At 40.0% G+C, this 144,179-nt stretch overlaps 2 protein-coding genes across 3 annotated transcripts; one reads left to right on the top strand and one right to left on the bottom strand.

Annotated features, from left to right (window-relative positions):
* Positions 1 to 72,301: 72,301 nt before the first annotated feature.
* Positions 72,302 to 117,934, top strand: DAPP1 (dual adaptor of phosphotyrosine and 3-phosphoinositides 1). The gene is made up of 9 exons (XM_055342356.1): positions 72,302 to 72,509; positions 91,550 to 91,672; positions 95,550 to 95,683; positions 107,449 to 107,579; positions 109,884 to 109,931; positions 111,214 to 111,276; positions 112,266 to 112,351; positions 114,612 to 114,699; positions 116,388 to 117,934. Exons 1-9 carry the CDS (start codon positions 72,409 to 72,411, stop codon positions 116,454 to 116,456), a joined length of 843 nt encoding a protein of 280 aa, XP_055198331.1. The 5' UTR covers positions 72,302 to 72,408; the 3' UTR covers positions 116,457 to 117,934.
* Positions 117,935 to 124,666: 6,732 nt separating this feature from the next.
* Positions 124,667 to 138,483, bottom strand: LAMTOR3 (late endosomal/lysosomal adaptor, MAPK and MTOR activator 3). Of its 2 annotated transcripts, none has more exons than XM_055342354.1 (7): positions 138,369 to 138,483; positions 138,033 to 138,078; positions 135,436 to 135,470; positions 130,767 to 130,825; positions 128,570 to 128,703; positions 127,425 to 127,488; positions 124,667 to 125,243 (listed from the first exon to the last, which is right to left on the bottom strand). In XM_055342354.1, the coding sequence occupies exons 2-7, from the start codon at positions 138,039 to 138,041 to the stop codon at positions 125,170 to 125,172; spliced, it is 375 nt and encodes a 124-aa protein (XP_055198329.1). In that variant the 5' UTR covers positions 138,042 to 138,078; positions 138,369 to 138,483; the 3' UTR covers positions 124,667 to 125,169. The 2 variants fall into 2 exon arrangements, with proteins under 2 accessions (XP_055198329.1, XP_055198330.1); XM_055342355.1 differs by having other exon boundaries at positions 138,033 to 138,132; positions 138,369 to 138,481.
* Positions 138,484 to 144,179: the final 5,696 nt, after the last annotated feature.

The raw sequence follows: 144,179 nt of genomic DNA, 5'->3' as shown, positions 1-144,179 counted from the left end.
ATCAATACTCTTTCCTCCCCAAAATCAAATTCCTGTCCCTCTCTACTTCCTTAGAAATTTTAATCAGGGTAACAATGTGCCTGGCTAAAAATCTCAAGCTTCCTAGACTGTTATAATTGGGTGCAGCGAAGCAATACATTGCAGACAATAAAATATAAGCTGAAGGTTTTCAGGAAATCAACCTTATAATTTTAAGTTATTTGGGGGACATTTCTCTGTTTCTTGCAGCTGAATAAATTTCTGACAATACAGCAAGGCAAACCCAAGTACTGTTGAAGTGTGACACTTAACTGCCAGAGGAATGATAGGGCTTAAAAGTTGACGTCTCATATCCTGAGTCTTTTATTTCTAGACTAATCTGAAATCTTCTCAGTGGGTGGATGAATGAGAAGAATTGAGGAAATACACCTTCCTCTGTTTTAGGGAAGGAAGTGGATTATGGACCCATATTATTACCATTAGGCCCGAGATACAGTGTGGGTGTTTGTTGTAAGGCAGCATCACGCTAATGAATCCAGTTGGCATTTGTGTTCTGTGGACAGGTAAAGAAGTAAACTTATAAGTAAAGGATCAGTTCCCACAGTGCTATGACCCTCCTCTGGGCCACAATCTGGCCCTTCCAGGGGAAGGAACAGGATCTTTATAGGAGAACTCAAAGGCATTTTCTCTTCTTCTAAATCCAGATTTCCTTACCGACACTGCCACTGTACACCCTTGAAAAGAAGGCAGTCCAGGGCAAGAATTTCCTTATTAGCAAGCAAATTATGGCTGGAAGCCAAAACAACCAGCAGAGGAGTAAGTGTCTGGTTTGGGGGGAGAGGGAGCGATGCTAAATGAATTGAAATAGAGATATATTATTGCATTTCCTGCCTCTCTTTTGAGGTCACTTTGGTCCTTAGATCATCCTTTGTAATAATCACTCACCTCTGACTGGAAAAGCAAAGTCACTCCCACTGGCGGGTAAATATAGTAAGACACTTGCAGTGCAATGCCTTTGAGGAGCCAGCATCCTCTCTATAGGGAGCAACCTCATCTCAATAACAAAGAGATAGTGAGGGACCTCCAGCTGGCCTGCTGGGTGTTCTGGGCCTCAAACAGCTGCTTCCGGATGTGTCATTCCCACCTTTCACAGCCTTTCACCGGAAATATTTACTGGCTCACACATAGAATAGAAAATCTTTTCAATTGGGCAAGTTGGTGCAAAGGCCCAAGGTGGGAGCTGTCAGAGTTCTTGGAGGAACCCACCTGGAACAGCAGCCGGAGTCCCAGCGGAGGACAAGGAGGTTCCAGGCATGTCAGATGCCTTTGGTCACGGACATGGGGCTGGGTGCCTAGGATGGGGTCCTTCTCATTTTTTCCTTATAATCCCATTGCTGCTGTTGAAGTTTTTAATTTTTCCAAGTCGCCATCACAAATATAGTGCCCCCTCCCTGCAACTGTGTGTGTGTGTGTGTACGCATGCATGCACACACGTGCACGTAACACCCATATGTTTGTAGAGAAAGGAAAGTAGATGGGAAGAAAGAGCCTCCTGCACACTGGAAACGTATTTGCAATTACTCAAGACATTTGTAAATAACTATACTTATAGCTCTGTCGGAGTAGCTAAAATATAACAAACATAGAAAAGAAGTGAATGGACTAAAACAAAAAGTGAGTCTCAGGAAAGGGCCTTGCTGCTTGGTTTACAGAGCAGTTTTTTTTTCTCCCTCTATCACCTGCCTACCAGGTCCCCGCCAGCTTGTCTTGCCAAGGCCAGTGACTCAGCAGAGCGTGCCTCCAGCAGCTACTGAATGACACCCTGGGAGCAGTTACTGTGGGTCTCTATACTCAAGAGCAGCATAAGGACTGATGAGGCATTGTATCTTTGTTCCTGAGGTTTGCATCTCAAAATGCATGCCCATTGCAGTGTGCATTTTCTGCACGCCTCTACCTTGCCTCAGTGCCATGGAGTGATGCAATAAGAAGCCACAAGAGAGGCCTCCTGCAGTCTTCAGTCTCAAGCCTGTGATTTTCTCATCTGACTTGGCATTTAGAACAGCTGAGTGGCTCCAGCCCTGGCCAGATGTTGCTCAGAGCTGTGAGCGGGGGTATCTTGCTTTGTGACATGATTAAGTGAAAGCATACGCTTTCTCTTCCCTTGACTTTCTCAGTGCCCAGAATTGAAATCAATCCAATCGGTAAAATCCTGATGCAGCAAACGATAAACGTCAAGGCTTACTACCCTTACTGAAAAAGCACCAGACTCAGCTCCCTCTGACACAGCTCCACAGCTGGGGGAGGTTTGCCTTTACCTGGAGACCAGGCATTTCCCTCCCTGTTGAAAAGCAGGAAATTGCCATTAGATGGAGCTCCATGAAAGAAAAAAATAGAGGATGGGCTTTTTCTGGGCTAGGAAGAGGTTTTTCCTAGGAAATCTACTGGAATTGTTAAAGGAACAAGCTTCATTCTGGTATGTGATTTTACAGAGTAAAACTCCATAAGAACTCAGCAGACATCTCTCTGACATTAACGGTACCAGTGCAAACCCCTCCGCGTTAACATCCAAGAGGAACCTGGCAAATGGGAAATATGCAGGCCTTGGAAATGACATCAAAATCACCAAGAACAATCTAGTTCATGTCATGGGGGGGTTAGAGTATACCAGTGAACTCAGATCTCTTTGTAATTTGTAAAGTGGGCTCTAAACTAGTTCATTTACATCTCTCTGCTTCTTGATCATCCAGGCCACCAGGAGACTTTTGTGTGTTCAGACATGGAGCAAGCTAAAGTCAAAGAGATGGATGGTCTGGGAAGAGAAAGGCAACTTAGTGTATAGAGTCAGAACGAAGCTTCTAGGCTGGCTCCATGTGATGGTGTGCACGATGCTGGAACCAACTACTCCAGCCAAGCAAGATTGTTCTCCTTTGCTTTATGGATAGGGTCAACTCAGAATGTGCATGATCCTGCGAATATGTATGCGTCATGGGAAAAACACAATCCTTCTGAGTATCACAGAAGAAAAAAACTGTAGTTTTTTTTTTTGTTGTTGTTGTTAACAGCCAGCTACTAGTATTATTTAACTGAATCATAATTATGGATATTCCATGTCGGAAATTTGTGAAGCATGTTTCATTTCAGACCTTCTGTATGCCGAGGTCTCAGATACTACCATAGAGCTCAAAACAGCAAGAGAAAGAAAATAAAAATAAACCATTTCACTGAGTTTCTTTATACCCACATGAAACTATAGTACAAGATTTATATGCTATAAGCAGTGAAGAAATGATGGATTTAAAAAGTGAAAATGGTTCTATGAACTGATCTGCACCAATTTTTGATTGTTTTGTTTGTTTGTTTTAAGATTTTATTTATTTATTTATTTGAGAGCGAGAGAGAGAAAGAGAGAGAGTACGAGTGCAGGGAGAGGGGTAGATGAAGAGGGAAAAGCAGACTCCCCACTGAGCAGGGAGTCCAGTGACACAAGACTCAATCCCAGGACCCTGGGATCACGAGGCAGATGCTTAACCGACTGAGCGCTCTGTTGTACCAATCAATTCTTGAAAGAAGTTGTTTTTCTTCTGTTTTCTAATTGTGCCTATATAATTCTTCCATCAATGCAGACATTGTCCATTTGTCCTTTTATTTTTATCCCATATACATCACTTGACATGTCAGAAGAGATGTGCCTTTAAAGCATTTGTTTGTGAATCAAAATCTATTCTAATTTTTTTAAAACTGGTGGTTGCCAGAGGGAGATGGGTAGGGGATGGGTGAAATGGATAAAGAGGATTAAGAGGTACAAGCTTCCAATTATAAACTAAATTAGTCATGGAGATGAAAAGTACAACATAGAGAATATAGTCAATAATATTGTATTAACGTTGTGTGGTGACCGAGGGTGACTACACTTATAGTGAGCATTGATTAATGTATAGAATTGTTGAATCACTATTTTGTACACCTGAACTAATATAAAACTATGTTATTTTTATTTCAATTAAAAATATATTTTAATCACACTGGGAGAGTCTTTATTACACTATTAAGAATAATTTCACAGATAAAACAGTTTTTAGAGAGTGAATAATTAAACTACAGTAAATCTTTTACATACATAGGAGTTCATATACTGAGTGTGCATAGTACAAAAAACTCTACACAAAGTAGCACATTGTGGTACCCTTTACATATATGGTAGGTGTTCTCAGTTCGGTCAGTTAGCTCGTGCCTTCCAAAAAGATGTCCCAGAGATCCTCAAACATTCCGAAGATCTGAGCTCCTTCACTAGACCTCAAATGATGCTCTCCCACACTTTCACTTACGTCCTGATTCTCACCCTGAACTCAACTATCCACCTGGTCTTAAGTCTGCTCACACCCAAAAAAGAAATGATAGCCTTGTTACTGAGTCTCCCAGAAGAATAAGGGAAGAAATTTCAAGGGCTAGGAGGGCGAGATGGAAGAAAAGGAAGAGGGCAACAGAGCATAATCAAACAGTGCTGAACCATTTGTCTGTGATTCGACGTTAACTTCATCAGCGAGTGCCTGGATGGAGCATTCATTTGGGTTTCTATTCTTACACTTACGCTCCTGTCCCCCAACAAAGAAAAAAAAAAAACTAGATTCCCCAGGACTCACTGACTGATTGGGGAATGAGAAAAGAAAAGGATCAAGGGAAAAAAAGAAAGAAAGAAAAGATCAAGGAGGATGTGGTATTCCTGACTTGGATTACCAGTAGATGATGATGTTGTTCGCTGAGGTCAGGGTGGACACTTCTACAACATGTCTATCTGAATTTGGTAAAAGAGTGTGGTAAAGAATTGTTGTACTACTATTGCTTTATATCTATTTCATACTTTATAGTTCTCAAAGTTTTTTCAAAAACACTATCTCTTTTGATATAACAGCCCAATAAAATATGTAGGTTAGTCATCAATAGCCTTGTTTTCAAGATAATAAATCTGAGGCCCCAAATGGTTAAATGATTGTCCAAAGATCACAGAAGAAAGAAGTGGCAAGGTGGGGCTTGAACTTCGGTCTTCTGTTTCTGAATCCTTAGAGCACTGAGTTTAGTATTTATTTATGCTTTGTAACTTCATAAATGTTAGTTAAGTCGCCCTTACAAAAGTATATAGTCTCCAGAAAAGACAATAATAATAATGGTCTATGTTTAGTCTATGATTTTCTCTGTCTTAGCACTATTGACCTTTCGGGCCAGGGGTTGTCCTTTGCACTGAATGGCTTCTAGAGCAATCCTGGCCTCTACCGATTTAATGCCAATAGCACATTGCAAGTTGTGACAAGTAAATACGCTTTTAGTCTTTGCTAAACATTCTCCGAAGGGCAAATCGCCCTTGGTTGAAAGTCACTGATTTAGTATGTTACAATCCTGGGCACATAGGAGAAGCCCAATAATTTCCTGGTGATTGAAAGCTAATATGCATCCTGGCATGTTTTTAATAGAAACTGATCAAACAACCAAGTTAAATTGGAGTGTAAAGTCAAGGACGTGGTCTTTTTAGCACTTGGAACTGTGCCTACCAAACTGGGGAGGATCATGACGGGGACTGCCCTTGCCCTGGTTAGCAGAATCAACACAATTCTATAGGGCTCAATTTAGGAAGAGAAGAGGGACCTGGTTTCTTTCAAAAGTAGGTATGTCCTACACACATCATGTACATATGTGTACATGTCATGCACAGTCTCGGCTTCCCTCCGCACTGCAGCAGTGGCCTGGAGTAGAGGGCACACTTGTGTGTGTTCAGAAATCCCAGCACAGGGAAGAGCTCCTCGAAACGCTGTGAGTGGAAGGAGCCCGGGACTTGAGCACCTTGGGAGCAGAGTCTATTTCTATCTCTGCTACTAACCGAGTAGTAAGACCTTTGGCAGGTCACTGCACTTCTCTGGACTCAGCGTCCTCATTCATAAAACGAGGAGGTTGGAATATATTATGTCCTAGGTACCTTCCAACTCGAACATTTCTTTATGATTCCATGACACAGGTCCCCAGCGCCCTGTGTGAAAACCTGCAGATTGCTTGTGCTACTGAGTTCAAGCTTTTCACATTCTTTCAAAGATAATAAAGTGCCTATATTATTCTTTAAACAACATTTCCAATGAGGCCTGAAGCAACCCCCCTTAATAAAATACATTAATATTTTTGCAGTAAAATGTATGGCTGTTCCGACTCAGTGAAATACATAAAGATGATTAACAACAAGGCACTGGTTCAGGTTCAATTTTATTTTTTATTTTTTAATTTTTTTGGCCACAAAGGCAAACAAACAGAAGAAACCCTCCTTGGTTTTCATACCACTTTAAACTTCAGAATTGTGGCTAGGCAATCCTCTATGTGTACTTAATTTTGATTATTGATAATTCATTAGTAAATCTTGTTATAAGGAAGTAAAGCCTGCTAAAAAGGCCTAGGGTGTACTTTAAAATTTTTTTTGGATGTAAGAGTTATATTTAAAAAAAAACAATAGAAAAAAAATAGGTCTTTCCTCAATATTTATTCTCTTGGTATCCAATTTCAAAGCTAGCACAGTGGCATTCCCTCAGGTCTTGATTTTTCTTCTACTCTTGTTATCATGCCAAAAAATGATGATCCCAGGTAATATCATGTGATGGGAAAAATATGAACACCAAAATGAACATTAAATGAATTCCTTCTTTATCTTAATAAAAAAGTGAATAATCAATTTCATGAAAATGGTAACTAAATGAAAAGTTACCGAAATGTGTTTAACTCAAAAAATTTAACAAATACAATACGACTGTTTGTTTTATGTTATATTAATTGAGATCATGTTAGCAGGCAGTACAACAAAATGAAAAAGGAAGAAAATTCAGTAAATGATGTTTACAGCGCGATGCTGCTGGAAAGCTCTGATATTTTCTGACTGGCACAGATTTTAGGTTCTACGGTTGGACGTGAGTCTGACTTTCCTGCAGGTGTCCGTTTTCCAAATCTCTATTAATAGCGCTGCCACACATGGCACTTTCCTTCACTCACTCAACACTTTGTCACACATTAGCAATACTCCTCAACAGAAAAACACCACTGAGCTAACCGTGTTCAAAAGCCTTTTACCAAACAGAAAATGCATGCTCCCTCTACTTAAAGAGAAACTAGGGCAGGTAGGGAGCCCACGGTTAAAGTCATACAATCTTTGAGTCAGAAGCGAAAAGCAGAATATAATTGCTTTGCACTTTCTGGAAGCAGCAAGGTAGAAAGCCAAGACTTGACATATTTCAAGCCATAGAGAAATCGAGAGACGGAGTGGAGGGTAGGGGGAAGGACAGAGGGAGGAGGGAAAAGAAGGAGGGAAGAGTTTGTGAAATGGTGTTGATTATGGAAATTTGCCATGAAATATCCAGCTGTTCACTTGTCTGTTTTGTCTCATTCACTGTTCTAATAATGAAGAGGATGATGACAAATGTCAATCATAGTGCTAGGTGTTGGGAATACTAGGGCAAGGAAGACACTTGAAAGCTAGGGCTTAGTGATATGAACAAATAAACAAAAAAGAAAAGAATTTATTTTCAAGCAATGATAAATGCTGCAAAGGAAAGCAACCACACACTCAAAGGAATTGTCGGGAAAAGCCTTTCTGGGATGTGGGAGTTAGACTCAAAACCTGAAGGAGGACAGTAAGGCAGCCACGGGACACACTCCCACTGCCAAAGCCCCACATAGGAAGGGGCTGGGGTAACTGCAGAAGAGAAAGGAGGTGGGCAGGGGGCAGGTGGTGGTTGGAGAAGTGGCAGGACCTGGGCTACAGGGCCAGAGCCACAGTAAGGAGGCTGTGTTCCTGCAAGGATCAATGAGAGGGCCCAAAGGGCATAGCAAAGGAGAGACGATCGGTTTTATATTTTTAAAATGAGCATGCCAGCTGCCTTATGGAGAATGGGTTGGGAAGACATGAGAGAAGGTGAGAGTCCTCATTAGAAGGCTGATTTAGATGGGGCGATTGCAAGAATTTAAGAATGCTCAAATACACTAAGGTTAAGGCTGGTCAAGGAGAGGAAGGGCTATTATATTTACAGGGTCAGGTCCCCCAAAGCCTGTGATTTCTAAGCTTTAACATGTATCTGTTTATATTTTCAACCTTCAACTTCTGTACGATTCAAAAGAATATGTTGATTTCCTGGTGTGGATAGTTGTTTTTATAATCCAAATATAGACAAGACCGCCACAAAGCCCATATTGCTACACACCTAAGCATTCACCCTGACCTCAGATGAACAATTCTTCTTTACCTTCTCCATGTCCTGTAGGATATTAAAAATTGAAATTATATTTCCTCTCAAGCTTTATCTTCCTAGGCTGAAAAACACCTGTCTCAAAAAAAGCTGCCCCTTTGGTAGCATATCTATTTTAGATCCTCCCACCACTCCTTTTTCTAAGTTGACCAGTGGATCTTCTTAAGATGTAGAGTTAGGGGCAGCCCTGGTGGCCCAGTGGTTTAGCACCGCCTTTGGCCTGGGGTGTGATCCTGGAGACCAGGGATTGAGTCCCACGTCAGGATCCCTGCATGGAGCCTGCTTCTCCCTCTGCCTGTGTCTCTGCCTCTTTTTCTCTCTGTGTCTGTCATGAATAAATAAATAAATAAAATCTTAAAAAAAAAAAAAAACAGATGTAGAGTTAGCACTCCATCCAAAAAACCAAACACGGATACTATGCTTTATTTAGTTTCCTTGTTCTTTTTTCTTAAAATTTTATTGATTCATTTGAGAGAGAAAGTTTGAGCGAGCATGAGAGGGGGAGCGGTAGAGGGAGAAGCAGAGTTCCTGCTGAGCCCAAGGGGAGCCTCCACATGGGCATCCACCGGGCCTTGATCCCGGTACCTTAGATCATGACCTGAGCTGAAATCAGAGGCTTAACTGACTCAGTCTCCCAGGCACCCTCTAGGTAAAGGGTTTATTTATCGTGTGTATTATGCTTAAATGGGTGAGCAGTTTGTTTCAGCTAGGAACCATGGGAAGTGAGGGAGACACCTGCTGGTGTGTGTGTGTGTATGTGTATGTGTACACACATACACATGTACACACGTTGGCCTTAATTACCATATTTTCACACTTTGAGTCAGATTTTTACACGTCTTTTCAACTTTTGTCATCCTGTTAAGATTTATGCTTTCATAGTGGGCTGAGTGTTCTCACTGGTGAAACAAGGTTGAATGAAGAATTTAATGAGTTACATATGGCTGTGTAACAAATTTTCAAACCAGAAACTTATAACAAGAAATGTTTACCATCTCACAGCTTCTACAGCATAAGAATTCAGGAGAAACTTAACTGGTTCTGCCTCAACGTCTCTTACGAAGTTGCATTCATGATGTTTGCCAAGTCTACGGCCATCTGAATGCTTGAATGGAGTAAAGATCTTCCAGAATGGCTCACCTACATGTTGAAAACTGAAGGTGGCCCTTGGCAGGAGGCCTCAGTTCCTTTCTAGGAATGCTTGAGTGTCCTCATGACATGGCAGCTGGCTTCTCTCAGAGCTAAGAATCCAAGAGACAATGAGGCAGAAACCCATATCTTTTATGACCTAGCCTCTAAAGTCATGATTTATCCTTTCTGTGGAATGTAGGGGCCAAGCAAGGTATTACAAGGGAGTAGATCAGGCGTGAGAACATGGCACTGATTCATGCCAGAGCAAAAGGTGTTCTGATTCATATAGGCACTTAGCTAGTACTTGAAAAAACATTTATGATTCACAATAATTCATTAATTATTATAATAGTAAATAATATTATTACTGTTTATTTTTCAACAACTACTGTGTACTGTGGACTAAGAATACAGTAGGAAGGGACACCTGGGGGGCTCAGTCAGTTAAGTGTCTGCCTTCAGGTCAGGTCACAATCCCAGGGTCCTGGGATCAAGTCCTGCTTTGGGCTCCCTGATCAACAGAGAGCTGGCTTCTCCCTCTCCCTCTGCTGCTTCCCCTGCTTGTGCTTTCTCTCTGTGTCTGTCAAATAAATAGATAAAATCTTTAAATAATACAGTGGGAAGATGGGCTCCCTGTCATCATGAAGCTTAGAATCTAGGAGGGACTATGTGCAAATAAAAAGGCAATGTCGTTATAATGTGATGAACTCTGTGACAGGAGAGGTACAGGATGGTGGAATTTCAAAGGAAAAACATTTGATCAAGAATTGAGATGTTGAGGTGCCTGAGTGTCTCAGATGGTTAAGCATCTGCTTTTGGCATAGGCCATGATCCCAGGGACCTGGGGGTCTGCTTCTCCCTTTCCCTCTCCTTCTCATGCTCTCTCTCTCTGTCTCTTTCTGTCTCCCTCTGTCTCAAATAAATAAATAAAAGAATTGAATTGAGATGTCAATGGGAGGTAAAGGAGGACGTGATAATTGAACCAAAGCTTTAAAAAAGGAGTTAGCAGCTGAAAGGGAAACAGAGAGTATTCTAGACCAAGAGAATAGCACACGGAACAAGAATAACCCTGTAGCAAGAAAGAACAGGTCCCTCTATAGCAACTAAAAGTGTGTCTGGAGCTAAACATGCAACCCTGAGGATGGCAAGAAGTGAGAATGAAGTGGTAATCCAGTGGCGGGATTTCAGTTGGGATGAAGGGGTAGGACCTAAACCCTAGAAGAGAGAGAGGACTCAAAGGGAGGAAAGCAAAGCCTAGCCCTGGCAACACAGGGATTCTTGGGGGTTCTCCAAACAGAAACTGTGAGGTTGGGACAGACATCTGGTGGGAGGTTTTGCCAATTCAAGTGATATCTAAGATGGGACATCTCTTATGATGATTCATATTGAAAGTGGTCACACTTACACATGTGCTAGGACAGGGAGGTGTGGGGGTTCACCAGAGAGGGCAGCTGAGATGCCACATGGCTCATGAACTCAAAGGAGAGGCCAGCAGATGCAAACGAGAGTCCTCAGATAATAATGTCAAGAGAATACCGTGGGCATGGAGGTAGAGGGTGAATAGGGCTCAGGAACCAAACCCACGAACCCTGGATAAATGTCTCTTCATGCAAAGCCTTGAGCTTCTAGCCAGGGGCAGAGTAGTTCCTTAGACAGCCACCCCAGACCAGACTGCGTGAGTAAAGGGAACACATCTGTTAGAAATTAATGTCTGAAGAACAAAGAAGAAAAGTAGATGGCCTTGGAATTTAAAGATAGAGGCATCCTGGGTAGTCAGTCTGGATGCTGTTGCCTCAATTAAATACGAGATCTTCAGGATTGCATTTGGAGAGTGTATGGGCTGAGCTTTCAAAAAAGGCTTAATGGTGGGCCCGGTAGTGCAAGAAAATAGGCGGGATCTAGAATCCAACGGTTCCTGACCCATCGAAAATCCAAGGCTGTTTTGTATGGTGGTTCCTAAACTTTAGTCTGCATTAGAAGAATGCAAAATCCTTGCTTAAGTTCAGATTTCTAGGGCCCATACCCTGGCACTCTGATTCAACAGGTCAGGAGTTGAACTCAGTAATCCATATTGTAAGAAGACTTGCCAGTGACTCTGAGGCTAAGAAGCTGGCAAACAACACTTTGCAAACAACTATTTGGAACTTAAAGTTAGGCATAGTGGTGAAGAGTGTGGGTCCTGCAGCCAGGCTGCATAGATATTAGTGCCTCGCTCAGTCACTCACCTTCATCTCTAGGAAGGTGAGTCTATGCCTCAGTTTGCTTAGATGTGAAAGAGAGTCATAGTACACACCTAACTGGTTGTTATGAAATTAGGCAAGTTAATAAATGTGAAGTCCAGAGCCTGGCACAGTTTAAATATTTGACTTATGTAAATAATTATTATGAACTCCAAACATACGAATATTGCTTGAAAAAAAAGTTTAGCAAAATTTACATGTGAAATTCCAAACCTCATGCATTTTTGTGGTGCTACAGATTTATGGTACAACAAAAAAAAGACAAATTTATATCAACATTCATTTCTGTCTCAACTGATCTTTCAAATACTTCAACATTACCTTCTGCCTACTCTGAAACTCTTAAACTCAATATGATTATTTGAAAAGGTTAAAGTTAGAAATGAGGAAGTTAGAAATGATATTGGCAATGCTGATTAGATGGTAGTAAAGCTGATGATTGTCATTTGTGTTGCAAGTATTTGCCTGTTGGCATTTGGAGGGCAATGTACACAATGACCCATCCACCCACTCAACCACCCATCATGACAGGCAGTGGGCAATGCTGCATACATTTGCACTGGCAGGTAGATGCAATAATGTGGCCCTCACCCCTGAGTTGCTACAGGGAACACAAGGATGATGGCAACTTCCACCTCTGTAATCCTGGGCCATTTACTCTGGAGGGCTATAAGGCAGGTCATACTGTCCTACATTTTTATGAATGTAGGAAGCTGGAAACCCAAAAGTTTAAGTGGCTAATAAAAAAAGAATATCAGGATTCAAATCCAGGTCTTCAAAGATCGTTTAGATTGTTGTTCTATCTCGTTTTAACCTACTATATAGTGTCTTTCTACCCAATAAAAGAAGAGGCTATTAAAAATGACTTTCTAGCTCAACTTTGGAGGCCTCAGAGAAAAAGAAAAACAGAAGGAAAGCAACACACTAATTTCATGCACATAATGAATGCTAGTGACATTTAATGCTAGTGAGTTTAAATGTTTGGGTACCCACATTTGGGGGATATTTGTGTGACATGATTGACACAAATACATAAAAACCCTACACATATAAAATGATTTGATGCCATGTAGGTATAAATTAAACTTTATGACAGGGGTTGAATTTGACAAAATAACGTGATATAAGTGGGGTTATCTGATAGTTGTAAGGAGACACTGACAAAGGATATTTTCATACCTACTTTGGAGAACATGAAGGATACTGTACTCAGTACTATTTACTGAGCACCTACTCTGTACTAGGAACCTTAAAGTGGTTACCTCAAATACCTCTAAAAATAACCAGGAGAGGTGGGCATTGACTTGAACATCAACAGAAGAGAAATTGAGAACCAGTGTAGTCTGTCCAGTGGCACAGGACTTGTTAGTGATGGGAAGAGTTGCTGTTTGAACCTAGGTCTGTCTTACTCCAGGCATATGGTCTTGCTTCTTTCTACACTAGATGCTGCAAGTCATTGGAACCAAAAGAATTCTTGGTTCTTTCTCTCCTAATTCCTTAATGCTGAGTTTCCTAAAACCTATTCTTGTTAACTGACGTTTCTCCCAAATCTGCCTCTCGTCATGTGTTTTCTCTCTGTGACTCCCTTGGCAATCATCCCAATCAGCCGGGCTTGACGCCTTTTTTCCATTCATCCTACCCATCCAATCTGTTTGCAAGTGCTGGCAATTCTAATTCTATCTTCATTTTCACACCGTTCCCTTATCTCGCCTGACAGGAACCACCTACTGCAATGCCTCACGACTTCTAGCCTACTAGGTTGAAATAACCTTTAAAATGGTCCCCAATAAATCCCACCTACTGGTATTTATACCTTGAGTAACTCCCTTCCCTTGCATGTTGACTGGGGTTGACAATTTGCTTTGAATTAGTAGAATAAGGCACAGTGAATAGAATATGGCACATGTGATGGCATATCACTTCTGAGATTGGGTTACAAAGAGACTCTGGTTTCCATCTTGCTTATCTGTTTTTTTTTTTTCTCCTTACCCTCTCCTCCCCTCTCCTCTCTTTCCCCTTCCCTTCTCTTTCCTTACCTTCTCTTCCCTTCCATTCCTTTCCCTCCCTGCATTCTGGTTTAGAACAAAAAAAAATTATTGCCTTACTGTTCTGGAGGTCAGAAGTTCAAGATCAAGGTATTAGCAGGGCCATAGTCTCTCTGAGGCACTAGAGAGTGCCTTCTTCTCTTCCAGCTTGTAGATGCATTACTACGATCCTGAGTTCATCTTCATATAGCCATCTCCACATCCTCTATGTGTGTCTCTTCTTGCTCTTTTTTTTTGCTCTCTCACTTGCAGGCTCTGATGGAAGCTGGCTGACATGTAATGAGCTACCTTATGGACAGATTCACTTGGCAAGAAATTGACGGGGGTCTCTGGCCAATGACCTTGGAGGAACTGGGGTTCCCAGTCTAATGGCCAGTGATGAGTTGAATCCTGCTATGTCTACACCCAGATTTCTGATCTACAGAAACTAAGTTAATGAATGCTTGTTGTTTTAAGCTGTAAATTTTGTGATGCTTTATTAAGCATCAACAGGTAATCAATATACTTTCAATGGGATTCCCAAATCTAGGAATAGCATTATTAATTTTGGGGCTGCCAAATTAAACTTGTAGTAATATAATTCTGATTGTGTCATTCCCCTGTTAAAAACCTTCAGTGACTACTCATTTGCCTTTAGAAAATATCAGCTTCTCAGCTTAGCAATGAGATGTTTTATCATCAAGTTCCAGAATAATGGTTAATAATTAAGGATTTTTTCATAGTTGAAGGCAATAATATGTAATTCAGGTATCATTTGAATTCACTCTGTCCTTTAAAGCCTAAATACGATAGGCTTCAACCACCACTACACATTCTGTGGAAAACCCAACACCCTTCCCAATATTTATATCAGTTCCTGGTGGGTTTATGTTCTCATAATCACCTCTGGCTTCATTTTTCCCCTGATGAATTAATTCAGTGTATGGATTCTCTCTCCATCCTACACAGTATTGTTCCACATCATGTTAGCCCAGATAAGAAACTCAAATCCTGTTCCGTGATACACAGAGAACCACACATATAAACAAGACTGTTATGGGGGCACCTAGATAGTTCAGTGGGTTAAGCATCTGAATCCTGATTTCAGCTCTGATCATGATCTCATTGGTCAGAAGATCAAGCCCCCTTCAGGCTCCACATTCAACAAGGAGTCTGTTTGAAGATTCTCTCCCTCTGCTCCTTCTCCCACTCATGCTCACTTGCTTTCTCTTTCTCTCTCTCTCCCTCTCTAAAATAAAGAAATCTTTAAAAAAAAAGTGTTGTGTGAGGCAGATTTTGCTAAATTTTGAAGATTTGCATCATATCTCAAATAATTTCAAGTGAGTATTAGACACTGCCATTAAAATATTTTTGGAAGTTAGAAAATTAAAACATAAATTAAGGTTGCTTTGTATTGGAAACACTGGAAAGATACCCTAGAAACTAAAAAAGAAACTTCCTGGAAGTGAGAGAGAGTGGAATGGGGTAGATAAGGACAAAAGTTGGACTAAGTAAGACATTTCATTGAATATATTTTGATTTATGAACCATATAAATGTATTTTTCTAGATGACTAAAATTTCAAAGAATTTAATTTAATTTACAAAATCATTTAACACCCTCTACTGGGAATTTCTCAGTGATCACATCACCCTGCTGGTTTCTGAATCCCCCTCTCATTTCTCCTCTTTAAATACTCCTTCACGGCAGTCTGGGTGGCTCAGCGGTTTAGTCCAGGGAATGATCCTGGAGACCCAGTATCAAGTCCCATGTCAGTCTTCCTGCGTGGAGCCTATTTCTCCTTCTGCCTGTGTCTCTGGCTCTCTCTCTCTCTTTGTCTCTGTGTCTCTCATGAATAAATAAATTTAAAAAAATCTTTAAATACTCCTTCAAGGGCTAAATCCTTTCCTGCTCCAATGGATTTTTCTCACAATTCAATTAAACTCTCTTTTGTCCTCACTCTCAAACTCAGCTCTTTTCAAGGCTACTTTTGCACGTTAAAAACTCATGAAAGTATTGATATACACAAAGTACAAAGGGAGACCTAAGAGTGGTACTTTCCAATGCACTCTCCCATCCAGGATATAGAATAAGGTTGCAGAAATGGGGAAGAGGTGTCAGTGGGGCTATGTTACCACAGAGAAGTTGGAAGGGGGGAAACCCAATAGAGGAGGTGAAAGGATAGCAAAGGCAAGTTGTGCTTATTAAACAACTTGGCTTGGGACCAACCGGACTGCACTCTCTAGCTTCTTGTACCATCTTTGTTGGGCATGTGTGTCCTGGATACGCTAATAAAACTTAAATTGCCTTTAATGACTTACGTTGTTGAAGTGACTTTGAATTCTGTAGTGTAACTTTTAAGCATCATATTTTTTTAATTAAGCAAAAATTTGAACTGACATTTCACCAAAAAAAGGATATACGAATAGCTAATAAACATACAAAAAGGTGCTCAAGTTCATGAGGTGCAAACCAAATACATGAGATATACTACAGGCTTATCAGAAAGGCTAACATGTAACAGACAATCCAAAGTGTTGGTAAGGTTGTACAAAACTGCTGGTGGAAGTGTAAATTGGTACAACCACCTTGGTAAACTGGCAGCATTGACTAAAGCTCAACTTCTGCATCATATAAATATCCTTTGACTCAGCCATTTCACTCTTAGGTATACTCCAGATATGTGTACATATGCCATGGTGAGGATATTTTAAAATTTTATCTTATGTTAAATTTAACTACATTTCTGAATATAGTCTGGGGTATTTAAAATTCACAATTCTACTGCTTATTTTATTTTGTTCCTTAGCTATCTATGTGACCTTGGGCAGGCCACTTTACCTCTCTGGGCCTCATTTTCCTCAGATATTGAATGAGGAATTTAATGAGCAATCCCAAATTGAAGATCCCCATAATGTCGATATTCTATGTATCCATGATTTAGCTTCCATACCCTCCTAACTGCATCTCTCCCACATCCCCCCATCTCTTATGTTAATCAAAAACAATAGCTAGCAGTTCCCAGGATAACTTTGCCCATTCTCCCCCACCTGCATAGCTTTGCCTTTATCTCAGCAGGTCCATACCTGCTTGGAATATCTTGTACTCCAGAAAATTCTTCTTGATTTCACTCTATTAAATATCATCTGACTTTTCTCTGAAATACTATGATACTTATAATACTTAATTAATAATACTTAACTTATAATACTTAAAATAATTTATGCATTTATTTATGCATTTCTTGTGTCAACATCATTCTCTATCTTGTATTTCAGTTATTTGTTTACATTTTATCTCTTATTTCAGACTCTGACATCTTTTGAGAGAAAGATATTTGCATTGTTTGGCCTATCATAGAAATTTATCAAGAATGCGTTGACCAAGTGGAGACTTAGGTTGTTCTTGACTTTGTTCTCCATCACAAGAAGAACAACCAACAACTATTCAAGATTAAGATGCCACTGAAAGAATCCTAGAACATGGTGATGAGGCTCAAGCCCTCCCTGAACCACAGAGACCAAGACAGACTGCATTAGAAAGGTAAGAGAAGTGTCTACACAGAGACTGCATTGCCTCTACCCTGGACAAGTGCAGCACCATGCACAGAGATCTCCCTTAAACTTCTCATTCCTCCAGCAGGAAAAGAGGATCCAGTGGGAACAATCAGCCCCACTCCAGCATTGTGGTTCACTTTTTAGGAGCCCTACTCTGATCTCACACCACAGGGATTGCAGAGGAATCTGCAGGGCTCAATCACTGAGAATCTGACTGTAGTGAAGGAGGAGGGAGGGACTTGCAACAGCCACCATATGGGTCTTGGCAGACTGAGTTCATACTTGCAGTGCCCAAGTAGTAATCCTAATAATTGTTTTTGCCCATATACAGAACCAAGTCAGGGGTGCACTCTCACCTAGAGCTTGGTAGGGAACAGATGTGTCTGGTTGGGATTCTCAAATGAGGAGTTTTGCCAGCCCTACGGCCTAGTGGACCCACACCCTGGCAAGGAGCTGAATCACAGCTCCACCCACTGTGGAGAACGTCTTCTAGCCCCATATGACCAGAAGGACTGGTGAAAACTTCTGGAAGCAGTATGGCATAGCCCTGCTCAAGTTGAGGTGGTGGGCAAAGCTGATTGTTCCCAGAGCAAAGCCAGTACCAGGGGTAGAGTTTCTGTGGTATGCACAAGCAAGGGGTTTAATTCATATCCAAGGGTGAAGGTAGTTCCTGGCCCCTGCCAACTGGAGAACCTCCTTGGGAAATTGAGAGTAACCCAGAGTGTCCTCTCCTCCTCTTGCCCAGGGAAGGGAGCTAAGAAATAGCTCCCACCACTGTGGAGAGTGTCTTCCTGCCCCACTCAATCAGAAGGGTTGGAGACATCTCCAGGAAGCAGTGCAACCCAGTAGCCCTGGAGCTAAGAGGGGGGTAGGTGAAGCTGATACATTGCAGAGCAAAGCCAGGACCTTCTACTCAGGGCACTTGGAATATGGGTTGGCTTAAGACAACAACAATGAACTTTACCAGCTTTAGAGTTATTTCTCCTAATGCGCCTGAACAGAAAATCTAATTCATATCCCCATTCATCATTGAATACAGCCTTCAGCCTGTCCAATCAAGGTCTCTAATTATAGCACACAGGAAGCTGTATAGCCCATTCAATAGCCCTATGCATGGTGGCAATTAAACACAGAGCACAGCCCAGGGCTTCCCCATCTGCAGAGCAAAACTAGTGACCTCATCTGACCAAGGGATTCAGTACACACTCTGGCCAGATTTAAGTCCCCAAACAATGAGTTGCACAGATCCTGAACACTAGCTGCTCTCTCAGGGAAAGAAAGCTAATTTATAGCCCCATCTATAACTGAATATAGTACTCAGTCTCAACCATCTAAGCCTGAACAGAGAATCCAGACAACTGCTGAGTCTATCCTACAGACTCACATGGGGAGGGAATCAAGCCAGTAGTCCTATCCAACTATTCTCAGCCAGTGGCAGATATCCCCATCTCCATCCTCAGAGCTCAGATAGTTGCCTCACCCCAAAATAGACCATAATAGTAGCTCTCAAAGGCATTATCAGCACATACCCCCAGAAACCCAAACTGTGTTGACTAAGGAAGAACTTTCTCTGGAAGAAGTGCCTAGTTACCCAAATACAGTGATACCAACATAAAGAATCAAGGATCACAAAAAAATCAGGTACATATGACACCATGAAGGGAAACTTACAAAGTTCTAATAACTCACTTTAAAGAAATGGAGATCTACAAACCACCCCAGACACAGAATTCAGAACAATCCTTTCAAGGAATTTTAGTGAACTACAAGAAAACACAAATGACTACACAAAATTAGGAAAACAATGCATGAACATAATGAGAAGTTTTACAGGGAAAGAGCAACCACCAAAAAACAAACAAACAAATAAAATTTTCCACGGAAATCCTGGGGTTGAATAATTCAACAATTGAACTAAAGATTTTAATAGAGAATGTCAAAAGTACAATCAGTGACCTGGAATATAGGACATGGGAAATTACCCAGAGGAACAAAAAGAAAAAAGAACTTTTTAAAAAGTAAAGAAAGCCTATGGGACAAAATGAAAAGAAACAATATTTGCACTATGAGAATTTCAGAAGAAGAGAACTAAAAAGGAAACCTTCCTGAACTTGGGAAGAAAAATGAACATCCAGATTCACTATACTTATTATAATTAAATTGTCAAAAGTTAAAGATAAAAAGTTTTAAGAGCAGAAAGAGAAGAGAGAGAAGTTACATACAAGGGAATCCCCATAGCCACAAATTTCTCAACAGAAACTTTTCAGGGCAGGAAAGAAGGGGATGACATATTTAAAATATTGAAAGAAATTAATTGTCAACCAAGAAGTCTGTACTTGGGAAAGTTGTCCTTCAAAAATGAAGGAGGGATAAAAATTTGTTCAAATATAAGCTGAGGGAGTTCATTACCACAGAGCTGCTTTGCAGAAAATACTAAAGGAAGCTCTTTGAGGGGAAGTAAAAGAATGCTAATTAACACCAAAAAAGCATAAAGAGTAGTGTAAATATTAGTGGTAATGGTAAAAATATAGTCATTGTAGAATTCAGCAATATGGCAACAGTGGTGCATAATTCACTTATTACTATAGTTTAAAAGTTAAAAAATGAATGTAGTATAAATAACCACAACTACAATAATCTACCATTAGTATCACAATATAAAAAATGTAAATTTATGACAACAATAATCTAAAATGTAAGGGGAAGAAGTAAAAATGTGAAGTATACTAATTCTATTGAAGTTAACTGCAATCAGTTTAAAGTAGGGTGTTATAAGTTTAAGATATTTTATTTAAGACTCATAGTGACCACAAAGGAAAATTCTGTAGTAATTATACAAAAGAACACAATAAAGAAGTCAAAGCAGGCTTATACCAAAAAACATCAAAACACACAAGAAAAGACCGCAGGATAAGAAACAAGGAACAATGGATCTACAAAACAACCAAAAAACAATTAACAAAATGGCAATAGTAAGTCCTTACCTATCAATAATTACTTTAAACATAAAAGGATTAAAGTCTCTAATAGAAAGTGTCTAAAAGACATAGAATGGCTGAATGGATTTAAAAAAAAATAAAGACACAATATGCTGTTTATAAGATACTCATTTTAGCCTGAAAGACACGTATAGACACATATAGAGAGAGAAGGGATGGAAAGACATTTTGAACAAATGGCAACCCCTAAAAAGCTATACTTATTTCAGACAAAGTAGACTTTAAACTGAAAAGGGTAAAAGGAGACAAAGAAAATCATTATGTAATAAATAAAGGATCAGAGGATATAATAATTATAAATATATATGCACCCAATATTGGAGTACCTACATATATAAAGCAATAATGAATGAAAGTAAAAGGAGATAAATAGCAATAGAGCAATTGTGGACGATTTTACTACTTAACTTTTTACAGTGGGTAGATCATCCAGAGAAACAATAATGAAACAGTGAATTTAAGCAGCACTGTGGACCAAATGAATCCAACAGACCTATATAGGATATTTTATCCAATAACAGCAGAATACACATTCTTCTCAAATGCACATGAAATCTTTTCTAGGATAGATCATATGTTAAGCCATAAAACAAGTGAGTAAATTCAAGAAGGCTGAAATCATACCGAGTATCTTCTCTGACCACAATGGCATAAAACTAGAAATAACAGCAAGAAGAAAACTGGAAAATTTGTGAACACATGGAAATTAAACAGTAGTCTTCTGAACAACCAATGGAGCAAAGAAATTCGAGGGGAATCTTGAGATAAGTGAAAATGGAAACAAAACATACCAGAATTGTGGGATGTAACAAAAGCAGTTCTAGGTGGGAAGTTCATAGCAATAAACACCTACATTAGAAGCAAGAAGGATCCCAAATAAACAATGTAACTCTATACCTTAAGAAATTAGAAAAATGAAAACAAACTAAGCTTGAAGTTAGCAGAAGAAAATAATAAAAATTAAATCAGAAATAAAGTACCGAAAGGAAATACAATAGAAAAGATTAATCAAACTACATTGTTTCTTTTAAAATATAAATAAAATTGATGACCCTTAGATAGACTAACCAAGGGAAAAAGAGAAAGAATCCAAATCAACAAAACAAATGAAAAAGGAAACATTACATCTGATGACAAAGAAATTCAAAGGACCATAAGAGGCTATAGTGAACAACTATATTCGAGCAAACTAAACTTAAAAAAAGTTTGAAAAATTCTTAGAAATATACAACTTAACAAGACTTAATAAGAAAAAATAGAAAATCTGAATAGTCCAATTGCTAGTTGGGAGATCGAATCAGTAATCGAATATCTCCAAATGAAGAAAAGCCCAGGACCAGAGAGCTTCTTGGTGAATTTTAGTAAATATTTAAAGAAGAATTAGGAGTTGGGGGGATGGGGCCAGATAGTGGAGGATTAGGGTCCCCAATTCACCTGGCTCCACCAACTTACCTAGATAACTTTCAAATCATCCTGAAAACCTAGGAATTTGACCTGAGATTTAAAGAGAGAACAGCTGGAACGCTACAGGGAGAAGAGTTTGTGCTTCTAATAAGGTAGGAAGGTGGAAAAAAATAAAAAAGAATCCAGTGGGGGAGGGGCCCGCGAGGAGACGGGTTAAGGCCGCAGCGAGAGCCTCCAGGACAGGAAGGCCCAGCCCCGGAGAAGCGGGGACTTCATTTTTTTTTTTTAAGATTTTATTTATTTATTCATGAGAGACACACAGACAGAGAAAGAGAGAGAGGCAGAGACACAGGCAGAGGGAGAAGTAGGCTCCATGCAGGGAGCCCGACGTGGGACTCGATCCCGTGTCTACCAGACCACGCACTGGACTGAAGGCGGCGCTAAGCCGCTGACCCACCCGGGCGGCCCAGAAGCGGGAACTTTAAAAATCTGCACCGGATTCTTCCCCGACCCAAAGGCGCTCAGCGGGGAACTCGGGCAGGACCGCAGGAGGGGCGGTGGGGCCTCCCGGCTCCCGGGGTCACTAACAGAGGAGGTGCGCCCAGGGGAGAGCGCCCCACACCCCGCGGCCGATCTCAGTAAAGGGCTGGAGCGCCCGGCGGGGCCTCGGGGAGAAGCCGGGGGTCAGGCGGGGGCTCCGGGCAGAGGGGGCTGCACCCTGCTGCCTTTGGGAGCCGCGGGTCCCCGGGAGTGTGGTTCCAGCAGGGTAGGCCCTGGGCCCCAGGGTGCCGGGGGACACAGCTGGGATCCTGTGCTCCCCCCGGGACAGGTGGAGGTGGGGAGGGTACAGGACAGCGAGGACTCTCCTGCCGCTGGGCGCCCGGAGCTGTGCAGATCAGCGCCCCCGCCCCCAGAGCATCTAGGGCAGTCCAGACTGGGAGACTGGGTAGTTACTGGGGGAGCTGACTCCAGGGCTGGAGAGCTGGCCGCTGCCAGTGGGGTTGTTCCTCCTGGTGTCACCCTGTGCCTGGATGGAGCGGGGCGCCAGGGAACAGAGGCCTCACGGGGTCAACAGCTCCCACTGAGCCGTGTACCTGACAGGGGGCGGGGCAGCTCCCCCGCGTGCACACACCTGAGAATCAGCACAGGAGGCCCCTCCCCCAGAAGACCAGGTGGAAAGACCGGGGAAGAGCAAGTTCTTGACCATGCAGTGCTGGAAAGTTCCAGAGGAAGTCGAGGGATTTAGAGTATATAGAACCAGAGGATACCCCTCCTTTTTTTCCCTTCCTTTTTCCAGTACAACTCATTTTTATATCAGACTGTAAATTTCCAGTTTTTTTTCTCTTTTCCCACCTTAACTACAATATTTTACCACCTCTTCATTTTTAAGATTCTTCCTTTTTGACTTTCATATTTCTACAATTACAGGTCCCAGATATATTTTCCACTTCTAGATTCCCTTCAACATACTCAATTTGGAGATATACAAGATATGTTTGTTTTGTTTTGTTTTGTGCTTTTTGTTTTCTCTGCCTCATTTTGTTCTACAATGGCAGAAGTTAATACCTTCTAAAACATGACCACTATACACCCAGAACCAAGTGGTATACCGTGCTGGTTCATTCTATGAGATTCCTCATTCCCATTCTGCCCTCCTCTTTTATCTCATTTATGTTTGGTGATCAATGTTGGGGCTCTCTACAAGTATTTCTGGTTTATATAAATTTGGGACTGAGCATTTCTAATATACAGGACTTAATATACTCAGAAACAACAGGATCAACCTCTAGAACCCCTCAGGTAGACTATATTCTCCCTCCACTACAACTTCTTCACCACCACCACCATCTCCCAGTCCCCCCCCCTTTTTTTCTTCTCTTTTTTTAATTTTTCCTTTTTCGTTTTCTTCTCTTTTTTTCTTTAGGATTCCTGGCCTTTTATTTTTTACTACTTTGTTTTAAAATTTGTTTTTACTTTAGTGGTCCTTTTGTTTTATTTTGTTCTGATCTTTGTTTTCAATTTCTGGTCTCTGACCTCAGCAGAATAATCTAGGGTGAAATTTACTTAGGTTGTGGTTTATATTCTTGATGGAGCCTGCTCATACAGCCACTCTGCACTGAGCAAAATGACTAGAAAGAAGAACTCACCACAAAAGAAATAATCAGAAACAGTACTCTCTCCCACAGAGTTACAGAATTTAGATTGCAATTCAGTGTCAGAAAGCCAATTCAGAAGCACAATTATAAAGCTACTGGTGGCTCTGGAAAAAAGCATAAAGGATTCAAGAGACTTCATGACTGCACAATTTAGATCTAATCAGGCCGAAATTAAAGATCAATTAAATGAAATGCAATTCAAACTGGAGGTCCAAACAATGAGGATTAATGAAGTAGAAGAAAGAGTGAGTGACATAGAAGACAAGTTGATGGCAAGGAAGGAAGCTGAGGAAAAAAGAGAAAAACAAAAGACCATGAAGAAAGGTTAAGGGAAATAAATGACAGCCTCAGAAGGAAAAATCTATGTATAATTGGGGATCCAGAGGATGCTGAGAGGGACAGAGGACCAGAAAGCACATTTGAACAAATCATAACTGAGAACTTCCCTAATTTGGGGAGGGAAACAGGCATTCAGATCCAGGAGATAGAGAGGTCCCCCCCCAAAAAAAAGTCAATAAACACCATTCAACACCTTGACATTTAATAGTGAAACTTGGAAATTCCAAAGAAAAAGAGAAAATCCTTAAAGCAGCAAGAGACAAGACATGCCTAAATTATATGGGAAGAAGTATTAGATTAACAGCAGACCTCTCCACAGAGACCTGGCAGGCCAGAAAGGGCTGGCAGGATATATTCAGAGTCCTAAATGAGAAGAACCTGCAGCCAAGAATACTTTATCCAGCAAGGCTCTCATTCAGAATAGAAGGAGAGATAAATAGCTTCCAAGATAGGCAGAACCTGAAAGAATATGAGACCACCAAACCAGCTCTGCAAGAAATATTAAGGGGGACTCTGTAAAAGAAAGAGGAAATCCAAAGAAATAGTCCAGAAAAACAGACACTGAATAGATATTATGATAACACAAATTCATATCTTTCAATAGTAACTCTGAACATGAATGGACTAAATGATCCCATCAAAAGATGCAGGGTTTCACACTGGGAGCTTTTCCCTAAGATCAGGAATGGGACAGGGATGTCCACTCTCGCCACTGCTATTCAACATAATACTAGAAGTCCTAGCCTCAGCAATCAGGCAACAAAAAGAAATAAAAGGCATTCAAATTGGCAAAGAAGAAGTCAAACTCTCCCTCTTCGCAGATGACATGATACTCTACATAGAAAACCCAAAAGACTCCACCCCAAGATTGCTAGAACTCATACAGCAATTTGGTAGTGTGGCAGGATACAAAATCAATGCCCAGAAATCAATGGCATTTCTATACACTAACAATGAGACTGAAGAAAGAGAAATTAAGGAGTCAATACCATTTACAATTGCACCCAAAAGCATAAGATACCTAGGAATAAACCTAACCAAAGAGGTAAAGGATCTATACCCTGAAAACTACAGAACACTTCTGAAAGAAATTGAGGAAGACACAAAGAGATGGAAAAATATTCCATGCTCATGGATTGGAAGAATTAATATTGTGAAAATATCTATGCTACCCATAACAATTTACACATTCAATGCAATCCCTATCAAAATACCATGGACTTTCTTCAGAGAGTTGGAACAAATAATCTTAAGATTTGTGTGGAATCAGAAAAGACCCCAAATAGCCAAGGGAATATTGAAAAAGAAAACCATAGCTGGGGGCATCACAATGCCAGATTTCAGGTTGTACTACAAAGCTGTGGTCATCAAGACAGTGTGGTACTGGCTCAAAGACACATAGATCAATGGAACAGAATAGAGAATCCAGAAGTGGACCCTCAACTTTATGGTCAACTAATATTTGACAAAGGAGGAAAGACTACCCACTGGAAAAAGACAGTCTCTTCAATAAATGGTGCTGGGAAAATTGGACATCCACATGCAGAAGAATGAAACTAGACCACTCCCTTGCACCATACACAAAGATAAACTCAAAATGGATGAAAGATCTAAATGTGAGTCAAGATTCCATCAAAATCCTAGAGGAGAACCCAGGCAACACACTTTTTGAACTTGGCCACAGCAACTTCTTGCAAGATACATCTCTGAAGGCAAAGGAAACAAAAGCAAAAATGAACTATTGGTACTTAATCAGGATATAAAGCTTCTGCACAGCAAAAGAAACAGTCAACAAAACTAAAAGACAACCTACAGAATGGGAGAAGATATTTGCAAATGACATATCAGATAAAGGGCTAGTATCCAAGATCTATAAAAAACTTATTAAACTCAACACCGAAGAAACAAACAATCCAATCATGAAATGAGCAAAAGACATGAACAGAAATTTCACAGAGGAAGACATAGACATGGCCAACATGCACATGAGAAAATGCTCTGCATCACTTGCCATCAGGGAAATACAAATCAAAACCACAATGAGCTACCACCTCACACCAGTGAGAACGGGGGAAATTAACAAGGCAGGAAACCACAAATGTTGAAGAGGATGTGGAGAAAGGGGAACCCTCTTGCACTGTTGGTGGGAATGTGAACTGGTGCAGCCACTCTGGAAAACTGTGTGGAGGTTCCTCAAAGAGTTAAAAATAGATCTGCCCGCCGACCCAGCAATTGCACTGCTGGGGATTTACCCCAAAGATGCAGATGCAGTGAAACACCGGAACACCTGCACCCCCATGTTTCTAGCAGCAATGTCCACAATAGCCAAACTGTGGAAGGAGCCTCGTTGTCCATCGAAAGATGAATGGATAAAGAAGATGTGGTCTATCTACAATGGAATATTACTCAGCCATTAGAAACAACAAATACCCACCTTTTGCTTTGACGTGGATGGACCTGGAGGGTATGATGCTGAGTGATGTAAGTCAATCAGAGAAGGACAAACATTATATGGTCTCATTCATTTGGGGAATGTAAAAATTAGTGAAAGGGAATGAAGGGAAAGGGGAGAAAATGAGTGAAAATATCAGTGAGGGTGACAAAACATGAGAGACTCCTAACTCTGGGAAACAAACAAGGGGTAGTGGAGAGGGAGATGGGTGGCGGTATGGGGTGACTGGGTGATGGGCACTGAGGGGGGCACTTGATGGGATGAGCACTGGGTATTAAGCTATATGTTGGCAAATCGAACTCCAATAAAAAAATGCAAAAATAAAGAAAGAAAGGACAATTAACCCCAGTTCTTCTCAAAAGCTTACAATTAATCAAAGAGGAGGGAGCACTCCCAAATTCATTGTACAAAGTGAGCATTATTCTGATATCAAAATCAGAACAGCACACTAGATAACAAAACTATAGGACAATATCCTCAATGAACATAGTTCTCAATACAATACTGCAAACTGAATTTAACAGCACATTAAAAGGATTATATACCATGATCAAGTGAGATTTATCCCTGCGAGCAAGCCTAGTTCAACATATGCAAATAAATTATTCTAACACATCACATTAGTAAAATGAAAGAAAAGAATCATATGATCATCTCAATACACACAGAAAAAGCATTTGACAAAATTCCACATCCATTCACGAAAAAATTTCTTAACAAATGAGGCATGGAAAAAACATATCTCCACATAATAAAGGCCATATATGATAAGCCCATGGTTAACATCATACTTAATGGTGAAAAATTGAAAGTTTTTCCTCTAAGATCAGGAACAAGGCAAGGGTGCCCACTCTCACCACTCCTGTTTGACATAGTACTATAAGTTCTAGCTAGAGCAATCAGGTAAGATAGAGAAATGAAAGGCATCAGGATTTGAAATGAAGATTAAATTTGTCTCTATTTGCAGATGACGTGATTTTATATAGAGAAAATCTTAGAGACTCCACCAGAAAACTTAGATCTAGCTAATAAATTCAGTGAAGCTTCAGGATACAAAATTAACATACAAAAATCAGGAGTGTTTCTATACTCTAACAATAGATTTTCTGAAAAAGAAATAAAGAAGTTAATCCCATTTACAGTACCATCAAAAACAATAAAATACTTAGGAATAAATTTAACTAAAGAAGTGAAAGATCTCTACCCTGAAAACTATGAGACATTGATGAAATAAACTGAGGTCACAAATAAGTGGACTAAAAAATCAATATTGTTAAAACATCAATACTACCAAAGCCATCTATATAGATTCAGTGTAATTTCTATTAGAATTGCAATGGATTTTTTTTACAGAAGTAGACAAACAATACTAAAATGTACATGGAACCACAAAAGATCCTGAATACAAAGCAACCCTGAGAAAGAAGACCCAAAATTGGGCACCAGGGTGGCTCAGTCAAACACCTGCCTTCAGCTCAGGTCCTGATCCCAAGGTCCCGGAATTGAGCCTCGCATCAGGCTGCCTGTTCAGTGGGGACTTTGCTTCTCCCTCTGCCCCTCCCCACCACTCATGCTCTTTCTCTCTCTTTCTCAGATAAATGAAATCTTAAAAAAAAAAAATAGAGGCACAAGGCATCATCTTCTGATTTCAAGCTATACTATAAAACCACAGTCATCAAAATAGTATGGTACTGGCATAAAAACAGACAAATAAGCCACCGGAACAGAACTGAGAGCCAGAAAGAAACTCAAGCATATATGGTCAACTAACATTTGATGAGGAAGCCAAGATTACTTGATGGAGAAAAGTCTTTTCAATAAATGGTTCAGAGATAATTGCATATTTCCATGTAAATGAATGAAACTGGACCCATATCTTTTACCAATCACAAGAACTAACTGAAAATGGATTAAAGACTTAAATGTAAGACCTCAAACCATGAAATTCCTAGAGGAAAACATAGAAATATAGCTCCTTGACATGGGTCTTGTAATGATTTTTTGATACAACACCTAAAGCACAAGCAACAAAATTAAATTAAACACCTGGGACTACATCAAGTTAAAAAGCTCCTACAGGTATCCCTGGGTGTCGCAGCGGTTTGGCGCCTGCCTTTGGCCCAGGGAACGATCCTGGAGATCCAGGATCGAATCCCACATCGGGCTCCCGGTGCATGGAGCCTGCTTCTCCCTCTGCCTGTGTCTCTGCCTCTCTCTCTCTCTCTCTCTCTGTGACTATAATAATAATAATAAAAAAAGCTCCTACATAGCAAAAGAAGCCATTAACAAAATGAGAAGACAACTTACAGAGTGTGAAAAAATATTTGCAAGCTATATATCTGCTAAGGGGTTAATATTCAAAACATATATAGAACTCATACAACTCAATAGCAAAAAAAAAAAAAAAAAAGTAACTCAATTTAAAAATGGACTGGGGCACCTGGGACTGTGACTCTTGATTCCAGCTCAGGTCATGACTCAGGGTCGTGAGATTAAGCCCTGCATCAGGCTTCATGCTGGGGCATGGAGCCTGTTTAAGATTCTCTCTCTCTCTCACTCTCTCTCTCTCTTCCTCTGCCCCTTCCCCTCTCTCTCTCTTCCTAAATAAATGAATAAACAAATAATAAAATTAATAAAATAATAAAAAATAAAAAGGGGCAAAGGACCTGAATAGACATTTCAGGTCTCCTATATATAAGAAGATATACAATAGGCCAACAAGTATATGAAAAGATGCTCAACATCACCAATCATTAGGGAAATGCAAATTAAAACCATAAAGAGATATCACCTCACACTTAAAAAAGCTATCATCAAAAAAAAAAAAAAAAAAGAAAGAAAGAAAGCAATAACAAACCCTGGAATGGATGTGGAGGAAAGGAAACCCTTGTGCACTATTGGTAGGACTGTAAATTGGTATAGCAACTATAGAAAACAGTATGAAGTTGCCTCAAAAAATTAAAAATAGAACTATCATATGATCCAGCAATTCCACTTCTGGGAATATATCCAAAGAAAATGAAAACACTAACTTGAAAAGCTATCTGCAACCCCGTGTTCATAGCAGCACCATTTACGATAGCCAAGACATGGAAACAACCTAATTGTCCATCAATGGGTGAATGGATAAAGAAGTTGGGATTTATTTATGCAGTGGAATATTACTCAGCTATAAAAAAAAACAAGGAAAACCCACCACTTGCAAAAACCTTGAAGGTATTACACTTAAGGGAAATAAATCAGAGAAAAAACAAATACTATGTGATCTCACTTAAATATAGAATAATTTTTAAAAACTGGTAGAAAGAGAAATTAGACCTGTGGTTGATTTCCAGAGGTGGGAAGTAGGGAGTGCAGAAGGTAGTCTAAAGGTACAAACTTCTGGGTGTAAGAAGGGGTTGTAAGAGGGGTAAGTGCTACAGATGGAATGCACCGCATGATGACTGTAGCTGCATGACATATAGGAGAGTTGTTGAGACAGTAAATCTTATGAGTTCTCATCACAAAAAGAATTGTTTTTCCTTTTTTTCTTTTTTATTGTATCTATATAAAAGATGGATGTTAGCTGAGTCTACAGTGGTAATCATTTCCCAATATCTGTAAATCAAACTATCATGCTGTATACTTTAAACTTATACAATGATGTATGCCAATTATTTCTCCAAAAAATGGAGATAAAAAGAACTCATTGAAGTAATTAATTCTTTTAAGAATGTCAATAATATCAAGCCACTCCTACTGCAAAAGAAATCTAATATAGAAATTTCTTTAAAACATCTGAATCCAATGACCAAGATATCATCGTCATTTTATAGCTTAGTGCGTTCCCACATTAGGGTTTGTCATAAGACAACTAAAGCAATTGAATCTGGTAATTACTGTACCATGGGGCTCTCATCTAGAAAGAATGACCATGTACAGCTGAGAAAGTGTGTGTGTTAGTTTCTGAGGCTGAACTGAACTCCTTTCCTAAGTAGGGCAGCAGGAATGAGGCAGAAGAGCTGACTATATGTCTCGTGTTGGTCGTCTTTCCTTCTCTGGCCTCCTGGGTGTAACAGATGCGAAAGAAAGGCTTTGCACAGTTACATCTAAGCCAGGAGAACCATCCCCAGGGAGGGTTCAGTTAACCTTCATTAGTCCCTAACTATCTTTTGCAGGTTGTTTCTAAATTAAGTTCTGTAGATTAGTGGCTTTCAGTCTTCCCATGCATGAAGCCGACTGCTCTTGCTCCTGTGAGTAATCCCTAAGGAAGTCATAGCCATGATGATCCATGCGGGGGTGAAAACTAAACTCAAGACCGGAGGGGTTTTTAGAGTAATAGTTTTTTTTTTCTTTTTCATTTTCAGATAGTAAAGTAACATAATGATGTAGAATGCTAGTCAATTAAAATGCAGTTATCTTTCAAACAAGAGGCTTTACAAAATGATTTTCAAAAAAAAAAAAAAGACAGATGTGATAGTTGCGTCTGACATTTGGCCATCAACCACAAAGACTATGGGGGTAAACTGAGAACCTCCCTCCCTCTTCTCCCAGATTTCACTCTACCTGAAAATGTAAATGTCAGATCTGTTGTTCCAGGTGGAGTTACTTTAATTCACAGCAAATGTTATCTTGCTGTGAATTGTAGTTACATTGTCAAGATGAGGAAGGATATGTGGTTGGACATATTCTTGCTGATTTGTTAAAAGGCACCTTAATTTTGAGTTCAGCCTTACTGGAAAGCTATCTGGAAATATGTATTCAAAGTTTTAAAACCTTTCCTTTAACCAAGAAATTGCGCTTTTGGAAATTTAATCTAAAGAAACAATTAAGAATTTTTTGTCCCAGATATGTACCTCTAAGAATATTTGCATGAGAACTATTTGTAGTAATGAGAAATCAGAAATAATCTAAATTTCCAACAATACAAGATTGATTAAATCAACTTTGGCCTGGTCATATCCTTGAGTACTATTCAACTCTTTAGACTGATGTTATAGAAAAATTATGTATTGATATAAAAAGATATCCAGTATATATTCTTACTTTAAAAAATATATCTTATGCCCATTTTTTAAAAAAACAAATAAACATATAAAATGTGTTGAATATTTACTATGCACTGACATTCATATACATCTTCATATTTAATCCTAAAGCAATTCTATGAAGTAGATATTAATATTACTATTACCTTCACTTTACAAATGATGATTATTCTCAAGGCCCTAGGAGTAGTAAATGGCAGAACCACGAGAAAGAAAGAGAGAGTAAGGATAGAGAAAGATCGGGAGGTATGGATTACTGAGTTACATCTTAAAGGATCTGCTGCAAGATGTTAAAAGCTATCATCTATAAATAGGATTGTGAGTATTGTTTCCTTCTTTTTGTGCCTACATTTTTTTTTCTATAATGAGATTGAGTTGGTTTCATCATTAGAATTGCTTAGTCTCTCAAACATCTTTTCTTTTCCTTGATCCTTTTCAGGATGGCCTCATATATACCTGAGAACTCTGGCTCATGTGACCTCTCGGTTACAGGACTGGTGGAGAAGGCATGAATTCATGCAGAGTCCTCTAGATCTTGCCAAGCTCTGTCACAGAGTGGCTAGTCAACTGCTCCTTGTACTGGTGACTAATGAGTTGAAATGAATCCTAGTTGACTTGTTGGATAAATACTTCCACTACTAATGACCACATGGTCTTTGGTCATTGATCTCCCCACTCTCAGAGGCCTCCTCTTTCCAATACAAGGCTCTACAGACCAAAGATGCCCTAAGAAACACTGTGTTCCTCTCAGTCAGCACCTGGGCACGTTCGTTCCCCATGAATGCTCTGTGTAAACTGAGGGGTTACCTCTTTTTCTTATTGTGTTAAGAACAGATAATATAAGACTTACCCTCTTAGCAAATTTTTAAGAGTATAATACAACATTGCTAACTATAAATACTGCTATACAGCAGATCTCTGGAACTTATTCATCTTGTGTAACTGTAACTTTGTATCTCTTGGACAGCAACTCCCCATTCCCCCTCTCCCTAAGCACTGAAAAAAATCATTCTACCTTGTGCTTCTATGAGTTTGACTATGTCAGATAAAAGGTATAACCTCTTAAACTCACTCCTGCTGGTGCCTTTCCACCATCTCTCTGAATCTTACTGGAAGTGGTTACAAGTCTGGCTTCCCTTAGCTCCTTGTACACTTTTTCCAGCATGCTCAGGCAACTAGGATTCCTCTGCGTGTTTCCTCCCCTGTCACCATCTGCATCTACCTCCTTCTCTCATAGCCCATCCCCAGTAGAAGAAGGAAGTCTTTCTTTTTTTCTTATTTCTATCAGATCAGGACTTGCCTTAATGAAATCTTTATGAACAGGCACACCAGGCCTGATTTTGGGTATGCTAAAAGTGAGGATAGAGGAATTTCCTCTCTCCACAATGACTACTTTTCAGAATTGTTATTGAAAATTATGTTTTAGATGCCAGAGGAGGAATAGTAGCTCTTTATTTCTCTTGATATACACGCAGCAACAATTTGAAAACTTCCTTAACAAAGCAGTCAGAAGTATCAAATGAATTTCTTCAGAAGATATAGGGGAAGTCAGTTCAAGAAAATTCAAAGACATGGGGCACCTGGATGGCTCAGTCAGCTAAGCATCTGTCTGACTCTTGGTTTCAGCTCAGGTCATATCTCAGTGTCATGGATTGAGTCCCACATTGGGCTCTGCACTCAGGGCAGAGTTTGCTGGAATCCTCTCTCTCTCTCTCTCTCTCTCTCTCGTTCTACTTCTCTCCCTGTGCTCACTCCCTCTCTCTCTCTAAAATAAATACATGAAATCTTTAAAAAAGGACAATTCAAAGACACAATATTTACATTTCCCTAATACATTATTATAGAAAAGATTGAAATTTGGCATAAAGATTATATACTTAGGGAACAGGACAAATTACATAGGCTTTCAGAAAAATGGAAAACATCTCAATTAGTGAAAGTTTGAGAAAAATGATCACATGCTATTTCTTTCTATAAAGCTCTGAAAAAATATTGAGAACATTCTCTAAGAATGCTAGGGTAGTGGCATGCCATATATGAGAGTTAGAATAGAAAGGCAAATTTGGAAATAGCCATAAAAGGTACTAAATGAAATACGTAGGATACTTTGAAAGAGAAACCAACTCAGGAGTAAGAGGAACTAAAAAAGGACAGTGGAGAACTACTAACAACCACTTACAACAAAAGTACATGGAGCTTATCTTTGAGGTCAAACAGAACAGAAATCAAATGCAACTTTGCTAGTTACTGACTATATGACAACTGGAAGTGACCAAAGCTCACTTTCACCAACCATTTATTCATTTAAAAGATGGAGATGATAATACCTAACACAATGACTTATACAGACAATAAAAATCGGATAATATGTAAATGAGAGTAAATGACATATGTAAATTTCTCAAAGTACTGTGGAGTATATAATAGATGTTCAGTAAACAGTGGCTAAACACGTCACAACACTATAATACTCCATCATCTCACTATCACTATTATTAGAAAAGGCACATAACATATGAAAAACAACTAGAAAAAAGGTTATGGTTCAGGCCTAGAAGAAGCTATTAGAGATCATTGCCAGAATGATGAATGAGAATCATAAAAGGAGATATGAGGTAAATCAGACACTCTTTAGGAAACTTCACATGAAGACAAAGGAAAAATGGGGATATATATGAATTCCTCATGGATATAGAACCAGATGTGGTAGTAAATTCAGACTCTTTACAACAGAGTTTAGAAAGGTCAACTTGCTTCCTCCACTGAGCCACACAACTCTGAAACAAGAAGGCAAGACGAGGAAGAAGCGGAAAAAAAGAGCATGCACTATATTCAGATTTCACACTGATCATGATAAGAGCCTTCAAGTCCTGTATACATCCCCACACATGTAGCTTCCATATCCAGAGCATGAAGCCCTCCTTGAGCACAGGATGTGTTGCAACCTGAATGTTCTCCTGGAGCTTCTGCATCCAGGCCTCTTTCTCCCTTCCCGGTCTTCATTTCCCTATCGTCCTATGCAAGAGAATTTTAAGTATGCAAAAACCTTTACTATTCGCTGCACCTGGTGCTATGCTTACGGACACAGATCTTGACACAGGAGCAAGATGGCTTAATGCTTGGGATTGGCATTTCAAGAAAAGAGAAGGATGCCACAATGAAGTCTTATCTGTGAGAGCCCCCTATCAGACACAGTATTTGGAGAGGTGTTCAATATTTGCCCCTTGCTTAAGCCTGCTATTTTTTGTTGTTTCACTACAGTTCTTCAAATTTGTGGAGCTGTCACTTGTTTCTAGCCACAGTATGGCAGGCCCCGGCCCTCACAATGAACATGCTGATGAATTATTGCCTTTTTCTAGGGCTCTCCTCTAGGAGTTCCACATAATTATGTGACCAATTAGCAGAAGTGTCTGCTGGCTGGTTTGTTGCCTACTTCTCCACCAGGCAGGAGAGCTTTATTTGGGAACATTCTATCCTGACATGAATAAGTTTGTTTACTTCTGCCAACAGCCCCATATATATGTCTGTTCCCACACTGCATAGAGTTCCACAGCTGAGTTGCTATAATTGCAATTGTGAGTTATTTTTTATCTAAACTAATATTACTATCTGCCCACAGTCTTCTTGGTATGTTTTTGTTTGTTTGTTGTGTTTTGTTTTTTTAGGAGAGAGGGGCTAAAATATCTCATCTTCATCAATGCAAACTGGCATATAGAGAGGAGATTCAGAAAAAAGCAATTTGCACATTCAGGGACCTGGGAAATGAAAGTTTGCATTATTCATACTATAAAAATGCTTTTCTCCCACAATAGAACTCCAGAAGTCCTTTACTCAAATCATTTACTCTGATATAAATATTGTGGCTAAAAGTCCTGACCTTTGGCTTATTCTATCATTCAGTTCTCAAAGTTACCTGTTCATTTAATTAATGCTTCATGCCTCGAACACATTTTTTAGCATATGAAAACACTAGGTAGGCTCAAATCCCCAGAGACTTCTGAAACTCAATTATGAAATCCAAAATCAGTTTAATTTATTAGTGATCAATTTTTGCTAAAAACTTGCTAGCTTTGTTCCATTCCATTCAGTTCAACAAATGGAATGTGCCATGCCGGGCAGAGGGGAGACAAAGATGCTCTCAAAGATCTGAAGGTCTCCTGGGGAACACTGGAACACAAACAGATCGTTTCAACCCAATGCGTAAGTGCTTTCTCAGGCCTTTGCACAGGTTGCTATGGGAACACAGAGAGGCAACCTCTTACCTGTTGGCAATTTGGAGGAATTGGAAGATCTGGAGGAAATGGTCACCAGGACTAGGATGTGAGATTTGTGTATGAATTGATCAGGCCAGTGAGGAAGATGGGCATGTGCATTCCAGCAAAGGAATTCACACTTACGTGTGAAGTGTGAGTAGGTCAGAGTTTGAGGTGAATCATAACACATTGCTATGTCAATCATTTTAACCTACAGAAATGGTGGTTTCATGTGGTTCCACCTCATCAGTGGTGGTCAGTTACAGACGACTTTGTATTAATTTCAGGTTGAACAACGTGTGCTTTCTCTTACGTGGGGTAGAAACAAATGAAGAATTTTAAGTAGGTGAGTTTCTTACTCAGATCTGTACTTTAGACACATTTGTCACAGGTAGAGAGTGGCCAAAACCAGTTGGCTCCCCACCTTCTTTCTGCCTCTCATTTTCTCTCATTGGATGATAGCCCCGGTGAGAGCTAGTGCAGGTCCGAAGTAAGATCCAGATACTAAAGCAGAGGTAATTACAAGATAAAATCTGTCAGACTAGTTACTGATTTCCAGTGGAGAAAAGGAGAGAAGTCTCCGGTTTCTGGTTTGTGACACCAGAGGGAATTTGGAGCCATTAACTCAAATGAAGTCTGGTTTGGGATGAAAATAATGAGTTATGTTTTGAATGTATTGATTATGGGCTTCCTGTGGAACATTCCAACAGAGACAGTTATCCAGAAGGAAAGTGAATATGGGCATCTAATCCAGGGAGGCCTCTGAACTAGAATGAGAAATCTGGGGACCATCAGGTCTTCAGAGGGCAGGGTGGGAACAGCCAGTACAAAGCATGAGAGTGACTGACACTACTAAGAACCATGCAATTTTCAAGGGAACTTTATAGAGCTGATGTTTTCTTTACTTGCTTTTTAACTGAAGATGCTTTAAAAATAATCTTATTTGTAAATGTGAAAAAGAGCTTCCCTGATGAAATGGAGGTGAGAGCCACAGAACCCCACTTGCCCAGGCTCCCTACTCCTTTTTTTCCTTCAGAGAAGAAGCCCCAGAAATCTCCAAGGAACACTTGGGAAATGAGAGATCTGGATCAGGGGTCAGAAAACTGAAACCCACGGGCCACATCCAGCCCACTGCCTGCTTTTGTAAATAAAGTTATATTGGAACACAGCTACATGCATTCTTTTTCTTATTCTGTGTTCATGCTATAGCAACAGAGTTGAGCTGTGTAGACTGCAGAGCCTAAAATAATTACCGTCTGGCCCTTTACAGAAAAAAGTCCCTGACCTTTGGTCTAGACTAAACCCTTGATTTCAGGAATGAGAAGACTGAGGCCCAGAGAATTTAAATAACATCTGAAAAACTGCTCAGGCTAGAATACAGCTTGGGATCCAGCTCCCACTCTCCTTCTCTTTAAAAAAAAAGTAGAATTAGTGATTAATTTGCAAAAGAATGAACTGGTTGCTTTACCCACCCACAATAATTCTCATAAGAGCAGTAAACTAAAAGCTCTTTTCACTGAATTTCCTTTCACTTTGGAGCAAAATACAGTCCTTAGTATTCCATTGTTCCTATTATCTTAGAAATAAACTCCCTTTATCTATACTGCCAATTATTCTATGACAAATTACTCCTGCCTAATTCGATGAACTCAATTCTTCCCTAGTTGAACATTTTCTGTAAAAATGTGAAGTATCCTCTTTCCTACACTAAGTAAGGCATATTGGAATATTAGTTCTCCGGAGTGGAGTCAGTAGTCGGTATGGTGGTTCACAGAGGTTCACTGTGTTGCAGGCACAGGTCCTCATTACCCACCCACCCTGGCCCCCTGTGTGGCTCCTTCCCCTTCCCTAACTTGCCCCTTTCCTGCATCGCTCCTGTAGCCAGACACTGTGTAAGAACTGGGGCCAGGGGCCAGCAGGAGTTAGCACAGAAGAGTGCTGGAACTTCAGAGGTGGAGAGGTGAACGTGAGGAGCAGGGGGCTGGGAGGAAAGCCCAGGGACCCCGCGTTCCAGCAGGTGCAGGCACTGTAGGCCTGCTTTGGGTTCTCCCCTCGCTTCAGTCCTGCTCTCACATTTGGACAGAGAAGAAACACAAGGCAGGAGGCACACATTGCAGAGTTCTAAATGTAGTTCAGACAGCACCAACTGGGAAGGGGAAAATTTCCCACGGCTACCAGCAGGATTGTAATGTAGTCAGAGGTCTGGCGATGAAGAGACGTGAATTTGGTCTTGGTTCATCTGCTGATGACAAAGCATTGTTGTATGGCCTCCATTTTCTTCAATCTGTATCCCATTTGTCTAGAGCAATAGAATGAATATAGAGACAGTAATAGCAAACACTTATTTGTCATGTTTCTTTTAAGAATGGAAAGGGAGAAGTGATCCACCACTAAGAAAAGGGAAGAGGTTTTTTTTTTTTTTTTTTTTAAAAGATTTTATTTATTTATTCTTGAGAGACAGAGAGAGAGAGAGAGGCAGGCAGAGGGAGAAGCAGGTTCCATGCAGGGAGCCTGACGTGGGACTCGATCCTGGGACTCCAGGATCACGCCCTGGGCTGAAGGCAGGCGCTCAATTGCTAAGCCACCAGGGCTGCCCGGAAGAGGTTGTTTTATTTATTTATTTTTATTTATTTATTTTTTAAAAGATTTTATTTATTTATTCATGACAGACACACACAGAGAGAGAGAGAGAGAGAGACAGGCAGAGGGAGAAGCAGGGCCCACGCAGGAAGCCCGATGGAGGACTCTATCCTGGGACTCCAGTATCATACCCAGGCCCAAGGTGGCGCCAAACCGGTGGGCCATCGGTGCTGCCCAAGAGGTTGTTTTTATAGATAAACAAGAGCAAAATAATAATAATAATAATAATAATATATAAAAAAATAAAACAAGAGCTATGGTGTTTAAGAATATCAGAATAAAATTTCCATTGTGTTTAGCTAGGACTTTTTCTGGACACATGAGGTAAGGGAGAGAAGTGGGATGGAGGAGCATAGAATAAAGAAGATCTTTATAAGAAAATGAGACAGTTAACTCTCATAAGCTTACCAATCCTCTTGATATACTTCTCTCCACTTGTTTTGTAAACCATCAGCTCCACTTCATACAGTTAGCCATGTTATTTCAAGTATAATGAAGAAAAGCATATGTAGGGCTAAATTTGTACCTGAAGGGTAAATATTTTAGTATTATGCATTTATTTATCAAATATTTATATAGCTGCTTAACTATTGCCAAGAACTATTGTAATAGCTTCATAAATATTAACTCCTTCTTAAATAGTTATGGACTACATCAGAGAAAGAACTGAATACTAAGTTAGAAAAGTTGGTACAGAAAAAAAAAGAGGAAAACATTATTAGAAGCAAGATCAGGAGGGGAGAATGCAAACAATATAGCGACAACTGGTATTTTATTTTACTCTATGTTGCTTCTACAGAACAACTCCTGTCCTGAACATTTTGTTGCTTCACTTAGAGTATTTCTGTGAGAATCCCATGCTAGCTCAGCTAGCAAGGACACTTTATCTCCCCCAGGGGACATTCACATCAATGATCAATTTTCCTCCCTGCTGGGATTTAAATTTTTTTTTATTTATTTACTTATGATAGTCACAGAGAGAGAGAGAGAGGCAGAGACACAGGCAGAGGGAGAAGCAGGCTCCATGCACCGGGAGCCCGACGTGGGACTCGACCCCGGGTCTCCAGGATCGTACCCTGGGCCAAAGTCAGGCGCCAAACCGCTGCGCCACCCAGGGATCCCCTCCCTGCTGGGATTTAAAAGAAAAAATTGCTTAAATTTATATCTTGCTTTTGAAGTTATTCTAGGTACACCTTTTACAGATTTGTATTTAAATATGTAAACTGCAATACCAATACCAAAAAATTATTTAACTACAATATTTGTATACTTCCAATTACCAAAAACCTTCCTTAAGTATCAGACAGCCATTTCCTATAACTGCAGTATCCTCACATTTTCACTATTTTCCTTTCACCTATTAGAATCTTCTCTTTCTTTTTTTTTTTAAGATTTTATTTATTTATTCATGAGAGACACACACAGAGAGAGAGAGAGAAAGAGAGAGATAGAGAGAGAGAGAGAGAGGCAGAGACACAGGCAGAGGGAGAAACAGGCTCCCCACAGGGAGCCGGATGCGGGACTCAATCCTAGGACCCTGGGATCATGCCCTGAGCCAAAGGCTGACGCTCAACCACTGAGCCACCCAGGAGCCCCTAGAATCTTTTTTTTCAAGAATGTGTCCTATCCTTCTAATTAGCTCTTCTAGATCTTTACATGTCACTGACTTACACATCTCTGCTGGCTCAATAACCTCATTCACACAAATGTGGTTGTGTATGTTTCCTTTCATCCTTCAATTCACGAAGTTTTATTCAAAGAATTCAGAGACCCCATATAATTGTCTTCCTTCCTGCCTCCTCAGTCTTTGGTCAGAAGTTTGCTATCGGCCCTTAGTGCTTCACTGCCTATGGCCAGCAGGGGGCTATGTGGGTTTATAATGTGTCACCACTGCTGTCTGAGTCCATCTATTCCCTGAGCTCATGCTTCATCCTCAAGTCCACTCCTTTCTAAAGATCTTCTTTATTTCTTTATATTATATGAACAGGTGTGTCGATTTCCTTTCATCTATTCATCTGGCAAACACCATGTGTTTTGAATTTCTAGTATGCGCCAGACACAGTGTGTTACCTCTACATGTCCAATGATGAACAAAACAGACATCATCCTGGTTCTCATGAAATAAGAGGGAAGTAAACAAATATTACTTTGATTGTGCTAGATGCCAGAAAGGAAATAATCAAGGATCAGTGAGGAAAATAAAAGAGCAAGGACCTGTTTAGAGTGGTCAAGAAAGGCTTCTTTAGTGACATGTCATTTTAGCTGTGATCCTAAAGACCTTTTAATGATATATTTCCCTAATTTTCTCTTTTGAAACTTTTACCCTTGTCTTTCAGCCATCTCCTAGCATCCTTTTACAGAGGTCCTTTTCTCCGTTAGCAAAACTAGATTAACACACACTTCCTGCACCTTTTTTGAGACTCATCCAATTTATTGGTAATTGATTCTGGTATGTGTGGTCCTGAAAGTCTTGTGTTACTTTGGTGGGCCCTGTGGCCTGGCCTGTGTGTACCATTTACAGTGTTTCCCTATGCGGACTGTGGCTGACTCAGGCCATCTTTGGATGTCAACTATTATGACACTGGCTGCTTCATTTTTGACCAGTAATTAAACTCCTACCTGCATTGTTTTCCTTCTCTCCTCACTTTTCCTGTTTCCAAAGTAGTTCCTTAAAGAACTCTACCTTCAAAAATCTAGCTACGCAAAACACTACATACACACAAAAGCATGAATGAGCATGTAAACACATACTAGTGGTTATCCCTGGAGAGTACATGTAGTGGTTTTCTGTGGCTGTTGTAACAAATCATCACATACACACAGTGACTCAAAACAACACTAATCCATCATCTCACAGTTCTGTAGTTCAGAAGTCCAAAAGGAGTCTCATTGAGCTGAAATCAAGATGATATTTAGAAAAAAGAATCAGTATTTTCTCCATTGACCTTGCCTCATATAATAATAAGAGTTTAGATTTGTGTGGTACTTATTATGTTCCAGACACTGTTCTGAACACTTTACATATATTAAGCTAACTCATTTACTATACACTTTTTAATGAGATAGCTAGTATCCTTATAACCATTTTAAAGATTGAAATAGGCGTAGAGGAAGAAACTGAGACCTAGGAGAGTTAAGTAACTTACCAAAGGCCACATAGCTAACAAGAGACGGGGCTGAAATTCAAACTCCAGAATCCAGAATCCATCTTCTGGTATATTCTTATATTGTCAGTCTTATTTTTCTATCTTCTTGTTCCAAAATTTTTTCTTAATTTGCCATATTTTTTTCATCTCTTATTCCTTTTGCCCAAACCTCTTTTTTTTTATTTTTATTTTTTTTGAGAATCTAATTTCTTCTATTAGCGTAGCAGGATCAGAAAAAGGAAGTACAGCATCTCTCATAACCTCTATTCTTCCAGGTACATAAGAGCCGGGAATACTACTGATGATTACTCTTTTTTGGATTATTACCGACTGTTCACTGCTGTGTTCTTCAATCCTCTATTTATGCAAGTTGATTCTAAGTATTTGGTTTCCTTTCACTTTTTTTTTATTATTTCTGATGGTGTTTGAATGCTTTCTGCAACATAGTTAGATCCTGTTCCATCACAATCAAGACAAATGTTATACTCTAAAATCAAATTCTCTTTTACATTTATTTTAGAAAAGAAGAAGGGAAACTAATGTATATTGATTGGCTCTTAAGCCAGGAAAGAGGAAATGCTTTTTCAAATGTTTATTTAACGTTCACAATAGAGCTGTGAGGCATGTGGTACCGCACTATTTTACAACTGAGAAATGAAACGTTAGAGAATAATTGTTATCTATAAATCATTGATGGCTTGCTTTGATCCACCATCTGTTTTCATGCATTATCTTATTCAATCCTCAGAACCAAACAAGGTCATATTTTTTATCTCATCTATAGATGAGGAAACTGAGGCCTAAGGGGGTTAAATAAATTCCCGCAAATCATCAGGAAAACATGGTTTATCTGACTTTTAGGGCTATTATCTTTTCTCATTACCACACTCAGATCTTGGCTCCAGCTTCTGTTGGAGAATCTGTTATTCTTATGTTTTTCAGTCTTACTCTTTAGGAATTTCTATAAAGTGAGGTAAATTCAAATGCCCACAGAACCCAAACAGGTAACAAGAAGGAGCAAGACAAACCATGTGTCAGGAATGCAATGATGTGAGCTAAATGGAAACAGTAACTGATCCTAGACCCTAATATCCCCAGGGGCACATGGACAGAACTGATTATGAGGCTGCATCCATGCACAAAATAAAGACTGGGAAGTCCCACACCCAAGAGTGATTGAGACCAACTGGCTGTGGGCTCAGGGGCTTGGAGCCTTGGTATAACATTTTCACGTGGGAATGCCATCCCATGTTCCAGACCTCTAGATTTTTTAAAGACAAGATAGAAAGTTATACTTTTAAATTATAGTCCCTAGTTTTTCAATGATGGCAATTAATTTAGCTTTTTGTTCTTGGGCCTCCAGTTTGGGACCTCTGATCTAAGGTGGTGTCTTGTGCCTTCTTGTCTACTTGATCTTTACTTTTCTCTACCTTTTCCATAATATCATGGAATTTCTTTTCCTTATATCCTATGTCACTTTTTTAAAAAGATTTTTTATTTATTTATTCATGAGATACAGAGCGTGAAAGAGAGGCAGAGACATAGGCCAAGGGAAAAGCAGGCTCCCTGCAAGCAGCCCGACGCTGGACTCGATCCTGGATCCTGGGATCCCCAGGACATCTTTATTACATAACTGGAAGTTTATACCTCTTAATCCCCTTTACCTATTTTACCCACCCCCTCCATCTTCTCTCCTCCAGCTGCTACTTGTTTGTACAATGCATTTATTAGTCTGTTTCTGTTTCATTTTGTTTGTTCATTTGTTTTTTTTAGATTCCACAGATAAGTGAAATAATATTGTATTTGTCTCTTTCTTTCCTATTTATTTCACTTAACAATAGCCTTTACACCCATCCTTGTTTTCCTAAACAGTAAGATTTTTATGGTTGAGTACTACCATTGTGCGTCTGTACACATACATACATAACGTCTTCTTTATTCATTTACCTATCAATGGAAACAGGTTGTTTCCATATGTTGGCTATTGTAAGTAGTGCAAGAAACATAGGGGTGCATTTATCTTCTTGAATTAATGTTTTTATTTTCTTCAGGTAAATATTCACAAGTGGAATTGTGGATCATATGGTATTTCTATTTTTAATTTTTTGGGGGAAATTCCATACTATTTTTCACAGTGGCTGCTCCAACTTACATTCCCACCAAAAGTGCACAAGAGTTTCCTTTTTTCCACATGTTCACCAACATTTTTTTGTTTTTTTGTCTTTTTGACACTAGCCATTCTGACTGGGGTGAGGTGATATCTCATTGTGGGTTTGACTTGCATTTCCTTGGTGATTACTGATGTTGATCATTCCATGTGTCTGTTGTCCATCCATGTGTCTTTTTTGGAAAAATGTTCAGGTCCTCTCCTCATTTTGTAGTTGGATATTTGCTTTTTGGTGTTGAGTTGAATGCATTCTTTATACATTGTGGATATTAATCCCTTATCAGATATATCATTGGAAATTTTCTTCCATTCAGTATATTGCCTTTTAGTTTTATTGGCCATGCAAAAACTTTTCAGTTTGAGGTAGTCTCAATTGTTTGTTTTTTGTTTTTATTTTTGTTGCCCTTGCTTGAGGAAACAGATCCAAAAACATATTACTAAGATGTCCAAGAGTTCACTGACTGTTTCCTTTTAGGAGTTTAATAATTTCAGGCCTTACATGTCAGTCTTTAATCCATTTTGAGTTGGTTTTTGTATATGGGATAAGAAATAGTTTAGTTTTATTCTTTTGCTTATAGCTGCCCAGTTTTCCCAGCACCATTATTGAAGAGACTGCCTTTTCCCCATTGTATATTCTTGCCCTTTTTGTTGTAGATTAATTGACCATATATGCATGGGCCTATTTCTGAGCTCTCTATCCTGTTCCATCAATTTATGTGTCTTTTTGTGTCAGTACATAGTGTTTTATTGTATATCCTGAAATCTGTGAGTATGATACCTCCATACCTCTGTTCTTTTTTCTCAAGATTGCTTTGGCTGTTCAAGGTCTTTTGCAGTTCTATAAGAATTTTAAGATTATTTGTTCTAGTTTTATTTATTTTTTTAATGCCATTTGGTTGCACTGAACTTGTAGATTGTTTTGGCAGTGTGGACATTTTAACAATATTAATCCTTCTAATCCATGAGCCAGCATACCTCGCCATTTATGCATGTCTTCTTCAATTTCTTTCATCAGTGTCTCATGATTTTCAGAGTACAGGTCTCTCGTCTCATTGGTTAGATATATTCCTAGGTATTTTATTCTTTTTGATGCAATTACAAGTGGGATTATTTTTTTCTTAATTTCTTTTTCTGATGGTTTGTTATTAGTGTATTGAAACCCAACACATTTCTGTATATTAATTTGTAACCTATAACTTTACTGAATTTATTTATTAGTTTCAATAATTTTTTGGTAGACTTTTTAGGATTTTCCTTATTTGTTTCATGTCGTCTGCAACTAGCAACAGTTTTAATTCTTTCTTACCAATTTGGATGCCTTTTGTTTATTTTTCTTGTCTGATTAGTATGGCTAGAACTTCCAGTACTATGGTAAATAAAAGTGGCAAAAGTGGACATACTTGTCATACTTGTCTTGTTCCTGATCTTAGAGGGAAAGCTTTTAGCTTTTCATCATGGAGTATAATGTTAACTGTGAGTTTGTCATATATGGCCTTTACTATGTCAAGGTGTGTTTCTCCTACATCCACTTTAAGAGTTTTTATCATAAATGGATACTGAATTTTGTCCATTACTTTACCTGTATCTCTTGAGATGATCATATAGTCTTTTCTATTTTTTAATATTAATTAACATTTGTTTAATTACCTTTAATAATTTAATTACCTTTATTAATAGGTAATATGACCTTTAGTATACAGGGAGAAGACAGCCAAGAGGGGTTTGAAACAATTCTTTCCTCAGGACCCTCAGAAGAAACCAAACCTGCTGTCATCTTAATTTCAGACCTCTAGCTTCCAGAACTGTGAGAAAATAAGTTTCTGTTATGTAGGCCTCTCAGCATGTGGCACTTTGTCATGGCAACCAAGAGAGAGTATGAAATCCTCCTTCATTCTATGTTCAACCCAGCAGCCAGAGTGACCCTGTTAAGACCTAAGTCAAATCACACCTCTTCTCTGTGAAGACTCCCTAAAGCCAAAGTCCTTCCACCACCATGCAGTGACCTATTCTCCTCTTCTGCCTTCCCAACACCCTCTCCCACAAAGCTGCCCTCACTCTTTCTGCTTTGGCCACTGCAGCCTTTTTCTGTCCCCCAATCACAAGGCCCTGGCTCTACCTCAGGGTCTTTTCACTGCTGGCCTTCTGCCAAATGTTCTTCCCAGGATTCTTCCCAGCACTGGTTCCCTCTCCTCACTTCTTTCAGGCTTTTCCTCAGGTAGAATTTTTTGAGTGAGGCCTTTTCTGTCCATTTAATCTGAAATTGCAATCCCTCCTACACACACACACACACACACACACACACACACACACACACATACTCCACTATACCCTTGCCTGAAATCTTCTTCTCCTTAGTCCCCATTACTATCTAACATAGGGTATATTTCATTTCTCTTTTAATATTGTCTATCACCCTACTCAAATGCAAATTCCACAGGGGCAAGGATTTTTGACTGTTTTATTCATTCCTTTGTGTATTGGGCCTGACACATAATTGATACCCAATAAATAGTTCTTGAATGAATGATTCAATAAGGAATTAGTGAATAAGAAATCCTTTATACCAATTGGAAGTCTTCCTTTTTCCTAACTGAAAAGCCTTGGTGATGTTATCAACTTCATCCTTCCCTTTTACAACACACTATAATGCAAAACTTTGGTGGTTTTACTGGTGCTATTAACTTACACACCACATGTAACCATGGCATAATGTGGTTTAAAATCCCTAATAGGGCAGCCCTGGTGGCTCAGAGGTTTAGTGCCGCCTTCAGCCCAGGGCCTGATCCTGGAGACCCAGGATCGAGTCCCATGTCGGGCTCCCTGCATGGAGCCTGCTTCTCCCTCTGCCTGTGTCTCTGCCTCTCTCTCTCTCTCATTAATAAATAAATAAAATCTTTAAAAAAAATAAAATAAAATCCCTAATAAGTTTTGAATGAGAATGAGAAGCCTTTTTTAGTCATAACTCCAATGACTCTTTTCACCATCCTTTTTCCCCTGATAAAATAAATCTAATAAATCTAAAATAAAGCTAATTTCATTCCTGTTCCAAAGTTCCTCTCACACCAATTTGCAAGGTATCCTTTCTACTATTCCAAACATCCTTCTTACTTCATAGAATTTGAATTGCTACAATCATATCCCTCCATTTTCTCTCTATGAAATTAATAATCAAAATTCTCAGTGCCTTTTTGCAGTAAATGTACAATATCTGCTTTCCTAGCAAAGCTATAGATTTCTGCTTTCTACATGAAAAACAGATTCTGAGCAATACTAAAACCATTCTAGCCATAATAGGATGCTAAACAATAATAGATTTCTTAATTTTCAGAGATTGAACCATATTCTAAACCTGACAAAAGAAAGACTTATAAACCCTGTGTTTTTCAAAATATGGCCTGGAAAAGTTTGGGAGTGATTTTAAGCATCCAATGGGGCAAACTGTAGCTTCCAACTTCTCTGTCTCCAGTAAGCCCCTGAGCTATTAATCTTGTCCTTCTTTTGAACAGGACTGCTGCTTTCCTGTCCGCCATGTGACTTACAAGATTAGAGGCAAGATTACATGCCTTCCTTAAAGTCCCTTCCATCAGGATTCTATGAATGTTGCTCATGCTGGGTAAGGAGCTGACCACAAAATACTTCAACTGTCATTGGTGTAAGATTCTTGGTTGGAATATTTTTGGAGTTAAAAGACCTATATTTTTAAGCAGCAATTCAGTCTGCTTTTTAGTTTCTAAAAGATTTCTAGGAATCAAGGTTATAAAGAGACTGCCCTAACAGTTGAAGCTTCAATTACATTTTATTCTTTGACTTGATTTCAATGGCTTCCAAAAAGTATTTGCCAAGTGAGGTCATGGTGGGAGGCAAAAGAGATGCATAATGTCAGTCCTAAAAATGCTTGCCTTCTGGCAGAGAAGATCAAATTAACTTCTTTAAAACAGTGAGAAACCAAAAAATGCAAATTGGGTAGTACTAATCAGAAGTGCAGGAGTAGTTCAGAGAAAGGAGAAGAGAAGGAAAAGTCTCAGGAATGAGGCAGGATATCAGATCAAAATTTAGGGGAGAATAGGATAAGGGTTGAAAGAATAGGCAAGGGTATACTGTATCAAGAGAAATAGCATAAGCGAAAGCATGGATATCTTTCCTGAGGAATTCTAAGTGGAGGATAAAAATCTTCAGCCTCCAGGCTTTTCCTCCTTTCCTCCAAAATGCACAATCACCTGGCTACTATGGGGTTTTAAAAGCACCCATGACTGAAGCCCATGTGTATCAGGTGAGAAAGCATGTGGAAGTCTATTCTTGGAATAATAAGTGAGTCGTCTCTTAGTTTCTCCACTACATTTTGAAGAATATAAGTGAGCAAATGTCAGATTCAAATAGTTCTCTCAAGAAGGATAATTTTAGTTGACTGTTTGGGACTGGAAGCCTGTCTGGGCACGTACAAGCACAGATATCAGTTACCTTTAGTTACTGAGGAGAGGAGCAGGTGTCTAAACAAAGCTGCTGCTAGCCAAACTGATTTAAAATGACACTGTGCTCCTCCACAGCCTCAGGGATTAGTGAGCATGCAGCAGGCCCAAGATCACCTTTTACAGATGGCTTTTGAGGACACCTGCACTTAATTAACTGTCACAGTCAATAGCTACATATGAACCTGGCATTTTGTCCTGAAAGAGTTGTGAAGTTATAACAGCATAATACTCTCAGGATTAAACCTGGAGAAAGTGACTCTAGGCTGTTTGACCCAGGTTCAGTGTCTTCTGGAATGTTCCTGAGTCTCTTTGAGTTCCCATTTAACTTTAAGTAAGTTAGGTGAAGATGGGGATCCCTGGGTGGCGCAGCGGTTTGGCGCCTGCCTTTGGCCCAGGGCGCGATCCTGGAGACCTGGGATTGAATCCCACGTCGGGCTCCCAGTGCATGGAGCCTGCTTCTCCCTCTGCCTGTGTCTCTGCCTCTGTCTCTCTCTCTCTCACTGTGTGCCTATCATAAATTAAAAAAATAAAAATAAAAAAAAGTTAGGTGAAGATGTAACTTATTATTCTTTCTTATTTCTGTGCTACCACTTTTCCTATTTGCCAGAACATGTTTACTTTCTGTGTGCAAGGCTCTCTGCCAAATGTTTGAGCAAAGAAGGGAAACACAGAGATGATGAAGATAAAAAATAAATACATAAAAGATAAAAGATGATGAATTTTCTAATTCATGTCTTCCAACAGTGTGAAACCTCTTTTGGTAGCTCAGTGGGGTAGAGTAAGTCTGAAGCCATAAGAACATGGTACAGAATATTCCAAGGGGAGGGAGGGCAGGGAGTGATTAATTTGGGGGGAAAGTTTCTACAATGACTCCTCAGAGTTAGTTTTTGATTTGTGTTTTGCAGAATAGACCATATCCTAATTGGGGTAATTGCATGATAATAGGAATGTAAACAGAAGCACAAAATATGAAAATGCATGATGTATTTGAAAAATACATCTGGAGCCTAGTGTTGTTAGAGGGGATATAATGAAAACTATGTGTTATTTTAAATTTATTTATTTATTTATTTATTTATTTATTTATTTATTTATTTATTTAGAGAGCCCATGTTTGGTGGGGGGCGGGGGCGGAGGGAGAGAGAGAGAGAATCTTAAGCTGGCTCCAGGCTGGTCATGGGGGGTTTGGTATCATGACCTGAGACAAAATCAAGAGTCAGGCTTTAAACTGACTGAGACACCCAAACACCCTCAAAAATATGTTTTAAAAGGTTGGTTGAAGCCAGATGATGGGGAAGTTGAATGCCAGGCTAAGAAAATACAATTTTTTTCTATATACAAATGACAATTACTGAAAGTTTTGAGCAAGAAGATATAGCACGACCGTATGTAAATATTAGTATGTGAAGGATGGAAGAATATGCCACTCCAAAATATACTGTTTTGGCATAAGGATTATTATGAGTGGAAGACAACTGAGAAGAAGCAAGGATAAGAATAGCTCCCTGCCTCCCCATATTTATCTAAAAGCAGAACATAAATTTGTAAAGGTGTCCCCTGCCCCTCTCTACCAGAAAGGACAGAAGTTAATCACCAGAGACAACTCTAGCCTTTCACTGGCCCAGAGGAATCTACATAACAAACCTTGCTAAAACTAGCCCTCAGGTACCATTACTTTCCCCATATATTTGCCTTCCCACAATTTGCCACTCCTAGAGACTCAAAGTCTTTTTCCTCTGTCTTGTCACTTCTCCAAAAAATTATCCTTTTGTAAAGCTTTATAAGCCCAAGTTCTAACCATCATTTTGAGTTACCACTGGATGCTCCCATGTGCATGCACAATGCATTTGTTAATAGACTTCTGTTTGCTTTTCTTTTATTGATCTGCTTTTTTGTCAGCCCAATTTATGAGGCTCCAGCCAAAAAACTTAAGATGGGTAGAAAGAAAATAATTTTCCCCTCCCCTGCCTGTGCTACCAGGGACATGATGGATGGATTCAAGATAAAAAAGGCCAGTAAGGACCAGTCATCACCATATTTCTAAAACGAGATGACAGAGGCCTGACCTGGTCCAGAGACAGTGAGAATGGCCACAAGGGACAGATTCAGGACACAGGCTGAGGTACAGGGAAGAATAGAGGTTGGCTCCAAATATAGCCTTAGTTGGTGTTCGTATGTCATCTTCTACCACACTTTCTCTGAATATCCATCTCATGGACTAGGACATCAACCTATTTCTATTCACAAAGAAACTTTAACTTATGGACCTTCTAGGTCTTCTAGATCTTCCCAGATCAAAATTAACCACAAGTGGACTAAGGCTGGGAAAGGATCTAACTTCAAATCCTAGCTGGGAGGATAGAGATACTTTCAAACTGGAAAGAGAAAACAGCAAGAACCAGTTTGTGAAGAAGGAGACCAGGGACACGTTTGATTTCAGCTGCCTGGTGGCCATTATTATAGAGATGGCCCCATGGAAATTAGGAATGCTCACTTGGTGTTCTCTCATAGCATTTGACAGAGGTGATGACTGCTGTCTCAGGTATTTGTGAACATTCAGGGTAATCTTTTGTTTGTTTCTCTTCATTTGTTTCTTTGGAAATTAACTCTTGCAGGAACATTCTAATGAATCTTCCACATTGAAGACAAGATGGAAAATACTCTCAGAGACTGAATCTTTCTAGAAAACTTCATCAGTGTTGAGATTAACACTACGGGAAATCTTGTAAGAGTTATAAAGGCCACATCTTGTCTTTTAAGAGGGATAACAGGCTTTGACCTGATGGCACAGGATGAAGATAATTTATTTTACTTTTACATACATAAAATTGCTTATTTATATGAACAATTGCTTTTGATCTATTACAACAGCTTATGCCTTCCTGAATCCAATCCTAGGACATCCTCTTTCCCAAAGATTCTGAAGAGGGGGGAATTCCCACAAGGGCACACCTTTGCACTGGGCAGCCTGCACGCCTTGCCTCAGGAACAGAAGGGACAGCCCCCTCTTTGTCCAAAATGCTTATTCAGGAGTAACTGGATATTAAACAGTTAGATGGAAAATGTGTTGCAGAGTTTCCAATTCCTCTGAAAGTAAACCTAATGCCCATATTAAAGCCTTCATTAGTTGAAAACTTTAAAAATATTCAGATCATTGGAATTGATATGTTTAACTGTTCTTGCCTAACATCTAGATCATCTTGAACAATTTAGGTTATAACACTTGCTTTTACTGCCTCTTAAACACTTGTGAAACATAATTTTTTAAAAGATATTGTTTGTTTGTTTGTTTATTTATTTTTTATTTATTTAAGAGAGATTAGAGATAGAGAGAGAGCACACCAGTGGGAGGGGCAAAGGGAGAGGGAGAGTTCCAAGCAGACTCGGCACTGAGTACGGAACCTGACATGGGGCTTGACACACAGCCCAATCTCACAACCCTGAGCCAAAACCAAGAGCTGGATGCCTAACTGATGGCACCACCCAGGTACTGTTGAAACATAATTTTGAAAAATACATTCTTGAATGACAAAAACAAAAATATAAAACAAATTTGATACCCCAGACGTGGGAATTTTGATGTGTTCATTCATAGTTATAATTCAGCTGTGTTTTGACCCAGATGACATTTTCTGATACTTGTTACCTGCCAAAGAGCATTCGTAGCCTAGGATTCTTGAGCAATTTTGAGTGTGTGTGTTTGACGTTTGCCTCTACTTACAGAAGAAAGCTTGCATAAATTTGCTACGTAGGAGACAATTCTATTTTTTACCCAAATGTACCATCACTTTACACAATATATCATCACCTCACAGTTTGAGGAAGAGGAAAACATCATCTAGAAAAAAATATGTGTAGGAAATTCACTATGACTCTCTTTGATTTAGAGGTGGTTTCCACAAAGCTGATATGTTTGTGTGTGTGTGTGTGTTTCTCCCCCAAAAGAAATAAACAAATATATAACAAAGAAGATGTTTTAACAAGACTGAGTTTTACTTCTGTGTTTGGTCCTAAAGCCAAATATTTTCAAGATAAAAAAAATTTCCAAAAAAAAACTTTCCAAGCTAGGAGAAACAAGCATTCTTTGTAAAAATGCCTTCTTGCCACTAATCAGAATCATTTCAGGTCATTATAGTTGGCCATGATGCAAATTCTCATGATGCAAGGTCAGTATGGCACTAGGAATAGAAAGAGCCTTTCTCAGAGCCTTGGACACCACCTCGAGTTAAGTCCTCTGCTGCAGGGCTCCTTCTGGCTCATTTCCAACCCGTGGCCTCTTGTGCTAAACCTTGTCTACATCTGATAGCTCCACCAGGCCCTACACTCAGTGGAAAAATACCATCTGCACATGTTATTCCCCATCCTTCGTGGCTGGAAGACATTGATGACAGGTAGTACTCCAGACCTCCAGAGTTGTTTCCAGGAATGAACTCTTGTTCATGGCAGGTGTCCACAAATCATTCCACTCTATAGATGGTCAGGCTGAGTCTCGAGGATTGAATGACTTGCTCTCTGAAAATACCTACAGAGAAATGACAGAGCCATATTCATAAGGTAGGGAGTGCCTCCAAAGACATGGGTCATCCCACATGTAAACTCAGGAAATGAAAACGTGGCCTTGAGCTAAACTGCAAGAGAGAACATTTAGGAGGGTTAAGTATAGTCACCTCAACTGGAAGACGGCCAGTGTTCAGGGTGCCAGGCCTATGAGCTTACACAAAATCACCCTAGGATCCTTAACTGCCATAGGTGGGTTGCTTTGTTCTTTTTTTTTTTTTTTAAGATTTATTTATTTGAGAGACAGAGAGAGAGAGAGAGAGAGAGAGAGAGAGTATGAGCAGGGGGGAGGAGCAGGAAGGAGAGGGAAAAGCAGGCTCCCTGCTGAGCAAGGAGCCTGATGTGGGGCTCAATCCCAGGACCCTGAGATCATAACCTGAGCCAAAGGTAGATGCTTAACCAACTAAGCCACCCAGGTACCCTGCATACTTTTTAAAAATCTCTCCTCAAAATAAATTTTTCATGAGTCTAGCTCCAAGTGTTAACTATACAATCATTTTTAAATTAAGGATGAAAGAGTTAGTGGGTAAGGAGGAGAAAGAATAGGTGTTGATTCTTGGGAAATCAGAGGTACAGTCCAGTACAGCTCAGAGTGATTTCTTCTTTAAAAAAAACTCTTATTTGATTTCTTCTTTACAGTATTCTATTTGTTTTGTGAAAGCCTGAGAAGTGTATCTCTCAAGGTGTGACTCCTTGCTGCCCAGGTGTGGGGATAGGGCTACTGCTCCATCTGCCCACCTTCAGAGTTGTCTTGAGTGCAGCCCTGAGGTGCTAACCCCATGGTGGGTGATGTGAGCCCAACAAGTGGGCCAGTAAGGTCTCTTCTTCACTCTCTGGGGAGCCCCAGCCTCCCTGCTTGCAGTGGGGGTGGTAAAACAGAGTGTGTGCGGGCAAGGGTTTTGGAGCCTGATAGACCTATGAGTTGAACCAACGTTTCACTTCTTGCTGCCATGCCATGCGCAGACCTCGTTATTTGTTTTTACCTCAGAAATAATAATACCCGGCCCTCTATTAGAGGCTGTGAGAAGAGATGACAGGATGACGCAGAGTAGTCATCAAAGGACATGACAAGGGATATCAGCAGTACATCTTTAGGGGATCTTGCTTCTCATTGAAATAATAATCTTGAACAATTTAGGTAATCACAGTTGCTTTTACTACATCTAAAACACCTTAGTCAGGGCACCTGGCTGACTCAATTGGTAAAGCATGTGACTCTCAATCTCCAGGTTGTAAAATGGGTATAGAGATTACTTAAAAATATAATCTTTAAAAAATAAATAAATAAGACACTTCTGTAAAGTGTGATTGGGTATTGGATATAGAGTATTGGAGACAGGGTTAGTTAGCAAATGACGGTGGTTTCACGGAAAACTCACAGAAAATAGCCTATTGCATCACTGTTGGAAATAGAAAAGGAGAGCCTGGGTGGCTCAGTGGTTGAGCGTCTGCCTCCTCAACAAACAAGCAGGGGTTTAGGTTGTTTTGGGTTGGGTTTTTTGTTTGTTGTTTTTGTTTTTTGCCACTATCTAGCTCTTTTTCTGTGTAACTGTGTTTGTTTTGTGTTTTCTTCCTACAAACTATTCTTTTTTTTTTAAATTAATTTATTTATGATAGTCACAGAGAGAGAGAGAGAGAGAGAGAGAGAGAGGCAGAGACACAGCCAGAGAGAGAAGCAGGCTCCATGCACCGGGAGCCCGATGTGGGATTCGATCCCGGGTCTCCAGGATCGCGCCCTGGGCCAAAGGCAGGCGCCAAACCGCTGTGCCACCCAGGGATCCCCTACAAACTATTCTTAATAAAAAAAAAAAATTAAAAAAAAAAAGCTTTTCTCTGAGACTTTTAGCTTCCCTGAGGCTGGGCAGGTAAACTTATGTGGCCTGAATTTTATGTGCTTTGAAAATTCTAATTATAACTTTTTTGGGAGTTGCTGTGCAAAGTGCTGTATACAAGAAGAGCTGGATGGTGGACAGACAGCCTAGCAGGGATTAAACTTGCGTGGCACTTTGGGGTTGGTGCAGCTGCCACCACTAAGGCCCCAACACATACCCCTGGGGACAAAGGTTTACTGTGACACATTGTTGTATTTTACTGGGCTCTTAGAAAGGGGCGTGGGTAAAGGACGGGAATGTAGTGCTGTTAAAGGGGGCAAGGCTGGCTGCCCCTCGAAGCTCATTTAGGGGCACCAAGGAATCGCCCCAAAATAGTGCACGCCTTTCATTCTACAGCTGAAAGGTAGAATCTGAAAGATGAAATCTAAAAATCCCTGCTAAGGTCATAGTGTGCCACTTCATAAGAGAGAGTCACTGACTAGTTAGAGAGTGGCAATGAGGGGGACAGCATGGGGCCACTCCCCTTAGAAGGAGGGGCTTCAGAGTAGGGAGCTTATTTACACATTTTGTTCCTGGGGTGGTCCGATGAGGATAAAATAAATTTTCGTGTTAAGAATATCCACTTGAGGAGTCTCAGGATAGCTACTTCCTCCTCCTCCCACCACCCTGCTTTATCCAGCTCACAGTCCACCACAGCCAGCCTTGTGGGGTGAGAGATGATTGTCCTCTCCCCCTTCCAAGTGCCTCATTTTTGTCATTATATGCAAATGCTAGGCCACAGTGAAGGTCAATGGACACATCAGGTTGCTTACATCTTTGCTTTTCAACGTGTGGCCCATGCGCCAGCTGCATCAACATCACCTACTGACATCTGACTTGTTATAAATGAAGACTCCTGCCCCCACCCCAGACCTTCTGAATCAGAATCGGTACTCCACCAAGATCCCCAGATGATGTATGTGCAGATGAATGTCTAAGAAGCACTGACTCTGATCTTAATGTGGTTTTATTCGATTTTGGTTGTCATGTTAGAAAATGGATCATTTCTGGATGTTGAAAGAGGATATGAGGACACAAGAAGCTGTACCCCATTCCACTCCTTGATAGATGTCCTTGACTGTCTTGAGAGCCCATCATCCTGTCAGGCTGAGGCAAAGTCATTTCACTAGTTTGTCCCTTCCTGGATCAATATCTTCCACCTGTCAGTGACCAGGTCACAGGCATTTCCCTTCCGGAGTCCATCTAAGGGTTTCCAGAAGGGAAAAGGACTAGCTCACGTAGGGTCACGTCTCCACCTGCAGCTCTACTTCCCCTCTGCTCTAGCTGTTACCCTATTCTTGGGCAGCCACTGCTTCAGATTTTTAGATGCAGATGTAATCTCCAATCATCCCCAGAAAAAGAAGGTACATATGAGAGTTCCAAGGCCCACAGCTGCTGTTACCTGGAACTCTTTGCTGGGTTCTCATATTCACCTCTGTTTCAGGTAAGAACATTTACTTCCAAGTGGCCACCTCTTTTCTGGAGAGAGGGCCAGGAAGTGACAACATTGGGAGAAGAAAGGCACCCACCCATGCAAGATGGCCAGAACTAGTGGCCAGAGGGCAAAGTTGAGATCCCCAGGTAACACTCTGTGGAGATGTGGAAGAAGAAATTCAGCCCAGAGAGTGTGCTATTCCAAACCATGAGGTTTCTTGCTGAGCTGTGCTATAATAAGAGCTTCCCTCCATTTCTCAGGCAAGGCTTTAGCAAAGTCTGTTGTCTCCAACTCCTTGGCAGGAGAGCTGACGTTCGGAGACCATGTCTGGCCTACGGTCACCCTAGATTTGGGTGGAAGCGAGAAGTTGAGAACTGTAACTATGAAAGTATAAGCCCCTTAAATTCACAGAAATCTCAGGGAAAACACTATATTTGCCAGGAATATGGGATAGGGGAGCCTGGACCAATTACTTTTTTTTTTTTTTAAATTAAATGAATGAGTGCCCCCAGAAGGGACTTGGATCACCTGGGAGACAGTTATACCACTGAGTGTAACTGTGCCCTTTCCTGCCAGGACACAAGGCTTCTGGAGGGTAAGAGGGATTGGGTCAGGAAAAGCCATCACAGCCTGCTGCATCGAGTCCTGAGGGTTCCCCTGGTCACTCTCTGAAATCCAGCTGCCACTCCTTTCCCCTCTGCCCCTTCTCTGTCAGACACATAGCTGTCTGAACCCAAAGTTCTCATTCCTTCCCATGGGACCCCAGAATCATCAATGATATCGAGTAACCCATACCCCTAAGAAGATTTTTGTCTGTGGAACACACTTGGAGGATCTCCATGGGAGCCTCTGACTCCTGATAGCTGCTTATCTGAATCTCAGCTGAGCTGTAGAGACACAGGGCAAGAGCACTTGACTGTACTCAGCTGCCACCATGCAAGCATGAAAAAATCCCTGCCTTTCCTGTTTCTGGAAGTTCTTGCTCTACCTACCCAGCCCATGCCTGCCAACACACACCAGATGCGTCAAAGGAATGACTGAGCCTTCTTTTGTGAGGAAGTGTCGACTGGTGCAAACAAGTACAACTGGTTAGGTCATGAGATGCTTGGTTTTCTTCAATCAGGCTTACGATACTCATGTCCCTAGAAACCTGAAAATCTATCACCATGGCACTCATGGTCTGTGGGCTCTTCCACAGTCTCCAATGGACCTCAACCTTTGGAGACCATGAGAATCAACTGGAGTGACTGTCAGAGATGCAGATTCCTGAGCCCTGAGCCCAGTTGGGCCCACTGGGAGAAGCCCTGCTCCAGAGCTTGGCCTTTGGTCTTCTAGGGTGCTTACTTCATCTCCCCACCCTCTAGAGTCATTCATGTCTGCTCCTCCATAGCTTGCAGATTCTTAAACTCCCCTTGGGGCTGGGTTCATCCTTTTTGTTTTTGGCATATTCTTGCTTTAAGAGCCACCCACCTCCCCAGTGTAGTCAGGTTCCTCTTTTTCAGTTTCTCTGACTCCTTCTCAATGTATCTCCCTAAAACACTATCCCAGTTCCTTATAATTCTGCCCTTCCTCCTGCCTCCTTTCTCCACTTAACCTTCTGGAAATAATTCACCTTGGTAATAGTCCCTTTCATACAGACCACAAAACAAGATGAAACAAACACATTTACGTTTTAAGGAAAACTTCTCTTTTCTCTCATTAACATATTTGAAATACCAAAGACTCCATCTTTGTATGTTTCCAGACCTGTGGGTGTGGAAGGAGCAGTGACAAACTCGACCTACCTCAAAATTGTTGCTGTGGCCAAATACGTTCCCTATGAACAAGGGGCTGCCCTCCAGCTGCTTCCACCATGAGACCCAGTACCTAAACAGGTCTCACCATTCCCAGTCAGCATGACAATGAAGGGGTGCTACTTTAGCAGTTTAATAATATCTACAGCCCTGATTTTAAATGAAAAATAAAATGCTTTGAAGATTTATATTTACTGAATGAGTGGGAAAAGTAAGTGCTGAAAATATAATTGCAGGAACAAAGGAATCTTGATGAGACAGAAAAAGAATTACATCTAAACCATTTAATAGTTTGGTTTTTAATGTATCTTCTATAAATATGGTGTCGGGTAATACTCCATTCTTTTAATAAAGAGCTAAACTTTTGTAGATAGGAGGAAAAAAAGCAGTGGATCTAATCTGCTCTGCAGATGAAAGAGTGCTCAAACCAGTGTGGTATGACTGCCACCTAGTGGCAGGATATCCTCATCGCAGAAGTCCTGCTCCGTGGAAGCAGAGGAGGGGGCTACAGCAGGTGCTTAGACTGCGGGGCTAATTTACAAATGCAAACCACCAGGTGACTACAGTCAAGTTATATTTTCTATCATGTCAACACTTACAGCTCCTAGAGCTACTTTAAGGTAGATATTTGTTGATATAGTTTCAAAGAAAGCTATGTAGGGACTTGTAAATCCTGGTCCTCTCTCTCAAATGGTAGTCTATTTCACTCAGGCTCCAAATGGACAAATGATATATATTTGAGGTTCAAGTTTCCTCTCAATTTCATTCTATCTCAGAAAACACTTAGTGGTTTAAAAATAAAAAGCACTAAGTTTTGCTGATTTTTGTATCATTGGAATCAGTAAGAAAGGACGGTGGGCTAAGTCAGATTCACTCAGCACCATTGCTGACCCACTGTGGGACCTTAGGCAAGTATTTCTGTTACTGGTCAACCCACTTGCCCAACTTGTTAAACAGAGGAATTGAAATTGATTCTATCTAAGACGCTCTCCACAAAAAGTTCCAAGACTTCTGTTTCTTAATCTCCACCCTACGGTGGACCAAAACATTTTGAAGCTTAGCAAAGCTGCTCCATTCACTCTGCACCATCCTTCCCCTCCAAGCATGAACATTATTAGGGGTTATTTCAAGGCTGACCCATTTTCATAACCTGATTCGATCACTTCAGTGTCTCAGAAATATCTCGGATGGCTAGTTGGTCAAGTAATCCTTGACGTTTGTCATTTGCACCAATGGGTTTACTACAGCAGTCTTTTCTTTTTTTTTTTTTATAAATTAATTTTTATTGGTGTTCAATTTACCAACATACAGAATAACACCCAGTGCTCATCCCGTCAAGTGTCCCCCTCCGTGCCCGTCATCCATTCACCCCCACCCCCCGCCCTCCTCCCCTTCCACCACCCCTAGTCCATTTCCCAGAGTTAGAAGTCTTTATGTTCTGTGCCCCTTTCTGATATCCCCCACACATTTCTTCTCCCTTCCTTTATATTCCCCTTCACTATTATTCATATTCCCCAAATGAATGAGAACATACACTGTTTGTCCTTCTCCGATTGACTTACTTCACTCAGCATAATACCCTCCAGTTCCATCCACGTTGAAGCAAATGGTGGGTATTTGTCATTTCTAATGGCTGAGGAATATTCCATTGTATACATAAACCACATCTTCTTTATCCATTCATCTTTCGATGGGCACCGAGGCTCCTTCCACAGTTTGGCTATTGTGGACATGGCTGCTAGAAACATCGGGGTGCAGGTGTCCCGGCGTTTCATTGCATCTGAATCTTTGGGGTAAATCCCTAACAGTGCAATTGCTGGGTCGTAGGGCAGGTCTATTTTTAATTCTTTGAGGAACCTCCACACAGTTTTCCAAAGTGGCTGCACCAGTTCACATTCCCACCAACAGTGTAAGAGGGTTCCCTTTTCTCCGCATCCTCTCCAACATTTGTTGTTTCCTGCCTTGTTAAGTCTCCCCATTCTCACTGGTGTGAGGTGGTATCTCATTGTGGTTTTGATTTGTATTTCCCTGATGGCAAGTGATGCAGAGCATTTTCTCATGTGCATGTTGGCCATGTCTATGTCTTCCTCTGTGAGATTTCTCTTCATGTCTTTTGCCCATTTCATGATTGGATTGTTTGTTTCTTTGGTGTTGAGTTTAAGAAGTTCTTTATAGATTTTGGAAACTAGCCCTTTATCTGATATGTTATTTGCAAATATCTTCTCCCATTCTGTAGGTTGTCTTTGAGTTTTGTTGACTGTATCCTTTGCTGTGCAAAAGCTTCTTATCTTGATGAAGTCCCAATAGTTCATTTTTGCTTTTGTTTCTTTTGCTTTCGTGGATGTATCTTGCAAGAAGTTACTGTGGCCAAGTTCAAAAAGGGTGTTGCCTGTGTTCTCCTCTAGGATTTTGATGGAGTCTTGTCTCACATTTAAATCTTTCATCCATTTTGAGTTTATCTTTGTGTATGGTGCAAGAGAGTGGTCTAGTTTCATTCTTCTGCATGTGGATGACCAATTTTCCCAGCACCATTTATTGAAGAGACTGTCTTTCTTCCAGTGGATCGTCTTTCCTCCTTTGTCGAATATTAGTTGACCATAAAGTTCAGGGTCCATTTCTGGGTTCTCTATTCTGTTCCATTGGTCTATGTGTCTGTTTTTGTGCCAGTACCACACTGTCTTGATGACCACAGCTTTGTAGTACAACCTGAAATCTGGCATTGTGATGCCCCCAGCTATGGTTTTCTTTTTTAAAATTCCCCTGGCTATTCGGGGTCTTTTCTGATTCCACACAAATCTTAAAATAATTTGTTCTAAGTCTCTGAAGAAAGTCCATGGTATTTTGATAGGGATTGCATTGAACGTGTAAATTGCCCTGGGTAACATTGACATTTTCACAATATTAATTCTGCCAATCCATGAGCATGGAATATTTTTCCATCTCTTTGTGTCTTCCTCAATTTCTTTCAGAAGTGTTCTATGGTTTTTAGGGTATAGATCCTTTACCTCTTTGGTTAGGTTTACTCCTAGGTATCTTATGCTTTTGGGTGCAATTGTAAATGGGATTGACTCCTTAATTTCTCTTTCTTCAGTCTCATTGTTAGTGTATAGGAATGCCATTGATTTCTGGGCATTGATTTTGTATCCTGCCACGCTACCAAATTGCTGTATGAGTTCTAGCAATCTTGGGGTGGAGGCTTTTGGGTTTTCTATGTAGAGTATCATGTCATCGGCGAAGAGGGAGAGTTTGACTTCTTCTTTGCCAATTCGAATGCCTTTAATGTCTTTTTGTTGTCTGATTGCTGAGGCTAGGACTTCCAATACTATGTTGAATAGCAGTGGTGAGAGTGGACATCCCTGTCTGGTTCCTGATCTTAGGGGAAAGGCTCCCAGTGCTTCCCCATTGAGAATGATATTTGCTGTGGGCTTTTCGTAGATGGCTTTTAAGATATCGAGGAAAGTTCCCTCTATCCCTACACTCTGAAGAGTTTTGATCAGGAATGGATGCTGTATTTTGTCAAATGCTTTCTCTGCATCTAATGAGAGGATCATATGGTTCTTGGTTTTTCTCTTGCTGATATGATGAATCACATTACAGCAGTCTTTTCAAGTGAATTTCACCAAAAAGACAGAAAGGATTTAAATAAAGCCCACAAGATTAAAAAATGGGTAACCTGATAGTTTCATTTTGTTGAGTTAGCTACTTTTGCAAACTTAAAAACAAAAGCTGGTGCGTTAGAGGTTTCATTTCAGTACACACTTTCATTATTCAGAAATCAGTGCCAAGACGATTAGGCATGACCTTTCCATACAGATGGTGCCTCCCTTCGCTGGCGCAAACAGCACCTGTCACAAGAACCCTCAAATGCAGATGTTTGCATATTTTTAAGACACAGTGTCTTAAAATGGTAAAATGAGTGCTGAAGTAAAGGCTCTGCGGAAAAGAGCGTAATATCACGTAATCTGTTTGAATGACCTGATAAGAAAGCCACGCTGCAGTGCTAGGAAATAGGAGAGAGATCAAACAAAGTAATCCTCTTAAAACATAAACATGTGCTTTCTTAAAATTATTAGAATAACATATAAACCTTACTCTATCTGAAGGCAGTAGATTCACTGTGGTAAGAGGTATATTATTAAATGAGCATGATCCCCAGCCTCAACACAAAGTATGGTGCGTACTTGGCATGTGTGGGATAGTTTCCAGAATCCTGTATGATTGTTTCCCCAAAGTCCTAATATCTCAAAATTAAAAGGGATTTTTAAAGTGATTTCCCCCAAATATGAGAATCCCTTCAGTAGTAGCTACAAAGTAAGGGGAAAGGAAGGTTTAGGGAGCAATTTAACTCCAAGGATAGCCAATAAGATTGAGCAACAAGAATGAATCCAGTGAAAAGTCAGTCTGTTTTTATTTATCACCAGTGACCCTCAATTCCAAACAACATCAACTATAAGATGCTCATCCAGGCAGGGGCAGACCACCTTCACTTCCCTACCCTTTCCAGCCTGGCTGACTCCCAGGCTTTCTATACACTCTAGCCTCTCTGACTTAAAATTACATGACTAAGAACATACTCCTTTTTTTTTTTTTTAGATTTTCTAATAGGTTAGAATAGATTTTCTACTTTATATCTACTAATTATTAAAATGATATTTTATAACTAAAAGGTATAAAAACAACATAAATAAGCACTTAAAAATTTGTCCATAATTCCACTATCCAGAGATGCTTCCAGCCTAGGAGAGGCATATTTCCTGCATGTTCTCCTCCTATCAATTTTTCTTTACATGATTGAGGTCATTTGTGTATCTATACTAAAGGCCCTTAATAAATCACATTTTTAAAGGCTGCATAATAATCCACTCTATTGGGCTGTGGTAAACATTTTTTAACTATTCTGTTAATGTTATGCATTTAAGTTGTTTCTAGCCTGTCACTCTTACAAGATAATGTAATGATGAAGATGACTATAATATTATTGTATTTGTCGGAGTATTTTGGTTAATTCCTAGAACCAGAATTACCAGATCAAAGATTAAGCATTTCTTATGAAAGCCTTAGCAATTATACTGCTAAATGGATAGTTTACATACCTACAGCAGTGCAGGAAAATGCTGATCACATCAGAACTCACTGACTCGGAGTATTACTATCAGGCAGTTAGGTAAGAGGGAGAGAGCATTGTTTGTTTCTTTTCATTTTTGCTAATTCCATAAGCAAAAACAGGATCCCATTACTAACACAATTTATATTTCTTTGATACCAGTGGGATTTTGCATTTTCTCATTTATGAATTCTCTTCAAGTCCTTTGTTCATATAGATAGCCACTCTTTGGAACATAATTTTTTTACTAAGAAAATGCATAAGGAAGCACAATTTTTTAATAAGTTTGCCTGCCTGGGCAAGTCTTATACTGAAAGTCTTTCTCTTCTGCCATGTAACCTTGACCCTGCCAACCAAGTGCTGCCTCCTGGGGACACAAAGACTAAGTAGTCATCCTTTCCTTTCCATGGCTCCTTGACCCTTACAGATAACCATCACAGGCCCCTCAGTGCTTCTCTTCTCACACTGATCCACAGTTCCATCATCCTATTCGGTCACATTTTAGTTTGTTGGAGTCCACTGGAGTGGTGGATGGAGAACAAAAGTCAAGCTATGGTCTCACCAGGAAGATGGGGCAGGACTTTGACCTCTACTGGCTTTGGTGCCGTTTGTCCTTGTTAATGTTGCCTAAAGTCCTTGACCCTTTATCTATCATCTACCTTCCTATCTATCATCTATCTATCTGCTGTACTATCTCATGGATGTTTCACAAGTAATAAAGCTACCAAAACTCCAAATCTCTTTCAAATGACTTTTATCAGGCCAGATCTCTTTATTCTGTGCTCAAAGGATTGATTTGAAGGCTTTAAAAGCAGATCTTTACATTCACGGGAGATGTGGCAGACATTACTAGTAATGCAAAAAAAAAAAGAAAAGAAAAGAAAAGAAAAATCCATTCTCCTCTTATTTTGGTACACAGCTAGATTTCATTTCTTTTTTTTTTTCAAGATTTTATTTATTTATTCATGAGAGACACAGAGAGAGAGAGAGAGAGGCAGAGACACAGGCAGAGGGAGAACCAGGCTCCACACAGGGAGCCCGATGTGGGACCCAATCCCAGGACTCCAGGACCATGCCCTGGGCCGAAGGCAGGCGCTAAACTGCTGAGCCACCCAGGGATCCCTAGATTTCATTTCTAAACTCTAGGTTGCAGTTGGGTAGAGCCACAGGATAAGTTGTGTTCAGTGGAATTGGGGCAGTTATATGTGTCTCTTGTTGGTCTAGCCCATAAAAATCTCCCTTAACTGCTCCTCCATGCTGACTGGATTTATGAAACTGAGAACAATTTTGAAATCCTTGTGTTAAAGATGGTGTGACCACTGAAGGCCTGGGTGTAAATGACTATGAGGTAGAGGTTGCCCCCACTGACTTCAATACGCTCGCTGGATAATTAGATGCATAAGAATTAAACTTCCTTCATGTTAAAGGATTAAATGTTGAGTCTACCTGAAGCAGTAATTTGGCATACCCTAACTAACACAGGAGAAAGTGAGGTATAGTGGAAATAACCTAGAATGAAAATATATGTTGCAGGTCCATTCCTGACCCCTATTTTCCTTATATGACAGAGGGCTGGAAGCCCACCAACTACATTTTGTTGGTTCCCTTGCCAACTGTCTTCTAGAAAGAGTCTGTCAATTGGGAAACTGGAGAAAGAAAGAAATCTTTTTTTTTTTTTTTTTTTTTTCTTTCTGCTTTAGGCAGTACCTCCAGCAGCAATCGTGGCTTCTGCAAGCTGGAGAAGCATTAGTGCCAGTTTTCAGCTGCATCTACAGAAGTGTGTCTTCCCAGGTCCCCCAGACCAGCAGTGGCAATGTCTCCCTCAGTACATCAGCAATGAGGACTTGTGTGCCTGGATCAAAGGAAGTCACAGCTTCCCAATCTCTTAGTTCTCTTGTTCTTCTGACATCTTTGTAGCCAATTCCCTACATTATATCCCTCCCTGATTGAAGTATCTAGAATGGTTTCTACTTTCTAACCTGGACACTGACTGATGATACACACAAATTCTGTTCTTGGAGCTGCTAATTACTAATATATCCCTTACCATTTCTGAGCCCCAATTTTCTTGTCATTTAAAAAATAACCAGAATTGCACCTAGGTGGGTCAGTCAGTTAAAAGTCTGACTCGATCTCAGCTCAGGTCTTCAATCCTCTCATTCGGCTCCACATTTGGGGGAGGGAGGAGCCTACTTAAACAAACAAACAAACCAAGAATAATGAAAACTGCTCTGCCTAATTAACATAACATTCATGATATCCAAAGGAAAGTGGCTACGGAAACTCATTGCAGTTTATACATACATTACTATCTTTTTTTTTTTTTAATTTTTTTTTCTTTTTTTTTTCTTTTTTATTTATTTATGAGAGAGAGAGAGAGAGAGAGAGAGAGAGGCAGAGACATAGGCAGAGGGAGAAGCAGGCTCCATGCACCGGGAGCCCGATGTGGGATTCGATCCCGGGTCTCCAGGATCGCGCCCTGGGCCAAAGGCACGCGCCAAACCGCTGCGCCACCCAGGGATCCCATTACTATCTTTTTTTATGGAAGTTAAGTTACCTCATGTTGGTCACATCTCCCTCTTTCTAGAATTTTAGGAACCTCTTGAATATTTCTAAATCCTCATCCAGTTAAATATATTATCATCGTCCTCTGAAAAAAGACTAATACAATCTGCTGCCAACAGGGAAAACTGTTATTCTAAAACCACTGAGGGCAAAGCTTCAGTCCTTTCACATTACCTGATTAGCAAAGATCACCCATGAACCAATGAGCCTGGCTTCCTATAACTATGCAGAACTGACTGAATGCCAAAGATGGCCTTGGGCACAGAATACATGGTAGACTTCAAAGGAAGATAGCTTCAGTATCCCAGGTGAATGCTCCTTGACTTCTACTTGCATACACTTAGGCCTCTCTTAGGACCTCAGCCCTTTATCCCTCAAATCCTCCCCAATTATTTCTGGGAGTTCCCTGAAACATCGCCTCACATGTGCTGAAGACCAGGTCCCCCTCCTGATTTTTGCTCTATCCTTTGTACCAAAAGTCCTATGAAGACCATTTAGCCATGCTGTCCATGAGTGCACAGGACTCCACCCTACCTTCCGGGCTCTGTGGACAGCGTAAAGTAGACAGAAGCAGGACAGGACTGGCTTTTAATCCCACTACAGTTCTCTCCTCAGGTAGGTGACTTTACATAACTGCCTTTAGTGGATTTGTGATATCATCATTTTTATGATGTTCTTAGAGTGATAAAAAATTGTGCTGAGATAGACCAGACTGGCCTTTCTGATGTTTTAAGACTAGGCAATGCTTTGCGGTTAGATGTTATGTATGCCTAGGATATTTGGCAGCACGATATACCAGATGCCAGTAGGTGCCTCAGGTGAAACCAAAAATGTCTCCAGACACTACCAAATGTCCCCTGGAGGACAAAATTGCTCCCAGTTGAGAACTACTATCTTAGGGTCTATGGATATGCTGTATTAAGATTCCCCGGAGAGGGGCACCTGGTTGGCTTCGTCAGTGGAGTGTGCAACTCTTGATCTTGAGGTTGTGAGTTCAAGGTGTATGTTGGGTATAGAATTTACTTAAAAATAATAAAATCTTAGAAGAAAAAAAAAGATTCTCCAGAGAAACAGAACCAAAAGGATATATATAAATAGAAATGAGATTTATTATAAGGATTTGGCTCGCATGATTATGGAGGCTGGCAAGTACAAAATCTGCAGGGTTGGCTGGCAGGCTAGAAACCCAGGAGAGTTGATGTTCTTTTGAGGCCACAGGCCGTCTGCTGTAAAATCAGGAAGACAGATGCTACAGATGAAGTCTAAAGGCATTCTGCTGGAGAATTCTCTTACTCAGGAAAGGCTGGTCTTTTTTGTTCTATTCAGGCCTTCAACTGATTGAAGAAAGTCCCCTCAATGATGAATAGCAATTCGCTTTACTCAGAATCCATCAATTTAGATGTTAATGTAATTCAAAAAAGCCCTCACTAAAATGCCCAGAATACTGTTTGACGAAATAGCTGGGCACCCTGTGGCCCGGTTAAGTTGATACATAAAATTTGCAGTATGTGGATACATAGCTATCAAGACAAGATAACTGCTACTTGAAGCTCACTCACATTCCAAGCAGTGTCCCAAGAGATAAACAAGTGTTTCTGGTTTCTAGCACTGGGAAAGAGACCATTCCAAACTTTGCGGCAAAGAATAGCAACCATTTTATTATGTACATGTATTTTTTTAGATCCAAAATTCAAACAAGGCAGAGAAGGGATGGCTTGTCTCTGCTCTTCAGAGCCTGAGCCTTCAGTTGGCAAGACTCAAACCACTGGGAATCATATAAATGGCTGGAGGCTGGAATCATCTAGAGACTTCTTCAGTAGTGTGTCTGGAACCTGGATTGAGATGATTCGAGCTGGGCTCATCTGTAACTGTCACCCAGAGTACACACATTCCAGAGTAAAACATTCCATGTGACTTGGGCTTCTCTTGACATCACAGCTAGCTTCTAAAAGGGAGCACCTTAGACAGAATGTCTGGAGAGTGAGTATTCCAAGACATCAAGCAGAAACTGCAAGGCTTCTTACAACCTAGCCCCGAAAGTCATGCAGTGTCACTTCCACCATGTTCTATTGGTCACAGGTGATCACCAAGAATAGGCCAAATTCAAAGGAGGGGAATTAGGTACCGCCTCTTGATGGAAGAGCAACAAGTTCACACTGTGGAAGATCATTTGGGTTGAGAAATAAAGATAGATATAGAATATATCACTTTATATATTATATAATTTACTTGCCACAACAAGTAAGCAAAAACCCTATATAATTAATTCAGGTAGAGTTAAACAGAAGAGGTATCCAAAATATTGAGATTGCAAGTGAATACAGGGAATCTTTAGGGTGATGAAAACATTCTAAAATTGAATTGTGGTGATGGCTGCACATTCTGTAAATTTACTAAAAATCATTGTATTGTATACTTTCAGGACACTATGGTACATAAATTATACTACAGTACATCTGTTACATATACAGTTAGCATGCCACAAGTATTGAAGAATCAGAATAAACATGGGTGCTGACTCTAATGCTAGAACAGAGTCCCAGAGATCCCTCTTCATTTACTGGGTAGTGGAAACGTCTCAGATGTCTGGGAATAGGGATGGCCAGGATGACTGGGGGACACTCAGGGGTTCAGAGCAGTAGCTATTTAAAAACTTAGATGAAAATATTTTAACAACCAACATCGAGTGCTTTGACAAGCAGTAAGGTAGAGTAAGGGAACTCAAAGAATAGGCTAGGGGCAGGAGGAGAAGCATTTTAATACGGTAGCGGTAGCAAAGGAAGCTCCTTCCTGAGAAGGTGACCTTTGAACAAAACACCTGAGTGAAGTGAGAGAGGAAACCACAGGAGATCTAGAGGGAGAGAAAACCAGGAAAAAGTAAAAGCAATATATGGCCCTGAGGCAAAAATGAACCAAGTTCAAGGAGGAGCAAGGAGGATGGAAAAACTAGTTGAAGAGAGTGAGGAGAATGCCAAATGTGTATGTCCTATAATCTAGAAGATACCCTACCTATCTCTGCTTCAATAACACAGCAGCTGAAAATACTGATAGGAACGGAGATAAAGTTCCCAATGCCCATAAACTTGATCCTTGGCACGCCCTTCCTGTGGCCCTGATGGAGCCTGGGACTTTGCTCTACTCTGGATTACAGCAGGTGTGGGGCACATATGGCCCCTGAGAAGTTCTGACAGAACGGAGCTTTCTTGGGTGGCCTACCACAGTGTGATTCCTAGGGAGTCTCAGTGCGAGACAGGGATTTCCCACTGCTGCAGGGGACTTTAGATTCTCCACCTTCCCTGATGGGTGCTCTGCATTGCTGTGCTATGCTACTTCTATAGAACTCTCAAACACTGCAAGATGATATGAGGGAATTAAATCGCACCACTGGTTTAGCGAAAGGAACCAATAGTTCCCATTAGATTAAGAAGGCGAGGAATGGAGCTCAGGATTGACTATTGAAAATGAAAAGTGAGAAAACAATAGAGAAAGGAGGAAATAAGAAAGAGGAACAAGGAAGGGTTCAGAAGGCTGGTGAGCTTTAGCCATATCCAAGCAGCCTGTTCAACAAAGAAGCTACGACCACTTGTAGAGATGAGAAGAAAATAAAATAGGGTCTCAGTTAATTCAAGACAACCCAATTGCCTTAGCCTTTGAAACTGGGTTAAAGATCACATAATTGTGGCAGAGAACACAGAGGTGGTGGCTTCAAGCAAAACTAAATTGATCTATTTTTATAAGCAGTATGGCAGCTCTGAGCCTGCCACAGAATTAAGAGAAGCGATGGAAGCCCTCCTGTTGGAGAGCTGTCCTGCAGCTGGAAAATGTGGTCAGTCCTTTCTTTCTCCTCTGTTTCTGTGCTCTAATTTAATATTAAATGGTAATTTATTTATTTTTCTTTTTCATGGATCGGGAGAACAGAAAGTGGGAAACAGAGTAAGGCTGCCTCAACACTAAGCTATGGTAACCTTGGTCCATGGTAATCCCAAGCCATGGTTTCCCTTACAGAATGTATCCTATATTTCCCACCAACATAAATGATGAAGAAAGAGAGAGCGTGCTTATTTTATAACAAACAGTTAACCAAGGAAGCTGAAAGACCATTCCTGCTGTGAAGAGAATGAGTAAAATTGCCATTGCCAGGTAACCAGGTAAAAAGCAGACATTGTGATATTTAGGCCTTCTGTAGAGAGAAATAAATTAGGGTAAGATCGAAAAGGATCTTCAACTATAGTCATTCTTTTTAAGTTCTCCTTAGAGGAGTCTCAAGTCCTAGAAACCCATTCTTCTAATAAAGAAATTCAAATCTAGACACAATAACTCTCCCCAAATTTCTCTTTATAAGAAAATTGATGGTTTGGATGTGATAGTCATTCTGATAAAGGCCCAAGATTTCTTGATAAATAAAAATGTTTCCAACAAAGCATAAGATGTTCCAGAATTGTTAAAACAGCTTGGTTGTTTGTATCCATTTCTATGTTCAAAACCCACATGGAAAGAATTTAGTGCTAGGAAACACTACTATTGAAAAGAATATTGAAGTAAGTTAAATAATATTTATATTTATACTTTATATATTATATTTATAATATAATATATAAATTATATAAATATATATATACCTCCTATTTGTTTGGAAGCAAAAGTTGCAGTTTCTTGAAGTATATATATATACATATGTAAATATGCTTATGCTTATGTGTGTATAATATCTAAACAATCTATTGTTAAATATATTATTCAGTATTTTGATGACTACCCAGCATTTTGTTGAATCCAAGTGGTAATGCTGCAGCAACTGGTACTGCTCCAATGCTAAATGTGTAGTTAGTGGAGCAGGGGGCTAGTAGGGAAAGGAGACTGCCTGGGGGAAATGGGGTAAGTGACAGAAAGAATGACATTAGAGGAGAGGGTCACCAATGGAGTAGCAAAATGAGAACAGGAGGAAGGTGGGAAGACTGAAATGGGAAGAGGGTGATATTAGTAAGCTTTGCTTCTTTCCTGAAAAAAAAAAGAGAGAGAGAGAGAGAGGAGAGGTTAAGTAAAAGAAAAACCAGAATCTGCTAAAATGGGAACAAGATAGATACTGAAACACTGAACAAAAAGCTCTAGAAAGAGAACAGGAAATCTCTGCCCAGATGCCCCAATCTCTACCAAATGTACATTCAGCACCTCCCAGGCCGGGGCTGGCGTCTGTTGCAAGAGGACCCTGTGCTCCTCTCCGTACACGCTGTAGCAAAGAGAATTGTAAATGTTCACGTACAATCAGTTACAAGAGTGTTATCAGAGCTTAGTCTCTCCCCCAGGCTGTGTTTAGACATCAGGAATTTCTCCCACACAAAGTAAGCCAGGGTCTCCCAAATCACTGACAAACAGGAACACAAGGGAAGAACTTTTTTTTTTATTTCAAAGATTTTCTTTTCTTTCTTTTTTCTTTTTTTTTCTTTTCTTTTCTTTTCTTTTCTTTTTTTCTTTTCTTTTCTTTTCTTTTCTTTTCTTTCTTCTTCTTTTTTTTTTTTTTTGGAGTTCAATTTGCCAACATATAGTATATCACCCAGAGCTCATCCCGTCAAGTGCCCCCCTCAATGCCTGTCACCCAGTCACCCCAACCACCCCCCACCTCCCTTGTACGTTTCCCAAGGGAAGAACCTTAAGGAAAGGCAGAATGGTGCCAGATGCAGATCCTCTGCTTTAGGAACAGCTCCTCTGTCCTGGCATCCTGCAACACAGTCTCCTCAAACTTGAACGGGCACGGGAGTCACCTTGGGGATCTTGTTTAAATGCAGATGCTGGTCCGGACGGGTTGGGACAGAAGCTCTGCATTGTGACAAGCCCCTAGTCATGCCAATGCTGCTGGTCTTGGGTTACAGAGCACCCCGGTGACCCCTGAGTGCGTTAGGGTAAGAGAGATAGAGAGAAGGGAAAGAATCCAGAAGCACATTCTCTCCTGCATGTAAATAGAGAGAGAAGGCGGGAAGCCACACATGTTCTTTGTTCATTTACTACCTCACTTCGTCCGACTCCCAAACACCCAGCGTTGCTGCAGTTTCCCTGGAGCACTTGCAGGCAGACGGGCTGCTCTGCTGCACCGATACCAGCGGTGAGTAAGCCCAGTGAAGGAGGGGGGGCTCCCAGGCTCCCCGCACCAGGCTGGTCCCTCCAACTTTTCCTGCCATCTCACCCCATCCTTCCTCCTCAGAGAAAACAGCAGTTGTCTCTGAATCTTGCCAGTCTGAATGGCACGGGCATATTGAAAAGCTTGGGTAATCAAGGCAGAAGTATCGAGAAGGCACTAAAAACCAGACTTGAGGATCGAGGCTAATGGTTTGACTCTGATTTCTACACCTGCCGTAAAGATGTCCCTGATACAGAAGCTTCCTCGGAGCCCCTTGCGTTGGCGCATGAGATGGAAGATGGGGGTGCCTGCACCCTCTTCTCCCAGGGCTGATAATAGCACCTGGGAGAAACTATGTTCGGCCTTGCCAAAGGAGTCTGAATGGATGGATAGTCCGAGCCCAGCTGGGGTGACTTCATCTTACTTTCCTTTGACAGAAACTGCATGTTGCATGATGCAGTGTGGGTGCCCTCAGAGGTAGCTGCCTACGTTTGCATACTTCCTGGCTGACAGAAGACTCCTGCCCGTGCCTCAGGGCCAGGGTGGTGAGTGTCAGTGGGAGGAGTAACCCAAGTTTCACTTCCTTGCTGGTTGGAGCCCAGCCACAGCAGGCTTCTCTCTCAGAGGAGGAGAGCGCCAGGAGCAGTAGAGCCCATCTCTCTCTCTCTCTCTGCCTCTTCCCATAGCAACTGGCAGGGGCTCGGGGACGTGAGGAGCGCGAATGGGCAGAGCAGAGTCTCTCGAAGGGAAGATGAGCACCCAGGATCCTTCAGATCTGTGGAGCAGATCAGATGGAGATGCTGAGCTGCTTCAGGAATTGGGGTAAGAAGCAAGTCTTTTCAAAGTACTTCTTGGGTGACCATTGACTCCCAACTCCCTCCCAGATGTTCACTTCGGTTGACTATCTTCAGCACCCTGCCGTCTCAGTCCTCTTGGCTTTCCACTTCACCCCTTTGTGTCTGTTAGGCATCTTTCTGCTTGGGGCCAATCACATTTTAAAGGCATATAGTATTTTCCCAAGTGTGAAAACATGTAAGCAGAAAAAAATGGGACAAAAATCAAATGTTGGGCATTCTTTGAGACTAGGAACAGGATCGAGATGTATGAGTCGATGCTACTTGGTTTCCTTGGTGCAGATCTGGTTTATGAATAAAAGTGCTGTTCAGAAGTTTGGAGCTCTAAGCTATTGACAGTAAGAGGGCTGCATTGCCAGTAAGATAAACAGAAAGCCTAGCCTATTGCATCGGAGAGGGACTTTTTCAAAAGAGAAAGAATGAGGAAGTGTCTGCACTGTCTCATCTGTGTTTCTCTCTCCTGACACTGCATTTGTCTTGTATGTATGTGTGTCTTGTAGGTGCAACTTTGAGCCTTTTAAATACTAACAAGTCAGGAAGAGGATAAAATTCCGGCCTCAAACAGGTTATAAGTTTAGGTAAGGTGGCTTCATCCTAGTCCTGTCTTTAAGAAGGGACCAGATGAGACAACCCATCAGGGTATTTAATAAAAGAAGCAAGTATTACACAAGAGAGGTGTAGGGGGTTTCCTGGAAAAACTGGACCTTTACCCTAAAGCACCAGAAATATCCTAATGAGGCTGATTTTGACACCTGTGCTTCACAAGAGGCAAGACCAGCACCTCTTCATAAATAGCACTGTCTCCACAGCAACCCAGTGACATAGAGCCTATTATCTCCAACTTACAAAGGAAGAAAATGGCACCCAAGGGGTTGAAGAACTCTCCTACATCACACATCAACAAATGGCAAAACTGGGATTTCAACCTGCAAAAGCCTGTGTTCTTTGCCAGAGAAAAACTGAAACAGGGATAAAATCTCTGCATTAAGTCAGGAGAGATTATATCTTTTGTGTGGTATTATTGTAAAAGTTCTCCATAAGTCCAGCCTTCAGATTTTAAAATGGAGGTCTCAGAATTGAACTCTACCCTCACTAGATAAATCAGATATAACAGTGAGAATTTTCCAGAGTCAACTCCCCTTACTGGGAATTCGGAGTACTCAGATACCACTGTTCTTCTAGGATGAATCTCCAAAGTGAAAGGGTAAAATACCCCTGAGCATCCAAACAGGTGTCACAAAGTCCAGGCACTAAAGCTAGACCCTTGAGCTCTCACTTACAGCCTTATGAAATTATTAAAGTATAATTTGTTACATGCTTCATTATCAATATCCCCAGCCTATGATCAGCAGGAAGCTCCAAAAGAGAAGAGAGACAAAGGAGGTACTCAATTCTGGTTCTATGAGCCCACATTCAATGCTTGAGTGACGCTGTAACCTCCTTGGATGACAGAGATGAGCTAAATGATGTCTCTTCTCTCTACCATATGCCCGCAGCAGGAAGTGACTGTGGGCAAAACCCACAAGGAAAACAGAATTGTGCCTTCCCTCTGTTGTCAAAGAATGGACATTTAATACAACCCAGAAACACCCAAACCAGGTACATTTATACCAAGACTTCTGTATTTCAGAAGGCCTGGAAATTTACTAAATATTTGATGATGGTTTCCATAAAAGGCAAACGGCAGTTAATCTGGGAAAATTGCTCTCTGGTTCAGGTTTTCAACCTTAGCTGTACACTGGTGTCACACAAAAAGTTTTTTAAATTTTCTGTCCATGGGATCCCTGGGTGGCGCAGCAGTTTAGTGCCTGCCTTTGGCCCAGGGCGCGATCCTGGAGACCCGGGATCGAATCCCACATCGGGCTCCCAGTGCATGGAGCCTGCTTCTCCCTCTGCCTGTGTCTCTGCCTCTCTCTCTCTCTCTGTGACTTATCATAAATAAATAAAAATAAATATATTTAAAAAAAATTTCTGTCCAGGCCAAGTGCCAGACAAATGACATTAGGTTCTTGGGAGTGAGCGTTTTCTTTTTAAACTCCCCAAGTGACTCCAGAGAGAGACCAAGGTTGGGAGTCACTGCATAGAGTATTAATCCATCAGAAGTGCTGAGAAAAGTATGATTTTATTTTTCACTTATTGGGAATGTAGCTGAATCTTAAAGGCATTAATAAATGTTGACATTTTGTTTGTTGGTTTGGAAGCAGTTTGCTTAACAATTTTATTGAGGTGTACTTTACAGATAACACACCCTCATTTCAAGTATACAAATCCACAATTTTTAGTGACTTTAAAGAGTGGTTCAAACATCACCATAAATCAATTTTAGAACATTTTCATTTCCCCAATAAGAACATTTAGTAGTATGGTTTATTTAAATACGATCAATAGCATGCTGATAAACCACTTGGACAAGGGATGATTTCTAGAGTCTGCCTATACTTCTACCACAGGCGATTTCAAGCTGCCAAAGGTACAACAACCCACTTGTAAAATTCCTGGAAATTTAATAATGGACTTGAGCAAGTTCTTGTCCCTTCAGGACATCTCTGATATACCTTTAGCAGGTGTTAATATGTCGGAAAACCCGAAAACGAACTGTTACCCCTTGCAGAATTCTGAATATAAGTGAGACTCTTCCTTTGAGACTTTAAGTCACTGGTTAGGTGTGATCTGTACCAAAACTTTGGATTAATTCAGTTTTTAAAAGGCTCCATTAAAACAATATGACTTAATGTAATTGATAAATAATCAGTGGCTGGTTTTAGTGACTTAATTTTTAAATTATTTTAAATATATTACTTGAGTTGTTAGGTAGATTTGTATGTTCGTATTTTCCTCTTTTTTTTTTTAAGATTTTATTTATTTATTCATGAGAGACACAAGCAGAGGGAGAAGCAGGCTCCATGTAGGGAACCCAATGTGGGACTTGATTCCTAGACTCCAGAATCACACCCTGAGCCAAAGGCAGATGCTCAACTGCTGAGCCACCCAGGCGTCCCAATATTCTTATTTTTCATAGATATAAACAGATAATGCGATGGTTAGAGTTCATATATCCTTGTTCTTGGTCCCTATTTTTATTCGGGCTCTGGAATATGTAAACTCCAAAAATTAAACCCTGAACTGCAGCAAATCAATCCATCACTTGCCTTTCTAGGGCACACTTGGCTTACTCAGTACACTGGTTTATTCTTTTCTAAAGTACCCAGATCATGGAACTCTGAGGCATTGCTGAGTCTCATCTATAGAGGGTCAATCTAAAAACATTTATTTTCTTTAATTAGAAATGTATGAATGTGTCCAAAACAAAGGGGAAATAAAACCATCTGTGATTGTTGCTCAGCTTCATTTACACTTTGGAGGGATGGGATTAGGGAAGGAGGTGGACTGTGGGGAGGAAGGAATGGATAAGGGGTGGCCAGAATGGTCAGTGATAAGGAAGAGGTGGGCTGAGAACAGCCGAGCTGTTTGTTGCTTTCAAAATGAAGCAATGGGGAAATGAAACAAGTAGTGACTACTAGAGAGGTCACCTAAATAACTAACTAGATATAAAACTGCTAGTTAGCCAATAATTTAAAGTTCCAGACATTCTTTGATTATAACAATGTTTCCTACAAAGACAATGTATTAAATCAATCAATCAGTCAATCAATCTCTAATTTTTCTACCCCTGAACATATAAGAGGAGGTTAGAATAGATCAGGGGTCAGCAAGTTTTTTTTTGTAAAAAACCAGATAACAAATTTTCCAGGCTTTGCAGGCTTTATGATTTTGGCCACAAGTACTCACATCTGCCACTGTCATGCAAAAACAGCCATAGATAATACAGAAACAAATGACCGTGACAGTGTTCAAACAAAATGTTATTTATGGATAGTGAAATTTGAATTTCATATTATTTTCATGAGTCATAAAATATTCTTCTATGGTTTTCCCCAACCATTTAAAAATATAAAATAATTCCTGTCTCTTAATCTATACAAAAACTTGTACCCTGGCAGGATTTAGCCCTCGAGTGGTGGGTGGTTTGCTGACTCAGGGAACAGATGATGATAATCAAAATGAGTCCTCATTATGAGGCAGACAGTTTTGCATACACTAGCTCTTGTCTTCAGAAGGTACTGGCATTTCAACTTTACATACAAGAAGACTCACTAGTAGAAAAGTCAAGTTCCAGAGAATCTGTTGTGATAGTCATTATTTACTGACCACATACTATGTACCAGCATCATGCCATAATGTCCATTATGTCACTAAGTGTTATGTCCAGTAACACTTTCAATGTGGTATAATTAGGCCCATTTCATAGAGACAGAGAGTGAGTTCAGATAAGTTTGGTGAACCATCCAGGTCACAGACCTCATAGAGGTGCAGGTGAGGGACATGTGTGAGAGCTTACCCCAAAGCGGATGCTCTTTCCACTGATCGAAGAAGCTCTGTGTTCTAATAATGGCAACTGGTAATCATTGGATGTCACTATGTGCCAGCCACTATTTTAAGCTCTTTGCATGTGTGATTTATTAAATTCACACATCACTGTGATAGATACTATCACAAATATCATTTCCATTTACAAATGAGAAAAGTGAAGGACAGAGCTTTTATCACATGTCCAAGTTTACATGCTCAAAAACCTTTAAATCCTAAAGTTTTGTTCCAGGGCTCACATGACTGTGCACTAAAGCAATTTGCTAATTTTCATGAAACTTGTCTCTTCTTATGATAGTAGCTCTATTTGTTAGTACTACTATGAACTGAGAGACACAAAGCAAGTTCTGTGATTACTACTACAAATATTATTACTAAAAGATACTATTCTTAAAAAATAAAAAGATAAAACATACAGAAAAAATAAAATAAAAGACATTTTTCTTTCAAGTTCTTCACATCATATGCATTCTCATGCACACAAAGCTAGGCCAATACCCTAATTAATCAAAACTTTATTGAATTTTGTGTAGATTCCATTTTTCAGAGCTAGACAAACAGAATAGGCTAAGTATAGTAAAGTCAAAGTTTTGCCCTTGTTTTTGTCTTTGTAGAGAGAGTGAGCAGATGCGGATGGGCAGAGGGAGAGAGAGAGAGAAAGAGAATCCTCAGCAGGCTCCATGCCCAGCACAGAGCCTGATGTAGGGTTCTATCTCACAACCCTGAGATCTCGAACCAGGCCAAAGTCAAGATCAGAGGCTCAACCAACTGAGCCACCCAGCTTCCCCTAAAGTCAAAGTTTTAAAGGAATCTGTTTACAAAGCTCTGATACCAAGTAGAGCTATAGAGCTTGTTCCTTTTCTGTGCACAACTCTGTAATCTTGGATTCTAAAAATGGAAGGTAATTCTCTCATGGCTGTAGGGGAATATGTAACTAGTGTACAGTTCAGTCTCCCCTTGACTCAAATTAATTTCCTCTTCAGTTGTGTTTTCTGTTCCTCTGTGAGTAGTGGTGACTTCCTTCTACCTACATGTGGAAATCTGTCCACAAAGCTTCTTCAGACTGAGTGGGGTCACTTTGTTCATTCATTCACACTCACATCCATTCATAGATCCAGCTGTTGAATGATGACATTATGCAAGGTAGTGTGGGGACATTGAAATTAAGAAGAAGAAATGGCTGTCCCTTCAAAGGGTTTACAGCACAGAGGACAGAGACTGTACACACCCATGTACTTAGAATGCAGGGGAGAGGGGCTGAGGGTCATGACTGTGTCTAGATAAAGCACACAGCACACGGCAAGAAGGAAGGAGCTCACTGGTTGTGGACAATATGGCTTTGGACCTGATAGGTATTTGTCAGTTGATGTCAGAAAAGATGACATTTGCTAATGAGAAAATGGCATGAGTAAAGGGGTAAAAGTGGCAAAACACGGGAGTATTCAAAAAGTAAAAGAAATCCACACAATTCTGGGCCTCTCATCCCTGGGACCCAGCACCTAATGAGCTCTCATTCAGTTGGTTCTGGGCTCTACCTCTCAGAGTCCCCATGGGAAGCCTCATTCTTTGTGGAACATCCACCTGCCTTTCCTCTTCTAGTTTCTATTGTCAGCCATAGCCATAGCCCTTTTTTTTTAAAGCCTGCATTAATTTCTTTTTCTTCCCAACTCCCCTAGAGGATAAATTCCTATTCTGAGCCCACACGTTTCTGGCTCCTACTCCCTGTTATGGACCTGTCTAAAACCAGTACAGATCACCTAGTGGACTCTCTTTTTTTTTTTTTTTTTTTTTTACCTCGTGGACTCTTAACCATGTTGCTTGTTTCACCTCCAGATTCTCTATGGTCATATGTTCTCCCTGCCACCTGCCCACTAGAGTCTTCCCCCATTATCCGTTTTTGTTTAAAAATATTTATAACTTTAGGGGCATCTGAGTGGCCTGATCGGTTAAACATCCAACTCTTGATTTTGGCTCCCAATCATGATCTCAGGGTCATGGGATCAAGCCCCACATTGGGTGCTCATCGAGGAGTCTGCTAAACCCTCCCCTTCTGCTTCTCTCCCACTCCCTGTACTCTCTCTCCCTCTCAAATAAATAAATAAAATATTTTATTTTTTTAATTAATTAATTTATTTATTTATTCATGATAGACATAGAGAGAGAGAGAGAGAGAGGCAGAGACACAGGAGGAGGGAGAAGCAGGCTCCATGCCGGGAGCCCAACGTGGGACTTGATCCTGGGACTCCAGGATCACACCCTGGGCCAAAGGCAGGCGCTAAACCACTGAGCCACCCAGGGATCCCCAATAAAATCTTTTAAAAAATGTTTATTGCTTTTATTTTATTTATTTATTTATTTATTTATTTATTTATTTATTTATTTATTGTTTATAGCTTTTAAAAAGCATAAAAGCAATGTTATTTGTTTTGAAAAAAAATATGGTTAGGAAAGAGAATGTTACTTTTTAGAAACCCACGCTAGACTACTTAAAGTGTCATTATATCTAAAATCAACTTTTAAATTGTTCATCCAAAAATATATAAAGAATATATGGCCAAAGTTTGAAAATTATGCTACTTAAAATATGGGTATTATTTAAGTATGCATATTATTTTTTCTATTATATATGCTATTTTTCGACTTACTGAAGTTACTCATAATAAACAGTTAAAATAATAATCATATGTATTAATTATTGAAAATTTGGGATATAAAGGCTCCCAAAAAGTCAGTCATGTACAACCATTCAGAATGACATATTGTTCAACCTGTCTTCAGTCTTTTAAAAGTATTTTTCTGTAAATACACCCCTCACACACACACAGATAAAATTGTGGCCATAACACATATATTTTTTTTTCTCTTGCTTTCTGGTAGGATATTTTTCCATCATCTATTTTTAGTCTGTGTCAAAGCAAGTTCTGGGTCTGGTTTTTCCCCGGATCAACCTGTTTCCATCTATTAAAGTCTGGATATTTAGGTTGGTCCAAATTCCAGAAGGCTTTATATAGATTAAGAGTTTGGACTTTGGTCAAACTCCATTTGACTATCTGGACTTACTGAATGCTTTTAGGAATGTGGAATTACGTGGTCGTCATGTTTTGTTTTTAGATTAATCTGGTAAATTAATCTGGTAGTTGAGCTCATGATAGGTAGCAATGGGTCCAGAGCCAAGAAAACTAATTAATGAGGGACTTTACAGATTGGTGAATAAGGAACTAGAATGGTGACCTGGGAACAGCAAGAGAGGAAAGGAGGTAGAAGCCAGTAATTCCACTTAGCTAAGCACGGTGAGTGATTGACATTCAAGTAAGAATGAGTTCTGCATTTGTATAGTTTTTCAAAATAATGTCAAAGGTATTTTGAAAACCTTAATGTCACAAGTGTCTTTGAATTCATTCTTTGTTTTCTTTACCACTACCTATTTCTAACGTTGTCTGCAGTTGTAGAATTCTGACTTAACACCAGTAGATACTATGTCTTGGATTTGATTCTCTAGATTCTACACTTCACAAATGTCAATCCTAAAGCACTGAGAGGTTTGTCCACCTGCTCTAAGCTGAACACAGTAAACTCCTTTACATGGTGAACTCCCAGGGAGCAGGACTGTAGCTGATTCATCCTTGTCTGCTCCACGCCAGCCCACCACTTGGCAAAGAGCAGATGTCTGAAGATTTGAATTCCCCCAAGTTGAGTCAAAATCAAGACCAGAATTTAAAGTCCTTGACTTTAGCCCTCTTCCACACCAACCCTGATGATACATTTGCATTTGTTACCCTCAGACTCATTCTGTCCACTTGTACCTGAAAGTTTTTACACATGGTGAGAGGCATCATCTGAACCATGCAACACAGAGGAGATAACTAATAACAAAGATCTGTCTGTATTTTTTTCATCCTACAAAGTTTGGGGCTCTCTCCGGTAGCTGTAGCTTGCTAAAAGTGGCCCTCTCTGTCTTCTGTAGCCACCTGCAATAGCAGCTTGCCAGTAGTAACTCCAGTCCAAAGACAATGACCTGGAAGCAGTATTTTATGCAGAACAGATTACAAGAATAATGAGAATGAGCACAGAGTCAAATTTGATTCCACTTGCTGATGAGCGCTCCTGAGAAAATTTCTGGCGTGGGTCTCTACCCAGACATTCCAGGCCTCTGCAAGTTCTTATCCATGAAATATTTTTACCAGTCTCTGAGGTTTGGCTCCCAGTCCAAATCAAACTGTTGCTAATCCCCAATCCCTGGGGGACCAGTAATGCTCTTTTAGTCTTGTGACCATTCCCGCACTGTGCTGGCTGACCTGGGGATGGCCGGAAGGACCTGGGCTGGAATGAGATACAAACTGCCACCCATCCTCCCACACTGGGCTCCATCCTGCCCCCCTGGTCCCTGCAAGTCCTTGAGTTCCCTGGTGTGGCGACCCATCTATGAGTGAGGCTCTGCGGATCTCTATGGGTCTGTGTCCTTCTCTCTCTTTGGTTTCTCTGCCTCTGTCCCCTGAATACTCTGTGTCCCTCTGTTTTGTGTTTCCCAAGCCACTGCCCTGTGTGCTTCTGCTGTATGTGGGAGCCACTGTGCCATTCTCTGGCTCTGAATCTCTGTGCCACTCTCTGACTATCTGAGTCTTTGTTTCTGCCTCTGACTCTGTTTCCATCCTCAGAACTGCTTTCCTCATTCCTTGGACTCCTTCAAGAACAGGTTTGCCCTGATCTCCGACTCCTGGGAAAATTCTCTCTTTCCCTTCAGTCCTGTTTTGCTTTAGAGAGTTTTGACACCTACAAAACAAAACAAAACAAAACAAAACAAAAAAAGCCCAAAACAACAACAACAAAAAAAAAACCCCACACACCAAAAACAAAAACAAAAAACCCAAAGTTTCGGACCTACCTTCAGTTCCTCATTTGACCAGCTAGCCAGAGCCCTGCTTCTATCATCACTCAGGTATGTCTCCTAATGCCCGGGGCAGCTGGCCTCAGCATTTAGCTCTGCTATTAGCACATGTAAATGTGGGCATTCAGAATGGCAATATGAAAAGCCACAGACAAGCAGGTTGTATGACAGAAACTGCCTTATTAGAAGGACTTTGGTGAGCTTATCTTCAGCCTAACCTCTGCATAACACTTAGGCCTCTCTTAAGCTTCATTAATATCTAAAAACTTTGCAAGGCCTGTTTGGTTCTCTCCACTTGGACAGGGTCTGTTGCTATGATCAATGGAAAAATAAGCTCACATTTGTGAATATGGGATATAACGTATTTATATGGACAACACTGTCTTATCCTAGATATTGGCACGACCTTAGTATAATATGCATTGCAGTGCTGATAGTTGAGCTGACAAGGTTTTTTCTTATCCTAAACCCACAATTTCTGATGGCGTAAAGGGCCAAGAACTTTATTTCTCACAAAGTCATGGTGTTTAGAACCAATCACATGACCAAATGAACGTGAAGGAAATCAGCAGCCAAGCAATCCTGTAGAACAATTCAAGTGCTAAGGCCGGGTTAACCCAAGTTAAGATTGCTTGGAGTAGGATTGCTCAATAGTTTTATCTTATGTTCTGTCAACTGTGTGTTGAGAAGGATTCTGAGGCCAAGTATAACCTTAGCCAGAAAGAAAACAGATAAATTAGTTATATCATCCATGGCCTTTAAAGAGAGGAGGGACATCAGACATTATACATTTGCTGCCTTTGGGCTAGAGGGTACAAAGAGTGTGTCTGTATCATTCAAAAGTGAGAATAATTTTGAAAAAGAAGGAAAAAGAACATTCTCTAAAGAGTGTTTTTATTGACTGCTCAACTCCAAGGACTTTTAGCTACAGTCACACAATCGGGAGTCTCTGTTCTTGCTTTAGATTGAAATATATATTTTATTTATAACTTTGATGGGACTGAATGTAGATTTTGTGTCACTTCTCTTTGCCCGGAAGGGGAAGAATAAATCAATAAATATGTAAATAATCTGTAGATGTGGGTTACTAAGAAATTTTCTCGCCAAGAAATATATAATCCAAATGATTGAGTGGCTCAAGTTTTAACATGAAAGACCATTTCCTATGCCCGCCTGTTCTTCCAATGTTATTTGGCATTACTGCTCAATATAAAGCCTCTGTTCCAACTAGACATTCTGTTTCCTATAAATGCCATGCATGTGTCAACCACAGTGCCTTTGCTTAGGCCATTTCTCCTGTTGCAATACCCTTTTTCTCTCATTATTTAAACCTATATTTATTCTTAAAAAGTGTCAATTCATGGTCTTCCTCCTCCATGAAGCCTTCCCTGATATGCCAGTCCCCTGTGAGCTCCCCCTCTTATATCATTTACTGTCCATATCACTAGGAGTGCAGCTATTTGGGAAATTTCTGTGTGCAAATCCTCCTCTTTTCCTACCCATTAGACCTTTAAGATCACCTAGTACTTTCTGTGCTCTCTGTGTACTCCTCTTTAGGTGAGAAACACCGTGAACTCAAACCATTGAAGTTACTGAAACAAATTAAAGTTTTTAGGATCAAGAGTCCTAGACCTCTGTTTCTCAAACTCCAAACTTCATTATAGATCATATAAGACTCTTGATAAATACAGATTATAGTTCAACAAGTGTAGGGGGGCCTGAGAATGTACGTATCTAACAAGATGGCAGGGCACTGAGTAGCAAGGCTTTGTGTTGTTTTTCAAACATGAGGCACAATGTTTTAGTGTCCATAAAGTCAATGTAGTGGGTCACAATCATGTTTGTCAAAAATAAATGGAAGAGAAATGAAAATGATATATAGTAAATATCCTATGGAAATACAGTGTTGTTTCCTATAATACTTTCTGTTTTTTGTGTGTGCCTACAATATGTGTGTGTGTGTGAGAGAGAGAGAGAGAGAGAGAGAGAAATGAAATATTAATTTTGTATCAGTGACTTAAGACAATAAAACACAATGGAATAAAAACTATGAAGGCACCAATATGCTGGGGCAATTTCCCTGAAGGCGCTAGTACAAAGGGGCACTGCACTGGAATGGGAGAAGGGGCTGGCTTGAGGACCAGCTGCTGGATCTAGCTGATCTGCCTTTCTCTGTGGTTGAGCTGGCTTCCTGTACCTAACTGAGAGGCTGCTATGAAAATTCTTTAGTGGGTGTGTGTTTCCTACTTTGTTACTATATCATGGAAGGGGTAACACCACTGTTTCCTTCAAGGTCAACTGCTGGTTTGGGTAATCTCATAAACCCAGTGCAAATATTCTTTAGAAGCTTGAGGAGTCTCTGCTCTGTTACCTCCATTAGCCTTGAAACATATTTATAGCAATGTGTGGGCCTTGGGGGAAAAAAAGAATATAACATTACTTGAATGTATGTTATAAATAGTTTCTTGCTCTTTTTTACTTCTTCAGAAAAAATGAGACCAAAAGAATTTTTTTTTTAATTTTTTGTTTCAGGAAAGATTGAACCTTATTCCAAACTATTCCCATGCCTAGCACAATGTCTAGCATATCATATCTAGCATACGATACAAGACTTGCTATTTATAATGTTTTATATTTAACAAATCTTGTATCTTGTTCTCTCCTGCAAAAGTTAAAGAATCATTATAAAAGTTTGTAAAAGAAGACAGACTTTCCATATGTTTTCAACATATGGAAACATAAGGGTTTTCTTACCATAGTGTTGTTATTAGTCACCTTGACTGCTGAGAACAGTAAAGTTGCTACTTGGATGTCACATACCTAACAAGTTGGAAGTTGGAGCAGACAGGGGAGCTAAGGAAATGACCAGAGACAAAGGCATGGTCTCTTTTCCACAGAATTCTCACTGACGCTCCACGTTACATACACTACATAAACGTTTATGATCCAAGTTAGCTGCTTATTAGCATTTCTTTTCAGTTGGTGTTTGCTAGTTGTAAAAAGGTTTCTTACTGCACTTACTTCTGAAAACATCAGCCTCCTAATGCAGTTGGGGAAGACGTAACCGAACAGCAGAGGAAAATGAGTTTTAATCAACTGTTGGTGCGGCATGAATCAGCAGCATGATGCAATTGTCAAGAAATGAATGCAATCTTGGGTTGCCTTCTACTGTGTACCTAGCAGAATACTACTTCTACTGTGTACCTCCCTAGAATAAGGGAGATCCTTTGAGGCTTAGTTTTACACATCAGATCTTACCTTTAAGATACATTTTTAAAATTTGGAAGGTATTCAAAGAAGCTAAGATCTCTGGGTGATAAAGGAACTGAAAGCCTGTCATAAAAAGAGAAGTTGAAGGTGAAGGAAAGAGAAAATGTACAATCTAAATGATTTAACTGTTTGTTTAAGTATCCTGTATGAAACTCCAAGAAGTAGGGATGCCTGGGTGGCTCAGTGGTTGAGCATCTGCCTTTGGCTCATGTCATGATCCCACATTGGGCTCTCTACGGGGAGCCTGCTTCTCCCTTTGCCTATGTCTCTGCCTTTCACTCCGTGTCTCTCATGAATAAATAAATAAAATCTTAAAAAAAAAAAGAACTCCAATAAGTAGCTCTGGGACCATCTGTGGAAAGCTACACAGCAGGAAACAGCAATTCAGTGTAGGAAGAGTTTTCTGGCCATCAATCATGGCAGTATGAAAAGAGCTTGCCTATAAAGTAGTAAGTTCCTGTCATTGACAATATGTACCAAAGACTGGGTAAGAGTCTCGTTAGGGTTGAGGTTTAATCACATACTGTACAAAAGAATTTTTAAAAAGACTCATAAACCAAATTTGTGGTTGCAGTGGGGATTATACATGGATTTTATTTACTAAGATAAACATTTTTTTAAAAGATCTATTTATTTATTTGAGAGAGAGAGCTAGAATGAGTGTACATGCACTATCAGGGGAAGATGTAGAGGGAGAGAGAGAAGCTTAAGCAGGCTTCCCGCTGAGCACAGAGTCCAATGTGGGGGTCAATCTCATGACCCTGAGATTATGACCTGAGCCAAAAACAAGAGGCAGGCACTTAACTGATTGAACTACTCAGGCGCCCTTAAACTAAACATTTGTTGTTTGATTTTTTTTAAAGATTAGAAGTATATACAATTTTTATGGTCACCAGAAAGAAGTTTATTGTAAAACCAATGAGGCTTCAGCTTCAGGGCCCCTCCTTAGTACAGACCACAGCCATATAGTTAATAAATGTCATCCACTCAAAAAGTATTTAAGTTTAGTTCCTATGCATGAACATGTAAAATATCCTGGAATCTTAGAGCTCATATTGGAGAGAAATTTGATAGAGGTCCCAGAATCTGCCAACAATTTAAAAAACTTCATTACCAATAAACCTGAAAATAATTTTTCTATGCTGTCAATAATTTCTAAAATAGTCTAGATAAAAGACCAAATTATTGTTCTATTCTCTCTCTAGAAAAAGATATTATAAAATTGTCATATGAAGAAATAATCAAAGATAATACAACCAAAAATGTAGAGGAAAAAAGTATAATGGTATGCGAGACAGTTAATGAAAATAAGTTATTTTTCTTGGTTTTGTGATGTTTGTAATATTTCTCAGCTTTTTAAATCTGTAAGTTTTTGTGATTTCTCATTCCAAATGATTTCTTATTTTTCGTAATTTTATATTAATTTTCTTAAAGAGAATTCCAAATTTTACAAACTTCAAGCTCCTCAAAATCTGACCCATCCCCTTAAAAACCAGAGTAATCAAAAAATAATTTTTTTTAACACAGTTTCAGTGATAGGAGCTTAGGTGGGACCCAGTTTCATGCAGTTAGAACTTTAAGTAATGTTAAGTAATGTCAGATGTGCTTATTAAGCCATAAAAATCTGTGGAGCCATCAACCAAGGATCTGTCAATATCCAGGGCCCTATGTAACTTGGCCAACCACCCAGCTTCATCTCACCACCCCTGACTGCCTTTGTGCCCTGCTGGCACTCACCCCCAGTTACTCACACCACCAAGTGGTGCTCTGATACTAGACACACCTACCATTCTCTTGTTTCTAGGTCTGCACTCCTCTTAATTCCTTTCCCATGGAATAGCTCTCTGAACAGTTGTCATTCCCAATCATACCAGGCTTAAATGGAGAAAAAGTTTCCCTCTCTCCTCTCTTTCTCTCTCTCTCTCTCTCTCTCTCTCTCTCTCTCTCTCTCTCCCTCTCTCCCTCTCCCTCTCCTTCCCTCTCCCAATCCCCAAAGTGCTAGGTCAGTTCCAGTGTTCAACACACAATAGTTGAATAAATCAAAGAATAAAATCAACTATTAACAGGGCTATCTCTGGAGGTTAGATTAAAGAAGAAATTAACAGCATCTTTAATCTTGGTTCCTTCCAGGATTTGAGTTTGGTGTGCATTTTTTTCAGACATTTTTTTTTTTAAGATTTTATTTATTTGAGAGAAAGACAGTATGAGCGGCGGTGCGGGGAGGCAGAGGTAGAACGCGATTCCGATGAGGGGGTTGATTCCAGCACTCTAGTATCATGACCTGAGCCGAAGGAAGATGTTTAACTAACTGAGCCACCCAGGCTCCCTTTTTATTCAGACTTTTATTTTATGTGTTTACATGCCTTTATATGTAAATATATATGTATTTTATTTTTTGGGTGGAGGGAAAAGATTTTTTTTTTTAAATAAGTGGTATCATACTGCACCTGCCACTAGTTCCTCTAACTTACTGACATATTTTGGGTCCATCAACCTTGATGTGTGCATGTACCACAAACATCTTCAGTGATTCTTAGTGGGGGTGTGCTTGGCTTCTGAGCAGGACAGTTTTCACTTGTTCAGGACTGCACTGTTCTTTGTTAGGAGTTAAGCATTCTGCCCCCGTCCCAAAGTGCCAGTAGCACCTGACCCCTTGCCCTCATCACTTGGCAATGAAATGCTCTCAACACCTTTTCACTTTCAGTTAACTTATTACATAATCTTATCCTTTGAGTTCAACTTTATCATTTCATTGTTGGTAGATATTTAGGCTGGTTTCAAATTTTTACTCTCACCAAGAAACACCTCTGTTCCTATTTCCATCTGCTTATGTGTGAGTGGTTCTGGAGGCAGACACTAGAACAGGACTTGCTGGTCACACGTCCATCCATGTTCTGTTCACATGTGCTAGATTCCCCTCTGACTTACACCCTTTTACCAACAGTAGATGGTAATAGCCATGGCCCTGTATTCTTCAATACCTAATCCTCTCTAATTCTTCAGTTTTAGCCAATCTGGCAAATAAAGAAAATAATCACATTGTTATCTTAATTTGCATTTCTCTGATTAGTATTGAGATTTATTTGAAATACATATTTCCTCTTTTGTGAGAGACTTTCACTTTCTCTTCTGTATGTGTACATATTTTAATTTTTACTATACATGATTTCTAATCAGAAAAAATAATGCACACTTTAAAAAAAACAACTTACATGTCCTTTAAGGCCCACTCAGGTATTGGTTCATTCCAACAATGGTCTTGATCTTTCTCCCCGGAACCATTCTCTTGGACAGAGTTTGCAAAGTACTTGTCTTATCCTCTCGACTAAATTAATAGAACCCAGGGGCACCTGAGCGGCTCAGTGGTTGAGCATCTGCCTTCAGCTCAGGTTGTGATTCTGAGGTCCTGGGATTGAGTTCCGCATCAGGGTCCCTACAGGGAGCCTGCTTCTCCTTCTGTCTGTTTCTGCCTCTGTGTGTGTGTTGTGTGTGTGTGCCTCATGAATAAATAAATAAAATATTTTTTAAAAAATAGTTAATGAATAGACTCTAGACTGAGGCTTTTACATTTTTGTTCCCTTTGACCTGCTTTCTATAAAGTCTTGTGCAATATTCTGCACAGATTTGAAGCTTAATAAATAAAAATTTGAATGATAAAATGTAGAGAAGGTTGATTATGGGAAAATATCGACTTTATTTTCAACCTTTAGCTCTTTGTGTGAATGAGGTCTTGATTGAATCTTACCAAAAGTGGGACATATTCCTATAAAGGATATGTAATGTTCTTGGACCTATAGTCACTTCTCTGGAAGATATGCTCATCAAAATTTCTAGGAAAGGAATAGTTAACTAGAAGAGGAAGTTCAGATATATGTGGAAGAGCTCTTTGGGGAATGAAGATCCCACTGCCCCATACACATCATGAAGTTAGGAGGCTGCATGACAGTCTCTGTGTTAGGTTATCCCAAGCCCAGGACTCCATAAAACCCCCAGGGGATAGCGATAGTGACTCAGTCAAGCTGCCACCCAGAAATTAACGTGTGCTGAGATGTTACACATTAGAGCACATTCTGATTCTCCTTGCTTTATACTCAAGTATTTCTTATGTGTTGGTCATATATAGTTATTATTTAGAAAATTACCATAATAAAGTTCTTAGTTAAAAAATGTCATCAAGCTGTAATTATCAGAAGAATTATGTAAATTTTTTAAAGATTTTATTTATTTATTCATGAGAGACAGAGAGAGAGAGAGAGAGGCAGAGACACAGGCAGAGGGAGAAGCCGGCTCCATGCAGGAGCCCGACGTGGGACTCGATCCTGGGTCTCTGGGATCATGCCCTCGGCTGAAGGCAGGCACCAAAACACTGAGCCACCCAGGGATCCAGGCAATCTGTAAATGTTTTAAACACAGACTTCGGATCTCATACAGACTTCAAATCTCTCTTGAAAAGAATCCAAAGGACTATCCAAATCCTTTATGTTTTAGAATTTTGTTAATCAAGTTTTATTATTTCAAATAAGTGTTCTATTGCTCAAACGGACCCTCATGCCAAAATATTCATCCAAAAATTAATTGTTGGTATAATGTATTTAAGGGCTTGTGACCTTTAAAGATTTCACCTATCAAAAAGAATTAGAATTTTTGCTGTACCCAAACCTGAAGTTTTTTATACCAGTCATTCTTTTTTTTTTTTTTTTAATTGAGGCATGACTGGCAACATTGTACTAGTTCAAGGTTCCAATTATCCTTTGAAAGCATTTTGTAATAAGAAGATTTGAACTCATCTGTGAATCAGGTCAATGAACCGGGCTGCTTTGTGCTTAAACAGCTTAGTGGGTGTTCTTACAAAATATTTCTCCTTGCCGTTGCTTCCAGCTAGCAAATATATTTCTCATACAGGATGGAGGCATCTGTGCCCCACAGAGGAAATATGCTAAAGAAGCATGTATTGGGAAATGCAGATTTAGAAAACAGATAGCTTGGAGACCTATGTAGAAATTTCCTTCCACAGATGGTCTTATGTGTACTTTTTATTACCAGGCTAAACTTTCATGCCAGAGGGATGTCACAGTAGATGCCAGGGTGGTTCATGACACCAGGAGCCCTCACCCTCAGGTGAACCCCCAAGAACTGGGGTTCTTTCTTGAAGTTCTTGTACATACCTCTTCAATAGCTTTTTAATCACTGACATAGTTGACATCCCTTGTGTAGTTGCCTGTGTCCCCTTCCCTTCCACTGCCCTGAGCCGGGGGTCCCTTGTAGCAGCAACTGTCCCAAGTATCTAGCTTCCTGTTATCCAAAATAAATTCAAAGTAATAAAACAATTATATTCATGCAACAAGAAAAGCACACCACAGAGGATATCACAAGTTATGGCCTTGTGGTCTCAGTGGCTTCGTGTAACAATTGTGTACTCTGTTCAGCCATTTGCTAGGCCTGTTTTGGCCATTTCATGCATGTTAATGTGAGCAGTACGTACAACTGGCCCATGAAATATGGCTAGTATGAATCCTGTTTTAGAAGGGAGAAAACAGAGGCTCAGACTGGTTACATAACTTGCCCAAGGTTGTACAGCTGGTAGAGGTATCTATCACCTGGATAGAATTCAGGCAAACCAACTCCAGGTTAAAATTCCTTGTGTTCAACTTCATTTCAGTCAAGACAATGGACTCCAGTACAGTTGCTCAGTGGTTTTCCAACACTCAAAATGCAGTACAGCACGTGCAAAAGAGAATGTGAGAGAGAAATCAAAAAAAGAAAAAATTGGCCAAACCTTATCCTTATGGTTATTTTTGACTTGGACTTTGAAAAAAATGTGTTTACACAGTAACATTGTATGTTTGTTTGCTAGAGCTGCCATGACAAAGTGCCACAAAATGGGTGGTTTAAACAGCAGAAATTGATTGTCCCAGAGTTCTGGAGGATGGAAGCTAGAAATGCAGTTGTCACTTCTGTTGGTCCCTTCCAGGACTTGTAGGGAGGGATCTGTTCCAGCCCTTTCGTCCTGACTTGTAAGACGGCCATCTTCACAGGTTCACAGGGCATTCTCCATTTGCAAGGCTGTCTCCAAATATGCCCTTTTTATAAGAAGACACCCACCCTAAATGACCTCATTATAACTTGCTAAAGATAAGACCTCATCTCCAAATAAAGTCACATGCTGAAGTCACATACTTAAGACTTCAACATATGAATCTCCTGGACACAATTCAACCCCTAACACTGCTGTTAGCCAATTCTCTCTACAGTCCACTCAGCCCAGCCCAAAGCATTCCTTGTCCTGATGTTTGGGCTGAGAGTTTGGTCTCTGGACTACCCATGGTGGAGAATATTGCTGAGGTAATCTTTGAGAGGAAAATCCAATGAAGGAAGAGTCAACCTGTGGTTTGTCCTGAGTGAAAGTGTGGTTCTCTCCTTCCTAGGTGGTATCACGGCAACCTCACACGTCATGCAGCCGAGGCTCTTCTCCTCTCAAACGGATGTGATGGAAGCTACCTTCTGAGGGACAGCAATGAACGGACCGGGTTGTACTCTCTCTCTGTGAGGTAGGAGACTTAAGAACTCTAGGAATTCAACATTGTCCCATCTCTTCCTAACACGGACATTGACTTGATCATCACACTCAAATTACCAGATAACAAAATTCTTACATTGCCAGAAAAAATTCTCTTGATTCCTGTTAGATCTCCAGGTCTAAGCATTCCAAGCTCTGAATGGTGGGCTGTAAGAAACATTCTCCCTCCTTCCCTTCACAGGGAAGAAAATGTGAGAGCTGAAGGACACTTTATGAATTGTTTAATGTCTTGCTTGACTGGTGGAGAATCTGAAACCCAAAGTGGTAAAGTGTCTTTGCACCCAATAAATCAGCAATAGAAACAGCACCAGAATCCAAATCCCTGAAACCTGGCGCAGTGCCCTTTGAATATCCCTGCTTCCCCTGAAAAATCAGAATGATTCATGTCTGTACAGCTTCCATAAGCACAAACTCAAGCAGGCAGTAAGGCAAATTTTAAGTTTTTTTTTCTATAAGTGGACCGACCTTTCTCAAAGCTCCACTTCCTCTAAATATTAATGAAATTAACCCAGTGGCTACCCAGCTCAAGCCTGTGATGATCCAGTCCTTCTGGAGTCTCTCTCCTCCCTGCTTCTTCCTGGCTGCGCTCCTCATCAGGGAAGCTGCCCTTGCCCTGGGATAATCAGGGGGAGTCACTGGTTTTCAGTCAGCATCTGTCACCTTGGCCTCTACGGACACGTAGCAAGTCTTTCTGGGTTCATGGGGAGTTGCTGTCTGCTTAAACTAGGGATGTGAGGACTCCATGAAATTGCCCAGGCACCCACTTGTTAACCTCAAACCATTATTGTTTTGCTACTGTTCTGATGGCACCTCTGTATACCTCTGAAAAGAATCCCTTCGTGTTGCATCTCTCATGCTGATCTGGCATAAGGAAGTTTTCTCTACTCTTTTCTCCTCTGTGTAGACTGGGCCTCCTTGTCACTAACTCAGTAGCAACATCTATACTCCTTTCTCTCTGAATCCTCTTTTTCATCCAGTTTAGAAACATTTTTGTTCTGTTTTGTTTTGTTTTTTAAGGCTCCTCTCCCTCTGATAGAGGGAAAAACTGGCTTCAAAAGTATTTCCCTGGGAGCACCTGGGTGGCTCAGTCAGTTTAGCATCTGCCTTTGGCTCAGGTCATGATCGTGGGGTCCCTGGGCTCTGCTCAGCAGGGAATCTGCTTCTCCCTCTGCCTCTCCCAACTGCTTTTGCTCTCTTGCATGTTCTTTCTCTCATATAAATAAATAAAATCTAAAAAAAAAAAGTATTTCCCTAAATAATTGATGGCAGGCTATTATGAGCTCAAACACAAGAATTAACACTTTTTAAATCCTCTTTTTGGGTTTCCGGACTTCCATGTTTTCTCTGCCACATAACAAACTACCCCAAATTTAATGGCTTTAAACAACTACATTGAGGGACACCTCAGTAGCTCAGCGGTTGAGCGTCTGCCTTCAGCTCAGGGTGTGATCCCAGGGTACTGGGATCGAGTCCCACATCGGGCTCCCTGTGAGGACCCTGCTACTTCCTCTGTCTGTGTCTCTGCCTCTCTCTGTGTGTGTCTCTCATGAATAAATAAATAAAATCTTTTAAAAAAATAAACAACTACATTGATTATCTCACAGTTTCTGTGCATTAGAAGTCCAAGTGGGTTCTCCTGTTTCTCTGCTGGGGCTCCTACCAGGCCAAAACTAAGGTGCTGGCTGAGGTTGTGGTTCATCTGGTTTATTCTCTATGTCCTCTTCCTTCATTCTCTTCTTTTTTTCTTCATTCTTTCTCATTCACTTCCTTGCTGCTAGGGGCTGAGCTCCCCATTTTCCATCTAGCTATGGACCAGGGACCAGGGTCAGCTTCTGGAATCCACCCACAGTTCCCTGACAAGTGGCTCCCACAGGCAGTTCACCGCATGGATTGTTTGCTTCCTTCTAGGCCAACTAGAGCATGTCTCTCTGAAGTCTCTCTGATATCTCCTGTGACTAGCCAGAAAGAAAAATTTGCTTTTACCAAGACTCTTATGTGATTAGGTTGGGCCCACCCCCAGATAATCTCCCTTATTGTAAGATCAGCTAATTTGGGGCTTTAATTATCTGCAAAATCCCTTCTTAGTAGCATCTACACTAGCATTTTATAGAATAAATGGGAAAAGGTGTATGTAGTCCAGGGACTGAGAATTGAGGACATGTTAGATTGCTGCCTGCCACCCCTTCCACTCCTGGGAGCAGTGCAAGTCGATACGCCTACTTTAAGGCTAGTGGCAGAAATCGATAAGAGTGTGATGGGGTAAATAAGAGGGTCATAGAGAAAACACACACACATTCATTAACATTTTTTCATGTTACTCTGTTTTGCTTAAACTTTTTCTAAATAACATTTTTGGGAAAATTAGTACTCAGACATGAAATTCTGCTTGGGTAGAAGCAGGAATGGTGCTTTCTTTAATCAATAGCAAAGGTCAAAATTTCATCAAGTGGTTAGGCTGCACATCCTTTAAATGCATAGATCTCCCCAAAATCGCAAACAAACCTGTGGAATTATTGGATCAAAGAATATTAACTTTTCACCTATATATGTCTCATTTGAACAATTAGATCAGAAGCTTCTTACGATTAGGTGATATATATCTATATCTATATATGGCTTATTTTACTCATTCATTTGTTGACTCCCTTAATAATAAATATTTGAGAGCATCCATTGTATGCCAACCACTTCGGTAAGTGTTGTAGAGGATTCAGACTTTGCCCTGAGGATGTATGGCCTCAGCAGCAGTGGGACACTACACAGGTTGCTCACTACAAGGCAGAGTGCAGTAACCAATGGGAAAGAAAGAAGGTAAGTGTTTGGATGGTTGAGGAGAGCAAAGCAAATAACTCAAGATGGAAGTATCATGCAGTAACTGGTAGAGTAGGTAATATTTGAACTGACACTTGATCAGAAACAAAGAGGATGATGTTGCAGGTGAAGGGAACTAAGAATGCTAAGGGACAACAGGAGAAACTTCTAGGAGAATTATGGGTCCACTTGGATGAGAGCAGCTGTTCTCAGAGTGAGAACAGCTAGACCAGCAGCATTCCCTGAGAATAGGTTAGGAGAGCAAATTGCCAGACCCCATACCTTGGAAGTTCTGAATCAGGAATTTAGGAGGTAGGAACTAGAAATCTGGGTTTTAACAAGCCCTCTAGGTGATTCTGATTTCAGATGTGTGCTAAAGTTGGAGCAGGCCATTCGTAGAGAGGAGAGGAAGAGTGGGAGTCAAATAGTATATATTTATTTGCATCTGTAGATAAATAATATATATAATTTATATATTTATATATGTTTATATATAATTATATATATCTATATAATTTATAATTTATTTAAGGCTCTGCCTCATTCCAAAATGAGATGGAAAATGACATTGTAGATTAGATATTTTATTCAATAGGCCATTGAACCAGCATGGCAAGAAAAGGGCTGGGCTCACACAACTAATTAAGTGACAGAAGCAGAATTCAGACTGACTCTCAAACAAGTAAGCACCACAAAAAGGACAACTTGGGGAGGGTGCTACCTGTCTTTTCTATCATCCCTATTCTCTGCCGGTCTTAAACACATGCCCCTGAAAGGAGTTACTGTTCAAGGACCCTCTCGGTAAGTCAGAGAACATACAGGGAGAATCATCTCTTGTTTTCCATTGCAGTGAAAAATTGAGAAGAGCTTTGCCAAAAACACTAGTGCTTTAAAGATGCCAGTGGTTTCAATAATTGTGTCGTAATTCTCATTTTTAGAAAGGTTTAATAGTGACGCTAATATCTAAGGTTATATTTCCCTTCAAAAAAAGATATGCATTTGTTGAATAACCTTAAGCATTTCTTTTTCCCTTTCAGAGCCAAAGACTCTGTCAAACACTTTCATGTTGAGTATACTGGATATTCATTTAAATTTGGCTTTAATGAATTCTCATCTTTGAAGGATTTTGTCAAGCATTTTGCAAATCAGCCTTTGATTGGAAGTGAGACAGGTAAGCAATGAACAGATAGATATTTGACCTATGAGACATTGTTTCAGGATGGAGGAGGGATAGGGAAGATTTCATTAAGTAGCTGTCACTTCTGTTGAGTATGTGCATATGCTACCCAATTAGATATGTTTAGAAACTTTTTTCTAATTACCATGCCATATGTTACATTAATAAATAAATTACATCATATATATATTATCTTAAGGAGAAAATAATGTGATCTGTACCAAGTAGATAGTTTTCTTAGAATGTGTTATTTAACAGATTGATTAAAAATACACAGTTTTTAAAAAATAGTCTATTTATAACAATAATGCAATAAAAAAGGAAAGAAGAAAGGCTAGAACAACTTTCTGATACCTCATAATTTTAGGTATGGGCAGTTTGCATATTGGGGGGCCATAAAAGATAATTTTGGGCATTTTTTTACTTAAGTTTCCACAACGATTCCAGAATTTTGAAAATATTGATTAGAAGTCAGCCGTGCTCTCGAGCAAGACCTTTATTTCACCATAAAATTTTCTTTCTCTTGTCCTGGTTTTTGTAAGTTTTTACACTGGACTTAAATATGGACAGGAAATTTTGAATTTCCCTGTTTGAGTGGTTAATGTCAAACTAGAATATTCAAATAAAAAAAAAAAACACTACCCTGGTATTTAAATTATCTAATTTGTTTTTCTGTACCAGTTCAATAAAGTAAGCAAAAGATCACCCCAATATTTGTGATACAGAATCACAATTTTATGCGACCTAAATGAAGATAACTCTCAATTAATCAAAAATTGGGCACTTCCAGAACTTGAGGTAGAAGAGGAACTCAAGACTTAGCAGCACAACTGTTTTACTGTGAATTTGTACACACTCATTTTCTTGGTAAACATGACCAGTGGGCTTTCTGTTACCTTCACTGTGGTAGGGAAAAATGCCACCACTGGTTTTTCCTTTTCTGCTGTTTCTGTGGCCTGGATAGAACCTGATATGAATCACACAGTATCAAGTATAGATGAAAAGCACAGGGGAAACCACAAAATAGTTGCCTTACTTTATACTGACCACACAAGGCCTATGATAGAATATTCCAAACTACAAAATTGAAGCTATATTTTTTTTTTCTGGTGGAAATTCTTCCAATCGGCCCTGATAATTACTTCACCATTTAACCAGCAGTAATTCTCATAAACACATAGCATTTATTTATTTCCACCGCTACTTTGTCATTGGCATGCCAATGCCAATTTCTCAAATCCCTTCACTTCAGACTTCCTACTTGTTTCCAACTCTATGCCCAATTTTATTCACTTCTTGGTCACTAGAAATTGAGGAGAGATTTTTGAAGCTAAAGACTTTGTTTTATCTGCTATTGGGTGTGTCCTTCTCCATACGCCCCAGGTCCCGCTACAGAGCATGACACTTTGGGTGAGTGAATGGATGGCTGGATGGATAACTGTGAGTGGGAACTCTGTGTAGCTTCAAAGCCATGATAAAGGTTATCTTCTAGCTTTTTTTTTCCTCCAAGCAACGTCAGCTTTCTTCTTTTAAACTCTCCTTCTAGACTCTATTTTTAACTCCTTTGATCATTCTCTGAACTTTCTCCAAGTTAGGGAGAAAGTATACATTCTACCTATCGAAATGTCTCAAAAAACTTTAAGATCAAAGTGAATGTAATGGTTTCTGGTTGAAACTTTCCGCCACAGGTCCAATATCCAGGCAAAAGCATCACCTACAACTTGTCCAAAGTCAAAGCTCCTTGACATTGAATTCAGGACAATGAAATTTCCTGTAAATACGTTAAATTCCCCTGTAAAGACATTAATGTAACTAAGGTTTACCATTAATCCATTAGGGATTGGGGAAAAAAAGGGTATAATCCTGATTCCTATGGTGGTTTATCCAAAGCCAAAGTTTGCTGTATCATTAACATTGCCATCACTACTTTATTTATTGCAGTAAAACTCAGGAAACTAAGATTTTTATCCTCCCTGCTGTATCTTCTTTGTTCTATTCGTTATCCATCAGAGAATGTGTTATTATTTGAACCCCTGCTATAGGCTCTTGATGTTTATGGGTATGTACTAGGCTTACTAACTCCAGCCCTTCAGTTAGGTTCCCCTAACTCTGAAATATTCCTCTTATCTGTCACAGCCAGATGAAGGCAAAGCCACTGAGGCCGGGAACAAGGGGAAAAACCCATGACAAATGAATGCTCTAGTTGTGCCCCTCTGGGAGTAATAGGCCTCAGGAAACAAGATAACGTGCTGAAGTCATGATGACTCTTAAGCCCAGCAGATTTTCAGAAGCCACAGTCAGCACTGTGACCTGTGAATAACAGTGAATGGAAACCAGGATGCCACCTTCTAAAAATAGATCTCTTCTTATTCATTTAAGTATTGGCTCCTGGTTTTGACTCCTAGTGATTGGGAAACCTGCAGGCTGACGATTTCTTGCTTACCATCAGATGAAGTGCCAATTCTTAAAGTTTTCATTTGATTAAAGATACCAGGGGAAGTATTTGTCTGCACCATGGATGAGGCCTGCCTAGAGTCTTACCTCCAGATCTTAGGAATGGAAAGGAATAGAACTGGGTATTTCAGCCCCCTCCTTTTCTCCCAAATCTCTGTCATGCCAGCATCCCCCGCTGCAGTGCCTGGAGAATGAATGTATTTAAGAGAGACTTCCCCACACTTATCCACTGGCTGGTATGGCATTGCCCCCAGGGGAAACGGGGAGGACCTCCAAATAGCCAATAGCCTTCCATTTCGCCTTACAGCTGTATATAACATTGAGGGAAACCCAGCTTCCCCTTAGGCTCTGGGTTCTAAAAGAATGTTTGTATTCAGGAGAGGTAAAAGTGTTAACCTCAAGGGAATAATACTATTTTAAGATACCTTTTTTCCTATTCTATTTCTAGTCTCTATTCTTTAAATTCTCAATATTTGTTTCCTAATCTGAAGAGTGAAGATTTCCTAAGCAAGATCTAAACCTCCTGACAACCTCAATGTCCTATTATTATAATTTTCCTTGCTATAATTTGCATTTAACCTTTCCAATCTCTGTGAAAGTTTTTGTTCACTCTAATTTCTCCTTAGTAACACCCATAAACACTCTTAAGATATTTCTGATTGTCAAATCCCAATCATTTCCCAAGTATATCATAAAAACATCCGGCATGCTCTTTTCCCTTACTTTCCCTCAGTGGCTCTTTTATCTTCTAACATATTGCAAAATTCACTTTAAAAAAATCTTTGCAAAAAAATTAAAAATAAAAAAAATATTTGAGAAGCACCTGCGTGGCTCAGTGGTTGAGCATCTGCTTTTGGTTCAGGTCATGATCTTGGAGTCCTGGGATTCAGTCCCGCATCAGGCTCCCCAGAGGGAGCCTGCTTCTCCCTCTGCCTGTGTCTCTGCCTCTCTCTGTGTGTTTCTCATGAATAAATAAATAAAATCTTTAAAAAAAAAAATCTTTGCACTAGTAAGTAAATCCTATGAAAAGAGGGATTTTTGTCAGTGTCGTACCCTGATCATACATCCCAGTATGTAAAAGAATAAATGATGGGGGATCCTCAGGTGGCTCAGCGGTTTAACACCTGCCTTTGGCCTGGGGCGTGATCCCGGAGTCCCAGGATCCAGTCCCACATCCCACATCGGGCTTCCTGCATGCAGCCTGCTTCTCCCTCTGCCTGTGTCTCTGCCTCTCTCTCTCTCTCTCTCTCTCTCTCTCTCTCTCTTTCTCTTTCTCTGTGTCTTTCATGAATGGATGAATAAAATCTTTAAAAAAAAAAGAATAAATGCTAATAATTATCCACATTTCATCATTTCATGTTGCTTTCCCATTTATCTCATTACCCAAGCCTGCATTGCAACACTGCAACCAGCAAAGTTCTGACAATGAATTTTTACTTCCAAAGTTTATACAAAGTATCATTTGAAATGTTGTATGTATGCTCAGTAATGATTAAATTCAGATTTTGACTTTTCATTTGTAATCATAAGCTGCTATGTAAAACTTCCTTCATATTTGTACATAGATTTGAAATTCAACTTAAGTAGACTTGGAAATTTGAGACTTCTTTATTAGCATTGATACTTTAGGTCCATTATTAATTTTTACTGTATCTTCTTGTAATTAGCTAAGTTTAATACACATAACCTTGAAAATTTAGACAGTATTTGTCTTATTTAATTTATTTATTTGAGAGAGAGAGAGAGAGAGTGAGAGAGAGCAGCAGACTTCCCACTGAGGGTGGAGTGCGCAGCCCAACTCGGGGCTCAATCCCAGGACCCTAAGATCATGACCTGAACTGAAGGGGAGATGCCTAACCTAAGACACCCTTCGCAGCATTTCTTTATCCTTAAAAGTCCAAATATTATTAGAACAAAACTTACCTTTCTCATTACCTTTGATTTCTATTAGAATGCTGTATGTGAAATAGTCATATATAATTTATTATAGAAATTATTGTGCGGTGACTTTAATCACCTACCTAGCATGAAAGCATATGATAACAAGTCAAGTGCCTTGTTTGTGCTTACCCTTTATAATAATTGGTTCTCAGTTTTGAAGATCCTATCTGGTTCTTTCTTAAATGTCAAATTTCCACTTCTCTTTTTGTCTTAATGTGGGGATTCCCAACCTCTCGGTAAACCACTATAGTTATTATTATTTTATTTTGTAACGCCAGCCTTTTTTACCCAGATGGTATTTAAAATTAAGTTAAAATTCATTGGAGTTTGGGAGTTGTGTGACATTTCTGAAAATAATTGGCGACAACTCAGAATTTTGCCAAACCACAACCAAGAATCACTTCTTCAGTGTATGCTTGCCAAAAAAGGAAATTTTCTTAGTTTGTAATGATGTGTGCTTGAAAAAGGAAAAAGCAGGCAAGGAAGGAAAGGGAAGCACCATTCGTGGGGTGCTTACTCTCCTCCGAGCATTCTATTGGATGTTTTCACATACATCAAATTACTGAATCTTCTGAAACACCCACAATAATGTGAAAGTGGTCCCACTTTCGGATGAGGAAATAAAAACAGACATTTTGAGTTATTTGGCCAAGGGGAGCACAGCTGGCGAGCAGCAGAGCTGGGAGTGGAGTCCAGGCCCACCGTGTGCTGAAGCACCGGGACTTTCCAGTGGCCTACGGGTGACACGGCAGCACGACATCGCCACGGCACAGTGTGACCTCGAGTAGGTTTGGGTGGGAAGATCCCCATCACAGCGACATTGGAGCCTGTTCATAGGACACGGCAGGGCTATCCCCAGGCTCTTCTAAAAGGTCTGCAGCAGTACTTTCGGGATGTGATGTGAAGCCGTTGTCCTACAGCATGTTAATCAGTTTGAGCTTCGTCTTTGTAGTTACTGCTGTTCTTATTTTATTTACATGAATTGCCATTTGAGAAACTATGCTGGAGGAAATCTTGAAACAGAAAAAGGCTGGCTAGAAAACCTATGTAGGCCCGTCATATTTATGTGAAGTGTGAATGGGAAGGTGGAAGAAAAGGAAAATGAGGCACGAAGACACAATGACATCAGGAAGGGAGCGCTTCAAGTGGACACTGTCCATGTATAGGAAAAAGGACACACCTTTGGTTACTAAGCGTCCTCATAATTCTTGCCCCTGCCTTGGGCCTGGGTGTTTAACTACATTTCTAGGATATTAGGATGGGAAGGGAGTCCACAGGCCATCTCATTTTTCCCCTACAAAAGAAAAAACTGAGGCCTGGTGAGAAATGTTGAGGCAAAAACTCACATCTCCTTTCCTCAAGCTGCCTCCTAAAGAATCCGTTTCTTTGATTTTCGTTTCTGTGTATGCTCTCCTGCCCGCGATAGAGTACAACATCTCATGGGCCACAGAGAGTTTCCATGGTGTGGCCACCACGGCTGAGAATAATATGTTCTATCATGAGTAAACACAGGAACTCCCAGTTCGACGCCAGGCTCTGCCGCTCACCAGCTGGATGCCCTTGGGCAAATTATGTAACCTCTCTGAGATTCAGTTTCATCATCTTATAAATTAGAGCCGATGATCTAATAGTTCATGCCTTAATAGTTCATGACTTGCTGTTGAAGATTGAATGAGATTAGGTATGTAAGACCATAAAAATAATTCTTAGCATGGCATAAATAATCATTATTGCTGTTTTTAATGAAGCATTTTTATAGTAATTCACCCCAACGTATCATATGCAAGGGTTGTACATTCCTTGGTGTATCATGAAGGGTTAGTGAGGGACGATTGAATTTGTGTTTATCAAATGTTTATGTCATCTCCAAATTTTAAGCCAGTTCCCACAGTGGATTCAGATGAAAGGTCAGATCAAGCGACCGCTCCAGAAAGAATGACCTGACTTGACTTGGGTATTTTCACAGAATCTTCTGACCTGGCTGACTCATTTGCTTTTTCATTCCTCTGTGTAGTTCTCCCTGTGAGGCTGGAAATGGAAAATTAAAGCCCCTGACTATGTAAATGAACATAGTTTCACCAGCACCATTTTACGATGGGTTCAAGTTCATCTGCAGAGCAGGTTGCAAAGAAGAAAGGAGAAAAGATCCTGAATATTCCTGTCGTTCTCTCTAGAAAACCATTTCCCACTGGCAGGAGGGGACAGGGGAACCTGTCACGGATATGCCAGTCGCAAAGTGTGTTTTCTGAGCCCGAGGGCAATAACGAAACGTGGATGGATGTGGTCTTGTTTTCATTTAATTCAGCAAATATGTATTGGGGGCCACCTGTGAGCTGCACACTATTACTACTGACAATATAGTGAGGAACCAGATATCATCCTCACCTTCAAACATTTTCCAGTCTAGCTGAGAAACCTGATGGGTTAAGCACTAGCTTTAATGCATAAAAGAAATACTCTAAATAGAAGTTTCCCTTTTAAGAGCTTTGTGTGCTCTTGCACTACTCTGTTTCAGATATCACCCCGATGCCTGTGGCCTGAGACCGTCCTTGCTGTGTTCCTGAGGTCCTGCAGGAATACAAGCGAGGGAGTCCTTCGATGCAATCTCACAGTGTTACATACAGAGTGGGTGTCCTGTAAGGTAGCAGTTCAGTCAAAGCAAACTGAAATGCCTGCCTCGGTCCCTCTCTGATCACCTCAAAAATGTACCTCCACCGAATGCTTCTGAAACCCAAAGTTTCATGTCAAAGGCAGGAAGCAGCAATCTCCTTCATGTAGCTCAGAAACTGAAGTGAAACTCGCAGCCAGGTTTCCAAGACCTGTGGCGGTAGAGTTTCCTCTCTCCTCCCTTTACCAGCCCCTGCCTCCTTTTTGCTTTAACCAAACCTTCTGATCAAATCCTGGAGTTAACTTGGCCTGAATATCACTAACCCCAAGTTCCTCCTTTATGGAGCCTTGGGTGGAAATAGAACGAGTCTGTGGTGGCTATATTCTATAACTTTCTTTTGATTGAAAAACAATGGGTCAAGAGAAGTACAGGGAGAGAAGTGGATTTTTCTGGTTTATTTTATTATTTTATTTTATTTTATTTTGTTAAGGATATTACTATTCCGTCCCAGAATATAAAGGTGGGATGAACACCAAGACACAATAAAGAATCAGCCCTGTGATCATACCAACTCTGAAGCTTTCAGCGAACTGAAATGCTTCCCTTGGTCCTGCTCTGATCACCTCAAAAATGTACCTCTACCCAGCTTTCCTGAGACGAGGTTTTATGTCAAAGGCAGGAAAGAACAGTCTCCTTCACGTAGCTCAGAAACTGAAGTTAGTGGGCCTTCTCTTCAGAGAAGTAACTAATTAGATCCCCGGGGAGTGGATCCCATGACTGTACCCGGGTGAGGTGTTTGTGGGGGACACCCAGGGCCTGTGAGGATCTACCCTGGTGTAGAGGATGGGGCAGTTTCTACAGAAGACGAGATCATCGTAAACCCAGCAGCCATGCCAAGAAGCCTATGTATTGTTTTCTCCTTGGGCAGAATGGTCAGCTAAGAAGATCTATCTTTAGGAGGCAGGATTATCCATGGGAGCTATCGTTTTATGAGCAGATTGCCATTTTCTTCCTTCCACCATTCAATCTAGCCTCATTCACCGTCTTACTAGTAAAAATCAATCTATACTCAATTCTACTTTCCTGTTGACTCATTATCATTTCCCTCAGTTTAGCTTTTGTTGGTTAAACTTTAGAAGAGGTTTTTGAAATAGAATTTGATCCCTCCCCCCACTGGAAATGTGAACAGCTGTACATGTCTTTGTGGTCCTGTCCTTGCCCCCAGGGCAGGGTCATCGTGGCCCTGGCAAGGCTGGTTCCTTCCAGGCTCTTCTCTGACTTAAACCTGAATTACTATGGCATTTATTTACCCAATCACTGATCAATCCTTCATTATGTCAGCATCTGTACCAGGAGATGGAGCTACAAACATAAATTTGGGACCATACCTGCCCTGAAGGGACTCACAGGGTTGGGAAATGCACCTGTTGAAAAGACAGTGGCTTTATAATACCAAGTGGTTATAGTTTTGTGGCTATAAGCAGCACCCCCACCCAGAGATCCTTAGAATATAGCACAACTGGCCCTCAAGTCTATGCTTACCTCCCAGGCACTAATACTGTGGTAGACAAGATAATAGCCCCCCCAAAGATGCCCACATCTCTTCCTGGACCTGTGAATATGTTACGTTACCTGGTAAGAGGGAATTAACTTTGCAGATGGAATTAGGACTATTAGCTGACTTTGGATGGGGAGGTTATCCTGGGTTTTCCAGGCAGGCCCATTCTAATTGCAAGCCCTTATAAGTGAAAGATGGAGGCAGTAGAGGGAGACCCCAGACACATGGCAACGTGGGCAGGCCTCACACGCATTGTTGCTGGCTTTGAAGAGGGAGGAATGGGGCCGCCAGGGAAGAAATGCTGGCAGCCTCTAGAAGCTAGAAAAGACAAGGAATGGATTCTCCCCTAGAGCCTTTCCCAAAGGAAAGCAGCCCTTGCTAATACCTTGATTTTTAGATTAGTGAGACCCATTTCAGACTTCTGACCTTCAGAACTATATGATAATAAATTCAAGTTATTTTAAGTCACTACAACTGCGGTAACTTGTTACAGAAGCAATAGGAAACCACTATAGGTGGTATGCCTGGTTGTGGACAAAAACAGGATTGACCAGGCACATCTCTCTAAGGCATCATTAAAGAAATATATTTTCATATTAAACATATGGAAACAGATGAAAATTTAGCATCATCGTTGAAAAGAAAGCATTAAGATTTCATATTTTTTCTAACCTGTGAGCTGCTTGGAGCCCTGGGCTCCAGTCCCCTCTCCCGCACTCAGATGGAAGGGCTTAGGAGGCACTCATTCGTCTTCAAGCTGTAGTCAGTGGCTTCTAGACTCTGCCATTTTATTCTTGGCAGAATGTCACACATGGGTCTTTTTTAACTCGACATTTAAAAATTCATGTTCCAAAGATGCAATCGTTGGGTTTTCATTTACGAATTTAAAAATACTCTATATCAAAGCATAATAACATCTAACATTTTCATAATCCTTTCGCAAACACTTTTTATTCGGTGCCTCAAACAGCCTTGTGAAGAAAGGGTCATTATTCTCACGTGTCTGGGGAGGAAACAGGAGCTAGACTGACTGCCCAGGGTCAATAGGTACTGAGCGCCAGTAGAGGCTCTTTCCATGATGCCATGGTGACCGCTGGGCACATCGCTAGGGGTGAGTCTCTGGGGAGAGTCACCTGGAGCCAACCCCACACTCACCAAGCATCTGGCTTGCTGATTGTGTCACAGAGCCCCTGAGCCTGTACAACGGCTGCTCTTGATTTAGGCGTCTCTGCTTTCATTATGACTGTAAAACTGTAACTGGCCCCTTGTCCTGATATGACTGGATCTGTTCTCATGAAAGGATCACATTGACAAAAGAGCGCTGACGATGTGCAAGGGAAGGACAGGGGCTTCTGATAGCTGCGAAAGCCATTTTTCATTGTGATCCCAATGCTACAGTTGTGAACAGGATGTAGAAGAGGGAGGAGGTCAGGGTCTCATTCTTGTCTGGGGGCAAAGTCAGAGACCCTCTCCTGGCTTTTCTCAGGGCCCCTTTTCAAGTGTCACGTTGGTCCGCTCTCAGATGCCACAGTTGTGTTTTTGCAGTCAGTACGTCATGCATACTTGAGCGCCGAGCACCATAGAATGGTTTGGCTTTGTTTTAGGTGTAGTATTATTATCTTGTGCTTTTTAACTGCAGAGGTGATCTCTCTGTGTCCTTATTATCTCCTTCTTACTCCAGTTCAAGGTCCACACTATCTATAATCTTTCAAAAAACCTTTTCAAAGAAGCCTTTCTGACCACCCCCATGAAATATCATTCTTCCCCCAACACCACCTTCATCACCTGCCTTATGTCTTTATCTTGCTCTATTAGGATTTCCAGAACACTGCTCTCACCTGATGTATTCTATTTCTTTTCTTTTTCTTTTCTTTTTTTTTTTTTTTCTGGTTCCCCTACCAGAGGACCAGGTGCTGTATCTTCTTTGTTTGCTGTTGTATCCTCATTACCTGGACAAGTGTCTGGCAACAATTTATCTGGCAATAAATACTTGTTGAATACATTACTGAATTCTTGATATCTCCCCCAGGGTCTGGTACAATCTCAGGCCTGCCTTTTACAAGACTCCAGTAAAATAAAAAGCAAGACACCATAGCAAGAGGGAAGAAACCCTTAACTCACTCTTTTTGTAAGTTATCTGGTTCCCGATCAGCTAATTGATTGGGAGAAGGGAAGAGTATAGAGGGGGGATGGTTAGAAGTGTTGAGTCAGAAGTGCTCTCAGTGGGATCCCTGGGTGGCGCAGTGGTTTGGCGCCTGCCTTTGGCCCAGGGCGTAATCCTGGAGACCCGGGATCGAATCCCACGTCGGGCTCCCAGTGCATGGAGCCTGCTTCTCCCTCTGCCTGTGTCTCTGCCTCTCTCTCTCTCTCTCTCTCTCTCTCTCTCTCTGTATGTGTGTGTGACTATCATAAACAAATTAAAAAAAATTTTTTTTTAAATTAAAAAAAAAAAAAAAAAAGAAGAAGTGCTCTCAGCCTTGGAGGGATCACCCAAGCCCCCAAAGACTGGCCCTTTTTCTGCCCAGTCCTCTTCCTCCAAATGGAAGTGAAGGCAATCGTACATATGCTGGTTCAGGTCATGTTCACTTGAGCAAAGCAAATTCCCATGTAGCTTATTTTATTAATCAGGTGGTAGGAGACAGTAGGGAAAATGCAACGAGTCTGCTTTTTTTGAGATCCACTGATTTGTTACAAGTTTGTTCTGAAACCATGGAATAAATCCTCTCATACCCCAGTGCATTTGTTGGGTTTTACTTTCACGGCCTTTATAAAGCCTACCTGGAAGATTTCCAATTATACCTTAAAGTCTGGACCCATGTAGCCTCCTTCGTGAAGGCTTTTCCAAAGTGTTCCATAGAAGGGGTCTTCGGGCCCCCGGGCGTCCCTGGCATGTGTCGTCTGCATCTCTGACACTGATGTCATCACCCTGTCCACTTAAATGACTACCTGTTTATTGACATCTGTTGCTAGTTTTGCCTGAGCACTAGGAGAACAGAAATCATCTCATCATGCTTTATATCTCCAGTGTCCACCCTAAGTGCCTGGCACATAGTTGGTACTTGATAAACGTCAAGAAAATGAACACGGGAAAAGATCTAAAAACAAGAGGCTAAAATCTAGCCCCAGGTCTCTGCTTGTTAGCATTGGGACCTTCTTTCCGGGTCTACTCTTCTGATATGTTCTTTTGTCTTCACCCAGGCACTCTGATTGTCCTGAAACACCCCTATCCGAGGAAAGTGGAAGAACCTTCCATTTATGAGTCTGTCCGGGTTCACACAGCAATGCAGACGGGAAGAACGGAGAATGACCTCGTGCCCACTGCACCTTCTGTAAGTGGCTCCCCATCCGCCGCGGCCGTCACACACTCTTAAACATTCGTTTGTTCACATGAAAACTCTAACTTGGGTTATAAAACCTGGAAAGGAACATAAAGTTTGAAGCCCATGACTCATTTCCTCTGATCCAGGGTAAATCCTCAAGAAATACAATGCCAGGGATCCCTGGGTGGCGCAGCGGTTTGGCGCCTGCCTTTGGCCCGGGGCGCGATCCTGGAGACCCGGGATCGAATCCCACGTCGGGCTCCCGGTGCATGGAGCCTGCTTCTCCCTCTGCCTGTGTCTCTGCCTCTCTCTCTCTCTCTCTCTCTCTGTGTGACTATCATAAATAAATAAAAATTTAAAAAAAAAGAAAGAAATACAATGCCATAGTGATGGGACTGTAAACACTGAAAGTGGCACGTCTATTCCCGTCCTGACTTAGGATGGACGAAAGATGCTGGTGTTCACGTGGTTGGCTAAACTGTAATTCTCCCACAAGTTCCCTATATTCAGAAAAAAGAAATTTACATTTCAATTGTCTGCGGAAGAAAAATATTCACACGTTGACTATAAAACCCGAGGATGTTGTTTTTTCCTATTTTTTTTTTCTCTCCTTCACTGAAGGAGAGGTACGGACAGAAAACATTTGCACTTCTTTGCAACGTGGGCCGTGGCCCTTGTTCAGTTTCAGGGAAGCCCGAGCGCTCATTGTCTTTCAAGAGCCCATTTCCGCTGGTCCTGTGAGCTGTGACCCTGCAAACATTCCTCCCGGCACCGCCCGGTCCCCTCACGGTGCTCAGGGCTCCCCTGTCCTTCTCCCTTCCTGCTTTGTCAAATGCTCCTGCTGTAAGAGGAGCATCAGGATTTGTGCGGATCAGAAAGAAGGCAACCCACAGAAGAAATGCAGAGAGCCGACTCTACCCTTGGAAACGGCATCCCTCGAAGACACTCCGCTACAAATGACAGTTATAAATGTGTGGCCCTCCTGTCTGCAGTACCTTTTCCACCCTTCTACCCTGCCACCACGGAGATCCTTCTTAAAAAGCAGATGGATCACATGACCTCCCTGCTTAACCTTCCGTGGTGCCTGCTGTCCTCTGGCCCACCTGGTCCCTCCAGTCTCACCTGTGCCATTCCCAGGCTCACAACAAAGTGCATTTCTCTGCGCTCCTTCTGCCCGCACTGTCCCCCCACCCCCCGCAGCTATCCCCTCATCACCCTTCAAGACTGGCATCAGAGACCAGTGTCTCTCAGAAAGCCTTCCTGGGCCCCTCCTTGCTTTCTTTATAAAGTGGCCCTCTTTTGTGCTGGGAGCACCCTCTGCTTGCCTTTGTCCTGCAACCATCACCCAGGGGGGCTGGGTGGGGGGTGCTAACTACCTAGGCATGCATCTGCCTTCCCTGGTGGCCTGACACTTCTCAGGATAAGAATCATAGCTTGTCTTTGTAGCTTTGTAGCCTAGCCTGGTTCGTGGCGCATGTTACATTTTTGTTTCTGTGCTACATCCACTCAAAAATAAAAATCCTGGAAACTGATTGAAAGCGATATTTTAGCTTTGTTACAGTTGTAGGAAGACTCATCAAACTAGCAAGGTTAGGAAAGCAAGACAATAAATAGTCTCCAGTCAAAAGAGACCAAAGAACAGAGCAGGACTTACCTCCCAATCAATTCTTTGATTTCCAGCCAACCCACCCGTCCCTTCCCTGACTTTCCTCTTTATGGAACAACATGGAAGGCCTTGGAGAACCCTCACCCTGCCACCAGTCACCTCAACATCTGTCCTGTCAATGTAGCTTCACAGTCTCCTTTACTGCACTTACCCTGAAGGTCCTCACTCAGGGTCAGTTGGACCATACCCTACTACACGTGTTCTTTATCAACAGTAAAATGCAGGACCTAATCTGTAGAGTGGGTGTGAGCATGAGAGGTAGCATACTTGGGTGGAAATAAACCTCTTAACCCAATTCTGCAAGGCTTATTGCTTCCCTTCTTTGCTTACTCCAAGTATCGGATAGATTCTCCTGCCCTAATATCTCAATATGACTCTACATAGAAGTATCTGTATAATGGAGTTTTTAAAACAGTGGTGAGGAATTGGGGGAGCCTGGTTGCCTTTGACCTTTGACCTCTCCAGGATCACACCCTGGGCTGAAGGTGGCGCTAAACCGCGGAGCCACAGAGGCTGCACCCACAGAGGTCTAAGGTCAAAGGTCAAAGGCAAACCGGGTGTTTCATGTTCAAATAGGACCGAAACAGAAAGACAAAAATCATGTTGTAATAGTTCTGGGCTTTACTTGGAGTTTCTTTCTTTTTCAGCTGGGCACCAAAGAAGGTTACCTCACCAAACAGGGGGGCCTGGTCAAGGTAAGAAGACATGTTTTTGCTAGCACCGGCCACAGACAGACATGTCATGTAGACTAAATTCTTGCTTTGACCTTTTTTTTTTTTTAAAAAAAAAAAAAGCATAATTGCCTATTTTGACCCAGTTATAATATTTTCCTGTTTCAAGAGTTGATCTTTATCACTAATATTAGTCAACATTCTGGAAAGTCACTTGACTTTTCTTTGGCAATGTCAAAGGTGGGAGAGTAGGTTACTGTTACAACCCGCCACTGCCCCCAAAACATACAGTCCTTTTAATGGAACAATCCTGGATGAAAGTAGCAAGTTAACTCTAGAAAATTTCCCTCTTTTTTTTTTTTAACAAAGAAGTCAAAATTGTGTAAAATGTTTACCTAAAAGTAGGCCAAAAACATCACTGGCATTAATGTAACTATGTTATAAAATCCCAAAGAAAGCACAACTTAAAACTTTACTAATCTGGGGCATCCAACTGTCCTTCCGTTTATGTAATTGTGCCTTTCAAAGTACGCTACTTCATTTTAATGTGCTAAGAAGGCCTTCATAGAATATGTCTACTCCTCCCTATTTTAAGAGTCAGGGAACTTAACCTGCTTGACGTTAACCTAAATATTGTTACTTGTGTTCCTATTAGACTGGATGCTCCCTAAGGGTGGAAAGTATTTATACTTATAGCATACTTATTTTTAAGTTGTCTGTTACTTCTTTTAACTGGGCACATTCCACTCAAGAGAAGATGAGGGTTCGGTTAGTACCTAGGAGGGAGAAGGTGGGAACCAACAGCACCTGCTACCAATACTGTGGAATTCTTAGACAACTCTTAGAAAATCATGTAGTTTGAGGTTGTTCAACTTCAATTTGTGTATTTGTTAAACAAGAATATTTGGCATTGTATAAAGTTTGTAATATATATAAATCTCCAAGGGTAGTATCTAGCCCATAATAGGTGCTTACAAAATGGTACCTATTCTTATCATAGAGTTAATAAACATTTAGTGATTTGTCATAAATCACCTTGGATATTTATAATAGACTATTTCTTTGTATTTGTTTACATCTGTCAATATCTCTGCCTTCATCATGAACTCTACGTATGAAATCATTTTGGTCTTTGTAGGTATTTTCAAACTTTCCTTCAGAGATGACTTTGCCATAACAATATTTTATTGTAGCTAATCTTTTAGATTCTTTTCAAATCAAAGGAAATGGTCCAGTTCAAATACTGCATTCCCATATCCAAAACCTACATGTTTTTGTTTTTGTTTTTGTTTTTGTTTTTCCTCAGACCTGGAAAACAAGATGGTTCACGTTGCACAGGAATGAACTGAAATACTTCAAAGACCAGATGGTGAGAAACATGATAATACCTTTTCCCTTTAAAAATCAGCTCTCTAGATGGAAGGAACATCTGCCTTTGAGAGCTCTGATTTTTTTCTCTATGAGCAACTGAAACACCAATAAATGTTTGGAAATATGAATTCTTGATTTGTGATATGGGCAGAGTTTTTCTTTTCTTTTTAAGTTAGCTCTACACCCCGTATGAGGCTCAAACTCATGACCCCAATCAAGATCAAGAGCTGCAGGCTACATGGACTAAGCCAGCCAGGAGCCTCGAGCAGAGTTCTTTCACAAGGATGAGATGTGTGTTCTAGCAACTGCTCTTTTGAACTGGCTCAACTAGCTCCCAGCGCACAGCATCATCCTCTTAGGGCAATGGGATTGTTCTCTTGTCACCATGTATTAGCTCTCTCTGCAGCAATTTCTCCCTTTATCAAAAATATCCCCATTTCGGGGCACCTGAGTGGCTCAGTTGGTTAAATGTCCAACTCTTGATCTCAGCTCAGGTCTTGATCTCAGAGTCTTGAGTTCTAGTCCCAAGATGAACTCCACGCTGGGCATTGAGCCTACTTCAAACAAACAAACAAACAAACAAAAAACAATGTCTGTTTCCCATGCCCATTGCATTAAGCCAATTTGAAATTATTTTATTTCTTCTTACTTTCCATACCCCAATTTTCTGAGAAAACATAAGTTTAAAAACATGAAAGAAAACTATGATTCCCTTCTGTATTTAAAATGCATCTCTGTTAAATTTAAATTGATAAAGACAATCTTTTTCTAACATCCAGTTTCATAACTAGCCAATCCCCAAACCAGGGGTTATGACACCCCTTAGTAAGCTTCTCCATGATCAGCCCCCTCAGTGAAAATAAAATGGACAGGTGCACATAGTGGAAGATTTTTAGGGAAATAGGTGCTGAACAAATTTATGTGGTTTTTTTTTTGTGTGTGTGTGTGTGTGTGATGACAATAGGCTGTTTTTTTTTTTCTTTTAAGTCACCAGAACCAATTCGGATCTTAGACTTGACAGAGTGTTCGGCTGTACAATTTGATTATTCACAGGAAAGGGTAAACTGTTTTTGGTAAGTTGTTTTGTAAAGAAAATGATTTCAAAAGTCTTCTTGCCAATTATTTTCGCTGAGGAATAAAAAAAGAAAGAAAGAAAGAAAAAACCCTGAATGTCCTTATGTGTATGAATGTCCTGATCTGAGGGACATGGATTTAACTAACACACAGGACATATATGTCAGGAGTGCTTCCAGCTGAGTGTGACATAATGGCTCATTTAAAGGGACTTAAACAAATAGGCAGGTCTGGTGGCTACAGTTTTTTATGTGGTATGCTGCCTAAGTATACGTGTAACAGGATGCCATTCTCATCTTGTTCCTTTGGAGTTTTTTTACTCAATTTTATTTTTAACTTTGTTGCCTCCAACAATGAATGATTTGTATTATTATGACAATTTCTGGCAGATGACACAAAAGTGTTTTGTTCTAACCAAATCAGTATATTGGTTAGAATATACTCCCAGTTAGAAAACTGGGAAAAGCAAAATGTCTTGAAAAAGAAGTGTCTTATTTCCCACCAAGTTTTATTTTAATGTTTTTCAAACATACAAATGTTGAAAGATTCATATGCCCTTCAGCTACATGCATCATTAACATTTTGCCCTGTCAGTTTTACCACTATTCATTTTTGTCCTGAACCAATTGAATTATAAGTTGGAGATATCATGGCACTTTACCCCTATATACTCTAGTACACACTTTTTAAGAATAAAAATCTCACCATTATTACCCCCCCCAAATTAACATTAATTCTGTAACATCAACCAATAATGGGTATCTTTTTAAAATTCAGTTAAAAGTAACCATACGAGCCAGCGGGGGCATTATTTCTTATATAACAAAATATCAGGAGGCGGACAGCTAGCTTGACAAGATCAGCACCAGCATCTCTAGAGTTCTCCTGGCCTTTAACGTTTCGCTTGCTACTTTAGTGTCCATGAGAGCTACTCCAGCTTTAGGCCTCACATTTTCATGTCAGTCATGAAGGATGGAGGGTTGGTATCGGCCATGTCTGTCCCTTTTGATCTCAAAGGCAGATATTTTCTCAGAAATCTTCTATCAGATTTCCCCTCCTATCTCATTGGCCAGGGCTGGGCCCCATGGCCATTGCTGGCAGCAGGGGAAGCTAGAAAACTAGTAAGATCATAATTTGCTCCCAACTAATTATAATTTATTGCCTGGGGTCCTGTTAGCAAGAAGAAAGGAAAAATTATCTGCATTAATAGGCAATTAATAATGTCTCTCACAGGGAGTACCAAACAATGACAATTCCAGAAAGTTTTATACAGTGTGTGCGCAGTAGCACCACTACCTCCCCACTGTCTGCTCCTCACCCACCTGGACCTCACATCAAGGTTTACCTTCTGTGCACAGGGTCTTACATCTTGTCTATTCAACATTAATTACTGATACAAACAAGATATACTGCTTGGCTTTAAGCTATAGAAACCCTTCTGAATTTTAGTTCAAGGCTTTTTAGGCTTTTTTTTTTTTTTTCTTGAGAGGAGGGAAAAAGGATTTTTAGTGTTTTGCATCCCAACTGTAAGGATAGGAAATACAGGCAGGATGTAAGTTAGGGCTGACCTTATTAGTCAAAAGATTTGACTATATAGCCAAAGAGACAGTCAATGAAGAGTTACCATATTCCTAGAATAAGTTTTTCATGCGAGTAGGAAAGTTTGTCTTCTTCCAGCAGAGATTAACTCATGACAGAGCAGGCAAAATGAATAGTTGAAGACATTTATTATCCTTTTTCCTGTGTTCTGAATAGTTAAAACTGCTTACATCCACAGAGGAGAGATCATTTCTCATCAAATCAAGCCAACACAAATGAGTTTCTTCAGAAAACTCTTATATGACTTACTTATTCTTTGAATCACAGCACAGGTTCTGAGTCATTTAACACATCAGCTGAATAAACACAAAGTGTTTATTATATTATATATTGTATTATAAATACGAGTGTTGTATTCAGTCTAAGACATAAGCAACAAAAGGATCTGGGGGTGTCCTGGTCATGTTTTTTCTTTTTCCAATTCTCATTAGAAAATTGAAATCTGACCACCGCCCCCCCCAAAAGAAAGAAAATAGAAATCTGGTTGATGATGATATGAATCTACAACTTCCTCAACATTTCTGCCACTTGCTGGAATTCACCAGTTCTTCCAGTAGCTTTGTTGATTCTTTTTTTCCTGTTGAATGTTCTAATTACTGTTCAACCAATATATTCAGGCAACCATCTGGAGCATCTTATGTGTTTCTTTTGTCTTATCAGCTTGGTGTTCCCATTCAGGACATTTTATCTCTGTGCAAAGACAGGAGTAGAAGCTGATGAGTGGATCAAGATATTACGCTGGAAACTGGTGAGTTATACAAGTCCTCTGGATGCCTAGGACTCAGAAGTAACATGTTGATGATTTCAAATGTATTTCTGTTGCTAGTGTCAGACTATCCCCAAGAATCAATGGGATGTCCACTGGCAGGCTCATGGAATAGTCTGTTTATTCTCATGAGACACAGAAGGCATGTAGACAGGGGTAAGAGAGAAAAGAGTTGCACTGGGATCTCTGCCCCAGAGCCTTAGCCTCATGCCCTCAAGTACATTAGTCTTCCTTTGAGTGTGCAGCCTGGTCCAGTCTTGCCCAGAGGAGGTCCCATGGGACCAGAAGGTCAGTTAGGGGAAAGTTGACATATTTCTATAGTAGAAAATCCTTTTAAATAGAGGAGGAAGGTTGCCAGAGGAACTTAGCTCAGCTTTCAGTGTGTTTGTGAAGATCAAGACAAAATGTGGTTTATTTGGTCTACTTCCTATGTATCCCTGCCAGGGGGAAGACAGAGCACTTATAAAAATTTACCAGTCTCATACATTTTTTTTGTATCTATGTTTGCAACTTAGTGAGTCGTTAGTCAAGAACTTATCCTTAAAGCTTTCTTTTTTTTTTAGGCTTTTTTTAAATTTTTATTTATTTATGATAGTCACACACACAGAGAGAGAGGCAGAGACATAGGCAGAGGGAGAAGCAGGCTCCATGCACCGAGAGCCCGACGTGGGATTCGATCCCGGGTCTCCAGGATCGCGCCCTGGGCCAAAGGCAGGCGCCCCGCTGCGCCACCCAGGGATCCCTCCTTAAAGCTTTCTAAAAATTTTCATAAATACCATCTTGAAACCCTTGATGTTTTCCAATATAAACAATTTTTCCTGATATTTTATGTAATTAGCTGATATGTAGAAATTTGTTGCATATCCTTTTCTAGATGCTAGGACTTTTGTTTTTGGTTATCTTTTCAGTTTGAAATGCAAATAAATATGCCACTCAGTCTGAGATAGTTCCAATGTATTTGCTATTCAGTGGGGAAATACTTTGCCACATGAAACATTTACTCAGATAGGAATCAGCTTTTTATTCTTTGTATTTTGTAATTATTCAAGTAACATCATTATTTGGGGAAAATTAAGGTAAAAAATATCAAATTCACACACTTTCAGACTTCTCCCTGTGCAAATAAGTATTCAAAAACAAAATTCAGTCATTCTTCAGTGTTTTTTTTTTACCTGTGTGCTCCACTGACAATGTATTATAAACATTTTTCCCCATCAATAAACTTAGAGTTAAGTATTCATTTTGATTCATTGAGTAGTATTGCATTTTATGAACCGCCATAAGTATTAGGCCAATTCCCAATTTGTATGTGTTTTAGCAACTACTTTACAGTATTTATCCTGAGAAAAATATAGAAAATCATACCAGGGGCACCTGGTGGCTCAGTGGTTGAGCCTCTGCCTTCAGTTCAGGACCTGATCCCAAAGTCCTGGGATCAAGTTCCACATCAGGCTCCTCTCGGGGAGCCTGCTTCTCTTTCTGCCTCTCTGAGTCTCTCATGAATAAACAAATAAATCTTAAAAAAAAAAAACCATACTGAAAATCGTCACCTATTAATTCATTTATAGTGGCACGATGTTATTATTAACCAGCATGTCTTATTTAATATGTCAAGTTTGTTATCTTAAAATTACTCAATAATAAATACGCACGTGCATGCTCTATTACAGTCTCAAATAAGAAAGCAGCTCGACCAAGGAGAAGGCGCAATCCGATCTCGGTCATTCATCTTTAAATAGACCTTTCCTGACCAAAGATGTCCTGACTCAGGAGCAGGGTGGCATGGTCCTTGATGCTGTGATCCACAGCGGGCTTCAGAGGAAAGCTGACTAAGGATTTCTCTCTCAAAACAAATCAAAAGCAGATGCGGATTTGGACTTTTCAGAACACACCACATTTGCTGACTCACAGGTCACTGCTTGCTCTTCAAGATGTTGTTTTCTTGAGAATATCAAAGCATCATCGTTCTGAGGAAAACGGATGGAACTACCAGGCCAGGCATGCTCACTCTCAGAATGCCCAATAGAAGATAAAGGGATCTTGTTTTCCCTCACTGTGGTCCTCAAGCTGGTTGACATTAGTTGCCTAGAGTCCCATTCTGCCTTACAGTCAGCTCATCTGACATCCAGGTTGTGCCATCAACCAGGACGGGAACAGCTGTGTACTTTGCCTCTACATCAAGTGTATGGAAATAGCAAACACCGAAGATGGGGGGAGGCAGCGTTATTTTTGCTTGTCTTTTCTCTTCATACAGAAACAATTTCCAAAACTAAAATGGGAAATGTTGGCAGTTATTTATTTTCTCTTCATAAAAAGGCTCAGAAATCTAGAGGGTCCTTCCCTCCCTTCTAATGATAAACCTGTGAGAATTAAATATCCTGTGGACTATCAGGTAGGATGATAAAGGAAGGTAAAACCTAAAGAAAAAATCTCTTCATCATTTTGGGGGGCAATGTTTTCAAGAGTAAGAAAACAAATGAGGAAAGATAATAAAATAGCAGATGACTTGTAGTTTAATAATAATAATTGGCATTATTATCACTCTAACAATAATAGAGCACTTGTAGCACCAATTTGACTTCAGCCAACACTTCTGCCCATGGATTGAGAGACTTCTCAAGCAGAGAAGAGTGTGCTATGGCAATCTCTTCCCCAGGGTGAGCTGTCCACACCGGCCCAGGGGAAGTAAGAATCACCTTGCATTGATTTCACCGAGCACCCTGAGCCTCATTCAGGAGCAACTTCTGTTGCCAGTTAAAGGAGCAACACTAAATCCATTCAAAATATATAATGATGTGTTACTCCACATTTTCAAGCTAGAATCACGGGGTTGAAATAAGAGAACAAGATGCTGGCATCCAGAATTCATAATTAGATTCTAATCCCTCCCCTTATCTTTATTAATATTGCTTTTTTAGTAGAAGTTTTATAGGTAGGAAGAGAGATAAAAGTGGAGGGAGACCCCAAAACTAAAAAGAGTATGGTGCAAAGCTATGATCTAACACTGCTTTTGCAGTCCAAGTGCATACCTTGATCAATACATTTCTTCTGTTACTTAGACACCCAGGACTCAGAAGTTATATTACATTTTTGTATACTTCAACAAGGTTTTTAATGTATTTTGTTATGTGTATCATATGAGATAAAGCAAATGTCAAGTTAAAATGTTTTATGTCAGTTTCACAAAGGAGTTCCAAATAAATCCCCACTGAGGTGTGTGGTGCGTGTTTTGTTTTCGTAGAACCAAGAGTTTTTCTTTGCGTAGGTCATATTGTTCTTACTTTTTTGTAAAATGTGCCATGTTTATTTATATTCTTTGGTTAAGTTTATTAAAAAGAGCATTTTGTTGTGCCTGTAATATTTTGCTATTAAAATATATGCTTACTATCTGTAATTTAAAAAGAAATAGAACCGATTACTGTCATAAATGACCATGAAGAATCCACTTCTGTTAGACTGTGTGCTACCAAGAATTTGGAGTTGAAGCAATAGTCCCTGTTCTGAGGGAGTTCTTAGTTAAATATGGAAAAGATAAAGACATATATGATCATGGATAGAAATAAACAAGACAAATTCTGCATGTGAGATACACAAAGCTCTATGGTGGAGGGTATATTTCAGCAGGGATAGAGTCATTTTTGGAGGGGCTTTGACGTGAAGAGGTCAAGCTAATTGGTAATATATGTGACATATACTACGTCATTAGCACTCCACTAGATGTTTTCCTGCTGTCAGCAGTCCTGAAAAGTGGATTTTGCCCCCTGACAGGAGCCTGGTGCAGTTCCCTCAGCTATTTCTCCAAGTCCAAGAGGAGGGAGGATATTTTGGGCAAACAGCAATTGGAGCAGGGCTGTCTGAGAGAACAGCCAGGGAGGAGGTCTGAGTCAGGTCTTGTCTGCTACCAGGTAGGTGCTTTACATAAAGGAAGTGCCACTTAAGACACAGCCAAAGTGTTAGCGGGTATTCTGAGAATCCCCGCCCTCCTCCTGCCCAGGTAAATCTTGCCCCATGGAAGCACCGTTCCCTCTGGACTAGGGGAGTCACTTCCATGATGAGGACAGCTATTCGTGTCTCTGAAGGCAACCTGTCCCCTATTGCTGAGCCACTGGACCTGAGAACACTCAGTGAGTCAGAGCCCTTCTCTTCCCACCCACCTGGCGTGCAAGAGTAGGCTCCTCATCTCCTCTCTCGCTTACGCCATGTGCACTGGTCAGAGAGTTGGGCTGTGTTCCTAGTTCAAGCAAAGAGCAAGAGAACTTATATTACAGGGTTAACACCAGTCCTACTGCCCTTCCCCTCCACTACTTCAGGTTGGTCGCAACAAACCCAATTTTTTGCCAAACTCTTCCAGGCCAAGTATGCTGCAGAGCACATTCCAGCCTCAAGCTTACACTCAATCACTGGAGCACAGTTTCTTAAATCATCAGTAGGGAAGGACCAGATTTCCTTTTTTCTTTCTGTTTTTAAATTTCGGATCTATCATAGACTGAGATTTTGTAAAACCCAAGGAAAAAAGTCATTAGAGACATGAGGTAAAACTACAAATATCACAAATCTCAATTTTTTATTATCAAAATCAACAGACATTAAGTTGGTATGTCTAATTGCTATAAAGTGAACACTTTACTCTCAACCCCTGTGTTATTTTGTCACGTACTGCTAACAGGCTCCATAGCCCGGCTTGTGGACCCCATTTCTAGTAGCTCTGGTCTAGTGAACCTGCAGATAAAAGGAAACTGAGCACTTTCTTGAGAAGGAATCCACCCAAGGGAAGAGAAAGTCGTCGTGCGAATGTTTTGCTGGTGGATTATGGACATTCGTCATGGGGGCAGGGCGATTCCGAGCACACTCTTGTCCGTTACTCCCATAGTGAAAATGTAAAGGAGCGGTGTCACTAGGGTCCTAAGGGGAACACGTAGGGATTGTAAGTTGTGTCACATGTATAGCTGTGCAGAATGCACCCTTAGCCTTCAGCAGCGTCTAGGCACTCATGTTCTCACTACAGTAGCAGTGGCCAGGATGGAACTCCCAGAGAATATGAGCAAGAGTAAATGAAATGGGTAGGTGTCTGCAAAAACTGGTTTCAGAAGTAGATCTATAGGGCTCAGGGGGGGCTCCCAGAAATATCTGGAAGACATTTGAAAGGGACTGGGTCGGGATCCCTGGGTGGCGCAGCGGTTTGGCGCCTGCCTTTGGCCCAGGGCGTGATCCTGGAGACCCGGGATCAAATCCCACGTTGGGCTCCCGGTGCATGGAGCCTGCTTCTCCCTCTGCCTGTGTCTCTGCCTCTCTCTCTCTCTCTCTCTCTCTCTCTGTGACTATCATACATAAATAAAAAAAAAAATTAAAAAAAAAAAAAAAAAAGAAAGGGACTGGGTCTTCCACAGAAGAAGCAAAGATGAAACCAGAGAAGCAGGGCCAGTGAGTTCCTGAACCTGTGGTTATTTCTCCAGTTCTAGAATGCTTACTTGGTATAGACTTACTCGGGAACTGGCAAATATCCACCTCCATTTTCTGACCTGCACTGTGGAGAGCTACCGTACTCGGAAAGGACAAATGTGAGTCACTGGAACTGTCTCTACTTAGGAGTATAGTAAACCAGAAGCAATACCACATTTCTGGAATGGTTTCGGAGATTAGTGTCACCGTCAAGGACTAATGCAGGGGTGGTTGATGCCCACCACATCCCCGTGCAGCCCACCTATTTGAACCCTGCAGAGAACAGATGGATCTCATAGGATGACAGTGCATTATCAATCAGGTGGTGACTGTAACCGCAGCTACGATTCTAGATGTGATTTCATTGCTTGAGATTAACACATCCTCTGGTCCCTGACATGCAGCTATTGATCTGGCAAATGTTTTTGCTATTAGCAAAGGCCGCTGGAAGGAGCTCGCTTTATCTGGTAAGGCCGGCAATCCTCCTTTCACCATCCTACCTTGGAGATTTATCTTACTTCAGTTCAGCCTTATGTCATAATTTAGTCCACACCAACCTTGATCACATTTTTCATAAGACATCACATGGGTCCACTGTATTGATAACATTATGCTGATTGAACCTAAGGTGCAAGAGGCAGCAACGATTCTAGACTTAGTGGTAAGATATTTGGTTGAGGGTGGGAAATAAATTCAGCAAAAACTCAGGGGCTTTCATCTCACTGAAATTCTGGGGGCCCAGTGGTATGGGGCAGGTCAAGACAGCTTTTCTTTTTTTATACATTTTTTTTTTATTTATTTATGATAGTCACACACAGAGAGAGAGGCAGAGACACAGGCAGAGGGAGAAGCAGGCTCCATGCACCGGGAGCCCGACGTGGGATTCGATCCCGGGTCTCCAGGATCGCATCGCGCCCTGGGCCAAAGGCAGGCGCCAAACCGCTGCACCACCCAGGGATCCCATGACAGCTTTTCTAAGGTAAAGGATAACTTGTTGGGGATCCCTGGGTGGTGCAGCGGTTTGGCGCCTGCCTTTGGCCTGGGGCACAATCCTGGAGACCCGGGATCGAATCCCACATCGGGCTCCCGGTGCATGGAGCCTGCTTCTCCCTCTGCCTGTGTCTCTGCCTCTCTCTCTCTCTCTGTGACTATCATAAATTAATTAATTAATTAGTTAATTAATTAATTAATTAATTTAAAAAAAGGATAACTTGTTGCATCTGGCCCTTTTCACAACCAAAAAAGAGGCACAATACCTAATGGGCCTCCTTGGATTTTGGAGTTAATATAAATCACATACCTGTCATGGAATTTGATGGTTTTACTATGTTCCCCATCATCCTGAAGCTGCAGCCCTGATAGAATGGTGGAATGGCCTTTTGAAGACTCCGTTAGAGCACCACGTAAGTGGCAATATCTAGCTGGGCTGGGCAGTGTCTCCATATTCTAATGCTGTGGTAGTCCAGAGGTTTTGGTTTCAAAGCAAGGAATGGTGGAAACATTCTGTTGCTACCAGCTTCATTGGACTTCTCCGTTGGAATCAGCAGGTAAAGAAGGTAATTAACTGTACTGACTGGGCCGATTGGTCCTGATTTCCAGGGGGGGGACACTGGGCTGCTACTGCACCATGGAGGGAAGAGTATGTTCACAACACAGCACATCCTCTAGAGAATCTCAGGATCACTGAGTCCCATGACTAAAGTCAATGGAACACTACAATTCAGGCAGGACAACCAATGGGTTGGATTCTCCAGAAATAAAGGTTTGGGTCACCCCACAGGCTAGAGCTGTGATCAGCTGAGGTGCTTGCTGAGGGCAAAAGGAATATGGAATGGGTAATGGAGGGCCGTTACAAATACCAGCTACAGCTACATACTCAGCTGGAGACACAAGGACTGTGATTATTTTATTTGTTGTTTTGTTATGAATGTTTGTGTGTACATGAATGCGTATGAAATACACATATTAAGCAAAACTTTTCTTTCCTCTTGTATTCTTTTATCATTCAACTTAAGATGTATTAAAAAGGGTTAACCTCACATCACAGTCCTTAAACTACAGTATCTGGGTGGCTCAGTTGGTTGAGCGACTCTTGGTTTCAGCTCAAGCCATGATCTCAGGGTCCTGGGATCGAGCCCTGTGTCAGGGTCTGTGCTCAGCAGGGGTCAGCTTGGATTCTCTCTCTCTTCTCACTCTCCCCTTGCCTCTCACCCTTCTCTCTCTCGAATAAATATTTTAAAAAATATAGTATATGAAGGAAAAAAGTGAATGAACGCCCAAGTACTTTGCATCCTCTGGGGAAAGTGAACATCTTTTCTGTAGGTAGGTTAGTTGTTTATTGTTTGACAGAAATAGAAGTTGGCTACTGACTTTATTTGAAGGGAAGTATGCTTTAGGAAGATGTATATGATGCCAAGCCCACAAGGGTAGTCCGAGGTTAGTTCTAGGTGTCAACTTAGCAAGGCCATAGTACCTATTCAATAGACCATGAATCTACGTGTTGCTATGTATTTTGTAGATGTGCTTAAATTAACATCCATCATCCTGAATCCACTGAATTTATATAGAAGAGATTATTCTCCATAATATGAGCAGGCTTCATCCAGTTGAAAGGCCGGCCTTATGAGCAAAACTGAGGTTTCCGTGAGTTAAGACATGTTAACTTGTCTTCTGCCTTCAGTGGGATTTATATCATTGGCTCCCCTGGTTCTCCATCTTGGCAGATGGCAGACCACAGTACTTCTCAGCTTCCAGAATTATGAGTGCCAATTCCTCCTAAGTGTTTTATATTTGTGTAACATTTATAATATATATTTATACATAATAAAAAATGTGTAGCCTACTGGTTCTAATTCTCTGGAGAATTCTAATACATGAGGCTAAAGGTTATGTGCATTTGGAAGTTTCACAGAGACTGCCATAGAGTCCTATACAAAGGGTATACAAGATATACACTTCTTAGAGAAAGGCATAAAAAATGCCTGTCCTACTTTATTGAATAATCCTTTTCCCACTGGCTTAATGTCATCCTCATAATGTTTTAAGTCCTCATATGTCCATAGTAAAGTCTGTTTCTGGGTTTTTCTGTTCCATTGACCCACTTAATTGTGTACCTAATCAAGTTTATACTACCTTTTAAAACTAGTTCATCTAGTTTTATATAACCTTTTCAAATATTTCTGATTTTCACCTATTTACTTTTACAGGTAAGCTGTAGAACAATTTATCTCTTTCAAACAGAAATTCTAATAGTAGCAGTATTCACCACGGGAGGATTAAAAGTATCTCCATTTATTATAGTTTCCTTTCTTGGGATTTTTAGGCATATATTATCATCTGAAGTTAACGTTCTGCATTGCATTAGCAACAATCTCCTGTACACTATTCAGTAATAATCCCAGATAATGGGAATTCTAGATTTGATTTTATTTTGGGGTATTTCTATATTATAATGTGCACATTCAATGCTTTATTAGGTTTCATGAACTATTGATAGCTCCCTGCAGATCAAACATGTCCCCTGCTTCTATTTCCACATAAAGGCTACTGCTCTTGCCCAACTTAAATCCCTCCACCTCTGGGTTTCTACAGCATCCTGGATAGCTGTATCACTACATCCTATGCCTGTTTTTATTTACGGAGCTGTAAGTTCTTCAAAAGAAGGTACCATAACTTAGTTTCATGTTTGTATAAAAGCAGGGAGAGGGGAAGAGGAGGAGAGAGGGAGGAGAAAGAGAGGAAAGAAAAGGCAAGCAGGCACAGTGCTGACTACTCACTGCACAACTCCAGGGACAGCATTCACACATTCCACATGAAAGGTACCTCTGGAGCACAGAAATATGATATGAATTGTACTTCTTAGAATTCTGCAATGTGGTAGCTCTGGTGCATGGCACACAACAGGTGCTCAATGCATGTGTACTGAACTCTACCAGTGACAAACTCTGATTGTCAAAGAACTCAAAGAAACTAACAACTCTGAATGGTGGACTGCCTTCCTGAATATAAAGGGCATATTCTAGAACCAAGATACTTCTTTCAAAGAAAGTAAATTAGGCTCATGGATGAGGTTTACTTTCCAATTGACACTAGGTACAACAGTTTCCAAACCAACAACTGTAAGCAAAACTCACTGCTTATTCATGTAGTTGAAAATGAATTGAGTTAATTATATTCTTTAAACTTTTGAAAGAAGCCAGAAAAGAAACCTATTTAGTGCTCAAACTATACTTTAAAAAATACTATTTTATTTATACTCATGTATGAAAAAAAAAATGGCTGTACTACCATGTTTACATATATACCAATTCTGGAAACAGAATTCAATAATGAATTACTTCTAAATTTTATAAAGAACACACAAACATTAAAACACTGATTGGTTATAGAAAGCAGAGTGGAGAAAAAAACCATTAGCCATCATTTTCATTAAAGAGCGGCACCCTCTGAAAAGAATCAAATCAATTAGTAATATTCACTTATACTGCAAAATAATATATACATAGAAAAGTTAGTGATTGTACTGATTTTATTACTTTTACTAAGCCATTTATCTTCCTCACACTCAATGCAAAGAAATAAAACAATATAAAGAAAAATATGTCCTCATTATTATTCACAATAAAAAGGGTCTGCTTCATTCTGCAGGCCTGGGCATATTATATAATAGGGAGCACCTAATGGCTCAAGTGGATCAAAGTATCATTTTGATTCTGATCCAATGAATAGAATCTCATGCATATCTGTGACTGGACTAACTCCATGGGAGCTGTGATGTAATGAACCGTTTCTGTGGTAACCCCAGATCTCACTAAGTCAAGAAAAGACCCTACACAAGAAAAGATAACAATTAATCTGTCCATAAATTATAACTATAGGCTCTTTCTTTAGTGTAAGGTGGGAAAGGGGCCCTTTCTTGAGTACACGGATACAAGTATTGTTGTGGTCTAAAGATTGCTGGATTGATATTGTGTCTGTTATGATGAAAAGGTTTACGTCAAAACCATTGCCAGATTAAGAAACTTCCACAACTTGTCTCAATTCTTCAAATAACGGAGCAAGTTCCTTTTCTAGGCTGACAATGAGTCCTAAAACAGAGAGATAAGAAAATTAGAACATCAGAAAAATATTCCTGAAAAAGTCTTTGACTCAGATTTCCTACTGTAAAAATTTAATTACTAAAAAGCAAACAAGATCTAGTTTATTCCCCATAAATAAAGCAAAATACTATAATTCTAACTAATCAAAACTTTTCATTATGAAGTTTATTTTCATTATTAAAGTAAATACATTTAAAAATATTCATATGTATTAGAAGATATAAATTATATGTACTGTAATTTTGTTAAGAGTTTTGAAAAGAATAATTTATACTTTGTTTTAAAATCTGTACTGATCAGAAATGATACAAGATTTTTACTTAAAAAGGTACACTTTTTGGGGATCCCTGGGTGGCTCAGTGGTTTAGCGTCTGCCTTTGGCCCAGGGCGTGATCCTGGGGTCCTGGGATCGAGTCCTACATCGGGTTCCCTGCATGGAGTCTGCTTCTCCCTCTGCCTGTGTCTCTGCCTCTCTCTTTCTCTCTGTGTCTCTCATGAGTAAATAAAATCTTTTAAAAAAAGGTACACTTTTTTTCCTGAACAGATTCTAACAGACTTTATCAAAATACAAGTAAACAGGCTGCTTCAACCTTGAATAAAGAAATATTAGAAAACTATTTTATAAATTCAGTAAAGCTAAAGTGTAAATGGGTATTTCAATTGAAAAAATTAATTTTAAAGATGAATGGCAGGAATGTAAAACATACACTTCCATGTTGCAAATTTAGTGTTGAATCTGGGAGACAATGTAGTCTAGAAATTAGCCTATCTAGCTTTTCCTTAGTTTGTCAGAGTAAAAAGTTATTTATCTTAAATATCTTAGAAACTGTTTGTTTTATGCTCAAAGATCTTCCTCTATTTCACAGAATATTAAAAGCATCTGGGATTCTCAAAATGTTCTAGGTGGGGTGCCTGGGTGGCTCAGTCAGTTGGGCAACTGCCCCTGGCCAAGTCATGATCCAGGGGTCCTGGAATCAAGTCCCACCTCAGGCTCCCTTCTCAGCTGGGAGTCTGCTTCTCCCTCTCTCCCAATCTGCTCTCTCCTTCTCTCTCTTACATACATACATAAATACATACATACATACCACAGAGTGGAAGGAAACATTTTAAAAAAATGTTCTAGGTACTAAAATATAATTCCGTACATTATCAAAATTTGTAACAACTGATGACTCAGTATATGATGGTGACTGATCACAACTGATATTTAATATACTTTAAATATCAACACAACTATCCTATATAATTTACAAAGTATTTTCACATATACTATTTTACAGCTTTGAAACATTTAAAAATGGAAGAGACCTCCTAGATCATCAATTCTAAACCCCTCATTTTAAAAACAAGGCATCTAAAGACAAGTTTCAGTGACACAGCTGGAAACAGAATGTGCTCAAACAACTTGGAAAGAAAAAAGCAGAAAAAAGAATGTGAAAAAAGAATGTATAACAGTTCTAAATAGCAGTCAAATCTCAAGGAGACAATACTTTAAAAAAAAAAAAAAAATCCCACTTTATCCAAAAGGGAGTATAGTATGTAAACTACAGAATACAGTCATTATTTTAAACATAAATATCTGGTCAAGGTCACTGGATATAATGGGATCCTATGATCTGCTATAGAAAGTACAGCTTCCTGGTGGTGTGTATTCTCAAAATCTTTGGCCCTTGGAAAGAACACATGTATGTTCATCCTAGTCAGACTCTTAAAATCTAAATCACATTAATTTTGCCCAATATCATTCAAGATTTAACAATCTCTAATAGATTGGTCTACATGGAATTGAACTCATCCTTGACCATGTGTTTGGTTATATTTTCCACTCTATTTTCTTAAGTTGTTTCAAATGTGAGCAAAATGTAGCATTCCAATGCTGAAGATAATTTAATTTTCCTTTCTCTCTTAAAAGATCACTTACCCATACAATGTTCATTTGAACTAGAAAATAACCCCATCAGACAAAGAAAGCAGGTATTAGCTCCATTATACAGCTAGGAAAAACAGAATCGAGAGAAGTTACCTTTCTGGAGACCAAGGAATAGATGGTGGAGTTGGGCCATTAATTCAGCTTTGCTGACTCTAAATCTACTATTTCTATCATATTATACTGCTCAGATATGGTATTACAAGATATTAAAAGCTGTATTTAAGGTAGTTAAAACACACCTGTATTGGCATTGCTGCTGGCTATGAAACTCACCACCAAAGGTAAACGATTGAATTGAACCACCTAAAAAGAAAGTAAGATCTAAGTAAATGTTACTCAAATGAAATATCTTAATTTTTCAAAACTTTTATTTAAATGGCCAATGTGTAAGATACTACCTACCATTCATGTAATATGAAAGAGCTGAAAATAAGTATTTCTGTACAACAGACAGAGTATCTCTTAGAGACATTATCATTATTCAACCTGCAGAGATTTGAAGGCAGGACTATGTCATCTTCATTTCTCTAGCTCCAAAGCCTAGCAGTGTGTCAATTATTACATGGCAGGGACTCTGGAAATAGTTGATTACATGGCTAAAGTCAGCATTTCTCATTCAAGTAGTTATATCTTGATGATTTTCCTGCTTCCTTTAACACTATTAATTTAAATTTAACTTTAAATCAACTATCACTTAAAAAAAGTTAGTTTCAAACTAATCTTTATTAGTAAAATTAAAGGTCAAAAGGGGTTGTTATCTTTTGCGTAATACACATGAGAATATGTGTATTTATTTTTTAAAATAAAAAATGTCACTTGTGTAACATCAGCAGTACATGAAACAAATTCTGGGAAACACTGCTCTAAAGCAGAAGCTATTAATTTATTCTAAACAAAAAAAATTGCAGCTACACATCAAGAGGTATGTAGCAATGAAATTCTCTCATAATAACCTCACTTATATATATCTTTAAACCAAATGAAGGAATTAGCAGCAATAACAAATTTTAGTAACTTGTCATGTGACCATCAAAGGGAACTTTTTATTTGTCACAACAACAAAATAAGTGTGTCATTTGAGAAATCGTATTTGTTAAGCTAAGGGCACCATCTACTGGAGGTAAGAGTGACCTGACTTCTCTTTTTAGGATAATGTACTTTATTAATAAATCTTTTAATCACTTTTCCATATTAATTAATTCCTGGTATACTGGAATAAAATGTGAAGACAATTACTACAATTCAACACAACTTTGAAGGCTAAGATTTTAAAATGCCATCCACACTTCAAAACTAAAATTTAGAATAGCGTAAGTTATTCTATATAGAAGACTATTATAATAATAGGTGAAAGCAGCAAAGCATTCAAGTATTATGAACCTACCTGGTAGGTGTTATAGTAACAGATGATACTTTTATTTTTTGAAAGACCAAGTTTGCTCCCTTGGTCTGTTGCAAGGGCAAAAGTAGATAAGAAACCAGGTCTCAAAGCATGCTCTGGAGCGTTATCATTGGCCACTGGAAATACAAATGATTTAAATAAAAATCAATGCAGTGGATATGATAGAAGTTTATCGTACTTTTTTTTAAAAACATAAATCAGTGAAAATATTGAGCACAAGAGGTACTATGCTTCACAATACTGAAGATCATATCAACAATTGGGTCTGATCCATTTTGGTGAGAAAAACTGCTCAATGAGAAACTGAATGATCATAACTAAGGGAGGAAATACTGATTCTCGTAATTTTTTTTAAAGAATTCTAAATGTATATATTTTCTTAATATCTACTTTAAAACACAAATTAATCAGTACATTTAATAAACTAAATGTTCTGGTTAACTGAGAGCCCAGTCAGAATATAATAATGAAAAAAGCTTCCAGAAAACCTTTGCTCTCATAAAACCTATAACATATCACTTGAAGATATTTAGTAAATTTTGCAGCTGGCCATTTGTTTTAAGTTTCTTTCACTCATTAAAAGGCCTGAATGGAGTTAGTTCTACCAATAAGTGCAGAGCTTAAGGCCTTAATACAGAGATCCTAAGAAAGAACATTAGAGCTGGGAAATCTCCAACATTATTTTGATTTTGTTCAAAGCCCTCGTTACCAGAACTGAGAAAAGGTGAAAAGGCAGGTGACTTACTTGCCCATGGTATGGTGGCTTAGAATGCACACTGAACCACACATCAGAAGATAATTGGTTCTATTACTATCTTGTCACTGACTCACTTGTAACTCTGCACTAACGATGTACTTTTTGCACTTGACCATCTTTGTTTACAAAATGAAAGAACTAAATTAGGTGATTTCTAAACTTTCTCTGAATTCTAAAGTCTAAAATTATCTGACACAGATGATAACCTCAGGTGGAAAATAAATTAAATGTAAAGAACATTACTTAATCTTTCTTTGGTAAATCTATTACAGCATCCCTAAAGAACTAGGAACAACCATGTGATGACATATTAAGAAACAAGTGGTAAAAATAGTCTTAATACACACTGACGCAGTGACATCATATATATTTTAAAAAGCTGAGGGGCGTCTGGGTGGCTCAGTCAGTTAAGTGACTGACTTGATTTCAGCTCAGGTTTATGATCTCATGGCCATGAGATTGAGCCCCATGTCAGGCTCCTGGTTCTGGCCAGAGTCTGCTTGTCCCTCTCCTTCCCCCTCTGCTCCTCTACACTGCTCTCATGCCTAGTGCTCTCTCTCTCAAATAAGTAAATAAATAAAACCTAAAAAAAAAAAAGGATGAAAATCAAGGAAAAAAAATAGTTTTTAGGTTAACAAGCTCTTCTTTAGGCGAGAAAGTCTTGTTAGAGTCTAATTAATTAAAGTAATTGTGAAGTTAACAGTTTAAAGAATATCTTATTTCTAGGAAAGAAGGAGAAAATTAACAGAGACTCAACAACAACAAAAAAACAACATATGTGAATTCAAATGTATGGAAGTTTATCCCACAACCACCAGCAGTACTGATCAAAAATTATATGTTAGGGAAATGTGTGTGTATAATATATATAGCTGCATACATGCTTAGTCTGAGCACTATTTACTAATGTTTACATTATACCACAAATGTCTTTAATGCAAAATTGGGCTTGTGATAAACCCATGCTTAAACTCTTGATGGTGACACAATCCATTCAAAATGTAGTAAGTTATAAACTCCATTCAAAATGTAATAAGTTATAAACTCCAACCCAGCCTTCAACATACAAAAGCAAACATCTCCCCCTAAACTGAGACCATCGCCTGAATTTACTGAAATAGCTTTTATATGCTTACCTTCTGCCCTACTCAGACATAAATATGTTTTTATTCAAAAGCAAACATGAGGTGCACTTGGGTGGCTCAGTGGTTGAGCATCTGCCTGTGGCTCAGGTTGTGATCCTGGGGTCCTGGGATTGAGTCCTGCATCAGGATCTCTGCAGGGAGCCTGCCTCTCCCTCTCCCTGTATCTCTGCCTTCTCTCTGTGTGTGTCTTTCATGAATAAATAAATAAAATCTAAAAAAAAAAAAAAAAAAAAAAAAAGCAAACATGACACTGACATGCAGGTGGCTCAGTTTTTACCTTTAATAACGGGGACTCCATCTCTATCTGACACAACAATAGCATGGAGCCCTTCAACACTAGAAAGAAAAAAAAGAAGTTAAAATATTATGAAGCATTTCATTTTCTCAAAATATGTACCTTAAAGTCATTACGGGGATTTTCAAGTATATTTCTGAAAAACTGTCAACTCAGTTGCTGACCTCATAAGCTCCTAAATTCCTGCCAAAACTTCCAGAAATTGAATAACCATGCCTATTACTGACATGCTTATAATCTTTACCAATTTATGCTATTGATAAAGATCTAAAACACAGATAATTCTCCATTAAAATGGCTAATTATCTTTCCATTATTTATGAAAGTATGACAGGTTATCATCAGCAGTAGCTATAGTGACAATGGTATTAAGTGCCATCAAGATATCTGTGGGGTATGAGAGCCAAGAAGAGGGGAGTGATTTAGACAAGTGGGTCAGGGAAGGCAGTGATAGTTAAGCTGAGGTGTTACGCACTGGTCAGGAGAAGACTGACAGAAAGATTGCTCTAGGCTGAAGGAACAGCTTGGAAAGAATGAAGGGCTGTCTGGTAGCAATCTTTTCAGTTATGCCTAATAAGCAGTAAGTGGAATCATCAAAACTGTAACTGTATAATCCAGTCTAGGCTCTCCTACATTTACTATTTGAACCACCCTGAGCTAGTTATGAAACCTCTGTAAGCCCCTGTTAAAAATATGAAATAGGAATAACTACTTATGTAGCTATTATAAAATTTAATAAAATAATCCATGTAAAGTAGAAACTGATAGTTAAAATTCACAAATATTAATTATTACTAATTGCCATTAGAATGCCATCTGCACACACTGACAATTTATTAGGCAGTTTACGTATTAACCCTTTAGAGAATGCCAAGAGCACAAAACTTAAGTGTTAAAAATTAGAATGGGAAAACATTCTCAAACTTTCAGCCTCATAATCTTGTAATATCCAAGACTGCTACTCAGAAATATGTTCAATGCTAACTATAACCCAGATCATTCTTTGTTAACCTTAATGTTTTAAGTTAGAAATAGGAATTGTCATATTAAGATACTGAAATTAAACTTTAAAGATCCCAGTGGCAAAAACGTTTAAGTCAGAGAAGTGTTATTAAAATTTGAGAAAATGTTATAAACACTATCATTTATGAACTTCACATTAAAAGTAAGAACAATGAAATAACCATGTATAAACATTTACTGGTATTACTTTTCATGATCATTCAATTCTGGAATTATCTACAGATTAAAATGTGCTCTGCATGGTTTTATTTTTTTTTTCTCTGTAAGGTTAATGTATAAAAGAAATTCTTCTTAAAAACTAGTTAAATAAAAGTATATTCTACAGATACATGTACACACAGAAACAATTTTGTACAGTTATCAACAGCAACATCACTTGAAATAGGAAAAAACCTAACTATTAAGAAAGACAAGATCAATAAATTATGACACACATATACAATGGAATACTTTGCAGCCATTAAAAATAAGGTTTTCTGTTATGTACTGGGAAGGACTGATCTCAAAGGTATATTGTTAAGTGAAAAAACAATTTTGCATAGTGTGTGTACAGGAAACAAAATTTATATAATAACAAGAGTAGGCATACATATGTATTGTTGCAATGGACTAAATGTTTATGTCACCCCCAAAATTTGTATGTTGAAACCCTAATCCCAATATGATGGTATTTAGAGGTGGGGCCTTTGGGAGGCAATTAGGATATGGGGTGGAGGGATCCCTGGGTGGCGCAGCGGTTTGGCGCCTGCCTTTGGCCCAGGGCGCGATCCTGGAGACCCAGGATCGAATCCCACATCGGGCTCCCGGTGCATGGAGCCTGCTTCTCTCTCTGCCTATGTCTCTGTGCCTCTCTCTCTCTCTCTCTCTCTCTCTCTGTGACTATCATAAATTAAAAAAAAAAAAAAAAAAAAAAAAAGGATATGGGGTGGAGCCCTCAGAATGGGAAAATGGGAATAGTACCCTTACTTAAGGCTAGAGACTAGCTAGCCCTCCTTCTACCATATGGATAGGTGAAGTCTATAATCTGCAACTCAGAAAGCGGCCTTCACCAGAATCCAACCATGCTGGCACCTCGATCTTGGACTTCCAGCCTCCACAACTGTGAGAATTTCACTTATTTATAGGAAATCCAATCTATGGTACCCTTTGTCCTAATAGCCTCAACCAAGACCTATGTGTATATGTATAAATATGTGTGCTTATTTACCTGCTTGTTTCTAGGTGCGTAAATTAACTTCGAGGGTAATAGGTGCCTTCAAGAGGGGAACTGTGTGGTGGGGGAAAACCAAACCAAACCAAACCAAACCAAACCAAACCAAACCAAACCAAACCAAACCAAACCAATATGGTCCTAATCCCTTTCTTCTACTATAGAAAGATTTTCATCACATTCTTACAAATACTCTTTTTACAAATATCAACTAGGCTTCTGCTCCTCTATTTTGTTGCCAGTGTGGTATCTTTCCAACCCAATTGGTCAATTTTACTATCTTTTCAATATGCTAAACCTCCGAGACAGATACAGAAAGCCTAAGTACAGAAAGCCTTCATTTTGTACAGTTCCAATGTGGACTATAGTTACCACAGTTGAATTAAATAACTCCACTCTCCCTGACAGGATGGCTCAAATTTCAGGAAGTACAGTGTATTAAGTGAGTAACGGCATACTATACAAACTCCACTAACTCTTCACACAAATCACTATGTGAATAACTTTGTAAATGACAGATGCACACTGTCCCATCACTTCTTTCAAAGTGTGTCGGTGACTGGTCACTGAGCATCTGTTACTTAGTTTATGCAGGGACAGTAAAGCATGGAGTATTATTATCTCCTTGTCTTCCAATGAAAAAGCATACGACATTAAAAAGAAAAACAGAACTGAAATAGGGAACTGGCTAATAAAGATGAAATACAGCAAAGGAAGTAAAGGTGACAATGCTGGAAGTGAAATTCAAATAGAAAGTAAGCACTCATAGATGAGATAACTGGCCAAAAGAATGCTGACATTTTTACTGTTGTGCACAAGACGTGCAGTTAGAGGAGCTTTGTGAAAGTGCACTTACTGACAGAATTTACGAAAGTGGGCTGTGATGAAAAGGATGAAAATCTCCCAGAGGAAGTGATGCTGGCAAAAAACTTTGAACATCAACAGTACAAAGGACAAAATGGTGGAAGATGATCCACATTTAGAAAGGAGTATGCCAATTTGCCAAGGCACAGAAAAGATGCCTGCTCCTTATCTTAAGGTTTTACCTTTCATATATTTTACTATATATGCAAAGAAGCAGGCACTGTTCAAACCACAGTTGAGAAGTTTTCTACAAAGAAACTAACACTGTAATCCTCAGTATTTCCACTGTTTTTAAATTGTGGTGTATTAAACAAATATTGGTTTTAGCATTTGTTTCTATCCCTTCAAACAGAACCAACCAAAGGTTTTAATGTTTTGACAAAATCTTCTAAAGGTCACAAAACAACTGTCATTTTCCCCAGGGATGACTAAAATTGCTTTGGACGGTTTCGGCTTGTACAGTCATTTTTATGGCCCTGAACTACGGAGCAAAGCCTGCTCATCATGTTAAGAACAGAATCAGTGCTCTAGTTTTGCAAGTACTAGAAGGAAGAGAGTGAAAATGAATTCAAGTACTACATTAACATGAAACCAGAAGTAACAGTTACTTAACAGTTCAATAGTATGTTCTTCCTGAATATAGAAAAATATACATAAATCAAACCCAGGAGACAAGGTCATTAATTTCTACTGGTTGCAGCCAGGGTAAAGGCACAAGTCAATAGGCAAACCACGTCAAACAATTCAAGCAAAAATACGAACAAGAGAATTTTTTTTTTTTTTAACCTACCTACAGAAATAAATTGACATCCAAAATCTTTTAAAATTCACACATTTGGAGAATTCTTAAAAAAGTGAAAAAAAAAAAAGATCTCACTTTTACACCTCAAAGGTCATTCAGTAATGCTGAAATATAAAAATGGATGTTTCAAGTTGTATTCTCTCTCAGGTATTACTTTACACTAAGCTAAATGTGAATTTTAATACAACTAAAGTGACAAAGTCCTTTGAACCACAAAAATATCTAAAAGGAAGTTTGCTGTCCTCCACACAGAACCTAATTGATACTGGTGCATCAAATGGACTGGGTGCAGGCAAAAGAAAGCTTTGTGATTTTTCCAAGTATGAATGCTGTCTATATCCAGCATTTCTGGGTTATGCAGACTCAGCAATTAGGTCTTAAAAATGATACTAGAGGAAAGGCATGTTCTTAGGGTTTTTCCCCTTAAAACTGCTCTAACTACTTCAAAGTATAATCCAGTAAACTACTGACAGTATATTTGAAAGAACTCTCAAGTGGCAAGAAATCTAACTTCTAGCCCTCTGGCATTCATGAGCTGTTTAACTTCAGACAAGTCACATAACTTCTCTAAGCCTCATATTATTTATCTGCAAATTCAAAGGATATTTCTTGTGCTAATGTCAAATATGTGAAAATGCTAAACAGCAGCATAATATACACATACTAGTCTATAATATACAGAAACGAAATGTTACATAAAATCAACATACCTTATGCAGAATTTGTTTAATAACAAATTAGTAATTTTTTACCTTGGTAATTTTTTATACAGGAATCGCTTTAGGTCCTGAAAGAGAATATAAGAAATCACGTTATAATAATATGCCTTGTACTGGTTCTCTAGTTACTGTCCCACCCACATTTCAGGTACTTTAAATTGTCACTCATAATCTTTCTTGTGTTTTCTTTCTGATTTTGATACTAGTTGTGTGACTTGGAACAAGTTATTTATTAGCCTTTTTCTCTAAGCTCCAGTTTCATTATTTGTTGAGAAGGGATAAATCACAGAACCTATGTCATAAGACTGTTGTTAAAATTTATTGAGAAGATGTATGTAAACTTATTAGCCTATCTGGACAAAAATATAGCAAATACATATTAGCTATAAAATTAGATCATATTTTTCATACTATTTTACATCCTGTTGCCACTGTCTTGTTCACTTGAGAATGTATTATAAACATCTTTCTGTGTCCACAGATAAACCTTCTAATGTCACTTTAACAATCATGGGTAAACTCACTTCTCTGAAACTCCATTTGTTTTCATGACTACAGTAAATGACCATGTGTGTCAAGTGTTAAGCATGGAAGAGAGCTGGGACTAAAGAAACTAAACACTATTTTATTTCCTCTCCTTACACTTTCTCACCTGGTGAATTTCACTGACAATCTAGGTATCAATTATGAGGTCTACCTAGGTAAATCAGGTATCTGTTGTTTTGAACCTCTAATCCCTACTATTCTCCAAACCTGAATGTTCACTTTATTTCATGTTATCATCACCATCTTACCTCTGCTCTTTTCTTAAACACACACATTAAAATACAACTCATAACATTTCTTGTGAAATATAGATTTCCTCAATCTCTTATTGTTTCCACTAATGGCACTACCAATCCCATTATTCAGGTCTGAAACACAGAGTAACATTTAACCCTAATAACATCAATAACATCACCTTTATCACTTCTAAATGATTTGTGACGTCAAATGTTTTTAAAATGATCTCTTCCTCTCCTTTTCAACTGACATCATAATTCAGGTTCACTTTTTTACTTATGACTTGTGCTAGCCTAACTGGTATGCTGGTCTCCCATTTCTATCCCATACAATTCTACACAATGCTAGTAGCCATATTATTGTACTTTTTCACCTGGGTTAGAAGTGCCAGATGATTCTGTGTGCAGCCACGGCTGAGAACAAACATCTGAGTGGCTCTCCACTGTTTAAAAAATTCTCTACAAATTCTTTTAATATTTGAGCCTCTCTACAATATGGTCAACACCCAATTTTAGTCTTGCTTCCTACCACACCCTCATAACCTCAGCCCCAGCAAAAGTGGACAACTCACAGCTCCTCCACACACATCTCCTTCCCTTTCCTCTCTCTCAAACTTTGCTTACACTATTCATTTTAATAATAATTCTTCATTAAAGAATTTTAAGAAAAAATGCTACTTATTTAGAGCTAATCTCAACCACCAAATACTCCAAATAAGCTTTCCTGATAAATACAAACCAGATGTAATCCCTCTCTTCTTCGAATTTTCACACAATAATGTATATACATTTATGATCACCTGCTTACTATACTTTAAAAAGAAATTTAAAGACCCTTAAAGAGAGGAATTATACCTTAATTGTTGTTATTCCACCCACAGCCCTTATTGCAACAACCTTTGCAAGGTGATGCTCAATAGATATATAGTGATTTGACGATGCCTGGAGAATAAGGTCTCAAGAACATAATGACAAACACCCCAAAAAATGAAGTGTCTGTACGTAAAGGCACACAAAGTTCCTAAATATTCAAACACATAATCTTGCAACCAAAAAGAAAAAAAGATCACATTCATATTAATGTTTAATGACCATTTAACCTAGCGGTTAAGAGCATAAACTCTGGAGTCAGACTGTCTGGCTTGGTACCTGGACTCTACAACTTACCAGCCGTGTAACCTGAGGCAAGTTATTACTTCATCTTTCTATGCCTTGGCATCCTCATCTAGAACACAAGGATAGTAACAGTGCCTACTTCCTGAAAGTTGTAAGAATTACCATACGTTCAGTGTTTCGAAGAGTGCCCAGCATGTACAGAAGCAAAATAATAACAGGATGTAAAATACAAAGATTCGTAGTATTAATTCCCTGTTGTTCCTAGTAACTAGTACAATCAAGTTTCCTAAACTTCGAATTTGGGTTTTGTTGCTGTGCTAAAGAGGTGGTAAGTCAGAAATCATCTCAAATTGCCTCCAGTGAAACTAGAGACACATCATGACCACTTTTCCGGGAAAAAGTAGACTCACACAGCCGCCAAATACCATTTAGAAATTCAAATGGTGTTCAGAGCCTCTCTTACGCCCGCTGGACTGGGGAGTGGCAAGAGTACAATTTTCTCCACCTCAGACACCTTAGCGTCCTCCACCCTCACTGTGGGCAGAAGCTCAGGACCCAGAACATCTCTTCATATTTAGTCACTCACACCGGAGTCTACAGAAAATACGTGGCGGTGGGCGGGTTAAAAGTAAACACATTTCTGCTCGGGAAGCTCTGCCTCTCCCCGCGCAGCAGGCCTCCAGCAAACTCCCCAGCCTCCCCGCTTCCTCTCGTGTGGGTGTGTTAACTCACATCCGCCATGACGAACCCCTTTCTTCCGCAGGATCAATCTCCACTCCTGGAAGAGAAACTCCTGGTGATTCTCCCCTCAAGACTTCTTCTCACCTCCAGCCTAATAAGCGGAGTCGGCTCTCATCACGGCCGGGCAAGGATCCGGGGCTCTAAGACCGCACCAGGGAAGCCCAAGCGACGTGGGAGTTCCCAAAGAGCCAGAAGGAAGCTGGGATGCCCTACCGCAGCCCACTCCACCCTCCAGTCGCCGACATGCAGGCCCAAAGGAGAGGGGAAGGCCAGTCCTCTCCCTCTCCGTCTCCCCGCTCGCGCCCCCTGCGGGCCCCGGCTGTGTACCGAGCGAAGCGGCTCGAGTTACTGGCTTTCTGGGCCGCGGTGCTCTCTCCGCCGTAACTTCAGGGACAGTTCCAAAGACAAGTCTCCTCGGAAAGCCGTCGTCACATGACTTGTGACCTCCTCCGCGCCCCCGGAAGCAGTTCTCTGTCTCCGAGGCCCGAAGACACGGCATTTCCGGGGCGGTGCGAGGGCCTTTGGCGTCGGGCACGCCCCGCCTCTCCCCTCCCGGCCCCGCCCCGCCCCTCTGCGGGGCGCTCCCTGCGCCTGCGCAAGACTTAAGGACGAGGGGCGGCTCGCAGGTGGATGCGGGCTTCGCTGGAAACCGTCAGGCTCTTAAAGAACCCCGGGAAGAGGGATCCCTGGGTGGCGCAGCGGTTTGGCGCCTGCCTTTGGCCCAGGGCGCGATCCTGGAGACCCGGGATCGAATCCCACGTCGGGCTCCCGGTGCATGGAGCCTGCTTCTCCCTCTGCCTATGTCTCTGCCTCCCTCTCTCATTCTGTGTGACTATCATAAATTAAAAAAAAAAAAAAAACCGGGAAGAGTATGCAAGAAGACGTTGTTGTGTGGGGAGGGTGCATACATTTCATTAGTTTCTCAGGGTCCGTTATCTTAAGACTTTTTTATCTTCAGATGAAAAAGTTTGAAGGGGTGTTGTTTACAGGCTGAGCGGCATGCAGGATTGCCTGTGCCCTCAAGTCCCTGGTTCCTGGGACGCCTGGCTGGCTGAGACAATGAGCATATGACTTGACTTGATCGCGGGGTGCTGAGTTCTAGCCCCACTGGCTGAAGACGGTACTTTAAAAAATCAAGAAAGAAAGAAAGAAAGAAAGAGAGAAAAAGAGAGAGAAAGAAAGAAAGAGAAAAAGAAAGAAAGAAAAGAAAAGAAAAGTCCCGGGTTCATAGGTTTCTGACCCCAATGTCCGCCTCTGCCTTGGCTTTTTCAAGAGTGCTCTCTCTGCAGGGGCCTGTTTAGATCGAAGAGAGGAGCCTTGGGCCTCCTGGAGTTTTCACAGTTGTGCAACTCAACTTGTGCAGATACTGGATAACCTGTCGTTGGCTCATGTTTTGGGAGGCTGTGACTTCTAAGGAGGAACAGTATTTTGTTTGGTGCTCGTTTGCACATGTAACAAAAACCTACAATTGGTGGTAAGAAAACGAAGGCTATGGGAACTTGAGGACTCCTCATCTTCAGCTGCCAATCCCTAAAAGTCGGAGAGCGATAGGAATTAACTCTAGCCCAAGACATGGTGGACACTGATTTCCTGGTTATCCTTGAGAAGATGGAATGGTAAACTACAGAGCTGTTTAAACTGTTAAAAATGACCAAATTATTACAAGTGAACTTGACAGTTCCATAGCAACTCACATTTTGAAGTTCACGTCCTTTTTCTTATTTGAATTAAACCCTTTGACTTCTTAGCTTCTGGGATGCTGCATTACTTATTTTCGGTCCTCACCCAGTCTAGTTTGCTTCCTAATTCTTTAGATGATGGCATTTAAAGCTTGTCTTTGGTTTCTGTATTTCTCTTTTCACATTTTCCTGAGAATGTGAGTCCCAAGTCTACACCTTTCCTCAGAATTCTAGGTTCACATTTTCAGCGGCTTGTGGGTTGTTGGATACTTCTACATGCGTGTTTTTTAGTCAGCTCTGACTCAAAAGCTCCAAAAATTTCTCATATAAGCTTTTTTTCCTAATGTGTATCTGTATTGTTTCCATGATTCTACTAGTCAGGTATCATGTTGGGGACTGCTAATCTTTTGTTCCTCGTGTCTGCTACCCTAATGATTTTTTCATCTATATTTTTTCGATTCTTCATTCAAACCCTTATTTTATTAAGATGATATTAATAGCCACTTAGTAATGGCCAGATAAGCCTTCCAAAACAATGCACATTACTGCTGTTCAAAAAATCTTTAGCAATGTATGTACCACTGCAGACTGATAAAGTTGACAGTCTTATACTGACACAAGCATTCTATTTTACTTCTAAACACATTCTAATGTGAATCCTGTACTCCAGCCAAGTTGATTACTTCACCCTTCCATCCCTGGTTATTCTTTCTCCACACTGGTTCTGGAGGGTCTTTTAAACTCAAATGTTTATTTCTCTTGTAGGGGAGGAAGAACATACTTCTACCCTCTTAGGTTTTTATGGCTGGGCCTAAGAATTAAACTGATAACATTATCTGGTGAAAAACATACACATTTATTGAATATTCTTATGTGTATATGCCAGTCTTCAGAAGGAAGTAAGGTCCAAAGAAATAATTAGGCCCACAAGTTAAATACCTTTTTATACAAAGAATAACAAATTGTGGGGATGTGACAAGAAAGGGGGCTTGGTTAAGAGACAGTAAATTGTGGGACAGTGACTCTGAAATATATGCGTGAAACCAATGGCAGATAAAGATTATTTAGTAGACTTGTTTGTACAGGTCCAATTTGGCATCAGTCTTGCCTTTGGTGGTAAGAATGTTCTCTTCCTGGTAAGAGGGCACCTTTCTCAGAGGAAATTTTATGACTTGCTTTTTGGTAAAAGAGATCCAAGAATCCTTCCTGCATCTGTTTTCTTAGTGCCTTCAGTTCAAAATAATCAATATGCCTAAGTGGCATATTTTGGGGTGGCATGTTCTGAACCCCTTCACTTTCTACCTTAAATATGTATTTATTTTTTGAGAGAAAGAACATACGCACGTGTGCACATGCACAGGGTTGAGGAGGGGCAGAAGGAGAGAGAGACAGAAATAGAGGGAGAGGGAGAAGCAGACCCCCACAGGGAGCCCTATGTGGGACTCAATCCCCCAACCCTGGGATCAGGCCCTGAGCTGAAGGCAGATGCTCAACCACTAAGCAACCCAGGTGTCCCAGGAGACAGCATCTTAAGCAGGCTCCATGCCCAGGGCACAGCCCGATGCAGGGGGTAAATCTCATGACCTTGAGATCATGACCTGGGAGCTGAAATCAAGAGTTGGTCATTTAACTGACTGAGCCACCCAGATAATGTAATATCTACATTAGATATTTATTTATTATTAAAAAGATTTTACTTATTCATTAGAGACACACACACACAGAGAGACAGAGACACAGGCAGAGGGAGAAGCAGGCTTCATGCAGGGAGCCTGACGTGGGACCCGATCCCAAGTCTCCAGGATCACACCCTGGGCTGAAGGCAGCGCTAAACTGCTGAGCCACCCGAGCTGCCCAACCTTAGATACGTAAATCTTGTTTTCTGACAATATCTTCTCACATATCACATTCTCTTGAATGCTACTATATGTTACCTAGAATAATTGATATTTGTGCATAATTTATGTGTCATAGTTTTGATTTGTTTTCCCAATGAAACCCTAACGCCTAGAAGGCTGGGTCATGTTTTGGATTTTTTCCAGTTTCCTGCAATGACTAAATGTCTTGTATTCTGTAGGCACTCATTCAGCATCTGTGGAATAAAAGCGATTAAAAGAAACTGTTAATTCTGGCCCTGATGACAACTTCTTAGTTGCCCAAGTTTAGAGGCAAATAGAAATATGAACTCTAGCAAGTTCTTTTAATTTCCGGAAGTGCTATTTTTCATTTAACATCCATCCTAATGACTTTGATAAATGATAATTGACCTGGAAAATACTGATTTTTTTTCTTTTTGGGCGGCAAAAAAGGGAGAGCATAGCTTTCTAAACTCTCCAAATATCACTACATCCTCAAATTGAAAGAACTTAGATTTCTAATTTCCAAGTGTGGTGGTTTTTGAATTATGGCAGTAAATGGGAGATTGATCTGCTTTGAATTTACTCACTGCTGCTGGTATAAGACTAGGGGAAATATTTACCAGCCTAAAGGATTATCAGCACTATGTACCAGTTCTCCAAGGGGTTATACCAGCTGATCCCTGAGGTTCAGGAAGAAATTAGTAGAAACTGTATACATACGCACACAAAATTTTATCTTACTATTCAAATTTTCTAGTACACAGCATTCTAGAGAAATAGTATACTGTAAATATAATACATTAAACAGTTAAATATGTACATGTTGTAAAAGTTCTAACTTTATTAGTTGCATCAAAAGCCTTTGTTTCTGCTTATTTTTAGCTTAAGTTTCTCTTAGCTTTTGTATATGCCTAGGACCTCTCAATTTTTTTTATTTTTTTAATTTATTTTTCTTTTTATTTATTTTTATAATAAATTTATTTTTTATTGGTGTTCAATTTACCAACATACAGAATAACACCCAGTGCTCATCCTGTCAAGTGCCCCCCTCAGTGCCCGTCACCCATTCACCCCCACCCCCTGCCCTCCTCCCCTTCCACCACCCCTAGTTCATTTCCCAGTTCGTTTCCCAGAGTTAGGAGTCTTTGTCTTCTGTCTCCCTTTCTGATATTTCCCACACATTTCTTCTCCCTTCCCTTATATTCCCTTTCACTATTATTTATATTCCCCAAATGAATGAGAATATACGTTTGTCCTTCTCCGACTGACTTACTTCACTCAGCATAATACCCTCCAGTTCCATCCATGTGAAGCAATGGTGGGTATTTGTCGTTTCTAATGGCTGAGGAATATTACTCAGCCATTAGAAATTTTTTTTTAATTCTTCTTTCCTATAAAAAATTATCAGGATCCCTGGGTAGCTCAGTGGTTTAGCATCTGCCGTCAGCCCAGGGTGTGATCCTGGAGTCCCAGGATCGAATCCCACATCAGGCTCCCTGCATGGAGCCTGCTTCTCCCTCTGCCTCTCTCTCTGGGTCTCTCATGAATAAATAAATAAAATATTTTAAAAATAAACAAACTCATGGGGAGGAGAGTCTTGCTGATTTTCCAACATACATAAATGAAAATTTTATCACTTAGATTGGCCAAGTTGGAAAATGTTTTGCTAATATTGATTCTGGCTATGGTTTGGGATTTGGCCCATCGAGAATACAATTATAAAGTCATAGGCAATAACTTGCTCTTTTATACTACCACTTATTGTCCTCACACCCTGGATTCAGGCAGTCACCTGAGAAATCACTAATTCAAAGGATCTCTGGCTTGCATAACAATAAACAATCACAATCAATGGATCACTCACTTGTCAACATCTTAAACTCCCCTACCTTCAGCCTGACAGAACTCCAACTCTGGATGAGTTTGATGAGTTGTATTCCACTGCTCAAGCCTCGGCTGATGGGTTAGACTGGAGAAAATAAACAACTAAATAGATTGTAAATTCTGTCACCAATCTGGGACTCATAAAAACCCTTTTGCATGCATCAGCTGACTCAGTGAAAAAAACAATTTCTTCAATTTGTCTTCTAAGCCTCTGTTTATTTTTCTTCTCCCCTCCCCGACTTTACCCTGCCTATTCATCAAGCCAATGAAAGGCATGACATCTTACTAACCAACATTACAAATCTACCTGCCTTTGCACCCATCCTCCATGCGTCCCTTTCTTAAAGAATGCTGGTGGTCGCTTAGCTAAAATAATTCTTCCAATGGACATAATATCCTCTTGGACATATCAGGCACTTACTGGTACTACTCTTACTGGTATTACTCTTTCACTTTCTACCTGCCCCCTTATAACAGAATGAAAAATAACAGAATAAAACAGATCTCTCATGCAATAAGATCTCATGTAATTAATAATTGAAAAAATAAAAGCCTTCTTTAGAAACCACATCCTCTTTCAGCTGACATCCTTCTCTATCTACTCTTTTTCACAGCCAGAATTTTGGGAAGTTTTTAATTGCTGCCTCTATTTATCCCAAATCCAATCAATCAAATAATTCTCTTGACTCTACCTCCTGAATCTCTCTCAAAATCAT

The sequence above is a fragment of the Nyctereutes procyonoides genome, unplaced genomic scaffold (assembly GCF_905146905.1).
Source record: "Nyctereutes procyonoides isolate TBG_1078 unplaced genomic scaffold, NYPRO_anot_genome, whole genome shotgun sequence".
Taxonomy (NCBI): domain Eukaryota; kingdom Metazoa; phylum Chordata; class Mammalia; order Carnivora; family Canidae; genus Nyctereutes; species Nyctereutes procyonoides.
This window is presented reverse-complemented; position numbering and strand designations above follow the sequence as displayed.

Coding starts and splice junctions, on each gene's coding strand:
- DAPP1 (XM_055342356.1), top strand. CDS start 72,409: ATGGGCAGAGCAGAGTCTCTCGAAGGGAAGATGAGCACCCAGGATCCT. Junction 95,684..107,448: donor TTTGATTGGAAGTGAGACAG/GTAAGCAATGAA, acceptor GTCTTCACCCAG/GCACTCTGATTGTCCTGAAA. Junction 111,277..112,265: donor AATACTTCAAAGACCAGATG/GTGAGAAACATG, acceptor TTTTCTTTTAAG/TCACCAGAACCAATTCGGAT.
- LAMTOR3 (XM_055342354.1), bottom strand. Junction 130,826..135,435: donor CTGTATAAAAAATTACCAAG/GTAAAAAATTAC, acceptor TTTTCTTTCTAG/TGTTGAAGGGCTCCATGCTA. Junction 128,704..130,766: donor TGGAGTCCCCGTTATTAAAG/GTAAAAACTGAG, acceptor TTGTATTTCCAG/TGGCCAATGATAACGCTCCA.